Below are 120,619 nucleotides of genomic sequence, written 5' to 3' on the forward strand. Positions count from 1 at the left end.
AGAATCAGATCCGGAGACTCATCCAAGGAATGAGGAGGCGTCTGGAATCGGTGGTGCGTGCGCAGGGAGGACACACTAGATATTGATGAAAGTCGGTGTGCAGACTCTCAGATGACTGTTCTTTCTTTCCATGTGACATTTGTGTTAATACACCTGACAACAACGTCTGTGGATGAATAGTAAATTGTGTCCATTTTTTCATGAATTTAAGACAGTTTTAAGAATTTGGATTTCGTTGCAATAAAGCAAAGTCTTGATACTTTTTCCCTTTAAGTTGTTTGTCAGAGATCGTCTGTTGAATAAAAAAGTGTCAAACTATATCAACCCGGCATATTTTGATTGTCAGAACACTTCAAAGTTGCTCCAATAGAAAAAATTGGGGTGTTGCTTGATTAATTTCCAGGTGTATATATATATGTGTGTGTGTGTGTGTGTGTGTGTGTGTGTGTGTGTGTGATATGTGTAAAAAAGTACAGTAAAATATTAGAAATATACTCTGAAATATATTTATGTTGTCTTTGTTTTTATTTTATTGCAACATCCCAATAAAAGTTTGAAATGGACTGGTCCACATGCCTCCTTCGTCTAACGAGCAAAAGTCACTCAACCCTGACTATGCCTGGGTTGTCTAATTGCTACTGTTTACCTGTTCCAAAATATTAGACGAAACGGGTGGATGCCACTGTCATTTCCGGGTCCTTTATTCTGTATAAACAGATGGCGCTGATAACCCGTAAGTGAAAAGTGATATCGTGACGGTATTTCTCGCGACTGAAGGCATGTATTCAGTATTGATATTTTCATTTCTGGTCTTCCCAACAGTTGGGCTGGAATATAAACGTCAGCTCATTAACACTGAACATCGCACTGAACGTCATTCACACAGAAAAACTCAACGTATTCAAGGGTATCATTATAAGTTGTCGGATTGTCACAAGGGGAACATGGGTTGGTGTACCTTCGAAGTTTGTTCATGATCATATAAACTCATTGCCTCATGAGCCCAGAGGGAAAGTGAACAGGGAATTTATCTTACCGAACACCTCAATGTTAATACTGAACGTTTGAGGCACTTTTATATTTATATATATATATATATATATATATATATATATATATATATATATATATATATATATATATATATATATATATATATATATATATTGTAGCCACCGCTAGATTTTGGCAAACCACGCGAAAACAGATTTAGAGTTATCTCCCTTTTATAGATTTGCATTCGCAAAACATGGGTAATTTCCGTACATCATACGTGATTCAATGATTGTCGAGGTAAAGAATTACTACCACAAAGTCCCAAATGAGCTTTCCCTTCGCGACATTTTTGTGTGAAGTATGATAAATAATCATAATTAATGTTTCGCACAAAGCTAATATAATCAACTTAACACGCACAAAGCTAATATAATCAACTTAACAGGTCACTCACTCTATTTCAGTTACTCATTGGTGTACGTGTTTTGAGAAATGTGATATTCATAAGGAGTGTTTGCGCTATAGCGGGGTGCCTGAGACGTATATGAAAACATTTGTACCGCATTAATGACATACGAAATATAGGTATGTTCATCAATCTACACTCTGGTATTACTACCTGTATCACGGTACAACAACATGTTTGAATAAAATATCCCATTATTATCTATGAAAAATTAAATAGTGTTTAGTTTTACGCTGCCTTTGACAAGATTCCAGCAATATCACGACGGAGGACACCAGAAATAGGCTTTGCACATTTAGCCCATATTGAGACTCGAACCCGGGTCTTCAGCGTGACGAGCGAATGCTTTAACCACTGGACTACCCCATCTCTCCGGGAATGAATTAGATTTCCTCGGTCGCACTCGCCCACACGGCGACACAGAGTAAACTAAACATGATTCGATTATATCCGTGTACAGAGAAAACGGGCGGTTGGGTCAAAACACCGCTTCCCACACCTAAATAAATTTATGTAGTTTTCTGTTTGTCTCAGTCTGGGAATGGAACTATGCAGATGATTCATCATGACTTATATAATAGGAAAACATATCATATCTGACTGCTTTTGTTTATATTATTTAAAATTCCATTTTAGGAAATTAAAGAAAAATGATTTAAGTTTCTCCTTTTAGAGAAGATCAGTGTGTTGATTTGTTTATAACAATTGTGAAAATCATGATAACACGTTTTGCAGATCAGGTAGACTATGAAAAAGATATCGAATTTGAGACAAATGAAAAATGATGGCTTTCAACATAGACACAAAGACTCACACAATTTGTCAGGCCATAGTTTTGCATGATTTAAAGTGTGTTATGACTTGACAAGTTGGGGAGTGATATATGGTGTTTTCCTTTTAAAAATGACCCAATGAAAATTCACTCGCCAGTCAGGCCAGCCTTTTACTAGCCACGACCTAGAGGGCTATTGGATATTTCGTACACTGCTAGCATATAACTGATACATATCGACACCCTGCTGCCAACTTCCCGCTATCGTAACACATGCGCAAAAGACCAGTGTGGTAACTACGTAAACAATATTGCATAACATTCTATTATATGGTCTCTGCGCACAGACTCAACCCTTAGACACACATGCTTAAGACCACTGCTCATGCACGCGGCCGCGTCAACACGTGACCTACACGACACGGACTCCCTCCAGGAACCAACACATCCGTCACTTTCTCCGAAATCCTAGGTCAAGGTGGGGCCAGTACGTGGCCACAACATACATGCCGTTGAACACCGGACCTACTGCTTCCAAACACGTGACTATCGCTTGCTGTTGTGAATGACAGTATCTTAAGTCGGTTTGACTGTAGGTAGGTGTGAAGTAGTGAAAGGCAGCCAACGTATCGCAAGCTTATTGCACAACGGTCGAACTGTACAAGGGGATCCGGCTTCCTAAATATATTCAGCAGTTTGTGGCGTTTTCAGTCAGTCAGCCTCTTTGCATCGTACCAGCACGGATCAAATTTAGTTATTCCTTAAATCGGGTTTCTTAGGATACTGTTAAAACAAGTGTCGCTGTATTTCATACGGAACTGTTAACACAAGTGTCAACCGTTGTATATCATACTGCACTGTTAACTCACAGGATTCTTAAATAAGTTTCGAAATGGCTGTTTTTAAAAGAAAATCAGGAGGTGCAGACTTGACCATGTCAAAGAAAGAGCAACCGAGTGTTTTCACGATCCAGGCTCACACAAATCCATCATATCAACCTGACGTCACTGAAACATCATCCGATAGCAGTGGAATTGCTTCTATAGAGGATTCTGAAAATGGAATTCACCCAGCATCAGATCCCAAGCCTTCATCACCGGCGGCAGCAGCATCACCAACACTGAAGAAGTCCATCAATCTCCTTCACTGCACTGCTATCATGGTAGCGGTCACCGGTCATTCATCTGTTTTCATTTCTCCCGGCTCCATACTGGGCTCCACTGGATCCATTGGAGCCTCCCTCATCGTCTGGCTGGTGGGAGGTTTAATTAACATGGGCCTGGCATTGTGCTTCGCGGAACTGGGAACAATGTTCCCCCATGCTGGAGGCCCGTATGCGTATGTTTTGAACACGTTTGGGCCTCTGCCGGGGTTTTTAATAATGTACGGGTATGTCGTGCTTATCGCTGGACCATTCTGGGCTTTCTTGGCCTATACGGCGGCTTTGTACATTGTTAAACCAGTCTTTCCTGACTGTGAAACGGAGACAGTTGAACTAGGCGTGAAATTGCTGGCCGGCTGGATTATGAGTGAGTACAGACACTGAAACAAATACATCCATGAAAGTCCATGAAATTCTATATATGACAGAATGAAGAAAGTCTCTAGTCACCGTTTCGTTATGTTTATTACTATAACTAAGGAACCACTCTTTACCTAAACGTGTTCATTTCGGAGACCTTATGTGTTAGTCTAGAGTTCGGGTAAGACTTAAAATTCCATCATGTATTCAAATCTCACATGAATGAGATACGTTTCAGTCGCTTTTATGAATATTTAAGCAATATCAAGGCGAGGGACAACAGAAATTGGCTTCACACATTGTACTCATCCAAAAAATCGGACCCGGGTGACGGGGAACTCATTAACCACTTGACTGCCCCTCTGCCCACAACGGTAAAACGGAATATAAATTTCCATATTATTTATTATTATTTATTCTGTATGTCCCACCTCCGGCATTTCAGACGTGAAATACCCGTCTCAGCCTTCCAGACCGCCGATGAATCAAATGACCTTCAATACTCATGAAGTCCATTATTGTTCTGTATCTACATTATTTAAAAACTGATTCCGAAGAAGAGCGTCAAGATCTGTCAAATAAGTTAATTTAGAGAGTATTACAAAATTTTGATGAAAGTTACACAATTAGGAAGAAATACATTTTTCCCCATCTTCCGCCCTCCTGGAATTTTAGTCCGACGTAATGAAGTAAATTTTAAAATTTCTCTCGTTTACCCGCTCCGAAACTTTATCCCCTGCTCTGTAGGGAAAATACGCCAGTCGTTGAACATTCATGAAACTCCAGGTGACGTTTATCTTTCTTCATCTATATTTAATGAAAACTGTTTCCTTGGCAACGTGTCTCGATCAGCCTGATAACTTAATCTAAATATTATCATAAAATGATAGTCTAAGAGTGTTTTTCACAATTAGTGAAAAATTCATTAACAATTAGTTTCCCATCTCCGCGAATTTTTATTTAACATAAAATAATAAAACAATTTCATATTTCTTTTTCCTCCGCCACTCTGGTAATGTATTCGTTACTGTGACTAGGAAAAATACTTTCAGCCTTGAACAGTCATGTAACATCAGGTTCTGACAATTTTATGAAAGTTACACAAATAGTGAGAAATCCAGCAAGAATCAGAATCAATTATATTCCTTATTTTCCGTCTTAAAGTTTCATTTCAGCGTGAACTAATAAGATGTTTTCTTACCTTGCTTTCCCCGCCGCTACAGAAATGTGTATGCTCATGTGAAAAAAAGATACTCATACAATAAAAAACAAAACAAAAAAAACACCACTTCATTCCGAGCTTTCTTCATCTAACTGTCTCTGAAGCAAATGGACCCGTGAAGGTCCCGGGGTAGAATAGGCCTTCAGCAACCCATGCTTGCCACAAAAGGCAACTATGCTTGTCGTAAGACGCGACTAGCGAGATCGAGTGGTCAGGCTCGCTGACTTGGTTGACTCTTGTCATCGGTTCCAAAGTGCGCAGATCGATGCTCATGTTGTTGATCGATTATTTACAGACCGCCGCCATATAGCTGGAATATTGCTGAGTGCGGCGTAAAACTAAACTCACTCACTCACTGAAGCAAATGGGATTCACACATTGTACCATGAAGCTGGAAAATCGAACTCGTAATTTCGGAATGACTAGCGGGCGCTTTAACCACTAAGAAACCCCACCGCCCCGGATTAACAATGGCCTCTCGGAACTTGTAGCCTGTCTTTACTATTATTTCAGTTTCCATGGTTGCTCTGAACTGTACGTTCATGAAGTTTGTGACAAAGGTGCAGACGCTACTCTCTAGCACAAAGATCCTCGCCCTTCTCATCATCGTGAGTGGCGGCATTGCCATGCTGGCACAAGGTATGATGGTGATGATAAAGATGATGATGATGATAGTTTCATAATCCTTTCACTCCGTTTCCGACCCGTGAAGGTCCCGGGGGTAGAATAGGCCTTCAGCAACCCATGCTTGCCATAAAAGGTGGCTCTGCTTGTCGTAAGAGGCGGCTAACGGGATCGGGTGGTCAGACTCGCTGACTTGGTTGACACATGTCATCGGTTCCTATTTACACAGATCGATGCTCATGTTGTTGATCACTGGATTGTCTGGTCCAGACTCGATTATTTACAGATCGCCGCCATATAGCTGGAATATTGCTGAGTCATTTTTTGGTTAGCAACGATTAGCTGATTCAATTTTCGTTGCTTTGTTTATATTGTTTTCACAAGGAAGACAGGTATAATATAACTAAGATATAAAATGATGATGACGCGGTTTTCATTAAGCGAACAGTAGAGGTTGTAGCTGATCACACGGGTTTACTTCCTTCTTTCAGGTAAGCAAGACAACTTTGAGAATGTATTTGAAGGGACAAGTGAGGAACCAGGCGAGTTTGCCGTGTCCATCTTCTACGCCATATTTTCCTATGGAGGCTGGTAAGTTCCTTATGAAACTTAACATGTCAAAAAGGAGGGTAGGGAAATAAACAACATGATCTACACTATATATAAATTGAGCAACTATGCTTTTACTCTGCTTTTAGCAATATTCCAGCAATACCAAGGCGAGAGACACTAGCTAGGAAAGGTCATTAAACATTATGTCATGTTGAGAATCGAACCCGGGTCCTCAGAGTGACGAGCGAACGCTTTAACCACTGGGTTACACCTGGTAGATTAGATGCCTGTTTACCAGAACGTTGGTAGTTTCTAAGTGTAAACGTATTTACATGTATCAGTTGAAATACATTCACTACAAATTTGTCCCAGTATACTATTTACGTCTTTGGGGAAATTTAGATCTAAATCCCGCTAGTGTTAAAAATTCGTGTAAGAACAAAACTAATCTGTGCCTGTTTCTTATGAGTGTGTTGTTGTGCTTTGCTTCCTGGTAGCACGCCACGGTTAGCAAGGGATATGACAAAGCTTTATATCGCACCTATCAGCAAATTGTGTACTAACTGTGACATTTATTTTCAGGCAAGTGATGACGTCACTTACAGAGGAGGTGAAGAATCCCGGAAGGTGATTAGAATGTTCATTTTCAGAGAAAACGTTTTACTCATGTATCATATATAGCTGTAGTCCACATATGGCCGCTTATCACATATTCAAATGTGCCAATAGTCTCAGGAACTGCGATTATGTATTTGTATATGGCTTTGACTTTCATTGTGATTATGTATTTGTATATAGCTTTGACTTTCATTGTGATTGCATAACAAATATATTCGCATACGGCTTTATGCATTCACATATGGGGGTATATAATTGTATTCGCATTTTTAGAGTATACATTTACAGCAGAATATATCTTCTTATATGGCTATATGTATTTAAACACACGTGACTGTGCATTCGCATGTGATATGTTCCCACATGATGTTTTGTATTCACATGTGCACATATATTCACGTGTGGCTTTATACTTAAGAATTGCGATTTTAAGATTCGTCTTTCTTGTAACTAGCGTCCAAAAGAAACGCCACCAAATATTTTCGTGTTTAAAACAAAACTTGAACAAAAACGGTAACATTAATGTTTTATTGTACGAAGCAATCATTCAGCAACAGTATTTAATGGATAACAAGAAGAAAGCTCGTGATTTACTCACATGAATGACACTGAGGTGTATTATCCGGTATTCGATCACCAATCGACTGGTAGCTTTCATAACTTTCGGGGCAGCACATATTGTTCAATACCGGGTGTGGCCATCTCTAACAGTGATGCAGGCCCGAACCCGACGTCAAACTGAGTAGGTGAGTCTTCATGCTTCTTAATTAGGGATCCGACACCATTCCTTTTGTATGGCAGCTGCCAAAGCGTTCCCCGTCAATGGCTGATTGACGAAAACGACGTCCCAATTATTCCCAAAGGTGCTCAGCTGGGGACAGATCTTGAAGAGCTGAAACTTGCTTCACTCCTTCGTTACTGCCAGTGTGGCACAGTCCTGGTTAATCTCAGTCTGGCACGTCGGTGTTGGCACGTCAACATCATGCCCTTGAAAGGTCGATTGGCACGGAGACCATGAATGCAGAGTCGTCTGCCCACAGTCTGTCTGCTGACTGGATGTCCAATGCTGTTGGCACTTAAGGACGTCACAGTGACGTATCGGTTCCTCAAGTGAGACACCCGTAAATACCGGTCTTCTTGTTAGGTAGTGACCTTCGTTCTACCACTCTCTGGCCTGTCTGCGGTACTGGCAGTGTGTCGTAGACATGTGACAAGTCTTCCGATGGTGCATCTGCAGCATCCCATGTCCTAGCCACATACTCTTGTGTCTGTTCCATCTGTAACATGCCATTTGCTCTCTCTCTCTCTCTCTCTCTCTCTCTCTTTCTCTCTCTCTCTCTCTCTCTCTCTCTCTGCTGTGGTGTTAAACGTGGGATGTTCCTGGTTGTCAATCGATTACAACTGTCAGGGAATAAACCTGGTTAGCTTTTATACCCTAAATTCTCTCTCTCTCTCTCTCTCTCTCTCTCTGCTGTGGTGTTAAACGAGGGATGTTCCTGGTTGTCAATCGATTAAAACTGTCAGGGAATAAACCTGGTTAGCTTTTATACCCTAAATTTGATACGGGTAACTTTATGCACCGTTTCCGTTTTGTTCGTGTTAATTCGGGGTTTTTTCACAAAATAATCAACTGGAAACTTCCACTGTGTTCGAGATGTGTTTTAAAATATTTTCGAACAGACTGACGATTATTTTGACAATTTACGGTCGTTTTTATTTTGGTGGCTCTTCTTTAGGCGTTTATTTACATGGATTTACTTTTCATTATGATAACATCACGGTATATATATTCACATATGGCTTTGACCTCACGTGTGACTAGTAACTCTTTTTGTTACCCAATTGCTGTGTTTATTCGTGACAGAGTTTTCATGTTAGATCACGTGTTTGCATATGACAATACGTTCACGTGCAATTACGTTGTCGTGTATAGTCGAGATATTTGTGTTGCGTATTAAAGAAATGTTAAATTGGCGCTATGGAGCCGCAGACGATGCAAGGGTCGGTCCGGTAGCCTAGTGGTTAAAGCGTTCGCTCTTCACGCCGAAGACTCGGGTTCGATTCCCCACATGTGTGGGGTACAATGGGTACAATGTGTGAGGGAGGGTGTCCACCGCCGTGATATCGCTGGAATATTGCTAAAAGCGGCGTAAAACTAAACTCACTCACTCACTCAGACGTTACAAGTAAAAAAATGTGAATGTTATTCACGCCACATTGAAATACCTTCATGGCACGGTTACTACAAATATGAGTAAAATATGTATAGCTTTATGCATAATGCATAATAAATGTAACTGCACTATAGTGAACCTTTCAAACGTGAAGAATACTATTTTAAAAGTAAATTGTGCATATTATTATCACCATCGCTGTCATTATCATTAATATTTTTATTTTCATTAACAATTTAGAGACCTCCCTCTGTCAGTGTACATCACCTTTTTCATCGTGATCATCAAATACATCCTCACCAACGTCGCCTACTTCACCCTCATCAGCCCCGCTGAGATGTTGCAGTCTAAGGCAGTGGCACTGGTAAGTAGTCGGTGGATAGGTATGACTTTGAGCGTAGCAACGACGGCTCTGCAAGAGAAGCAGCATCATGGCCCTCCTTGCTTTATTAGCTATATTAACGATTAACAACAAACTGTAATGTCCAGTTTACTTGCCATATATAATGTCATATATTATGATAATATGCTAATATAAGGACAAAAATCAAGGTTTGGGACAGGTATTCTTTGCATGTTTTTCGAGAATATCGCGTGTTATCGTCTCACGTCTGCATAGTGAATGAGTTCTTTTGCCATCACCCATGACACAATTCAGTTAACACAAGCATAGAATTTTACCTAATGTTCTAAAAATTTTAATGTCCTCATATAATCTACAGATAAATTACACGTGTATCATTTTTATGATTACCTTAAGCCGAAAACATTCAAATCATATTACGTCATTTGTTTATGAATTTGAAGGCATAATTTAACGGTTGTAAAATTCAATTTATTCTGCTCTGTTTGCAGCTGTTTACCGAACGTCTGTACGGCCCCATCGCTCCACTGATATCTGTATTCGTGGCCACCACATCGATTGGAGCCCTCAATGCATCTATTATGGGTCATTCGAGGTAAGGGCGTCCTTAAGCGTTTCCTCTATACCGACTTGTCGATTTCAAGCACGGTCGTAGGGCTGAGTAGGTATTGGGTGGTCAAATTGTCTGAAAGGGTTGATTTTGTGTCATAATACGACATGATCCGTCCCTACATTTCGCAAACTGCCGGGTTGGTGTGTCTGTTGTGAGCATACACGTAGGGCTGGGTGGGTATTGTGTAGTCACAATGGCTGAATGTGTTGATTGTATGATAATCCCATGACATTCAGTCTCTACCATTAGCAGACCAAGTATAACATTGTGGTGTAAAACAAAAGTCGCTTACTTTCTCGCGTGATCCGTTGTATTTACACGCGTCAAACGACTTTCTGATTTATGTGTGAAGTGCCATCTTATATACATGTAATTTGATCAAATATTCTGAGTTTTTTTCTTGAACATATTTCAGCGTTCCTTATATATATGACAAAGATGGATTTGGCCATAAAATTAATAACCAAATATGTTACATACTTGTTTTGTACACGTAACAGTTAAACTGACACATATTTTACGACTAAAAAAATGGTATTCAGAAAGGGGGACAAAATGGTTTATTTGATCCGAAAAATTACAAAAATTAGAATTTGTCTTTTTTTACAAATACCTATAAATAACATAAAGAAGTATGTTCTCCAGAGCACGGTATATATTAACCATGCATGCAGAAAAAGTATTCTGTCAAGAAATATATTTTCCGATATTCAACGATACCACTTCATACGTTATTTGTGATACGGTAAATTACTCTGGTAAATACAGCTATTTACCAACAGAGCATAAAAATGTACGTGAACAACTTATCCATGCTATTACCCGTTGTTTACTTTCCGGGGCGGGTGCAGCCAACACGTCACATGTTTTCTCCGAATCAACCCGGATATAGGTAATCCGGGCGATAGTTCTATGTCCGGGTAACAATGGACGATAGAAATCGTGTTCTTGGACGATAGGAAACGGGAATGATGTCATTTGTTTGCAACGTTTATCACTGCAGAGTATACTGTCTACATGGTTCAGCTCACCGTGTCCATTTTGTCATTAATCGAAAAGTACATTCTAAGTATATGTATTGTTGAATTTTTAATGTAGGGATTAGCCATCTTATTACCTTACATATGTTCCAAAATGTGTCATTAGCGCTGTTGTTAGGCGTAGTAGTAGTAGTAGTAGTAGTAGTAGTAGTAGTAGTAGTAGTAGTAGTAGTAGTAGTAGTAGTCTGAGAACTATGACTATTATAAATAGGACATTCAGTTCTGAGGATTGAGTTTTGAATATTATAGACGTGGAATACAATTCTGAGCAATCTGTCTTGACTGTTATAGATGTGGAATTCAATTATGAGGACTGTGTTATGACTATTATAGACAAGGAATTAATTTGTGATGACTGCGTTGTGGCTAGTAAAGATAGGGAATTAAACTGTGAATGTGAGTATGTGTTATGAGTATTACACATATTGAATTCAATTCTGAGGACTGTGTTATGACTATTATAGACAAGGAATTAATTTGTGATGACAGCGTTGTGGCAAGTAAAGATAGGAAATTAACCTGTGAATGTGTGTATGTGTTATGAGTATTACACATATTGAATTCAATTCTGAGGACTGTGTTATGACTATTATAGACAAGGAATTAATTTGTGATGACAGCGTTGTGGCAAGTAAAGATAGGAAATTAAACTGTGAATGTGAGTATGTGTTATGAGTATTACACATATTGAATTCAATTCTGAGGACTGTGTTATGACTATTATAGACAAGGAATTAATTTGTGATGACAGCGTTGTGGCAAGTAAAGATAGGGAATTAAACTGTGAATGTGTGTATGTGTTATGAGTATTACACATATTGAATTCAATTCTGAGGACTGTGTTATGACTATTATAGACAAGGAATTAATTTGTGATGACAGCGTTGTGGCAAGTAAAGATAGGGAATTAAACTGTGAATGTGTGTATGTGTTATGAGTATTACACATATTGAATTCAATTCTGAGGACTGTGTTATGACTATTATAGACAAGGAATTAATTTGTGATGACTGCGTTGTGGCAAGTAAAGATAGGAAATTAACCTGTGAATGTGTGTATGTGTTATGAGTATTACACATATTGAATTCAATTCTGAGGACTGTGTAATGATAGATATGGAATGTTTGTTGATTGTTATTACTCGATGTAAGCAACTATTTGGTCAATGTGGTAATTTATGATTTCTTCGTTTTTGTAAAATTTGTACTCTTGATTATTCAATATATTTATTCCCCGATCTATGCCACAACAAAAACAGGTATGCATCACTGATCCAAAAAATCCTACTATCTACCCATGTGAGGTTTAACAGATAAGTATACCAATATTTAATGATATGTTAAGGAAGCTTTTGTTATACATTAAACTTACTCGAAATTGTGTGTAAAGCTTGTATAGACATAGGTATGTGCACATATATAAAATTACGTGAATCTGTGGTTTAAATTGTGAACAACACAATCTAACACCTCTTCTACATGAAGAATTAGGACTTATTTGTATCAAATTATATTTGTGTAGATATTGTGTCATGGTTGCTGTTGTAAAACTATATCTTACTAATGAACTAATTACCGAAGCGGAGGTAGGGTCCCTTAATAGAAATGGGCGTCCACGTAGCATCCGGGTCTGAGGATAACATCTTAGACCCGGATGCTACGTGGACGCCCATTTCTATTGTTCCCCCGACCCATCTTTCCCCCGCCGTGATACTGCAGGAATATTGCTAAAAGCGACTGAAAATAAATAAGCTTAGATTGTAGAACCGGGCGCACCCTAGAGTTTCACAAGTCCGTAGGATAATAATTATTAGTGTTTTTGTTTTTTTATTATTTCCTTCAAAATATGTTAATAACAGACTGGCATCCAGTACTGTCCGTTCACCTACACTTGCATCTCTAAAGGATAGGGTTACTATACATCGATGGGATCAGCATTCAGTAGAGCGTTTGAGCAAGGCTACCCTACACTCAATATGCAGTTTATCATTAGTCTGTAAAATGCTGAGTCACCGTTGCTCTGTTACATCGTTACATTGTGGTAACACAAATGCAATAAGTACATCCGGGACTGTAATCGCTTTGTCATGATCACGTGATGTCATCCCAGTACACGTACCGGTCATGGTGTATCTTAACGTATAACCTCAACTGACAGTCACATCTCTGATAGTGCATGTTTGATAAAGGAGGAGACTACAACAACGCAAACCGGATGTCGGCGTAACCACGGGCTACCAAAATACACACGAGGCAACGAGGATATCCGTATCTGGATGGGTGACATCAGGGGACCGGTTTACCTGGAAATAGGCTAAATGTTAGGAAGAAATGGCCTTGTTCAAACAACAATTGCCAAATAATAATTACTTTGACTATTAGTTTATCACGGCGTTCAAATCTAATTCTTTCTTAAGAGCAACGGAAGTGCATATCGTCCATCCTCGAATAAAAGCCGAGCATTTAATTGTTTCAAAATATTCGGAGAGACGATGTTTTTTCAAGACGGGGGTGTTATTCAGAATGTGAAGGTCTATTTAGGTCTCAAGGTTTGAATTTCTCCTGTTAAAAGTCACTGTCTCGTGTCCTTCTCTCACGATAAACGGGCTCGGTGACATGGCTGGCACATGTCATCGGTTCCCAATCGCGCAGGTCGATATTCATGCTGTTGATCACTGGATTGTCTGGTTCAGACTCGATTATTTACAGACCGAATCCATATAACTGGAATATTTCAGAGTGCGGCGTAAAACTAAACTCACTCACTCTTACGCTCCTTACTTAAACTGATACTGTACTCGATATGGATAGTACTTAGTCTCAAGTATGAAACTTCCGAAAACGGATATCGATCACAGGTTAGCATGACACTCGTGTTCAGTAAAAACTTTCTCTCTTTTTCTTTCTAAAAACTTCTCTCTTGTCATGTTTACGGTATAGGTGTTCGAATCTATATTCTTTTGATATGATTGCAGACGTGATGTAAAATCTCGTGTTTTAGTGTGATAAGTACTAATATCACAGGATATAACTTTTGATTCAGCGTTCTCAAATGGTCTCTCAACAAGAGGTGAAACTGTTTTAATATTGACATGGGCAACACTTCCTATGTCGTGGTGTTTATGAGTGCTATTACTGTTCCTTGTTCGATTGTTCAGAATATTCTACATTACCTTTAGTGTGAACAAAATATTTGCGTTCTACTCTTATTTTTCTACTTACTTTCTAACTGAAAGCAATAATCGTACTTACTTATTTGCACTGTCGTTCATTGCGTCACGACTTGCTGTACTTGTGCACGTTGTGTAGACATATTTCATCACCTCCCCACGCACGCTTTTGTTAATTGTAGAGGGAGAGGGAGTGCTGAGGTAGCCTAATGGCGAATGGCATCATTTGGTCAGGTGGTAAGGCGTCCACCCACTTTTCATAAGGGGCCTTATGAAAGCATATAGGTTAAGGTACCCACTCGTCACGCTGAAAACGCGGGTTCGTTTCCCCACATGGGGACAATGTGTGAAGCCTATTTCTTGTGTCCCCCGATGTGATATTGTTGGAATATTGCTAAAAGCGGCATTAAGGTCAATCACTTTCTTAGTTTTGCAGCAAGAACTCCGTATGTGTTACTTGTGTATGAAAAAGACATTAATATTACCCAATTAAGTTAAACTCCCTGTCCTATAAATACTTAATATCTAGTTTGCGTTGTTTTGCACACATATGTGAACGTTGCACTCAGTCTGAATAATGCATGAAAAGTGTTCTATGTCTCGTTCGTTTTTAATACCCGCCATGATGTAGCTGGAATATTGCCATAAGCGGCGAAAACACACACTCAGTCAAATCGACACGTTTTTCGTTTTTGTGAGTGTAGGCGACACCAGTTTTCAGTCTTCCGAAGCTTCCTTAACCATTCTCGACGTACAACGTAAATGTATCCACGGATTGCATCAAAGGATGCAAAGTGTTTTTAATACTAAGTGTGACTGATGATTTGAAATGAATTCTCTAAGGCCTACGTGTGTGCTCGTACATGCCGTCACTCTGTACTTACTTACTATATATTTTTTAATGATTGTCTTCGCAGATTGCTATTTGCCGGCGCGAGGGTCGGGCACATGCCCACCATATTTGGTATGATCCATCCAAAATTCCGCACCCCATGGCCAGCCATCATCGTTTTGGTAAGTCTCAGTGTCGTGTACATTATATACTGTCCGGCAAAAGAAATGCAAGATTCGAAAAAATGAAATCTCGTAAAAGCAAACATTCATGTTTATGTTTTCTCTTTAAAAGCTTGAGAAAAAATAAATAACGCAAAATATTTCAGGCATATGACAGCTGGGTTGGGTCCAGGTTGGGTCAGACAACTCTCTGATTGATCTGACGATTCTGTGATATCATGAGCAGCCATCAACGGCCATTATGTCGAATCTTGTAGCCAGTATAGGCTGGAGCTAACTCTAACCAACGAAACCCCAAGCTGGGTCAACAGGTGGCCCGATTAGCTGAACTGTTCCAATCAGTTTGACAGAGTTACGACTATTTGTCGTGCCAGGATCCGGTAATCTGAGGTTCGAACCACAGATAGGGGTATGTAGCATGGCATGGAATAATCCGTCAAATGACACCCCTACCTTTGGGCATGTAGAAAGGCGTCCAACCGCGGATCATAAGAGGCCTTTTGATCGCTTTGTGGATAAAGCGTTCGCTCGTCAATGCCGAAGACCTGGGATTCGATATAGGGGTACAGTGGCTGAAGTCCATTTCGCGTGATTTTGCTTGAATAGTGCAAACAAGGGCGTAAATCCATACCTACTCAGAGGATTACTGCACCGAAAATGTTTGTTGTAAGATTTAAAAAGGGGATTGGATGGTCACACGGATTACGTGTTATTATGACGTCAATGTCGACTTACGTTCCTTTCCAGCTTGCATGGGGTTTGATCATGCTTTACACTGGTGGGCTGACGACAATGATGGTCTTCATCAGCCTCTTCTCCACTATCATGGGCATCGCCGTCATCATGTCGCTCCTCTACCTCCGGATAAAGAAACCCGAGGAAGAGAGGCCCTATAAGGTAAGACTTGACTCAACCCCTTGTGTCGGTGTGGGCAGTGGGGTAGCCTACTATGTTCATATATCTAGATTCGATAAGTGTCATTGACTTGCACTCTCCTCACTGGATAAATGAGTAGTATAGTGGTTAGGGCGTCCATTCGTCACGCCGAAGACCCGGGTTCTATTACACACATAGGTACAATGTGTGACGCCCATTTCTGGTGTCCTCTGCGGTGATATTGCTTGAATATTGATAAAAGCGACGTAAAACAATACTCACTCGCTGGATCTGTGTGTGACTGGGTTTGCATGGGCCTCTATATGTTACAGAGCGAGTTCCATTTCACAAAGCGCATGACGCTGTGACCTTCACAATTCCATGACGCATCACGCTCGAACCTGCACACATGTACTACACTGTAAAATGATGCTGTGTGTCATGAGCTTATCAAATACACCTGTCACCAAAAAAGAAAGTGACAACGACATTGCGACATCTGTAACCTAGATACGTGTAATACACTTATCGAACGGAGAAATGTCAACTATTGTCTAAGGAACTTATATAGTGCCTCGATTAGTGTTTTAATGGAAAATAGTTGTTGTTGTTTTAAAGTGTCTTAAAATATTTACATCATTTAGATAGTGTTATAAATAAAGGGCACGGAGGAGTCTACTGGATAATGTAATCATGGCGTTTGTTTTCTTCAGACTATGCTGTTTGTGCCAATTATTCAATTGATTGTCAACCTGGCCGTGCTTGTACTGGCCATCTACCAGCGTCCACACCAGATGGGCATCGGTCTGGCCATCCTATTCGCCGGCATCCCGATCTACTGGTTCGGCGTCTTATGGAAGAATAAGCCCTCGGAGTTTACAGAGCTTGTTGGTGGGTTGACCTGGTCATGCTGACATGGAATCTTGTCTCGTTTGCGTGCATGTGCATGTGTGTAAAATATACAGTACACGACCTATGATGGCACACCAGAAAACCATGTTGGCCGATTTCTTTAGTTGCTTCATACGATATGCTTTGGTAATATATCATTAAGTTTTATATGGGATTGGGGTTAATTTCATATGAAATTTCATATGAAATTAACGTATACAAGATCCGGATTAAAATTTGTCGTCAGTATCCCATGCTTGTCATAAAAAAACTGACTGGGTAGTCAGTCTCGCGGGCTTGGTTGACACATGTCATCGTATCCCATTTCGGTAGATCGATGATTATGCTGTTGATCTTTATATTCTCTGGTCCAGCCTTGATTGTATTCGGTGTAGCTGGAATATTGCTGAGGACGGCGTGAAAGAGGAAGCGATGTCTGAGAGTGCGTATGTATATGTGTGTGTATTATTTACGGTGGCCTTTGACTGGACCAGTTTGGACCAGTGATTGATATAAGGAGCAACCATTGGGATACGGGGGAACACCAGCATCCATATCACCGAACCTGACCACCCGATCTCTATAAATGCCTCTCCCGATCAATATGCTTTGGTAATATATCTTAAACATATATACACGATTAGGGAATTCGCGTGAAATTAATGTATCCAGGCATGTATTTGTGTGAAACCCCATTCGGTGGCGAAATCGATACCATTAAGTTTCAAGTTACGCAGAGTGTCGATATTTCACAACAGGGCCACTATCAACGTTAATCATCTATGAAATAATCTATAAAATATTTCCCGTTAATGAAGCATCGCTATCGAAATGAAACACTGAACCAGAAAGAAACGATATATTTGTAAACTGGATTTGAAATTGCCAACGTTCTCAAACTGTCATGAAGTTGAAAACGCTGAAACGCTTCCAACATCTACCCGTCTTATTAAGACTGATTGTATTATCCTTCAGTAACCATTGTCCTTAGACGGACGGGTGGCCATGTTCCCTGATTTGGTTGCCACGTGTCATAGTATTCCAGTTGCGTAGATCGATGATCCTGCTGTTGATCACTGGATTGCCTGTTCCAGACTCGATTATTTACAGACCGCCGCCATGTAACTGGCATATACTATAGCAGTGTGCGGCTTTACAAACAACCATCCAACTTCCAACTAAGGAAAAACACAACTACGTGGATTGTCACCATCGAGTAATCATATCTATTTGTTCATTTTTCACATGTCTATCTAAAAGCAGATATTCTTCTTTTCTCCAGTTTCTGTGATTCTGTTCAGATTTTCATGTGTGTTGCTATGTTTCAGAGGGTGTCACCATACTTCTCCAGAAGATACTGGTGTTGGTGAAGGCTTCGTAAAGAACAATACATCTTCAGGGGCACTCCGGATTACACATTGTCATAGTAACCTTGGAAACGATGTGCATCTTCAGCCGATAATGACATATACTGGTGATACGGATATATTGTGTGAACGATAAATTGTGTGATAGTCAGCTCATATGAAATATGAATGCAGCAGGCTTTTGCTGTGCTCGTTGTTGAAGCAGTTTCTTGGTGCTATTGAGTCCATGCATTGTCTGGACCTTCAAGAACAGTAACATATGGTTATGGCGAGAAAGAGATGGGCATTCCAGGGTTCATAATCGGACCGAATTCATGTTTCAAACCCAGAACCACTGGATCCTTGTGTATCAAGGGGACTTAACCCTGTATGGCTTAATGTGGCTTCATCCACCTGCATGATCCTTGTACCTTCGAGGTGTTTCTGAACCTGACATGGACAACTGGTAACTTCAAATTGACGTCAGGGTGTAATCTCACTTATTTCTCTGCATGTGAAAATTAATCATCATCTATTCTGATCCTGGTAGGGATGTTTTCGTTCTTCAGTTCATGATCAGAATGCCAGTACGCCGCTTTTAGCAATATTAAAGCAATATCACGGCAGGGGACTCCAGAAATGGGCCTCTCAGATAGTTACCATGTTAGGAATTGAACCCTGGTATCTGGTGTGACAGTCAAGCGCTTTAACCACTGGGATACCCTATCGCCACCAGAGTGAGTTTGAACATCTTCAATGTATCGGAACGTGTCAGCATCGTGTTGGATGAGAGACCGAAGATATACAGATGTTTACCACTTTGGTGAAACCTCGATAGAGCGCTAGCAAACACAGGCTCACGTATCTCTGCGAGGATTAAAGATTAAAAATAATTGAGATGACCCCCGACCCAAAATGTTTCACTGTACAATATATCATGACTTGTCGTGATGCATTACACTGTGAAGCATTTCAAATCGGGGGGTCATCTCAAGTTGTTTTCTAATAAAATTTAAAATCTTTAATTTTCGCAAAGACACGTGGGCCTGAGGTTGAAACATGTCATCGAATCCCTGCTGCGCAGACTGATGTTCATGCTGTTGATCACTGGATAGTCTGTTACAGACTTGATTATTTAGAGACATCCGCCATATAGCTGGAATACCGCTGACAGCGGCGTAAAACGTCAAGAGAACCAAACCCCAAATAAATCAGGACGCAACTCTGCGCTGCGCGAGATGGCACTGTAGGCGACCAGGACACTTAGTCACCGAGGGGACAATTCCTGAAGTTATCTGGAGGTACCTTAGTGGAGATTGTTAAAACAACAATGTGATCTGAACATTTATCTGTGATAGCGTGGACTTTGAAAATACCACACAGATCTACGTCATTATCTTTTTTACCTGTGCAGCGTAAACAAATATACTTTTGTAGTCGTCGACCTTTTTTAAGCTATATTGTTTTATGTTCCTTGCAGATAGCAAAATACATTTATCATGTTTGTTCACTGAATATTATGCCAGGATTGTTACATGTATATATAACTTGCTTTCACAGCAAGTAAATAGTCATATCGACGCCATGAAATTTGTGTGTATTGTTATACATGTGTTTACATGTCTCATAATTTTGTTACATAACCTGTTGATTGTTTGCAATAAATGTATGATTATATTATCGGGGTTTCTGTTTGTTGAACTCGGGCCGTAACACTTATTCACAATTTCAAAACATATTTTTGTTCGGAGAGCTGAGCCGAAACAACTGATACATTTACATGGCATATTTATTCGAAACATCCTCCGTGTCCATTAAAAGATTTTGTCAATTCACACGGCACGGTCGGGTAGGGTCGAGGCTAACGCGTTGGGCCGTCAATTTCCGGGCTTTTCCTCACATGGGTACAATGTGTGAAGCCCATTTCTGGAGTCCCCCTCTGTGCCATTGCTGGAATATTGCTAAATGCGGCGTAAAACTAAACTCACTCACTCACATACATCACACATACAGGCCACCAGGATATAGAATGTTTGTATTTCTTATGTCGAGGTTTTACACGTAAGTCATGAACCAGGATATAATTGTTTATAGAAACATCTGAGCAGCATTTATCTGAAGACTTCCATACGTTTGCCAAATCCTGTTATAGATCATGTTGATATTAACCGACGTTATTCACTTTCCGGACACAGGGAGATATATTCACGTGTGAAAATATGACAGGAGTGACGATGGGTAGCCAAGTGGTTCAAGCGTTCGCTCGTCACGCCGAAGACTTGGTACGATTCTGTACTATTTACATGTAAGAGACCACGCAGAAGGCCCGGGTCGGATATGGCAATATCACGAAATGGATTCATATTGGAATATTGGAATAGAACCTGGGTCTCCAGCGTCGCGAGCAGCGGTTTAACCACTAGGCTACCTCACAACACGTACGGCCTCAAGACATTTTGGTAACAAGGCTACCACACCTGTGTAACTAATGACTTCACATTTACCAACTGGCGTATGGTTCCACAGTGCACAGTCCCATGAGCTTCCATGTTAAAGGCGTTCTCGGTACTGTGCACACATTCAACTTGTTACCATCCGAGCAATAAGCTACGGAAAATTAAACAGTAATTATGTGATTGTAGGTAAGACGATTCTTCACAAATGCACAAAATTTGGCTTGGATTTTACAAAAATTACATTCATGAAAATTATTTATGCTACACCAACTTAGCGTGTACGTCTATAGAAATTATGTCAAGTGTCCGAATATAGCTGACACATGTATTTTTAACGGTATAAATGCGTTTAATTTCTAAATACAACGACTAGACTGTCAAGTATTTTTAGGAAGACAAGCATTTCAGACACCTTTCCTGGTCAGTGATATTTCAGTGTAGGTATTGATCAGAGGGTACACAAACTGTGGTAACGCTGTGTTTTAAAATAATAAAAATAATCAAATAATGTATCAAATGTCGAAAGCAAGAACCCAAGCAACCTTTCTTATAAATAATATTTCGGTGTAGCACTTTTATCAGTGGTGACACAAACCGTGTTAACTTTGTGTATAAAAATAATGAAAAGTCATAAAATAAAAAATGTCGAATAGCTGAACGGCTACAAGAATGCAGGCAACCTTATAGTGAAATGGACTACTGATAATAGATATCTTAGTGTGGCAATATTATCAATGGTTGCACAAACCGTGCTGTGTATTTTAAAGAAATTACGTACCATTAAATACCGGATAAATTGAAGAAAGACAAGCATACAGACAAGCTCACTGATATATGATATTATAGTTCAGCAATATCATTAATGGTTAAACAATCCGTTCTACGTTTGTGTTTAAAGTGAGTAAGTTTAAAATGACTACAATCAGCACGTCGGTGCAGGGACGACGAGATATGAGTCAACCTTTGATATGCTTGTAAGATAACAGTACAATAGCACAAGAGGGTTGTGATACATCCCTGCATTGTCTCACATGGGTTAAAACACAGGGGCATATTACTGGGACATTATTCAGGATTTTGCACGTTAAGGTGAGTATCTTCTCTTCATTTGGCGATATTCTTTGACATTCATATGTGCTCATTTGGCGTAAGAAAAATATGTGTTTACAGGACAGCATTATTGATATTTAAATTGGATGAGACCACGTTTAAAATATATCATGCATTGCTGAAGCACTTATAAGCGAATAGTGTGACATTATTTCGTAAAATCGTTTGATCATACATATAGGAGATGCAAATGTTACAAATTGTTTTAGACTAGATAGTGTTACCCCTAAAGCATTTCCAACCACGAACAATTATTCTGAATCTGGATGTGACAGTGGGGATTATTGTTCAACGAAAATCCCGCAAAAATTTCAGCGGTGAATCAGATCATTAGTTATCATTTCAAAATCTATAAAAACTTGGATGAAGATACTATTTACGTTGTCAGTAAAGGGTTCATGGGCTACAAGTGCATTTGCTGATATCTGTTTGTGGGATAAAAATAAAATGTGTGTCATAAAATGTGTGATAATTTATGATGTATATATATGGTTACAAGAATGATTGATTTCTCAACTAACTTGGGGGAACAAACAGCAAACCTTATGCAAATGAATTGCTCGAGAATCATGCATCAAATTGCTGAAAAGCAAGTGCTAAAGCTGCGTTCTGAAGTAACGTTTTGTTTTCACTGATTTGTTGAACCCAAAACAATAAACATTTCATTTCATGTTTACACAGAAGCTTTAAACAGTATGGAATGTTTTGCAAGATTTAGTTTAGAACAATTTTCAAAAGTAAGTGGCTATGTTCACAATAGTGAGTGTAAATCCTCGATATCTCCAGGCTATACGTTCCGATAACTCACCACTGTAGCTATAGTATAGAACGTATACCCTGGGCGTATCGAGTGTGACTTTTGATGGGAAGTATATAGATTTATACCCACACTGTCCACGAGACTCGATGATTTTATTTACCGTACATTTCTTGTGGAACAGTATGGTTTTACGCCGTTCTTACTATGTGGGAATAAAACCCGGACCTACGGCGTGACGAACGAACGCTTTAACCACTAGGCTACTCCACCGTCCTGTGATGATATTACAGACACAAACCTGTATTGCATTGAGTCTCGGCTACAAATGAACACCCTCTCGTAGCGAAATACTACTGGTTGCGACATGATAAAACAAGGAGAAAGTACGACAATACACCATGCCTAATATAAATTATAACAGATCTCTTTTAAGTTTGCGTCGAACAGAATGAAGATAGAAAAATCTAATGATATTTCCTAATATGATCAAATCGAATATACAGATCAAGGGAAGGTCGTCGAATGTTTTCCTAAATGGTGGACTGACTTATTACCAGAGACTATTTCCCATACGGAGTGAGTGAGTGTGTGAGTTTAGTTTTACGCCGCACTCAGCAATATTCCAGCTATACAGTGTTCCCAGAAATTACTGGGAAAATCTTTGTTTTTTTTCTAATGATGCTAAGGTTGGAAAAAGGGCTTTCACTATGCACTAAGCATACTAAATAAGGGAGACAACTCTTGAAGGCTTAGAAGGCAGCTCATTACGTCAAGAGTTATCTCCCTTGTCTGAGCAGACGGCTTCCTGTGTTGACAGGGCAGAATTTACAGCAAGAGAGAAAAGAAAGCTCATTTTAGATGATTTTGAAAGGGGTGAGGCTGATGCTAAAGTGTTAGCTTGTAGACATGGTATTCCTCTGTCTACAGTATACAGAACTTTGAAGAATATTCAAACAGGAACCGGGATAGAGCACAAAGCAGGGGCAGGTCGGCCTAGGAAATTCAGTGTTGTGGATCGCCGAAGACTTGGGCAGATTGTGAGTAGGGGCAAATTGAAAAGTGTTGAGAACATCAGAAATGAAATGATTAGCAGAGGAAGTCCTCAGGTATGCAATGAAACAGTGAGGCAGGAATTACAGAGACTTAATTGGGTGAAAAAACGTGGAACTCCCTCGCCGTTGATGAAAGATGCACAAAAGGAAAAACGTTTAAACTGGTGTCGGGCTCATGAAAATCAAGGTTGGGATAATGTTTTCTTTTCGGATGAAAGTTCTGTTTGGCTTTTCCCTAATTGTGTGAAAATTTGGACCAAAGATACTGTCAAACCTATCTACCAGCGACCAAAACATAGCCCGAAGTTTCACATGTGGGGTGGCATATCGGCTCGCGGAGTGACGCCATTGTGTGTTTTCACGGGAAACTTGACAAAAGAAAGATACATTGACATTCTAAATGGTCACCTTCTTCCGACAGCACAAACATTGTATGAAGATGATTGGATTTTCCAGCATGATAATGACCCAAACCACACTGCGCTACACAAAACAGTGGTTGTCGGGCGAAAATGTTCAAGTTTTAGACTGGCCCAGTTACAGCCCAGACCTAAACCCAATTGAGAATGTGTGGGGAGTCATGAAGGACAGAATAAACCAAAAGGGACTGAGAAATATTGAAGATATGAAGGCCGAGGTGGTCCAATATTGGGATACCCTGTCACACGATTACCTACAAACTTTGATGGGTAGTGTGCCTAGGCGTATTCAGACATGCATTGCTGAGCGAGGAGGTCTAACAAAGTACTAAAACAAGACTGAGACTGTAAAAGGATGATGTTTTAACATGTTTATGTAAGTAAAACGCCAGAAGTTAATAAACGTAATGAGTTACATGACGCAACATGATTCTCAATAATTTCTGGGAATACTATATGGCGACGATCTGTAAATAATCGAGTCTGGACCAGACAATCCAGTGATCAGCAACATGATCATCGATCTGTGCAATTGGGAACCGATGACATGTGCCATCCAAGTCAGCGAGCCTGACCACCCGATCCCGTTATCGCCTCTTACGACAAGCTGAGTCGCCTTTTATGGCAAGCATGGGTTGCTGAAGGCCTATTCTACCCCGGGACCTTCACGGGTTATTACCCATACGGGCTAGGATACACTTGTGATTATTTATGTGATATTCGCACATGTCCTTATCAGTGATTCTGAACGTTGATTGGTCAGCTTAGCAGAGAAGAAATATTTTTGGTTCACTGAACTACTTTCCATGATCCAAGTTCATTGACAAATTTTAGCATTGTGCTGTACTCACACAATCCGAGATTTTAAAAAAGAAAACATGAAGGTTAAATAATGTGAATACTCTAATTCTATTAGACATTAGTATTTTGCAATAAAATCGAGTTATAAATAGTTGTCTTTTTAAAATAAATAACCTTGAAAAAACACAACAATCGTTTGCATTGTGTGTAAACAAGCATGGCCGCCATAAGACTAACCCCGATCAAGGTCAGTGACCAAGTTCAAACTGTCGCTGACCAAATAGGAGAAGTGATCATAATTTTACTGTCACTGAACTTTTGCAAACCCTTTGCTGTTAAAACTGAATTGGGAAAGATAGAAGCAACACAATCTCGACTAAAGGTGTTACCTGAAAGTATGACATGTGAGTCGGGGTCGATGCCATCGAACCTCACAGTCTTTGTCGCATGCCGTAAACCTTCGTTCTGAACAATGTATTACGTATACACTATTCCCCGGTGCAATGCATCGTGGTGTATTCCACTTCAAAGTCTCAAATGACACTTCTGTCAGCCTACCATCTGCACCAGAAAGGCGTATTCTTCCGATTGACTCGGATTCCTGCTAGAGTTATCCTTCTTGGAACTGCTGTAGTCATCTGGGACGTGACTGTGACACGCCTTCCACAGTTCTGAGTTTCTTCACAGAAAACGTTTTCGATATGTACTCGTTGGATGGTTGTCTTTTAGATTTAACAGACAGGTTTTTGTCGAAGTGTGTTTCAACAATCCACCGCCACCCGTCATTAGACACACGTCAGTCGTGAATGACCTATGTTCCGACTGACTGGCTTCATCAAATAACGTTTTTGCTGTTATTAAGTTTCAGTGATATTAACATTTTTATCATATCAACAAATGTTTATAAATTATTCCATAAAAAGATATTTTTGTTGTATTTTAAAGCCGTTTTACGAGGTATTATTGTCCAGTTATGTTGTTACCGTCGGAGACGTAATGTTTAATACGCACATGAATACGTATCAGCTGTTTGAGGTCACAAGTCCTGTCTCCGGGGTTTTTTATTTCGTTATTCTTCTTTTTAAATTACTTTATGGGTAATTATAAAAATAAATACATAGAATAAGCAACTCGTTACGAGTGTTTACGATAAATATTCCCTCGTTAAAATGATGTTCATTGGCTCACCAAGGCTCCGCACTGTGAACATTATTTCAACTCAGGCATATTTCCCCTAATCACTCACACATGGACTTCAATGACAAATATCTGAGTATGCCGCGACCGTTAATCCTTTATTATCAAATCAGTAATGTAAACAGTGCGTCCGTTCATGGCATTGACGAAATCACGTACAACAAGTCACGACCCAGCGCAGTCCCCTGTCGAAAGAGAATGGACTCTTCCGCTGGACATACGTCCTAAAATTTGTGTATATCGGATTACAATTCTACAACGAAAACTGAGACGTGTGTGGAGTGTGACCGCCCTCTGGTGTTATTTTATGGGCGCTTCAACGTGACCCCTGCACCCCTCCTGTGGATGAACTAGACAGAGGATATGTTTTTGGTTGAGTCGAGGTTTATCTTTGTAGTGCCAGAAGCAATCGGCTTGTCAATAGCGGCGTGGTGTGGGTTCACTGTGGCTGAGTCCTGCCACTATTTCTCAGATGAAAACGGCATGTGAACATGAAAGATCACAGGAGCCATCGAAAGATCACGTCGAGAAGGACTCCCAGGTTCTTGAGACAGCCTGGTACCTGGACGTGAGAGTCTCCAAAAAGTATTGTTGATATATCTGCTGTCTCGCTGCTCTTACGAGTCCCCACTAACATGGCTTCCGGTTTGTCAGTGTTGAGTTTCAGTATGTTAAGATCCCTCCAACACTGAATCTTGCTTGAGAAATCTTCATCTGATCAAAAGCACTGTGAATGCTTTGGAAAAAATGCGTCCATCAACTTAGTATTATCAGCGTATCTGAGATGACACACATTCACGGCAGAGATTAGGTTTCCAAAGACAGATATGTATTAAGTGAATAAAATAGGCCCGAGGACAAATCCTTGCGGCACTCCAAAATTAGGAAATATCTGGGATATCGGTGGATATCCGTCAACAGACCACTCTCAACGAACCTGGTTATGCACTGCAGGAAGAACGGGATGAAAGACGTTTTATTACGAGAATGCCTCAGCAATCTGGGATTGTATGAAACGGATTCAAATGATGTTAATGAGACATACTGTTAGTGAAGAGCAGGATGCATTGGCACATCACCTAACAAATTCTGTAGTCGTCTGCTCTTTGCGCTGTTATTGGTAAATATTATAGAAAAAGGTAGTTTTGAAGAACAGTGTTTCAAGCTAAGATAAACCTGAATAGCAGACTTGATGCTCATTGTAATGGTATCTTATTTCACTTTCAAGATTAATAAATAGTTATTTCTAACTGACTTTATATTAATATGTTTACAGTATCACAGAATGAGGCTATTATTCTCCGCAATCCTCACAGTGCTTGCGGCGGTTGTAGCATACCGAATATACCAAGTATTAGAGCGACCCCTACCTGACGATGTGGAAAACCCTAGTCAACTCCGATGGATAGATGAGCTGGGCCGGATAGCAAATATACTGGTACGTTCGTACTTCTACTGGAATGGACGTGTTACATTTTATCGTCGCATAGGCATTATTCAGCGATAAAGCAGCTACATATTTTTGTATCAACAAGTAGGTCATCTGAATACAAACATATTTGCAGCCTAAGTAAACGTATTTTCAGTGTATTTCGTTACACTCCACCACTGAGACTCAATAGCGGAGTGTAACGGAAAGTACTGAAGATACGTTTACTTAGACTGAACATATTTATAGCTGTTTTGTTTTCAAGGGATGTCAAACCACACATATTTCAGATTTACCCTTTTATAAAGTGAATCCCTTACAATTTCAAACTCCACACAGTCTAGCAAAACCACGGTTAGTAGTGAACCTTTCATCTGATGAAGGTACACCTTTGTAGTCTTCCTTCATCCGTTATAAGCAGATATTCGTGAGTTAACAGACATTGACCAACACAATCACAAAATGAACTTATCATGTCTTGACTCACAAATCAAGTAGGTATTAGTTGTTTGTCCTGATTATGGTCTGTACGATTTTTAGTTAACTGTTGTTCATACGTGACTGAACACCCAAAACATTTTCTGGCAGAAAGATCTCGAGTACATGAAAGGTTTATTGTAGACACGTTTGTGTTTCTCCATTTTGATTGGAAAGATAATTCCCTTAATCAGATATTGTCATGACTTATCAATTTGCTTTCATAAACACCGACAGGAAACAAGTTCCAAGGCCATCGGCTTCAATCCTGCTACCAAACCCGTGAAGTCACTTGTTGACATTGGGTTCTCGCTGGTTCTGAATCCCACCTTCTGGAGGAAGGCAGCGGACAATATCAAGGTCAGAGCATCTTCGTCTGTCGTTAAACTAACCTCACTTACTCACTCACTCACACATAGTACCTCCATTTTACCATTTAAGATAAAGTGTTTTTTAAAGAGTGCAACAACCGTGTACAAATGACTTCATCCGTGAAATGGCGGCCATGTTTGCTGTTACCACTTTGGCGTTAAGCTTAAACATTCCTTGATTAAAATACGTGGTGGTCTTTATTCATGACAAAACAATGTACCTAACAAACGCAAAAGTGTCGTTACGTCGCCATGTACAAATTACTTCATCCAAGAAATGACGATCGGCCATGTTGCTATTATCGCCTTGGTGTTCCACTTACACATTCCTTCTTTAAAATAGGAGGGAGCTCTATTCATAACAAAACAATATGTCTAACAAACTCAAGTGTATCGATACGTCGCCATTAACAAAATACTTGACAAAGGAACTGGCTTCAATGCTTGATTCATGTCAACCATAGCAAAGAAATAGTTATTACTGGAAGGTGAAAGTATTGAAACCATGTAATGTTTTTGCAAACGAGGCCCACTATTGAAGGATGACAATATAAGGATGAACAACCTCTTTATTACAGTATCGAAACAAGTGATGGACAGAATAAGGATAGTGAATGAGGTTCATCTCTTGATAACGATTTTACAGGTCACATGCAACCAAAACATAAACATAATTGAAACACAGTTATCACTTATTCATGATATTTGCATTGCTGATTGACAAAATTGTAAGCGTATAATGGCAAATCAAAAGTGCAATATTTTGTACTTGGGTTTGTCTCCCTCGAAACGAAGCAGCCGTGATACCGAACCCAGTCAGAGCCGGTGGATGTGCACTCAGGTGTAACGAAACCTTTTCATTGGTCATTGGTCATTGGTCACTTGCCAATACGCTTAGCCGGCTCTTTGTCTTTGGCTTATAAGCCTGAAGTCATTAACAGACAGGCCGGCAGACATATAGGTGTCAATACACCAGACATGGAGTCGTCTCTGTGACAGAGACTGCTTATTACAGTCACCATGTTTTTTCTGTGTAACGAGTAGATTGTTTGCTTGTTTTTTGTACACAACCAATATAAAGAGTTCAGATCACGACCTCATACTCCGGGCAGGCATACTATTTCAAGCTCTGCGAACCTATTCACTGCCCATGCGTTGAGAGCGCAGCATAGCTGTTGAAACTGCTTTTTTCCCCTAGGGCTAGGGCAAAATTAGTGAATCGTTTGAACTCCGATTTCGCGGGATTCTTTTCGTCGCGTTTTTTTCCAACTTTATAGCTCGAATTGGCATTTTTGATGATTTGTTTCGGTAAGTGCATACCGAACGGTATCAGAATCTGCAACGTTGTGTTTTACGTTGTATGCAACCTTTAAAATAAACTCAATATAATATATGTTCAACCATATATTGTCATCCTTCTGTATTGATCCATCAATTTGCCTCTCAAAGAAGGTCCACTATCACAAAGCTGCACTAAAAGATTTTTTCATTTCTCTTGGACACATTTTCTGTTATTGAAATGAAATGCAATTGAGACGTGGCAAACAAAGTGTCACTGACAGACAGGAAACTGTTTCCTTATATACCTCACCATGAATTTCAACTAACCCAAATGGGAATGTACCTATTATGAGTAAAGGGGTGTATTGAGTTACAAATTGCCAATGTCCGACCGACGTTGTGATTCAGAGTATCGCGTTATTGTTTTACATACAGTTAAAACATCAAAACTCACCAGGGCTCCAGACAAGACCTTGCCTCATACAGTTCCTGAACCGCATTTTCCCCGTCCAGCCCTGTATGCTGTGAAAAAAGCTTAAATGAAGCAAGTCTGTCTTGACTTCCTCAGAGTCACATCGGTTGCCATTTTCATGTAAAAGGAAATATTTCTTTCTGTGTTTATATATAGAGAGACTAAGCGTTAGTCTACAAGCAAGAGCAAAACTACGGGTGAAGTCTCGTCATTACGCTGTCTATTCCTTACAGGTGGCAAACGCCGTGTATGGCAACGTCCCTGTGATAACCTTCACCCCTGGTGAGCTAGCGTCCTTGACCTCTCCCCGCCCCGTCATGGTGTACTTCCACGGCGGCGGCTGGACGTGGTTTTCTGCAGGTAGGTAGAGAAAGAACCAGAGACAAAGTATTCTCTGTGAAATTGCTTCAAAAAACCTCAAAGTCTTATGTCACAAAACACATATTTTATCTTCAGGATACCAGAAACGAATCCAGAGGGACAGGGAGGAGGGGTGGGTGGTGGTGTGTGTGGTGGGGTGGGGGTGGGTTCAGGGAGGTGCACCCCCTTTCGTTCTGCAAGTTTAACCTATATATCTGGATACCAGCTCTATCAGCTGAAGTGGTCTGTGTCACCCACTCTGATCATGAATCATGTTGTGTTTGCCCTTTATCCAGTTCTGTCTGTAATGTAAAAGCAAGCAAGTCCTTTCCCTCTCATTCTGAATATTCCACCTCGTTGGGATTCCTCGAGTTTAGGGTTTAGACAGAGTTGAGGAATAAACCCTGGGGACATTTGGGGGTGGATGGTACGCGGGGTTGTGCTGACGGTACAGTATGATGACTCTTGAAACTAGATTTACGGATTTTCGAGGCGATAAAAATCATCTCAGACTTTAACTGATGTTTTGTAAATGTAAGGTAAGAAATTTGTGAAAATCGGATTTTCCTTCTGGTCCTTTTGTGTTTCATGGTTTATTATTTGTAGGTTCCTACAATGTCCCGCTGAGGACTCTAGCCAGCAAGACACAGTTCGTCATCGTAGCTGTCGAGTAAGTTGCCTCAGTAGTGTATCCCTATAACTCCTACAAAGTGAACTTTAACCATGATGTGGGCCACTAGTCTGTATTGTTCGTACATTCAACTCTGACAGTCCAAATGCATAGAACATCCTTAATCTATATTATGTCAGTTGACTTTTTGATATGTCATCTTATCTGGACATACTCTAGACATTGGTATTCAATCTAGTAGGCAACGTTCCAAATTATAAGGCAACTCATTTTGTAATTCTAAATAGTTTAACTCACTCATACGAGCTAGAGTGAGCTGTTGTCAGACCAGTGTCGTATAATGTGACAAGATCGACGGAAAATAGCGCCAATTTAGTGATTGTGCCTAAATATCATTGTTTATTGTTCCGCTTTGTTTGTCTCGCGAGTCGGTGAATGAATATGGTTTTACGCTGCTTTAAGCAATAGTTAAGCGGTATCATGGCGTGTGACACATGAGTTTCATGTAACTGTTTGAGAAGTCGAACCAGGCAACTCACGTGACGAACGAACGCTTGAACCACACTGCCCACTGATTGTAAAATATTTTCTTTGAGTAATATGTATAATGAAAGATGTGTAGACCTACTATGACATTATATTCCCAGCTATCGCACTGCCCCTCAAGCAGCGTTCCCTGCCGCCTACGACGACTGTCTTGCCGTTACCAAACACGTCGTCGACAACGCCAAGAAACTCAACTACAGGTCAGACCTCATCATTGTTGCTGGAGATGGCTCCGGCGGGAACCTAGCCGCCTCCGTTGCCATAGAAATGAAAGAGAAGATTGCCATGCAATTATTGATAAGCCCGGCGCTCCAGATCTTAAACCTTGGGACACCCTCATATCAAGACATGAATGACGTTCTTCCTGGAGTAACCAATCCACGAAGGGAGATAACTCATTGGCTCAACTATGCGAATCTGGACCAGGAACCGGGCTTCATTGACGACATGTTGAACAACGTCCACGCGTCAAAACACCTACATGAAGTGTATAAAGACTTCTTCGACAGCAAGAAGCGAATCCCAGCCCATATGAACGTCTCGGAACGCCACACATTGCCACACGTACGTACAAAATTTGGAACGGCGTACAAACTGGACAAATTTGTTACTGACGTTCGATTTTCCCCCATGATGATCAGAAACACAAAGGGGATTCCTAACGCTTATTTCATTTCGTGCCATTACGATGTTCTGCGGGATGAAGCTATCATGTATGGACATCGTCTTCTCGAAAGCGGGGTCAAGGTCAAATTCCGCCATTATCCCTCGGCCTTCCATGGTTTTGTTCTTTTCGCTGGAAGCAGTTTTTGGAAGTTTCCGGTTAGTGACAAAGCTCTTAATGAATTAGTGGACTTCCTTCAGTTCCAATACTTTAATGTCCGTAAAGACCGTAGAGAATAGGTGAAAGGAGAAACGCTAATATTCCAGCTTTTTAAAAAGATCTACCTGTCTCCATCATCCGTCTTAAACAGTAAATGTTTGATAATACGGTGTTAACCATTACCGACCATAAAACATTCTAAGGGTCTGGGATTTCCATTTTTGAAAAGAACACAATTTCAAAGCACAATTTTGTGCTGAAGGAAGACGCAAAGGCAATGTCCGGGTAACTCCCCATTCCTTGAAAACAATGAAGCCGAGGCAAATTATATTTAATGAATGGTAAGTTGCGAGGATGTTACCCTACTTAGATGACATTCAAAGTATTGGGAATACTTTTTTTCAAAGTTAAATATCAAAATATAGTCTTTAATTTGAAACTTGTACGCATCGCTCCATTACTGAAAAGTAATGGACCGATCAGTAATCAGACAATGGCATGATGTCATTAATGTAATTTTAAGAAGAGCACAAGCACTTCAAACAAAGCATTTGTATTTTTCTGTGCAAGAACTTCCAGAAAACATAACTTTTGTAGTATTTTGGGGGACACAATATTTTCCCACCAGAATATCTTAAAATTAGAATATACTGATTACTCCAGGTGCTTGTGAAACGGGTCTACGGTACAGAATATGTGGGGCTATATATTTATCTATTTATTTATTGTGTGACTGTGTTTGTACATTTTGTAATAAAATGAAAGTGAAGTTTCTAACAAAGACACGTTTGAGTTTGATATGGAGGCACTGTGGTGTAGTCAGTGTGCAATATAGCCACTGGCCTGCTGGCTCGTAACCAGTAAAAATCTATACGTTCCAGTAAACCGTCACAGTCACTTTTCCGAATCTTCATGGGGTCATGTATGTGTGTGTGTGTGTGTGTGTGTGTGTGTGTGTGTGTGTGTGTGTGTGTGTGCATGCATTTAAATTTCGGTGTTGAGAATAATACACCAGAAATTGGCTTCACACATTGCATCCATGTGCAATATTTACCATACCTCAGGTACTGCTCACACATCCCAGATTGGTGTATTAGCTAGGTAGTCATTCTAGGTAATCAGTCACTCAGGGGACTTCAGCACGGATTGAAGCATTGAGAACGTTTTCCAGCTAACAAGTTCGTGTTGTCCAAAGTTACAACGCTATTCTGCGGACTCCCGTTTAAGTTGTGGTTAAGTTATTTGATGCTAGCGTATTTACGTTGTCTGGAGTTTCTATTTCAACAGATTTGTGTCATTTTCCCCTGATTTTATCAATATGGATAAGCAATTATTCTATGAAGGTTTGAATGAATGACCTATAATGTGTCCGTTTACTAAGTTTTGGCCTACCTACAGTCTGCGGCAATGATAGGAAACGTCACAGAGGACTTTACTGAGTAGAGATTATTGAAGAAATGAGCAATGCGTCTGTTTTGTTAAAGTCCAAAGCGACATAGAACTGACCATGGCTTTATGCATGTCCACCTTAAAATCAGACATAGCTTCATTATAAACGATTGTTCACGAAAAAAATAACTTTCATGCTGCAACAATCACGGATGTAGCTCACTGTCACTGGTAAAAGAAAGAGACAGGGGCTTCGTCTCAAAAGCAAAATCAGGACTGCTGTCGCAGACGATGGTTTAGGTCGGACTGGAAGATAGAGATATCATTTAAGACATGATAATCCTTTTAGAATTAAACTGGGGAAACAGCATGTCCCAACTTACAAATGTCAGGTCCTGTCTATCATCGGGTGGTCATGCCACCTATATATTTGAGACATTTAATATAATGCTATCTATAGGTATCAGGTATCATACTCTTCTGCATATCTCAACATAAACTTTATGAAAGAAAGACACGTAATATGTTTATCATTAAATGCGACATTTCCAACACACATGAAAAGCGGAAACTATCTCTGAGGCGACCCTTTGTGCCTGTAGGTAACAGGCACTTCATGAAAGTTGAGTGGACTCTCTGCTATACGTGGCTGAGCGACGTAATTGCTATCTTTTTGTCCGATCTGTTGTTTTCAGCAGCTATTCGTAAAGACTAACAACTAGTCTCTGAAATGAACATATTTTACTGAAAAAAGGTCATAGCAAAAAGCATATAATATAATGAAATGGAGCCCGGAAGAAATCTAGACTTGCTACATTTCCTAGACTTGCGTGGGCTTTTTTTATATATATCTACTTCAGGGTCTGTACGACAGACTACTATTCGTGTTTTGTTCTACTTTTTGCCCGATTTTACGAGTAAACATGCTTTTCTGGATATCCTTTTAGTTTTATGCATATCACTGAATGCCCAGTTAGGCTAATTTGGGTTATGTCGACTTGTTGTCGACTCTTTCTTGTTGTGTAAATTTTAGGGATACACAGCAACAGCCCCCAAACATACTTTTTTCTATTTCCGACAGTACTTTTGGGCTGAAAGTCAGCTGCAATAACAACATGAATTCATTACGATTCAGGAGAGAAGCCAGTAGGGTTTCAATGTTTTTTATTATGCACATAAACTTGATGATCTATATATACACTTGGAAACATCCATGACAAAAATATTGATTCTCACTCACACATGATCTTGAATGTAACATACCTTAGCCTGCTGCAATGCATAGTCGACAAAACAAACAATGAAAATGTGCTTAATATGGCCTTTACAAACTTGGTTTACAGAAACGTGGTCAACAGATTCCAAAACAAAGAAAATGTTTCTAAATTACTGCATTTTCAAATGAAAACCAGTTCTAAAATCCTGCAGAGTAAAATTAATCACCATGGGCTTAGCGACCAATATAACAAAAGCCCAGGCTCACACATGATTCTTGTTAGAATGGTTGGGAAAGCCCTCAATACTATCTGAAAAATAATGTTTTGCATAAAATGGCTTGTTATGTGCTTGATTACTTTGGCAATGATTACTAAACAGTGAGTTGATAATTTTTGATAAAAGCCAAGCCAGACACTGCAAAACTAATACCATGCAATGTAACAGCCAATAAACCCCAAAACCAATGACAAGCATATGAAAAACTTTAAACATATATTCACAGGGACTCTTTTATTGAACAGTAAGAAAATATTGCTCAACACACCAGCAATCTTGCAGCATGTTCAGCAACATTTCTTTCAGGCTAAATGGAAAAAGTAATCATGAAAACCCCTCATACATAATTTAGATTTCTAACTGAATGAAGTTATAACCATTTCTCAGAGTAATTTTTATTAAAAAATGGGAAAGATTACTCAAGTATCGACATATGAAAATATAAGAAAATCCTTAATAATTTTCAAGGATAAAATGTTTCATCAAAAGGAATGTATTCATTTAAATAGAAACTTCTTACGTGATAAGAGTGACATTGATGAAATAATGAAAGGTATTTATTCTGTGCATAAGAAACGGTCAAAGAAACTGAAGCACTAAAGCACCAATCTGCAGCATTCCAGAAGATACAACAGAAGTATGGTGTTACCCTGCTTTTCATGGAAGCGGAGGCCATATATTTCACCTATCTGGGATTCAAACCCCAGAAATTGCTTTTAACCATTCGCCCGATCCACTAACCAAGAAAAATTAAGGACAATAACATTCCTTGATCCAAGACATCTATTGATCCATGAAATATACAACAGTATCAATGAAAACACCAAGATGACTTTGCTGAACATACTTAATATGTCAATGAAAAACTTTCAAAAGCAACATTCAACAATTACCTGCATATTTGTTACTCTCACACTTCTTCCATGTGGAGCTCAACCATATTAACCCAATATGAAAGGAAATATCATTTCTGCTTTTATTGGGATGGCAAACCAATGGTTGATAACATGAGCAAAGACCCCACCTAATCTGGAACTGAGTTCACACAATCAACCCTGTCACAGTAAAACTGCAGACCCTTCTAAAGAAACTGGGGACCTTTCCTGATGTTGATTCCTCAGTAGCAGGACATCTATGGGATCAGTTCAACAGTTACTATCGGACCCTTCCAATGGCAAAAATTCCAATACAAACATCAACACATGATTTCATTAATTACAAACAACAATCATTGCACGCAATTCCAATAATTCTAAGAAATAACAAACAATTTGCTTCATGATACAGGGCAAAGAACCAATTAAATGCTGGTAGCACATGTGTGGCCTATTTTTCTTGCATATTAAGCAAGCTCTGAAACTTCGTGAAAAAACTTTGAAGAACAATTCTGATTTCTAAAAAAACATTAGGAGTCAATTACAGGAGTAGAGTTAGAGTAGGGGAGGCTGTATAAGGGATTCTTCCATAGGTTAGGGATGATTGTTCACACAACAATATTCACCTATACATCATACAAAACAAATGGATGTTCGCCTGAGCACTTGTTCTTGAAACATTTGAAGCCTGAAGAATTCTGAGCTAACCTGCTTTGTGCGTTTCACAACTATCTTTTATCAACAAAATAGGCCACAACTAAAAACATCAATAAAGGAATCCACACGTTTTTCACAGATAACTTGACGCTTTCATGCAACACTTGAGATCACTAGTTTAAAAATAGCTTTAAACTATCACCTCATATTTTTAAAGTCCTTTTTTTTTTGAGAAATGAAATTATGGTGAAAAACCTACGCCACAATAAAGAACATGATGATCAGTAGCTTAGAAACTGTTATGTACAGCTACAATCCCAACTGCAGTCCACTCCCTTTACCTCACTGTCACATGACTGCCTGGGGAATATTGTGCAATTTATGAAAAAGTTTCAACCTCAAATAACCAATTATATCAATTTCAAGTGTATTTTGTAAAAAATGTGTGAATTAGTATACTTAGTACATCTACAGGCCAGCTTATTTTCAAATGTTTCCTTGTTAGTAAAATTGTTTATAATGGCTTCAGAGAAGAATCAGCACGTTCAGAAAGTATAAAGCTTTCACAGCCACGAGAACAGAGTAGGTTCGTTGAGGGTATGATTCAGTTTTGTCAGTGTTGTTATATTCTTCAAAAATGAATCAGTGAATCATGACGTTTTACTGACTGAATTAACATCATTTCCAATATCAAGAAGTTACTGTGACACTAATATAACATATCCATATTTACAGTACACTTTCATAATTCAACAAATCTGAAGATGCCTAGATAAATACAATTAATATTGGAAGGAGTTACGCAAAGATATTAGGTTATTATTTTTAGAATCACCACTATCCATGTATAATGTTTTTGCATCAGTGTACACACACAGACTCAATGCCGCTAGGAAGAGTCTTATGCCCATGTACCCTTCAGCTTTTTAAAAAAAACATCAAATCCATTTTATCAGCAATTGCTGCCAGCAGTGATGGATTTGACTACTTCAAGGTTGAAATGTTTGTTCCACAAACCAAATGGAAAAAATACTAAAATAATAAAAAAAATTTTCTGGGCCAACAGTTCAAGCAACAGTCAGACAGTGCAGAAATATCTGCTTGAGTGAAAAAGGGACTGATTGTGCTGGGTTAAGCTGCTTGGGACAATATTCCAGGTATATCACAGATTAAGAGTAATTGGAAGAAAAGATCTGTGGCAATGCAGATCTTAGATGATCAGCATTTCAAAGAAATGCACAAAAATTCATATGATGCTTATCACCTAGAATCACAATCAGGGCAAATCAGTAAAAGATATTTTTGGACCTGCCCAAGGTATGCAACACTGTACAATGAATTGCAGCATCTCTGACTATTGTGCAACATGACCCCATCCTCTTCACTGTCAAGGGTTATGTCCCTTCAAAAACAATTCTTTTTTTGTTTGGTTAAATATGGAAACAGACTTGGCAGTGTGACAAATAAGCTGTCGTCTGAAGTTAAATAGCTGAGACATTTTTATGATCAAAACCTTAGCAGTGAAAGAAGGAGTGAGCTGTTCTGTCTCAGTTTTAACTGGGAAAAGAGCAAGGAGATGCACTTCAAAGATGTGTAAGTTTCACGTGAAACCCACAACCCTGTTGCCTGAAGCGATGAATATTACAGATGTGCAGGTTTCAGGTGAAACCCACAAGCACATTGCCTAAGGCAATGCATGTCACAGAAATGTAGGTTTCAGATTAAACTTGCATTAATGTTTTCAGGTGAAATCCAGAAGTTTGTTGTCTGAAGTAATGCATTTCACAGATGTGTAGGTTTCAGGTGAAACCTACAAGCATGTTGCCTGAAGCAATCAATATCACAGACGTGTAGGTTTCAGATAAAACCCACAAACACATTGCCTGAAGCGATGCGTGTTACACACATACACGTTTCAAGTGAAACCCACAAGCACATTGTCTGAGGAGATGCATGTCACTGACATGTTGGTTTCAGATGAAACCCACAAGCACACTGCTGGAAACATCATTGGACTTAGGAAAGAACCACAATTTCAACCCAAAATCCATTGATACAATAGACCTCAATGACTGATAGCAAGATAGGCTATATCTTGCAAAACAGATGACAAAATGAAGATTTCATTCTGTTCCAAAGAAATTAACCACTACCCGTTACATTTTACAATTTCCTAAAATATCAATTCAGAACTTCTGTTTCAAAACAATACAGGGACTTTGTCCATTTTTCAAAATGACAGAACAACAGTCAATATAATTGATACCCTTACTGGTATTTCGGAACCATAAAGATTGTTTATATCCATTCATTTGTGACAATGTCTACTCATTCCTGGGTTGGGATATCAGATTTCATCAGTTATTAATTTTCATTCAGTTTCCGCCCAAGTTTTGACCTCGTCCCCAATTATGACCCCTGGGGTCATCACGGCCATCATCTTGTCGCCGTCTGCTTGATGGGGCCATTCCAAATCCTGCAACGCCCCCTCTCCTGTTGGGAAAGTAATTGTATCTGAAAGGAGAAAGATGTTACATGTGTATATGTAGCTAAGATATAAATTCAGTAAATATATTATGACAATTTGCCATCCATGAAATTCGACCCCATTGTAATATCTTATCTCATCTAATTTCAATGAAAATTTGCAACGTACGATCAGAATTTGAATGAAAAGCTACTCATTCTTCAATTTCCTGCTACTTACACTTCCATGTATTACTATTCACATACTATGCATCACTATTCACAGCTCCATGCATCAATATTCATACCTCAATGCATCAATATTCATACCTCCATGTATACCTATTCACATTTTGAGGCATCACTATTCACAGCTCCATGCATCACTATTTACACCTCCATGCATCACTATTCAGACATCACTGATCACACTTCCAAGCATCACTATCCCCCACTCCATGTGTCAGTATTTATACTTCCATGCATCACTATTCACAGCTCATGTATCACTATTCACAACTCCATATATTTCTATTCAGACATCACTATTCACACATCAATATTCACACCTTCATATATCATTATTCACACTTCCTTGCATCACTATTCACACTTCCTTGTATGGCCGACAATTCACACTCCAATGCACCACTGATGTTTCACACACACAATTACAATTTAACAAACAGATTTGTATACAGCTACTCACAGAAACTGTGGCACACTCAAGAGCCTGGCTCCACCGAAGTCCTGAGGGTACTTGAACATAAGGAAGAAGTAGAGATGCCCCACAATGATGCCAATCAGCTCCAACATTCCTCTGCAAAAGTTACCGGTAATATTGTCTCTGTATCCATTTAAACTCTATTATCTTATGGTACAACAGAAATATGTGTTTCACGAATAAATATTTGGGTTCTAGGATTTACTTTAGGAATTTTTCTCCAGAAACAAAAATTGGAGGTAGACAGACAGACATAGATGCTGATCCACTTTACAAGGGAGGTAAGACAAGGATTCAGCATCAGGAACATTGATGAAGGCTACTCCAGAACTTCTGGCAAGATCTAAGTACTGTATGAAAGAACTCCAACCTACCCATCAGCAATGATCATGTTGAAGGCCAGGAGGACCCAGGGCAGGTACATCGCCTGTAGATACAGGAACATGACATGCATCATGAGGCTAGACACAGTAAAGACACTGCATGTTACCATGACAACTTGACCATATGAACATGGCAAATGTTAATGAATACTATATTATCCCATCTTCATAACTGTCCATATGGTTGTCATGTAAATTTGTGTAAAAGTACATGGGCACTATATCATAAAATATTGTCACATAGTACTGAAAAATGTTAAGAAAAGCACTGTGCCCTTCTGGAACCTGGGGCCTCACAAAGGGACAATGACGATCCTAACTTTCATACCGTAGTTTATATGGTTTAACCAGTGTAACAAACTCCCACCTGACCATCCGGGACAGTTACCAGACCAGTTATCTAGCAGAAATTTTGGGGAGTTTACAACAGTGGTTTAACACAGGCTTACAACACTCATAGTGACTTATTTCTACTGTCAAACAGGGCTCTTGAACATGCTTTAACCCGATGGAGTTTTTTTAGGCGCACATTTTCATAAAAGTTTGAAAAGTAAACATTGTGTGAGTATGTGCTCACATGGTCCTGGATCTGAGTATGGCTATAAAAAAAAGTATAAATTACACAGAAATGTAGAATATTAAATTTCCTATCCATTGGTATAAATATAACGTGATAACTGCAACTACCATGGCCGCTTGAGAAACAGACACAGGTAAATGTTGTCCAAAAACTTTGTAGGTATTAAAAAACAGTACATTTCTCCATTTTTTATCGTGCAGCGATAAAGCACTGTGCCATGTTTTTTCTTATTTGGCATCTTTACAGAACTACAGACTATGAGAGAAGAAAATACAGTTTGATATCTGAAGGGAACAACATAAGTGTATTCTGAAATATATTTATGTGCTAATGCATGGCATTATATGCACAATATTAAAAATGATCCCCAATAAATGTCCAAAATGGATTGTCTTCTATCACATCAAAAGCCAACAGAGTGTCTGTGCATGTATCAAGATAACGGTGCATAAGTCAGCACAAGGTCAATGTAACTCAGATCACATGGAGAGAATTTTTTGTGGATATTCTTTTGACAAAACATGAAATTAATGGTTTTAACAATTGGAATAGTGTCCAGAATATATCAACAATTAGTTTAACTGCGTATGTTTTTGTTATCAACACACACACCTGTTTGGCACTAATTTTTTTAATGAAAATGAAAAACAGTATTTCACAGCACCTGAATATCTATTGAACATTCATTTAAGATATAAATTATTTTGTAATTTTTTCTTATTCTGATTATGTAACTATTTCTCTTCATAAGTATGCAATGAAAGTACAAAAAGATTGCTTTTTTTGGTACTGAACTACCAGAACATGGACGTACAGTTTGTCCAATTTAAGACATGACTGAGTTTATACATGGCTTGTACATTTATCACCAGCTCTACAATCCAGCACGCCGTCTAAATCGGACTATGTCTTCAGTCCCCATGAGTGCCGGTTTAGACAGCTTCCACTGTATTTTTAAACAATTTTCGTATAAATATTGTTTGAGTTAGATATTTTTTAGATATTTTGCCATCATAATATGTTTTATTTGAATTTTAATTAATTGTATAACTGTATTATCGAAAACACTGACAATGAATCAGAAAACTTTTTTGACAAACTCGCATCTGGTCAATCAATACTCATAACTGTTTTGTCTATAAAAATGACACAAACAAATTCAATGAACAAGACAATTCTTTTTAACAAGAGTGTGTACACATTTCATAAAATGAATACATCATTTTCAGTAATATTAACAGTCTTACTTATAAGGTTGAATTAAATCACTGTTTATGAACCTGTTCATATGAAACTGCAATATTAAATCTGTCCCAATGTACTGAATATTGTACTCACAGGAACTAAAGCACATGTTGCAGTAATGGCTACATGTGACCTCCTAACACTTGTGTAAAGGCTTAAAATGTGCACTTTAGTTTTGTCTGAGGTAATAGTGGATGGTATCAAGAAACAGGAAATTTCCAACAAAATTCAGATCTGTGATGTATATTTGTATGCGTGACACATTTAGAATTTTACTGGACCTAAAAGTGAGGGTTGAAGAGGAAGGACATATATATTCGGATTATTCCTGTGGCACCCAGGGGGTTAACAGCATGCTAATACAAATCCAAACTACAAGGAATTTTAGATGTGATCAGTGACACAGAAAAAAGATCTCAGCACTGTAGATCTGTTTAGTCAAATTCATTGTTAAAGCTTTCACCCTGCTGGAATAATTTTACCATCCAAAAAAATCTGAATATGTGACCCCCTTTCTTCTCCATCATGTTTGTTTGACTACACAAACCAACCAGACAACTATGAAATTACGGGAATGATCAAAAGACACTTGATTCTTCTCTTTCAAATTTAACAACTCTTTCTGCACTAATAGTTGAATAACAGTAACCTGATAAATAATTGGGTCCAAACCTGACAATACAGTGATCAATATATTGTTAACAATGATCCAGGCTGTCAGAGTAATAAGACATGTAATACACCAAATCGTTGAACCTGACCTCCAATTTAGCCATCTCTTATAACCATTCCTGAAATGACCACCGAGACTATATATGGAGAAGGGAATATTGAGTGAGTCCTACCTTGAAGCGAGTGCCAAACCAAAACGTGACGATGGTATCCTTATTGAGCTGGCACCAGACATACAGGACACTTAGCACCATTGGATCCATAAGAAGCTGGAAGACACCAGCAACCACTTAAAAGATGTATCTGAGGTTCAAGACGTACTGTTCTTCCAAGGGAAAATTCCCATAGAATCAACATTAACTGGGCATATGCCATTAAAGATAAATGTGTGTGTGTGCGTGAGTTTAGTTCTATGTCGCACTCAGCAATATTCTAGCTATATGGCAGCTGTCTGTAAATAATTGAGTCTGGACCAGACAATCCAGTGCTCAACAGTATGAGCATCGATCTAGTCTACACAATTGGAAATTATGACACGTGTCAAGGAAGTCATTGAACCTGATCAATCAGTCCCGCTAGTCGCCCCTTGCGACAAGCACAGTCGTCTTTCATGGCAAGCATGGGTTGCAGAAGATCTATTCTACTCTGGACCTTCACAGGTCATTCCAGTTAACAGCTGTTTAAGAGGGATTTGCTGCAGATTGGGGCGACATTTGACCTGAGAGCAGGTGAACCATCTTTACATTTATAAATTAAAAAAATAAAATTTGAGTTAGAAACTTGTGAAACAAAAATTAGAGCCGACAAAGCAATTTCAATTTCATGACTGTGGAATGCCAAATGTACAACTTACCATCAGACCAGACATCAGTCCAATGATCTGTCAGCTGGTTAAGGAACATTATTTCCCAATTGGTCTTGTGTGATACATATTTACATAATAACTATCAGCTACTACAAACACTAAAATAATAATCATCATCTATATATTTACACCTCAATTATCATCTACAAATCACACAAATCATCATCATTGTCATCAAAAGGATACAGTTAGGCAAACCCAGTTGAATATGAGCATGAACAGGTAATCAGCTGGTTTTCCATCAAACACCCCTGAAATGTACAAGAACACATCAAAGAACTTCAAAAACAGATTGATAGATCTGAAGTTAAATATCAAAGGCTAAACCATATTGTCAAACATTACATGTACATGTTCAATATCTACAAAAATAGTAACATCATAACAATTTTGATTAAGCAATAAGACAGTTATAAGGTAAGATTATGAAACATATATAAACATGATAAACATTTTCCTTTATTGTGAAATTTTGACTAAACAGCAGCCTGACCAAAACATAGAAGTAGCCAGTGGGTAAAGACATAAATTTATGCATTAAGTGTGTAGATAAAATCTTTTTTTCATTATAATGTTATAAAGTCGTGCCCCATTTATCCGAACCTCAGATATCCGGAAAACTCACCTTCCGAACGAAAATTCCATACAATAAATTCACAATGTTGTAAAATTACTCACCTATCCGGAAATCCGGTTTCCATAACCGTATGGTCATTTTCAAAGACAAAACACTAAATTATGTGCATTTTTGTCTCGTATATCCGGATGGCTGAGCACCTGTATGTTTACACACGCGATTACCGAGGGCCTTTTGTGCCGTAACATAGAAGTCGGCAGTCTTTGAAGCGTGAGAAGATTAATTACCTCTGAGTAGCAAGGTGACACTGAGTTAATTTTGAGGTGTGTCAGTTTGTTGGTCACTACAATTATTAATTGTAGTTGGATATTATCCAATCAAATGAGGACCCACAAGTAGACATGGCCTTGTCCGAACTTCACGATTTACTACGATCTTGTGCACAAGTTGCAACTGTGACTGTTACTGCCGATGATCTTGTGAATGTCGACAGTGACGAACTGACTGACAAAGTCCTCTCGCTTTTCTACACAGCCAGTGCAAAAGGCTATAATTGATTTCTTCAAGCAAGCATAACTACATGAACAGGTATGAGACATTGTATGCACTGATATTTGTGTATGTGTACCGTCATCAATAAAGATTGTGTCTGATGCCTACTATGTTTGTTTCTTTGTACGTTTCTTATACATATGGTCCGTGATTCAGATATCCGAAAATTCGCTTATCCAGACAATTTCAATGAAAACACAAGTGTTTGGATAAATGGGGCACGACTGTATATCATATATGATGTTGTTCACGGCAAATCTTTGACATTGATAATTATTTATGATTCGTCCCATTGATAGTATTTCAGATTTATGATTTTTTATTTCTTTCGACAGCTCTGCAGTGTAAGTGGGTGAGATTTATAAGGGATCTATAGAAAATCATACTCTCAGAACAAACAAGGACTTTGATTTCAAACAATGATAGTATGGTTTATGTACAATGTTAAACAATGTACACAATTTACCTGTTTCCAGTCTGGTAGAATATGAATACAAGAAATAGAGATTCATCAAAAAGTGAAATCCTCGTGGACCTGATATTGGGTAGTACAGTACAGCAGTCAAGGGTCTCCATATCTGTAACACAGAAACAAACATTCTGTCAGGATCTGGAAAATACCCCATTTTCATTTGTCAGTCAGAAATTTTAAATCACAATAAGCTGTTTTCATACTAGATAACAGCTTATTTGATATTTGATGTGAAATTTTACATTATTATCAACATGATCAAGTTGAAAAGACAACTTATGAAGGCAAACTTACAAATCGATAATATTTTGAGATAAGCAGCAGACTGATATTAATACCAGCAATCATGGTGATGCACAAAGAGTAGCACAAACATAACAGGATGAAGCTTGCCTGATAAAGTTGAAATGATCTACAAGAATTTAATAACAAATATTGTCCATAAAATGTCAGTCTTCTTATTTACTCAACAACTTCTAGAATGCAAACAAGAGACTTGAACATGTTGAAGAGGGTGAAGATTATGATATTCAGCTCGTGATGAAACATACATATATATATTCCAAATAATCTGCGCACTCAAAATGAAACCATCATTACAACAACCCTACCTGGAACCTGTAAATGAACGGTTCGAATTGAAGAATGAACCAGAGAGGGCTCAATATACCGAGCTTTCCAACCAATGGCACAACAACCGAACCTGTGAACCAGTATCTTGTCATTTGTGGTATGCTACGATACCAGTCTCCAATGTCACTAGATGCCATTTTTGTCTAGATATTTAACCGCGAGTGCTCGATCAAATGTTGTTTCTCTTCAGTGTGAGAGCAAATGAGACAGGCTTCAAAATAATTCTAAATCTACGTGGCCTTCGCACAGTAACTTGCAATTCACTCAACGTGAACGGAAGTAATATGAAGTGATATTTTCCAAACAACAGATTCTTAGAAACCTCGACTTTGCACATTCCACCAGAATTATTTTGAAAGCATTATAGCATTTCTGAGTAATAATAATGCTTGAAGATTAAATCAAATATTTATTATGTTTCTTTAGTCCCGATGAGAAGCAGTGGGGATCATGATTAATGTGAAATATTTCTTATTAGTTGTAAGAACAGGCTACGTAAGTATTTCTAAAAGACAAACGTACACACGGAAATTTAATTTTGACAAATTCTGTACGAAAGGATGGTTAGATTAATTTGGGATCGGATCACATTTCGGATTATAAGTCAAATAACAGAAGTCAGTGCTATGTAGTGAATGTAAAGCATAGACAGTTATATGGTTAATATTTCCATTGTTATGCCTTAATTCGTTTTTGGAAAATTTGTAGTTAACCATCAAAACAAACGCGCCATATTGAAAAACATGTTCAATCACATCAAACACAGAATTTGACAATCAACTGGTTTATTCAAGAAAAAACTGACTTCCCGTGTTAAGAAATCGGTAGACCATTGATCACGCAGGGGATATACCACGAATACAAGGCCGTAAATTTCCAAGACGTCCAAGGAGAAGGAAACAATCATGTTCGTTCGTGTTGTCAATGACAGTCCTGGGGATGCAGTGTTGTATTGAATCTTTTCACATGTGACAGCGATGGGTAAATGATGCAAAGTGGACATTCGACGTGCACATAACAGAACTGACCAGAAGGCAAGAAGAACATTCAAGATGCAGACACTAGACGTATGCAAGAAAACATCTGGAAAAATATGGCATAGAAAACCGACGCCATCAAGTGATAATGGGTAGGCATGACAATGACTTAAAAAATGAAAGCTGCTATACAGAAACAGGACAATAAATAAGGGAGTACTGCTTTGTGATAGGAGCACATTTTCACATTGCAGTAAGGTCTAGAGGATGGATAAGGCACTGATTGCTAACATGTCAACGATTTACGACATAAGCACGTAACACAAGTAGTAGTATTCATAAACCAAATGAAAATCACTTTATACAGTTGGATGTATGCATTTGCGCAGTATGTATTTGCATGACAGCCATTTCCTTTCTGAAATCTGATAGAAAATGTTAATATAACCCTCAAATTACAGACCCATGAAGGTCCCGGGGTAGAATAGTCCTTCAGCAACCCATGCTTGCCATAAACATGATAAAAGGCGACTATGCTTGTCGTAAGAGGCGACTAACAGGATCGGGTGGTCAGGCTTGCTGACTTGGTTGGCACATGTTATCGGTTCCCAATTGCGCAGATGCTCATTTTGTTGATCACTGGATTGTCTTGTCCAGACTCGATTATTTATAGACCGCTGCCATATAGCTGGAATATTGCTGAGTGCGGCATAAAACTATACTCACTCACCTCAACTTACATTGCATTGATGCATTATAGATACCTAGTGTCACGTCACCCTATCCCTGACTCTAAACCTTACCCTAACCCAAAACTAAACCCTAACCCTAAAACATACCCTAACCCTAAACTTTACACTAACCCTAACCAAATGTAGACGCGTTTGCTGTCAAAGGCGGCAGAAGGTGTCCAGTATTCTGTAATCTTGCCAGGGTACCTGACCCGAAAGATTATGAATGGATCACAATGATGTTTAGCCAAACTGAGGAATGAGCGAGTTTAGTTTTATGGCAATTTTATCAGTATCACAGAAGAGTACACCAGAAATGGGCTTCACATGTACCTATATGAGGAATCAAACCCATGAAGACAATACAAAATATTCAGATACACATATTGATCACACATTATTGAGGATGATACTTTGCATGGTTATTCTCCAGGTTGATGCTTAGAGTGAGCAGCAGTTTCGCAGGGGCGTTGTCAACTCCATCACACACTGTCCGCTTCCTGCATGCAACATTTGACGCAACCGGAGACAATCTGCTGGCAGGCGATCACCAGGGAAACATCTTCTTGTTTGACATTAACAGAAACAGGTAAGTCCTTTTGTATACCTAGTATATGGACCTTGAGAGTGAATCCTGTTCCCCATAATATTCAATAATGACACATATTCAAGTCTTCATTCTTCATAACGCTCTTTCTTCATGCTTGTTACCAACATTCTTACCAACTAGTTTTGTAGTACTCATTTGGCATGTCATGTATTTTGAAACATGTTCCACTTCTGAAACTATTTCCCTGTACAGTAAATTGTGTGTAGACATGATAGAGTGTGAAGTCTTGTAAATGTTTCATCTTATTACTTGTATTCATAATCTAATCTCTCAGAGTAGAAATCAGCCACAGTGAAATTATTTTTTGTTAGTCCATGGGCATCACATTATTCTTAATCATGTTTATGTTATGTTTTTCGAAAAACATTTCCTTTTCTTAGCTCAGGTGAAGAATTACGTTTGTGTTTTGATTCTGTGCTCAATATTTGTGCAAAGTTCCACAGTGAGTCTCAGATTCAGGAAGATGGACTTACATTTTAAGAAGACCTATAAAATGATTATCCTGATTTAAAAAAGTGAAGAGCAATACTGTATAGCTAGTCTGCTCTGCTTACTATGTATTTATTATCCCCTGTCAAGAAATGAGGGGTTAAGTGGTCTGAACTTCTGTCCTTCAGTCCAGATTTTCTCAGAAACCATTATAGATAGGGAAACCAAATTTGGTATTCTTTTTCTAGACTTGAATGCCTTGGTGAAGTTAAAAACTGGAGAGCATGTTTACAATTTGTTTCAAAGTTATGGCCCTTGTCATGTATTTCTTGTCTTGGTGCACAGTATCCCCAATGGGGACAGATTTTCTCAGAAACCATTATAGATAGGGAAATCAAACTTGATATGTGTATCAGGACATGAATGCTTTGATGGAATTCCAAAATGGAGAGTGTGTTCTTACACTAGAGTTATGGCCCTTGGCCCTTTGTTTACTGAGAACACTGTACCCTCAGTGGGGATGGATTTTCTTAGAAAGCATTTTAGAGAAACTAAATTTGACCTCATGCTACATGTTCAGTTTTAAATCAAATTTAGAGCTATTATAATTTTGTTATGTACCTCTGATTTTCCAACACAGTATGTTTATCTCCAAACTATGTTTTCTTGTACAAGTATATATTCTGTCATCACATGGTCCTACTTTTTCAAGTACTTTTAGGTAGATGATATCCTTGCTTACATTTCAGATTTTCCTTGGTACAAAAAACAGGCCATCCATGCACAGCTCTGGCATTTTCTCTCCGAAGAAAGACAGAGTTCCTCGTTGGCCTGTCTGATTACTCCCTAAAGTGCTATGATACAGGTATGTTCATGGTCTACTGTACTGTACTGTACTGTACTGTACTGTACTGTACTGTACTGAATAACCTGCTACTCATGTATTTTTCACTGTGCCTGTCATGTAATTATGTACTGCATCTCTATTTTTTTGTAGTCGAGGTTTGGACACACATGGAAAAATGGTCAAATGAGAGATATTTTGAACTGCGAGTGTATTGATTGTCCAAAAGTATTACATCTGTAGGATTTCAAAATAAAAGTAGTAGTGTCAATCATAGTATGCATAAAATGAATTTAACAGATTATTCATCAGCAAATTCACTCATTAGGCATCATGATTTCCTGTGCAGAGATATAGCAGACTGGGATCTGGGGGTTGTCTGTCATGGGTTCAAATAACAGAATTCTTCTGATTATGGCCTGCCAGGTCAAGGCACAAAAATCTCATCGACTTATTGTTTGCGTATTCTTGTAAAAATTTGTGAAACATTTAGGGATTAAGTGAGTGTTGTGTCATGTAAGAGGCCATTTCACAGAGCTACCAGTAAAGAATCAAATCTTAGTTGAGTGAATCAGTGGTTGACAGCATGAGCAATATAGTTTTAGGGCTGATGATCAGCCATATATCATGCACATTGTGACCAGCAAACCCACTTTTTAGCTCAGCTTTGTGGACTGAGAACTAACGTCAACATCTGCACTTACTTTAAAATGGGATAGCTTGAGTTTGTGCTTTGACTGTGAAGATCTGGGTTAGAATTGGTCTTCAGCAACCCAAGCTTGTCATAACAGACGACTAATAAGATTGGGTCGGCAGACATGCTGACATGGTTGACTCATGTCATCATATCCTGTTAGTGTAGATTGATGCTCATGCTGTTGATCACTGGATTGTCTGTTCCAGACTCGATTACTTACAGACTGCCACCATATTGCTGGAATATTGTTCAGGGTAGCATTAAACAATAACCCAAACTTTGACAAATTACAACAAGTGATTACACTTTTCATGCACACAGTCTGTGAAGCCTGTTTATGGCGTCCCCTGCCATGACATTGCTGGAATGTTGCTATAAGGCATAAAACAATACTCATTCACTTTCCATACACAGATACCAAGGATTTGGTTGCCTGGATGAAGGGCCATGAATCAGCCATTCACAGTATATCTGTGCATGCATCTGGGCGCTATGCTTTGACCACATCAGCAGATGTTGCTCACCTGTGGGACCTGGACACTTTCCAGAGGAAGAGGAAGCTCAACATCAAGGAAGATGTTGGTGTGTTACAGGTTAGTGAAAGTACAATCGAAAACATGCAACAAATGTGTCAAGAATTGAGAATTAAGAATTGTGTTGATACTATTCATTATTTTGTGAACCATGCAATCTAACATGAAAAATAACTCAGATCTGAGAATTATATCCCGAATTTGAGCACTACCAAGTGCATACCAAGACATTTTTTCATGTAGGCCCGATAGGTGACAGAGCTTTATGTATTTAGATAGCATTGACGGCTTGCTCAACATTCTTAGCAACAATTACGTGTCAGCCCAGCCTTTTTTATAATGGTAGCTATGCTCCTGACCAAAAAAGACTGCAATCCTTAACTAATGTCATGCATATTTAATCAGTTTTGAAAATTAGAATCTTCAGAAGCCATATAGTTATGGAGGACACTGATAAATGATTCTGAACTTTACTCCACCAGGTGTTCTTCTTGCCACTTAGCAACACAATCATAACTTGTTTCCGTGACGACTCAATCTTCGCTTGGGAATCCGAGTCCCTTGACTGTAGATTCCAACTGCCAGTACCTCCTGGCAACAGTCCACAATACCGGGCATTTGCCGCTACCAGGTACAGTTGTCTCCCTTTATTCAGATAGCTCACTGTTGTTATTTGTGATGTTGTTGTAATACTGTTGTTTCTGTGAAGTTTGTTAATTCCCGGTATTCCTATTTGGGCTCACATACTCACTCACATACTCGCTCACTCCCTCAGTCACTCACTCACTCATATATTGAATCACTATGACACAAGATTGGATTACTTGTGCTCACTCACTCACTCACATACTGAATCACAATGACACAAGATTGGATTACTTGTGCTCGCTCGCTTTCTCACTCACTCACTCACATACTGAATCACTATGACATGATTGGATTACTTGTGCTCGCTCGCTCACTCACTCACTCACTCATCCGAATGTTATGTTGTAACCAACAAATAGGTAACAACTGCATGCTCGGTATATTTCCAAGAGAATATGCAGGGCTGAATTCAAGAGATGCTATCCTACTTGCACCAGGTGCGACGTATGACAAGAACCTAATTGCACCAGTCAAATTCCAGTTGTAACATAGTGTGTTAAAACATTGGAGGTTTTGGTGTGTATTTACTTATTTGTGTGATGTAGTTCCCATGAAGCCATAGCAACAAAATTACATGAATTGTCATAGCCGAGAAGTGTCTATGAACAGCATTGTTTTGGTACCACAGCTATTCAAACTGTGGGAGAAAGAGGAGCTGACATATATATGCTTATAATGTTAGACTAATTGTTAATGTATTTCTCATAACTAGGTTAATTTGGTAATATTAGGCTGCACCAGTGCAAGTAACAAAGGAATCCTGAAAATGGTTCCTGGGAATGGTTAGGACTTACTTGTAGTTTGACCCACTAGCATCCCTTGTGTGTTACAGAGATGGCCGTGTCCTGGCAGCAGGGGGTCGATCACGCTTCGTTCACCTCTGGTCTCTTGACACAAGGCGGCTCCTACGTATAGTGGAACTACCTAACAAGGTGACGTCAGTCAAGTACATGGAGTTTGTCCCTGACAACTTTCAAGGTGGAGCCGATCAGGTATCCAACACATCACTTTATTTTTATAGAAGAGTTTTATAGAAATGCTGAAAATATCACCTAGTGAATATTAGAGTTGTGACGGTACGCCTGTGACATGGTCCGATACTGGTAGTCCAATACATACGATATGATATGTATCACGATACTCTCTCCTTGTATACAGAAATATAACTGTAATGGGGATAATGTACTGATGTGTTGTTATTCATTTCATGTCAGGGGAAGTATTCTTCTGCAAAGAATAACGCAAGTCATCATGAAAGATATCTTATTCAAAATGTTTAAAATGTTTCAAGAAACCTGAGTCTCTTCATAAAGAAATGGGTCAGCTGGTGTCAACATTGGCACAGCTGGCTTTTTGGCACAAAAAATAAAATGGACTTGGTGACAATGATCTCGATCTTAGTATTTTCATTGCCTTTATGTGAACTTGACACTTGTCATAGTTTTATCATAATGTTCTCTTACAATGATCATATCATTTTCATATGTCATGTGTCAAGACCAGACAAATCATGAAATCCTTTGATGTAAGCATGAACTATGAAGTTCATCAAATACACACAACCTTAAAGACCTTATGATCAGATACTTGTCAGTTGGCAGCAAGTCTGAAGCTAATACACCTTCAAGTAAAAACTATTGTCATAATCTGAAACATGAAATGTGAAAAAATGACTGTGCATTCAGCAAGCATTTGTGTTGTATATCAAAAGAGCTGTTTCATAGGCAGCGTAATAACTAAAACATGATTCGGTTGCAGTATTTCCAAAGAATTCAAAATGTTATATATACTTCTTGGAATAAATGCATGATGAATCTGCCAAAACCACAACATTATAAACTGGAGGAAACATTGTAAAATTGACAATTCTGATTGGCTGTTTGTACCCAGGTTCGAGGGTAGCAACAAATTTCACAAATCCACCATTTTCTTTGAGAGAAAATGGTCGTAAATCAGTACTTATGAAATAGACTAGAGCCTTGGTGCCTGTATACCATTAGCTGAGAACTTCTGACTCTGGGTGTACATGGATATTTCTGGTGAAGGTGCACACTTTGAGTGAGTGAGTGAGTTTAGTTTTATGCCGTGCTTAGCAATATTCCAGCTATATGGCAATGGTCTGTAAATAATTGAGTCTGGAGCAGGCAATACAGTGACTGGCATGAGCATCGATGTACAACTGGGAACTGATGACATGTCAACCAAGTCAGTGAGTTTGACCACCCGATCCCCTTAGTCACCTCGTACAACAAGTATGGTCGCCTATAAAAGTTGCTGAAGGCCTATTCTACCCCAGGACCTTCATGGGTTTGCACACTTTGATGTGGAAGCTGGTTTCAAACTTTCGCTTTTATCAAGCTTCATTTTCCTGTGCCTTTGGTCCCTAAATGTTCAGATGATGCCTCTTCAAATGCATAAGCGTATTGGTACTGGTGCCGGTATAGCCACACAGCAAACACTACATATTGGCTTTGTCCTTAGGCATAAGAAAGTGTTTCCACACTTGACTTCTGAAAACCGCTGTGAAATCAGAAGGTGTCAGGTCAGTCACCTCTTCAAAATCATCCCCCATTTTCTTGTCTTGTAAATACTGTGAGAGTGTGCATTGCATAGTAACCTAGAACATGGCCGTCCCCATGTTGCTGACTATATGTTTATCACATTGAATCAATACACAAGAATCGTATCAATATATCGTATTGTGCACGTCTAGAATCAAAAGTATTTGCGTATTAATTCATCATTACAACTCTGGTGAATATTGATGTTTTTCGCTGACTATAGCTTTTTGTTTAAAAGTTTTTGTCAAAACCTACATCAAAAGTCTACATCAGGCTACATTGCATCCAGCACTGATTTAGACTTTCATCTCACTAATAACAGACACACAGTGATCAAAAAGTGCACAGCAAATATATACTGTAGGTAATACAGTGCATAAAGTTATGAGAGGCCCTGGCATATTGAGACTTTATGCCACAGAATTTGAATCTTTAATGTGTAACATGAATGTTGCAGCAAAGACCCTAGATCTCGATCCACAAAGTCCTCGTAAAATTATGACCTTTCGTAACTCTATGCTTAGGAATGGCATATTGTGACAAACATTTTGTGGATCGGGTTCCTGGGGCCTGTTTCAGAAAGCTGTCACAGCACTGCAACTGTCGTGAGCATGGGAGTAACGATCATCTTAGCGCTATGATTCCTTTGTGGAACAGGGTCCTGGGCTTCAAAGTGTTATGTCAACTCACAGTATATCCATTTGTGTTGCAGGTCCTGGGAGTGCTGTGTCAAGACGGAATAATGAGATTCATCAATATTGACACCTGCAAGCTTCTCTTTGACATTGGAACAATAGAGAATCGCGTGTGTAATGCTTCTATTAGCGCCAATGGTCGGTATGTTGCCACGGTGATGGATGATGGCAATCTTCATCTGTACAGTGTGCCAGCCCTGTCCTCAGAACTCAATAAGGTAAATCAACCATGCAGATATTGAAGGGCTTGGGTATCATTATTGTGATCCATTTAAGAATGTTGAGTTTAAATTGGTTCATGTGGCTGATGATATACCATATATACCTGTCATGTTCCGCGAGCAGGGAGTAAAGAAGTCATATTATCCCACCACACCTCGGTGACCACGTGAAGTGAGAAAAGCATGCATCGCCAAGCCAATAGTTTCGTGCACTTCATTGAGGTGTCAACATGGCAGCAAGGAACGTTTTGCCACAACAACGGAGGATGAAACGGAAGCATAAACATTTGGCTAGATAAATGCATTGTCACATTGTGTCACATTGTGCCACTATCATTTTGCCAAAGTATTGAAATTGATATAACTTAGTTTTTTCTTAGGATTTTTTCGCAGCATTATTTTAAACATCAACAAAAACTGATGTGTGGATCTAAGACAAAGTGTATTTTCACTCAGACTTTGTGTAATGTCAGCATCAAATGTTAGAGAACTTTTAGGATGGTGTAAATTCTGAAGATGTCACAGCAACCAATGGATGTGGTATAGTGACACTGAGTTATACATAACTATGATTTCACGGCTACCAAAACTACCACCAGAAACTAATGATAAAAGGACCTTCTTTGGAAGGCATTTAGAAGTTGGGGAACTTAGGAAGAATAAGAAGATATGGATGAACAATTTTAATGCAATAGCAGTATGTTCTAACAGTATTGTCAAGCAAGTGCTGTAAAGTATATGGATTGAGAAGCACTGCTCCTATTGCTATATGAAGGAAGTTGTTTATATGTTCTATCCTTCAAAAATAAAGGATCTTTGTAGAAAATGCACCATTTTATAGGTATGGAAGGTATTAGATTCAGTATGAGCTAACTTTGGTGTTTCAGCCTCCAGCTCCCCTGGTGAAGGTTGTGGCCTCCAACAAAATGTCAGACACAGTAACCACTGATAATGACAATGAGAAGAACCTTCACAAATCTTCCACATCACTCTCACGGAGGAGGCGACCAAAGGGGCGACAGACCCAGGATGATGACACAGTTAGTAGATAGTCATAGATTGCAGCTATCATAGATTAGAAAAATGTATTTTCAGTATGTTGTAACCTCCCTTTTTCCAAGTCTGATTAGAGCGAGTGAGTGTGTGTTCTTTTGCACCGGAGGTTATATAGCTGCAAATTTAGTTATATTTAGTCAATATTATGTTAAATTTGTGGCTATATAACCACCTGTAAACATCCGTCAGCTTGTCAAACACAGTACATTTATCCCCATTCTAATTCAGCTCATTTTACACTGTTACATTTTAAAAGAAATTCATTATTTAAATCAGGTTAAAGTTCCCCTAGGTCAGTGGTTAGTCATGTCACTCCTTGAATGTACACAGTTGCCAAACAAATTAGTTCCTGCCAACACTTTTCTTATGTGCACACTGACTAAATTTGACAATGATGCATAAGTCATAGTGTTACAGTTAAAATGAATGGAATTAACATGAAACCACCCTCTGGTTGTCAGAAATGATAATGAAAATGATAGTAGTCCTCTGACTCCTTACCGACAGACCATTAACAGTTCAATTGTCAAATGACATCACAGATGGAGACGTCACACTCCATAATGATGTCATGAATCTTATTACATGATTTCACAGTGACGGCTGAACAGCCCATTTCAAGTAAATTGTTTGGGATTGCAACTAACTTTCTGATACTGTTCTGTGTTTTTCAATGCAAATCCTCCATTTTGGTGGGAAAGGTTAGTTAACTGCCTTGGCGCATTTGCAAATGACTATGTCTGGAAAATCAGCGTTATCCCAATAGTGAAGGGATACATGCAAAGGTTTTCTTGAGTCGGTTTTCAAATTATGACCGTCTTTGCTGATTATATGGTGGGAAATCTATTGCATTGACCAGTCAGAAGTTGTGTTACATACTAAGTTGAATTAGAATTGATGAGTGAGTTTAGTTATATGTCACACTCATGAATATTCCATCTGTAAGGCGGCAGTCTGTAAATAATCGTTTTTGGAACTGGTGAAGATCTAGAATTGATCTTCACCAGTGCTCAACGGCATCGATCTGCACAAATGGGAAACGATATATATCAATACTTGATGAATTTGTGTACATTAGGTTCTGCACATATGACTGATTTACGGTGTGGTTGATGGATTTGTTTATTGAACCATTTACACAACATTGCTCATTAGTCTTTGAGGTCATATGCAGCCTCTGTCATCTTATTCTTCTCTACAAACGTGGCTTGCTAGTTTATTTGATTGAAATGTTTCAGGCAAGTCTACCAGAAGGGCTGGACATGGACAAACTTAAAGCCATTCTGAAGGAATTTGGAGAATACCCATATAAATACAGGTAGGCTGCTTTTGTAGGGCAGACATGGATGAATGAATGACTGTCCGTGTCAGTGGGAATGTTTCTGTGTGAAATGCACCTTCTCGATTAATTAATGAATATGGAACTTGAGAATAATATTTATCATGCATGGTACTTGTGGTTGTGTGTGTTTGACTTTATTTATATCTTTTCATCCGTTGGGATCTATGGTGCAAATCACTTGCATCCACTCCAGTCTTAAATGTTATGTGAAAATGATTAATTATTTTTGCCCAGAAAAACCTTCAATAATCGTGAAGGTCTTGTCAAATTAACCGTACAATGAGAAAGAGTACTCTTTAACTTCTGTGGGTATTATATGTGCAGCTTGGTCTGTTCTGGAAGCATGCATGTGTACAGTGACTCCTTTGGCATTCTAGAAGTTGGGTAGATGAAGAATGAGGACTATTTTATAGATATTCAACTTTTTTTTTCAGTATAGTCGACATTTTGTGTTTTGATTGACAATAACATAAGCATCCATGTCAAAATTTCACACATCCTGACAGAAATGCTGCAAGAAACAGGATAGCAAGCAGGATGCTATTTTGGATGCTACAACTGCCAGGAATCTTTCACATTGCATTTACCTGTGTCTGCAGAATGTTCATCTGGAGGTCAATCCTGCGTCTGCCAGAGAACCATGCTGCTTATGGCGCCCTGGTGGACAAGGGAGCTCACCCTGCTTACTCCAAACTTCATGAAGCCTACCCTATAAAGAGTCGGAAACTGCTGAGGGTACTTCAGAGGTGAGCTCTGAAAGTTTGGTCAGCGGATGAGGAATTATACAAGACAATATATGAGAACTGAACAAGCTCATATTAGTGAAACAGGCACCCCAGGGAACTGAAATAAAAAGCCAGTTTAGATAGAGTGTCGGAATAGACATTGTCGATCATTTTCAAACATGGCTGCCATTTACATTTGTCAGTCTCTTTATCTTCAGATTGCCTTTGATCTTTAGTAATTTTGCTGAGAGGAGTGTATTAGACAAAGCTACCTTGATTGGACTGCTTGCACCCATGCCTGTTTAGACAGTTTTGCTTGTTGTGACCAGAAAATTGTGCTTAAATATGAAATGGACAAGTGCTAGATTAGACCATGATTTAGTAATTAGCAAATCGTCGTAAAATGGTGGGACAAAATTTTATGCCAGTTTTGACAGTGTGCCAGATTAGACAGGTGCTGGTATTGGCAAGTTTCACCATATAGTTTTTACTGGTGTGTGGTATAAATTTTCAATGTTTGTTCTTTATGTCAGTATATGGAATAAAATTACATAAAATTTTAAAAAAAATGTATTAAACTTTATGACAGTGTATCAACCATCAACTTACAGTGTAATATTTTACCATTGTTTCAGAGTCCTGTCAGCGCTAGCACACTGGTCACCAATATTTGGGGAAACTCAGTATCTACCCATGCTTGCCTTCCCCTTCGTCAAGCTCTTCCAGAACAACCATCTTGTCTGCTTCGAAATCATTGCTACTCTGTTAGGTAATCATTTTAAACCAATTGCTCCCCAAATAATATCTTTTTACCATTTATGAAGACCGTTGGTGGCCCATTTTTCTAAGCCAGCTAGAGTTGTATCCTTTTGTAGATATTATGTAGGTAATGGCTTTCAGTTCTTGTAGCGGTTCTGATCATTGATGGCTCACATGCCATAATATGTGAGAAATTCCTTTGACACTGTTGAACTGTATGTATCTGTACAAGAGAGATTATCCTGATTATGCCAATAAGGTAATCTTTGTTTGCTGGGAATGTCAAGTGAAGGGTGTGCTAACTCCCTTTCTTCTGACAACGGATATCAATGTCTGTGCCATGGCCAAAATGACATCGGTAAATAGTACCCATTTGTCATTATAAGAAATATTTAACAGGTCTATTATAAGATCAGGACATTTAATTCAACATTTAAAGTAGATTTTGAAGTTTTGGAAGGATACCAAAGTGTATTGTGCGTGGGATGGCGTAGGGAGGGGGCTTCTTGGGACAGATTAAATTAAAAGATTATTCATGCGATATTCATGTGATACATGATGATATTACAGGGAACTGGGGTGGCCACTGGTTTGAGTATTTCCCAAACCCTCCAATAAATGTGTTGGCCATGGTGGAGAACATCATTGCTCACCATGACCGATACCTGCTGCAGCACTTCGTCAAGTGCAAGGTCACTTCACAGGTAAGACAAGACACATAGTGTGAACTAGACTGCAGTGATGAATTAGATAGATGTGTCCTTACTGTCATGAAACAACTATGCTATGTGTGTGTGGATGTCCACCTGTGAGAACTACTGCCTGCAGCAGTCAGTGTGTTGTGTTTTACACTTCTTTTAGCAATATTCCAGAAATATTGTGGCAGGGGAATCAGGAGTTCTCACATTGTTCCCATGTGGGACATATAATGGAGGCTTTGACCACTTGCCTTCTCCATGTACCCTGCAAACCTCAGAACCCATGAAGATCCTGCATAGAATTGATCTTCAGCAACCCATGCTTGTTGTAAGAGGCAACTAACGGGATCAGGATCTATAGACCAGTGTTCATGTTGTTGATTCTTGGATTGTCTGTCCAGACTTGATTATTTACAGACCGCCACCATACAATAGGAATATTCCTGAGTGTGGTGTAAACCTAAACTTTCTCACTCTGTAACTCTCAAAACATAACTAATGGTCTAATGCCTCTCATAGAACATTTGTGCATCATACTTGACATCCAGCTTTTGGACAGTTCCCTTTGTTTCCATACCAGTCGAAGAAGTTATTGAAGTTTTAAATGTTTTGTCCTATGTATTATATTAATCTGTTTGTTCTGGATTCAGTTTAACATTTCAATATGGTTTGTACTTAACATTCCCCAAAATAAACACTGTAGTGGTTGGGGTGTAAGGGTGAAAAGAACGGGCATGTGCACATGTGTGCCGTGAACACACAGAATTACAGATTTAATGGAAAATGGGCCATGATGCAGGAGAAAATATAAAGATTTAAGGTCTTTTCGGGGGTTTGACTTTAACTTGCTGAACCAAACAAACAACAAATCTCGATCGAAATGCAACCAAACAGCATAAACAGTGTCAGTTATTTAAATTTTGGTGATTATTTTATATGAACAAGGACAATATATATTTGTAGGACAACGCAAGATTTTATATTTGTAGGACAATGCACAATTATTTATGTGGTCATTATAGTCCATACTGGTCATCGTTGTCATGCTGCTACATTGTTAATAACCTTTGACTGCTTTCTCAGAGTGTGTCTAGGGGGTGTCAGTAGGGATCACTCCCATCAAACTGGTATATCACAACTGTGTGGCATAGAATTATCACACATCACTAATCGCCACCATTCCTTTCTGATGAAATTTTTAATTGACTCTCAACGAACAGATTCCAAACACAGAAAAACAACGCTGCAGTCACACAGTGAACACAAATCAACATGTCACTATGAATACAGGAGATTTCTGTCAGTTTCTGCGAGTGAGAACTTCTTTTATTCTTGTTAATAGTTTTTCTGAGCTACTTCATGCTCTAGAATATAGGAAATTGTCTGTGAGAAATGTCTTTTGCTCATGTTCTTATAAAATCCAAATGTATATTAAAGACCTCAGTATCATCATAGAAGAATTTGGAGTGAAATACATGCATGTGTAAACTTACATGGAGATGATATCCTTTTATAACAATATGAATTGTATTCTCAATTCAAGTATGCAAAAATCATGGAAATATCAGGAAAATACAAACTTATTCCCTGATATTTTGAGCTTTATGATGGAACCATGGAACAGAATGCATGTTTGTCATATTAGATCTATATTTGTTTGCATGTAACATGTCGTATTTACAAGATCTCACTATCGATTTAATTATTTGAAAAATAAACATTTTCATTACTCAATTTATGATCTGATCGGTGTTCAAAACAAAATTATTGCATCTGAAATATTAACATATGAAAACATAAGATGGTTTAGTTGAAAATGGGATCAATGGATGTACAGTATGACTATCAAATGGCAATCACAAAAAAACAAGAGTCTTAATTAGGTCAGTGACAAGTCAGCCCATTAATTAATGGATTAGCTCTGTTCCTTGTCAATTGGGTGGCAGTATTGTTTTCTCTAGTTGGCTGTGGGAGAGTGACTTCATCACTGATTGTTTGCCACCTCAGAGCTGTGAGTAAGCTTGTGTGGCTAATTGATTGACACAGGTCTGCAGTGGTGTTCACTCCCAAGCCAGTCACAACCACTGCATTTTCTGATTGGCTTACTCTAAACTGGCTCTATCTTCTCATTGGTCAAATATTTGTCGTGCTCAGATTCATGGCATCATGATTAAGAACACTGAACATTGCCATAAACTATCATTTGTGGCATAAGCTTAGGTGTACGTCAGTGATTTGTCACATTTGTCAAAGTTTGTTGAAGTCTTGAATCTGAGAGATGGCATCTATAGTTGATCTTCCCACAGACAGCTGCTTGTATTATACAGGATCTTTGGCCAAACTGTCCAGTAACCCCATGTTCAGAGAGTTGCGCGCTGCACTTGTACCAGAATGTAACAAAGCCAGTTCACAGTTCCAGGCTGTTAAGCATGACAAGGAGATGAATGCAGTGTTGGAATCCATAAACACCCAGACATTCTGTCACACTGACACACTGGACCCTTCATTCACTGCTGTCCAGGAGGCCAGTCTCCAGTCTGAGTTCCGCCAGATCACGCATCACCCAAAGGTTCTAGAACTCCAGACATTCTACTTCAGTAGTATTGCTGAAATTGAGAAGGAAAGAGCAGCTGCAATCACCAGCCTCAAGTCCTCCCGCTCCGCACAGTTGCAGAAAGAGATGATGATTGTCCACGATCGTTTTGATCGTAAACGCGTCCACCTCATCAGTAGGGTCACATCCAGCCTTCAGCTGCTGAAACAGACCATCCCTCCATCAGAAGTCAGCTCCCAGAAAGACTGCTCACAAGGGAAGATGAAATCACGACAGCTTAGTCCTAGAGCTGTTCAAATCATGACACAATGGTATGAACAGCATCTCAACAACCCCTACCCTAGCGATGATGAGAAGGTGAAGATGGCTGAGGAAGGGGGTATATCTCTGTCTCAGGTCAAAGCCTGGTTTGCCAACAAGCGGAACCGAACTGCTAATACCAAGCCAAAACGTCAGAAGATGCAGGTGGAGCAAAGCCTGATGTCTATTTGTAGCGAGCTGACAGGCAGTGAGAAGACACCTAGAACGTACGGGGATATCATCCAGCAACTTTCTGATATTGTGAATGGAAGTAATATGTTCAGCACAGACCAGTGTGGTTTAGAATCAGAAGTGAACTAAGGTCACTGACATGAATTATAGTTTTGATAGTGATAGAACGTTATTATTATATTGATTCATACTGACAGCATTGTTGCTATGATCGATTCAAAGGTATTGTGTTAACATTGGTTTATGCAAACTAATGCAGATGCCGTAGTGTTTCCTGGAATGATTGATAATGAAGATCCTACAAGTGCTAGAAACTTAAAAGTGTAATCATGACAATGTATATTAGAAGACTGAATGAAGGAAACAGTGTAGTTGATAGTATATTGATTCCATACGCTATCTGCCAGAAGCATGTTTTGTTTTACATGTGTATTTCTTTGCATTCTCCAGTTATAGTGCTCTTTTTGTGATTTTGTCACAGTATTGTACATAAAAATTGTATTGTAAATAAAATTGTTTCCCCAAAGTTGTAGTGATGTATTTTTCTTTATATCATTGTATCATGAATCCACTGTCCAGGTCAAAGATGGGTTGTTCAAGAATACTGATAAGTAGTGCTGTTACGATTCACATGTGTATTTGTTGAATTGGACAACATCACCTCATGAATAGAATTTATAACCCATGCTTGTCGTAAGAAGTGATTAATGGGACCGAGTGGTCAGACTCAATGACTTGGTTGACACATGTCATCGTATGCTAGTGCTTATGCTGTGGATCACTGGACTGTCTGGCCAAGACGCATTTATTTACAGAGCACCAACATATTGCTGGAATATTGATGAGTGCAGCATTAAACAACAAACCAACTGACTAAATGGCATTGAATATACATTAATTCTTTAAAAAGAGTGCTATTTAATTGAATTTGTCTTCATACATCAAAGTGTGGTAAATATGGACTATATCAAATTAGACAATGTAGTCGCTAGTCATGAGCCTGACAGAATAACACTGTCAACATGTCAGTTAAATGATTTAGTTACACTTAATATATATTGAATAGTGCATCAAGTGCTGGCTCATTATTGTAGTCATAAAAAACTATTTGTATTCATTAACCTTTATTCGTGATATGTTTCATTTTCACAGCACTGTATTTGTTGTAGCCTTTCCACGGATAAAAATTATTAGTGCCATCATACAAACGGCACAGCTGAGATTGAAACGGCACTGCTAAATTCTTATCTGCATGCCCTTATGGCACACTTGTGAAAGTGCATTAAAGAATATTTTCACAATTGTTATCTTTCATGATTTAAAGTGACATTATAAACAATGACTAATGATAAGGTGTACAGGTCAGACAGCCAGCAAGTTATGAAAGTATTGGGTAGTTCTTAACTTCATTTGAGTAGTATATTGCTAACATGAACTCTGCATTATAGCCCATTTTCAGACTAGATTGGTGTTGTAATTCATGCTGGAATGAAACAGGCATGGCCTCAGTGTAATTTGGGTGTTTATAAGGCCTATTGAGTATATTTTTGGTCACTTCTAGCAATATTCGAACAATATAGCAGGGAACATCATATATGGGCTTCACACACTGCACTCAGGTGGGGAATCAAACCAGGATCTTCAGCTTGAGTGGATGATTTAGTCACTTGGCTACACCACAGCCTCCATTGAACTAAGAGATGTAATGTGTTTAAAAGACTTTGACAAACATCCAAAGAATGCAAGTTTGTCATTATCTTGTTCCCTTTAAAACATCATATCATCATCCTTTCACTGTGTGTGGTTTTGTGTATGGGTTATAACTAATGCCAGTTTTACAGTATAAAGTGGATGCCCCACTAAGACACAGTATACCGACTCTATACCAACCAGTCCTTGTTTTTATCTAAGATGTTGACACCCAGGCAGACTGACAGATAATGTCTGTTGGAATAACATGGATCAAACCATCTAGTTTCTGCTGTCTGATGTAGCAGATGTGCAGTCCATAAATAACAGAGGCAGTTTTGAAACATTGTTATGTGGGCTTCCATTTCTTACAACATCCAAGCTCAGCTCAGCTCAGCCCAAATTTGAGGTTATATAGGACTGAGTTTAATTTAATTTTACAACCTGTGTCCAAAATCTCTGACTGGGAATTCTTCTTCCTCAACCCTGGCACAAACTATTCAGATACATAGATGAAAAAGTCTGATCATGCAAACACCGAAGTTTGCAGATGCATTATTTGTATTCAAACACATACAAGTCAGAAAGAAATCATGCATAGTCAAAAGAAGTTCAAGAAAGAACAACTTGTAATCAAACCAATTATTCTCTTTCAGAAGAGGTCCACCTAGGGGTACTGATAAGCATTTTTATGTCCATTAAAACTTTCAACAGCACTTTTAACTATATTTGGAATAAAACATTAGCAAATCCAAAAACCTTTTTTTTTCATTTCTTTGACCACCCAGCAGGACCCCAGAGGATGCCACTGCCAAACAGACAGTAGCCCTACCTTTCAACCTTGCAAATCACTTTCCATGCAGTGATTTTCAAGTTGAATTGAAAAGAAACGTTCTTTTCTGTATGGTTCTTTTCTTATCACATGGGTGATGTATTGACCATGTTTTGAAACGTTTTCATTCATAAACGTAACTTTTCCGTTTTTATAATGGTTTAATGCTTTCAAGTACCTCAAGGAGGACTCTCTTCAAAGAATCAGCAAGTGCTACCGGTTGGTGGGAATTTTCTTGTCATTAGATATAAAGTGTGACTAACCATATGTCCTGGTAGTTGAAAGGGTACATTGTTCCTACCAGGACTCACTGGACCTGAGTCCTGGTGCTTCCTGTCCCAGCCTCAGTTGATGAATGAAACTGATATCTGTACAGGGCTCCAGATAATTTTCAATATCAGGAGTATGTACTCCTTTGTCGTTCAATACAGGAGTAGTATAAGTAATAGTGCCCCTATTACTTATACTACTACAGGAGTACAGTAAAAAGAGTACTGAATGGAATTTAATGGAGTACCAGTAATCTTGTGTTTCATTTCATATGTGCACCACAACTTTGCTACCCTTGTTTAAACAGGTCAATAAACAATAAAACAATACTTTTTCAGATGTATACATCTGTAAATGATTCTATGCCATTGCTCTTGTGCACATCTGCAATGTTTTGTATATTATTTCCTACCAGGTTATGCATATTGTTTATCTGTACATTCACTGATACAACCATTATCAGGAGTCCTGACTGTAGAAATTGTTAAAACCGTCATGAACTAGTGGTTCACACTGTCATTCCTGTTTTCAGATTTATGGATGGCCACTTCTGGAAACAGTGTTTTCAGAGGTCCTGACCAAAGATGAGTGGTTGATGATGTGGGACAATGTGTTCAGTAATCACCCATCCTTCCTGCTAATGGTGGTGGCTGCCTACTCCATCTGTGCGAGAGGTCCTCTCATGCAGTGCACAGAGTTGGACGACTTCAAGGTGAGGAGAAATGGCAGCTTATGGGTTGAGAAGTCAATAATGATATTGCTTTACTCTGTTATGGTAACTTTGATAGGTGTCATCACTTTTCTAGAGTTGTCAAGAAGTCAATATTGATATTGCTTTACTCTGTAATTGTAACTTTGATAGGTGTCATCACTTTTAAAGAGTTGTCATGAAAAAATGCTATGTTTTCATTTTGTTTTTCACATTGTTTGAAAGTCTTTTGGAGAATCCATTTCTGATTGGATTTATGTTTAGAAAATACTCACCTTTCTTTACTATGTGTTTAGTTTTGAAATGGCAGTTGTGATCATATCAACTTCTTTCCTTTCATTCTCTCTTTCCTTCAACTTATCCTCCCTTTCTCTCTCAAGCTCTTTCCCTTTTCTCTCACTCTGAATCTGTAAATCTGTTTGTTCTGCTCTTGCCCTCTTTGACTTTTATTTAGGGAGACATGCAGATTACTTCATTAGACTTATACACAACCTGGTTCTTCTCTCCCTCTGACTGTTCAAGCCTCTTTCCATATCTCTCACCTTTACTCTATCCCATGCCTCTCCCTCTTATTCTCTCTTTCCTCTTCTCTTTGAGGTGCTGTGTAGATTGCAAGCATCCAATAATACTTGGCCTTCAGCCATTAAGCAGACACCTTTTGATAGAAACAGCTCCCTATTCAATGCAATGTAACACATCTTCTTTCTTAATTATAGAACCTGTGAAGATCAGACTTAGAATTGATCTTCAGTAACCTCTGATTGTCATAAGAGGCTTACACAAGATCGGGTGGTCAGGCTTGCTGACTTTGTTGACACACTTCATCATATCTCATTTGCATAGATCAATGCTCATATATTGATCACAGGATTATCTGGCCCAGACTTGATTACTTACATGCTGTCCCATAATTGCTGGAATATCCTTGAGTGCATCATAAAACTAAACTCACTCACTTACTTATTCACATAATCGTTGAGATAATATCTGATTCAGTTGATATGTGTTGTTCACATCTGTTTTTCTTAAGAGGTGATGTCCAGTCTTCATCCTACATGTTGTACCTGTTGCAGTATTTCTTCCACCACCGTAATGCTGTAGATGTGAAACAGGTATTGAAGGAAGCTCATCGCCTCATGTCATCCACACCTGCTGACATACACCCATGCAAGTCCCTGGAAGAATACAAGCCCCTCACACGAGGACAGTACCCTGTGTTCAACAAATACCCCAAGTTTATTGTGGACTATCAGGTGTGTGTAGAAGTTGTACAAACAAACACAAGTGATGAATTCATCAGACATCAGTAGAACACCCTTCTGTAGTACCAGATCCAGCAGTGAAGGAGGTCTTGTCACCGTATGAAAATATGCTGCTGTCTGCACCATTTTTCAAACCATTTCGTAGCTTTTGATTGTTGTTTCCATGAGTCTTTTGAGAAAGTTTAGAAACGAAAGAGTATGCTTTGTCAAATAACAAGCCCAGAAGGAAAGTCAGTTTTGTGGCCAGATAACCAAATGTTTTCACATTGAAGAAAGATACAGGGTGTCATTATAAGTTGTCTGTTCACTAGTCCTGAGGGGACCATGGGTTGAGGTACCGAAGAGCTGAGAGAACGTAAACAAACATCGAGGGTACCTCAACCCATGGTCCACTTGGGACCAGTGAACAACGTATTTATCTTACCAAGCACCTCAGTGTTAATTTTGAACTGTTTAAAGCATGGGTAACAGATCGAACACTTCAGCCAACCTGTGTGAATGAAACAATTTGAATCTTACATCTAGCTTTTTTTTCCCCATAGGTATTGTCGCTGTAACGTTGCTGCGATGTAGTTCCCCTTCTTGAAATTCACAGGGACTACATTTGAACGCTTTGTCAAAATATATTTATTGGAAAGAGAGTCATATGCTTTTGTAGCCATTGCTAGATTTTGCGGACGATACAAGAAAAACATATTTAGAGTTATCTCCCTTTCATCAATTTCCATTTGCAAAACATCGGTAATTTCCATGCATCATGTGTCATTTAATGTTATTAGAGATAAAACAGTAACTACCTTTAAGTACCAAATGAGTTGCTATTGGCAGCGGGGTATATTGCAATGTACTTCGCTTATAAGGTGGGTACACTGAAAATGACAGAAAAGCACTCAGCCAATCTGAAAACAATATTTATGTGTGAGGTAAGATAAACTGTGTCATTCTCAACAGTTACTGTAACTGTATTGAAAATCACTCATATGCCCATGTATTCATTTTGGAGAGTTGTTTAACATGTTCTCTCTATTAAGCTTGATGGATATTTTATCCTTTTGGAAGTCTATAAAACTTATGATTGTTTCGCAAGGAGCCAAGGACTACGTAGTTCTCAGCCCATTGTTGGTTAACCTGTAAGTGAAATGTCAGCTCAGTGTACCTTTTGCTGCTTGTCTGCTTTCAGGTTCAAGAACGGGAAAGGATTCGACAAGAAGAAATGGAATATCTGCGTCAGAAGTAAGTCAGTTTGTTTTAACTTAGCGATAAAAAACCCTCCATGTGTTTTTCCTAATCATGCACACCAACCTAAGAAGTTGTAGCCTGTAATTCCTTAAATTTGAAGACTCAGACTGACTATATGTTATACAGTGGTGAGTGATGATTATTTCACTGCAACATCCTGGCATCAAGGCAGTGCCAACCACACCATGATGACACACATCAGCTGGATTATTCATCAAAATTTCAGTTGTTCTGTAGTGAGCACATAACATTTGGGACATACTCTGCCAACAGATCATTTCAAGCTTATGATCCATTGAGCTTCATTGAATATAGCTTCAGCACATTATGTGAGCCATAGGAAGTAGGTGATCAATCGGTGTTCTGAGCCTGTGTCAAGTGGATGTGATGTTCTGTAGGAAGGTGTCGATGGAGGTTCAGCGAGAGACGCTGAAGAAGCAGCAGGAGGAAGAGGCATGGTACAGACAGCAGCAGCTGCTGACAGAAGCAGAGGAGAAGAGGCGTAACATGATTATGCATGAAGAGGAGAAGCTAGTGGACCAGAGGAAGAGGTGAGTACAAACCCTGCTTGGATACGTGCTTGTGCTGAGCTGCATGTTGCAGACTGTTTACCCATGGTTGCTGTAATTTACAGACTGTTTGCCATGAACCGGGAGGTGAAGCTCAAGGAGCTGCAGCTTCTGGATGCTGCCAGACAGAAGTTCCTCCACTTCCAGCAGAAGCAGAGGGAAGCTGAGCTCAAGAGGCTGGATGACGAGATGCAGAGAAAGGTGAGGAATGTACCCACTATGTCATACATGTGTTTCTGTGTGTTAGTATCAAACTTTGCAAAATGTCTATATTTGGTAGCTTAGTTAATAGTTTTTCAATAAATCTGAAACAGAAATTGTGATTAAGACAACATTAATGACTCTATGCTAAATAACATGTTTTAAGCTTTTAGAACTGAGAAAAAGATTATGAAAATGAGGATGTATTTGTTGTACTTTGAAATATCCTGTCGATTCCTTATGGCTAATGTTGTAACTGCGGGACAGCTTGTGTACAGTGTCATGAGATGAACCAGACATGTATCTGTAGGCTCTGATGAGGGACCAGGAAACAGCAGCTGCTCTTGAGGAAGGGGAGATCAAGAACCTGGAGCTGCAGCTTCAGAAGAAGATGTTTGAACAGGTCAGTAGAATCTGCTGTGACTGATTTGATTCATCCACTCTACATTGTTTAATGAGAGTTATAAAAAATATAGGGCTATGTCATCTTTTCGAGAGTTACCTCAGCTACATTATGCTGACTTTTCATGACATGATGGAAATAATGTTCAGTGCTGCAGAAAAAATAAAGTTAAATTGAGAAGCTGAGGATTTGTTCAGGTCAGTATAAGTTGTATGATATTGTGCATAGGAGTTGTTCCGGGACTATGCAACAGCATCACATACCCTGCGCACGGAGAAGGACATGCACCGGAAGCAGGTGGAGCTGGAGGAGAGGATACAGAACCGACTGAGGGATGCTGAGAGGGAGCGGGAGCTGGAGGTCAGGAAGGTCAGTCTCCAGATCACAATATGGCGTTCATGGCTATCACAATTAGGAGTTGACCGACAGTTAAAATAGTATTGAACAACCGGTCCCAGATTTTTACATCAGGGTCCAGAGCAGTTTGGACATTGATTATGCCTATTGTTTATGCCCATTATTTACATCAAGTGTCTTATTTTTGTTTTGTTTGGTTGGGTTTTGTTTGATGCCATCCTCAACAATATTCTGCTATAATGCAGCAGTGTGTAAATGTTTGATCCAGAAAATCCAGTGGTCAGCATCATGAGCATTGACCTGTGCAGTTGGGAGACAATCACATTTGTCAACAATGTCAGTGAGTCTGAGCAGATAAAGCTGTTAGTTGCCTCTTATGATGGGTTGCTAAAACAAATTCTTACCTGTATCTTCACCTGTCCAGGGCCCAATCAACCATGATGTGATGATGTAAATATGAAAATATTTTGATTTCAAAGAGTTCATCCTGTGCTGACATATCTTCATCATGTTTACAGTGTGTTATATTTTGATTTTAAATTATGACATTTATTGGTATGTTGAGCTGTGTTGAATTAATGGTATAAGCCACACATTATTTCATATACTTCTCAATAATGGGGTTTTTTTACCAAGAATCAGCCCTTATGTCTCTCATTATGCTGACTGTTGACTGACTTGTCACAACAGATGATGTCTCAGAACTTGGCCCAGGCATCCCAGAAGAACATAGACATGTGGGCTCACAAGGAGATGCAGCATCGGCATCAGCTGGAGGACCTGGAGCGGGAGGCCAAGAACGTGCAGGTACAGCACACGTCTTTGTGTCTCTCATCTTAGACAATTGACTATTCTTAGCATTACAGGTCCCCAGTATACCTTGCTTGTCTACATGCACGATACATGCCAATTATCTTCTTATTGCTGTTTGCATTTTTGTGTCAGGATTCCTGGGATCAGGCCCCATACTGGCTGACTATGGGTATTTTTCTGAAGTTGATTAGATCTCTATTATCCAATGCATGTCTCTAATGGACATTCTAGGGGTGACTTATGTTCCAAGCACTCTGTCCATGTCACTGAGGGCTTCCAAAAGTAGAACAGCTTTGTCTGTATCTCACGATGTTCCTTTTATCCTTATGGTGATTCCAGATGTCCCTGCTTTATCGTTATTTGAGGAATACTTTATTTTTATAGCTGCAGTATTCATTTATAATCTAGTACAGTCCTTTTTAATGGAAAGTATGTCTAAAGTTCAAAAGTATATAGTCTATCTTTACACTACCCCTTCATGCAACAATAGCAATGTTCAGTGTAAGCGGTTATTGGGTGACTACTTTCCTAGGTTTGGCCTTTTTCATATGATACAAAACCGAAAGGACCTTTAGATTCTGAGGCAACACAAACCCTGACAAGTGTCAGTCATACATCTGTCAGTCAAACCTGTGTGTGTTTGTTTTGCAGCTGTCTCGTCTACATGTCCAGAACAGAGAGCTTGAGCAGGAAGTCCATGACTTGATGAGGAGATGCCATGACACTAGGGTAAGGCAACACTGATGGGGATGGTGTGAAGTGAAAGGGGGGAAGTGTTTTTTGCACGTACATAGTTGTGTACATGGACATGTGTGTATATGCTGCATATGTGTGAAATGGTCTGGATTAATGCCTGTTTTATGACACTTTCTAAATGAGATGCCTTGTTGAAGTGTAATGTGTTAACCCCTCTCAAACACAGTATACACACTCCAAGATGATCAGTAATTGTTTCATCCCCATAAAAACAAGCATCAGGCAGGTAGCACAATATTTGGGCATCTTCTAGTCTGGTGTGTCTGGGGATTGAACCACCAATTTTCCGGTCCCTGGGAAAGAATCTACAAAGATGATCTACTTACCTGGAAATGAAGTGCAGCTCATGAAAATTGCACATTTTCATGTTGGTTGACTTGGACGTAATGGGCTTGATTTTCAGACCTATCAAAGTTGTAATTGTCAGTGTGTGAACACCAAACCATTCTTGCTGGTTCTACCAAAGGTGAAGACTCATCTCAGATCTGTCGATCTCAGAAGATCTCAGTTTACAAGCATGCATGTTTGCAGGAGGACGAGACAGAGGCTGGGTATCGAGATTTGTTAGCAGACCAGGATGAGTGGGAGAACACCGCATCACGGAGACTAAAGAGCCTGGAAGAAGATATTCACACTGGTCGACAACATTCCCGGGATCTGTCTCAACAGGCCATTGACATTGTTAACAGTGAGTCTTGAAAACCATACAGTTAGATACTTAGGTATTCAATGAACTACATGTAAGTGTAACACCAAGTGACCACACCACTACCAATTTACTATAGTGTCATCTGACTTCATATTTTCTTTAAACTGTTTGAAAATATGAGTGAGAGAGTATAGTTTTATGCCTCTTTTAGCAACATACAGTAATGAAAATTTAAGTTTAGACATGTGTTTTACATGATGAAAATATCACACCCTCATGCACACACCCATACACATAGACACATGGAGATAGTACAGGTTGAATTGAAGGATTCAGAATACTGCCTTGTCTTTTGGAAAGCCAAATGTACTGGAAAAAAATAGGGATATTTGTAAATTTTGAAATTATGAAAAATGATGTATTCTTCTAGTGATATACTGATGAAATATCAGTCATAATACCATTATCCCAAACTTATTTTGTCAAGTACAGGATGAGTACAATTACACATGGGTGAGATAAACACCATTTGCTTGCTTCACAATATTTTCCAATAAGATACTGTAGTAAGTTTGTATATATTTGAATGTCTTTGATATTCTAGGATACCAGAGAGCTTCAAATTTCGATAATAGTGAGTTGTATGACAGTGTCGACACAGGTGACAACTCAAAACGTAAGTAGACCAGTATGAGCTATCATAATGCAGATGTATTCCTCATATCATCCACCACTTGTTCACAGAACATCTTAGGACATTTTCTTTCCTCCAGGTTACCTCATGGCCCCAAATGTATGTTGATTAAATAATTGTCACTTAGTTGTATCCATGACCTGACATGTGGGATCAACCGTTGTTGCAATCCAACAAGACTCTTTGCACCTTTCACATGATTATAAATCATTGTCTAGAGTTTCTTTGCTGAAGTTGGTAACATGTCATGAGGTGGCTGAAATGTAGATCAAAACAACAGTAATATCTATCCTCTAGATGAGGTCACAATGTTCCACACACACACACACACACCAGGTAAAGTTTTCTCATGTAGACATTCTCTGGGTCTTCAGGTCTAGTCTGTCTTAAGCTGTCGGAACTATTGACAGCCCTCTGCTTGTCATTTTTCTGAGGGGCGGTGGGGTGGTTAAGACATTCACTCATCATGCTGAAGACCTGGGTTCGATTCCCCACATAGGCACAGTATGTGAAACCCATTTCTGGCATCCTGTGCTGATATTGTTGAAATAGTACTAAAAATGACATAAAGCCAACCCCACCCACTCAATCACTCATTTTTCTGAGGGGCGGTGGGGTGGTTAAGACATTCACTCATCATGCTGAAGTCACGGGTTCGATTCCCCACATGATCCCAATATGTGAAACCAACTTCTGGCATCCTGTGCTGATATTGTTGAAATAGTACTAAAAATGACATAAAGCCAACCCCACCCACTCAATCACTCATTTTTTTGAGGGGCAGTGGGGTGGTTAAGACATTCACTCATCATGCTGAAGTCACGGGTTCGATTCCCCACATGGGCCCAATATGTGAAACCAACTTCTGGCATCCCTTGCTGATATTGTTGAAATAGTACTAAAAATGACATAAAGCCAACCCCACCCACTCAATCACTCATTTTTCTGAGGGGCGGTGGGGTGGTTAAGACATTCACTCATCATGCTGAAGACACGGGTTCGATTCCCCACATGGGCCCAATATGTGAAACCAACTTCTGGCATCCCTTGCTGATATTGTTGAAATAGTACTAAAAATGACATAAAGCCAACCCCACCCACTCAATCACTCATTTTTCTGAGGGGCGGTGGGGTGGTTAAGACATTCACTCATCATGCTGAAGACATGGGTTCGATTCCCCACATGGGCCCAATATGTGAAACCAACTTCTGGCATCCCTTGCTGATATTGTTGAAATAGTACTAAAAATGACATAAAGCCAACCCCACCCACTCAATCACTCATTTTTCTGAGGGGCGGTGGGGTGGTTAAGACATTCACTCATCATGCTGAAGACACGGGTTCGATTCCCCACATGGGCCCAATATGTGAAACCAACTTCTGGCATCCTGTGCTGATATTGTTGAAATAGTTCTAAAAATGACATAAAGCCAACCCCACCCACTCAATCACTCATTTTTCTGAGGCAATGGAGGTAACTGACATTAATCTCCTTTTTCCACCCACTCTGAACTATTTTGGAATTTGAAGTTATGTTTTGACAGGACTGATGATTCAATCAGTGAGTGAGTATGGTTTGGCACCAGCTTCACCAATATTCCAGCAATATCACACAATATTCCAGCCAAACACATTGTACACAAGTGGGGAATTGAACATGGGTCTTCAGCATGATGAGCAAACACTTTAACCATTGAGCTACCCCACAGCCCCAAATCAGTGAATAGTCCCAATCAAGACTGTGTAAGTAAATCCACATCCTGTTCATATGTGCCCTGAAGATTTTGCTCAATTACACATGTATACGATCAACAGGGTGTCAAAAATGTATTTTCCATGTCTTTTTCAGTTTCATTTGAACGAAGTCGCAGAACGTTTGATGACCAAGAAATAGCTTTATTGAATGGTGTCCGTCAGTTAAGACAAAGACTAGCCACAGAGAGCAGAGGCCGTAAACCCCCCAAGGTCCATGAAGGAGACTGAGACAGATCATGTAGACACTTAATTCTGCTGTGCCTCATAAGGCTGCATTGTGTACTGCCATGTTTCACATCAACAACTGGAGAACTATTTATTTTCAAAATGTTACAATGGTTTGCAAATTAAGCAAGCAGTGAAAACAAAAGAACACATTCTTCCAAACTGTTTTAGTATCAGTGATGTATAAGATGTCTTAAGGTGACCTAGATTGCCTCTGGTGACTTTGTGTTGATCAAACTTAACAGATGGGGAGGAAGGTTTGGTGAGCATATTACCAGAACTAGAAGAGTAGTAAAGGGCTTTCTGGATCAGGGCCCTATTTCTCGAAACTGTCATAGCCCTAAGAAGTCTTAACTTTGATTGTAGCCAATGTGTTAATAATGGGCTTGAGGGCTCTAAAGTTTTGAGAATATCTAGCCAGGCTCATGAATTGCTGATGGGAAATCCAGATATGTTTGCCATGACAGTTTTCAGGTCTGATTGATTTAATTAGAACATTCTCTTTGTATCTCTGCATAACTCTGATTTGATGTTGAAGAGGAAAATAACCAAATATACCCTTAGGATTTTAGTAGGTCTGTTACTGTGTGAAGCTCATTATGCCAGTACATCTTCATCAGATATTAATTTCCCAAATGGGTTGATGTCCCATAAACTTGTCATATGTCAGTCTCATCATGTAACTTTTACACATTACATGATACCTTACTACATGTAGATCTAACCCTACCTGTTTGGAGATTATGTCCAATGAATCAGAAGAGAGTGTTTGCTGAGTGTAGATGGTGTATCTGAAGTATGTGTGGCAGTCAATAGCTTTCTAAAGAGAAACAGATTTTCTTCTTGATTTAGAAAATTATTTTAGCTAAAGGAAACATGCATGAGGCACAAACGTTTCTGCGATGGTACCCCTTTTGAGTGTAGATGCCATTGGTCTCAGAATATTAGGATTGTATGAAATAGCCATAATGCATTCCTTATTATTTACATTTGGAACTTGTTCAACTTCATTTTCGAAATTAAGATCTGATACAAGGAACTGAATATCCTCACTTGTGCATCCTGTTCGCAAGCCTTGAAACTGATTGTCCTGATCCAGCATCTGATAGAGGATGTTGTGAAATCTTTCTTTGATAGGTACCGTATCAAAATAAAGGATAAGATTGTCATGGAATAAACAAGTATAGTGATCTGATGGTCATGAAGAAGTCAACAGCTGTCAACAGAAGCTGTAGCTAGCTGGATCTGGATCTGCATTTACAAGTATATATTTGGGGCCAAAAACAATTTGCACATATGGACATTGGTTGTGTATATCATGTTCTAAATTATGAATGTATGTACAAAAAAGATTTATTTTAGTCATCATCATATTTTTTATTGTAAATAAAGAACTTTTATCTCTTAATTTGCTTATGTTGATTTTCTTTTCTTAATTCAACACACCTGCTGACAAAGTTTGAACTATGCACGAGAGTTTCCTTAGGATGACCCCCACACCACCTGCGGGGACCTCAAAGGTAAAGTCACATCTTACGGACACGTACGGTGGCGGAATAAACGTCATAGACCATAGTCGATCACGTAGTTGGACGATCACCATAGTTATGACCGTATATTGAACTTCAACAAACCCATGCTTTGGCCGTGCTTCTGCTAGTGTGACCTCCAGTAGACCTCATAATTGACCTTAATTGACCCACTGTTGTGTTGAACGTAGTGTCAAGACAGCCCTCCCAACAAAATCGAATAGGGAGATCGTGCGAGTGGCGGAAGTACGTCATTGACGCGTAGTCTACGTCAACATGGATGAGTAGGCCCAAGATATTCGTCCTTATTTTCCGATTTACTTGCACAAATGAGTGAGTGGGTGAGTTTAGTTTTACACGGCACTCAGCAATATTTCAGCTATATGTCGGCGGTCTGTAAATAACCAGACAATCCAGTGATCTGCAACATGAGCATCGATCTGCGCATATGGGAACCGATGACGTGTCAACCAAGTCGGCGACCCTGACCACCCGATCCCGTTAGTCGCCTCTTACGACAAGCAGAGTCACCTTTTATGGCAAGCATGGGTTGCTGAAGGCCTATTCTACCCCGGGACCTTCACGGGGCACTTGCACCAATGAACACATTCGTAACCAAGCAAGATGCTGTTCTGGTTTTGCTTAACTGACATGATTAACAGGTGGTCACAGACCCGTACGAGTCATATCTGGACACCGCATCATGTCTTTGTCTATAGACCACTATTGCTAGCAAGAAAAATACGGACATATTTTTCATCAGTTGACCTAAAAGTAGTTAATTTGTGTGGCACACAAATGAGCAATGTGTCGTACCCGCTCGGCGGCTATCTTAGCATGCGCAAGCAAGCACTCAAGTGAAACAAAAAAATGATTACAAAAGGTCAGCCTCGTACGACACCGATGTCTTGTACATTGACTTTTACATGCACAGATATGAAGTTGAAGGAGGTCCACTGGGACAATTTAGTCTGAACTTATTTGCAGCTTTATCACAGGAAAATGTTTTGAAGATATATTACGACAGAAACGTATTTTTTGATACAAAAACATTAAGTCTACCTTTACTGATAGCTCAAAGATATTCTTAGAAAATATTTATACAAACATTTTGCTTCTACTACAACGTTCTTAAATATATGCAGGCCTCAGTTTCACCATTATCTAATGATATACACAAAAGACACATAACATGTTCATGGCAATATGAGCATCGATCTTCATATGGGATAGGATGGTGTACTTCAAACAAGTAAGTGAGAGCGACCACCTGATCACATTAGTTCCCTCCTTACAACCACATGGGTTGCTGAGGACCTGTTTTGCCCCCTAATTGGTTTACTGAGCCAATATATTTGTGAACCTGTCAGAATGGTTGGTGAATAGATGCACAGACATATCAGAGAGAGATTTGTCAAGTTACGATTAATTTTCAGCGATTCAGCATGCGTTGGTATAGACGTTGGCCGACAAGTTTGAGGCTGTGGGATTACATTTTGATAGGAAAACCTTGTAATCGTGTCAGTCAATAGTCAGTGACCTCGCCTAGATGGATATTAAAAGACCAATTTCCCGATTTCAGTATTTCAACATGAGCGTATAATAAATGTGCCTATTCATATTCTTGAACAGCGTTTAAAGTCTGGTTTAAGAGTTCGCTTTTCAGGTCAAAAGCCGGCGTTTCCCGACATAAGCACATTAAGACTGACGCTTAGTGTCTTGGAAATGTATCATTTTGATAAAAGGCAAAGATATTAATTTTTGTTGAAAAAAGGACCAAGTAATTTTGAAGCTTTACAGACTAGCAACACATATTTTGGGGCTACAGGTGCAGGAAGCATCTTCATTTATAAAATTACATTCCACAAACATCAGATAAAGGTTTGAATACCTATTTGTCCCTTAATTGTTCAAATATGGAACTACATTATTTCCAAGTCAATGAATGCAAACATATGGTCCCTCCTTAGAACCGTGTGTTAGAAATGCATATGGAGCTGTTGTATCGACAAATCATGTATATTTATTGATAATTGATTGCTTCACCGACATGCACATTGCTGTATATGTTAACGTGCCTACTCAGTTGCTGCGACTATTGTGCAACACACATAACGTACTAATAATGCGGTATCGACAACTTATATAATACATTTTCTTATCAGTGAGTCGCCACATTGATAAGGGTATTCTTCAGTGTATATTATCCTGTTTGAAAATACGTTCAACAGCTGATAACGTTTACATAACATGCGGTTCCGTATTTACTGAGCGAGTTTACATAATGCATTGGCAGTTTCTAGAAATCTTTATTGGAAAATACAAAATGGTGTAACAGGTACAATACCTCCTACTTTCATTCCGCAGTCACCTGAACGTTATGCTGCGCTGGTATGCAAACCACTTATTGGCTCACTCAAGAAACTGAAAAAAATGTCAATCAAAAGTTGGAGTATGTGCGACTGAGCTTGTCAGAATATATTTCGTGATCTTGACCATCAACTGAGAGACCGTGGTAAGAGGAAATGACGAGCAGGTGACATTTGCCGCTTATATGTACTAGAACACTTTCTGCATAAGGCCACGCTTTCAATTCCACATGTAAGGGTTAATACAAACAGAAAATTAAAAGAAAAGGGCAATGATGCAGTAGTGATCCAAGTAGATAAACGACCGTGAAGTGATTACAGAAAATACTTTTAAGCAAACGTGAAACCTGTAACTTAACTCGAGTCTCAGTTGTCATTTTCATTTGGAAACTTATTATCTTTGGTCTGCCATTTTGGCATTGTCTGCTAAGCACATGTGACCGGCTTTTTTAGTGAAACAGCTGATGTCTCAGTGTCTGTGTTACATCAAGATACCACTGTGGAGTGGCGTCCCGAGGTACATTCAGTTACGTCAATAAAGGCACGAATAATCAGAATACATCTATGACGCATGGACCTGGCAGATACCCATACAAGAAAGTGTTTTCTTCGTGTCTATAAAGGGATATAATGAGGGTATTAATGACATGTACTTTTATCTTGGCCCGTTTATGATACATACTGAAAGGAAATGCAATGCGACATCACATCATTGCTTGTGTCAAATGTACTCGCAATCTGAGTTTATGGAACATCAGTTTAAATAGGCCAGTCAAGACGATTTTCACAAAAAGCACGGAGATCCAACATCCCAATGCTATACTCCGAGAACGCACCCGCATGAGCTATCTAGACATAACCGCTACACGATAAAAACTGTTGTTCATTATCATGTCTCACAGAATATATAATTTGATAAGGCGTTGCTTGTTATTAAATACTTTTGCGATAGTGAAACAAATGTGGACAACTTTAAAGTTTACTCATGGCGTTATTACAGCAAAGGTTGACTGGATGCAGAGATAACATGGTTTAGACACTGTGAGACTATTAAGAAAGGTCACATGCAATGCAATGTTATGTACTGTTACTACAGTAACAGCAGTGATGCTCGAACGGAATAAACTTAAGAAACGAGAAGAAACGAGTTGGTTCTTGTGGTGTATTTAGCCGTGCTCTAAGAGAGCCAGAGTTCTGTTCTATTGGCACACTGGGAACACTTGCGTGGACAAAGGGGCAAGGATCGCTTTTTGTTCACCACTGAACGTTTTAATCCCAAGAAACATCCACTTCACAAGATTTTCCAACACCACAGATAAGGCGTAACTGATACTGGTAGCAAGAGCGAGGGCAGTTTAATCAAACGTGCTAGCTTGCCTAATACTGCTGTCTACTGTCACACTCTTTTGGTGATAAGAATAACGAGGTCACGTGAACGTTGATTTCAAACGTACTAAAATCTGTGAAAATGAAATTTTATGAATCAAGTAATTTGCATGATGGAAACATGATCGTCTTGAGCACAGGTAACATGAACACGTATGAACCCTTCATATACATACCCCTGAAATCTGGTATAAGACATAACTATCGAAGGTGAATAAACATTTTCAAATTTGAAAATTTACATGTGTTTTCTTAACCGAGTAAACTTAGAACGAAATTGGAAATTTCAGCACCCATTGAAATTCAAGGGAATCCATTGGAAATACTGTATGATCATGTATTTTCCTGGGTATTCGTTTTGCAGTTCATGTTTAGAAATACACAGGAGTCTGGTCAAGGCATACGAGGTGCTTGTGCATACAGAAATGACTATGTGATTGACTCACTCACTCACTCACTCACTCACTCACTCACTCACTCACTCACTCACTCACCAATATTGGTAGCCCTAGATTAAATTTGGTGATTACCAGTGTCATATGTATGCTAATATCTGCAAAACTGTGCAAAGACAAAACGATAATAATCGGATTAATTTGATGTATATGCTAAAATGTGATATCGAATATCATTAATGGTTTTCAATGGTATGTGCTTCCTTCACGCTCTGGCAAAGATATCATGGTTTTGATTAACATCAAATGACGGATACTAAACACTAATATATATTTCACTTGCAAGAATCAATAAAGGCCTCACGATTATATTGTGATATTTTATACGACATGACGTTCCTAAACGAGAGAGAGATCTTACCCAAATATGGTACCACTGAAGAATCTGAGAACTGTTTCTAAATTGTTATAAATTTCATTAGTGAGTGAGTTTAGTTTTACGCCATTCACAGCAATAGTCCAGCAATATCACGATGGGAAACACCAGAAATGGACTTCACACGTTGTACCCATGTTGGGAATCGAACCCGGGTCATCGGCGTGACGAGCGAACGCTTTAACCACTAGGCTGTCCCACCGCCAATTATCATTAGTATTAGTCGTACTAGTAGTTGTAGGCATAGCAACAGCATCCACAGTATCACAGTAGTACCTTTGACACGTATATTTGTTTAATGCATAGGTCAACGTAAAAATAATATTAAAGACCGACTCGGCAGCTGCGCGATATTCTCCAGCAAGGGGTCCACAGACATGATGGGGAAATTGATGCAGACACCAGATGTTGAAAGCAATCATTTCCCATTTGAATGTTTGGAGATATAAATTAGGTGCGCCATCCAGTGCTCCTGCGAGTGTTGTTATTACTGAATGTTTTAACAACAGGGGAGGGAGAAGGGACCATATCATATTAACATATGCATTCACACGTTTCCAGCCATGTAGCGATCCCTAGAGCGGCATTGTTTGTTAACTAGGAGTGTCGTGTCTACCAGGAGATAAAGATGCACACATCAACAACCGATCACAAGGTGAACTTCAGGTAGGTTTATTTGCACTACCCCAAAATATCATATATCCTCGTGCTGTTTGTTGTTCATCGCCTGTGATGCTATGTGATGATAGAGTAATGATGTGACAATCCCGTGATTGAAATTGTGAAAGCCGTTCCTAGGACAACAAATGTGTTTGGTGATATCTGATATGTCTGGAGACCAATCGCTTTTGGAATTTCCACTCCGTCCTATGTATGGGTGTCGAGTAATCAAGTCGATATAACCTGGCGTTGATTCCTCGCGAGACAATGCCAAGAAAGTGCTACATGGATCCGAACCTACCATAAAACAACGTTAACATGTCAAACACAAATTATGATGCTTTTATCGTTCACACAAGTGCACATTTCCGACCGTTTTAACAGCTGATCATCCCGTGAAGAGTTGGGTTTGAATTTCAATAACCCATGCTTGATTTTAGACGCGTCTTATGGGACTGGGTGGTCAGGCTGGCTATGACTCGAAGTATTTAAGAAAATCCACACGTTATTGACACGCATGACACAGAGATGACTGTGAACATTGGTACTACAAAATAACATTAAGCACACGGTTATTAGTTAACTTATGAGGTAGCACATGGTCACAGGTAATCGTCAAAGGATCGTCCATGTCTTGCAACACAAACGACCGTGATGCCTGAGACCCGATTCATCTAGTAAGATGCAATGGCGTATGATACATGAAAAAGACATGTGCCAACAATGGAGAGTGGGAGTCAGACTTTTTACCAGTACCATCATAGAGAACCTGCGGGCTGCTGGCCAGAAAAAGCTTCGTCGGAAATGTCTGGCGAGGTGGATCCACCTGGAAAGCTCACATGGCATATGCCATTTGACCAGATGCAAGCCCCTGTCTTTGGAGATTTTGCAAAGAGGCATATCACTAGGACGAGTATCGATGCATCTGAACCCTTTGGTAGAGGCTGAGCGATGGTGTGGGGTTGCATTTCGTGTGGCTGTGAAGTTGGAAATTAGGCAGTAACTGGAAAACTCAGTGGTCAAAAGTTCTGGATACCACCACCATGCCACATTTGGATAATCACATCCTTCACACAATCTCGTCCGATATGCATTGATGACAACGTTAAATTTCATCTTCCTGGAGCTGCCATCATCCATTTGCAGAACAGCGCCATCGAAACATTACCAACAAGAAGGACGGTGAAGTTGAAATCACTGGAACGTCACTGGGACGTCAAGGCATATTGCATTTAAAGAGTCATTATTTTGTACATTGATTTGTCATCATGTATATGTTTCGTAACAATGTGTTATAAAACTGTGTCTCAAAGACATTCCCATTTTTTATGTGCATATTATTTATTGCAACCAAACTAGAACGTTTGGAGCCTTTAACCTTGAAATTCAGTTTGGATATTCTGAATGGCAGTACTGGAGAAAATGGCATTGCTTGGGGACGCGTACTTTTTCTTACCTTAGTTATAGAAGATTTGATACTATGATATCTAGGAATACTTGATATGTCTTTTGTAGCTCTTCATAAGTATAGAAGTCTTTGTAACAAGGTTCATCAGATCATAGATAAAGTGTATTCCTGCATTGTACCAATTTTTCATAAAAATTGTCTCATAACCTATATTAAACGTATAATTAAACCAAATGCTTTGGCTTAATATATCATTTGAATTTTGTGTCTTGTATTGATTTTGTAAATATGATCCCAATGCAGAGATGACATCTGTCCAAAAAAGATTTATGTAATATTTTATGTGCTTTTCCATATATTCAGGATCAGCTAACCAAAGTCTTACATAGTTAGGCATACAATTTCCAACTAGTGCTTTCACTTTGCAGCTACTGGAATATAATATATTTATCGATGATAAGCATATATAAAGTTCTTAAGGATTGGGACACTAATTCCTCCGTACTCAGGTGGCATAGCAAAAGATTTCTCCTAATTTATTCAGTTTGTTTTTCCATACAAACAAATTTGAAACAGGCTTTAAATTTAGTGATGATTTCATCTGGGGGTGATTGATTTGAAGAAAATAAATGGTTTAATTTTGATAGTGATAGTGACTTCAAAATAACATTTCTACCGATAGGTGTATGTGTTCTTATTGACCATAACTTCACTGCATTCTCTATCTTTATAAATTTACTTTCATAAGTCAGTTTCACCTTTAATCAAGGTGAACATCAAACATGATTCCCAGTAGTTTAAATCTACTTTGAGTTCCAGTCTTTACAAAGTTTATATCTTCATCTTTTCTTGGAACCTATCCAGATCAATCTTGTCTTGTCTGCATTAATTTGCAAGCCAGAAAAACTTGCTAAGAAAGTTACAGTATTCAGCAAGGCATACAGACTACTCTGAGTGCCATCTAAAGGTAGGAAAGTATCATCAGCAAATTGTGGTGCAAGAGCATACTCAATATTTCCTTTTTAATGCCTTTTTATATTTTTATTATTTCTGATAAGCATAACCAAACTTTAAAAAAATCTGATATGCTGATACCGGGTTTCCTTGACGACAATCCCTGGCTATAGGAAAAGAGGTGCTCGCAAATCCATTTACAAGTGCACTGGATTTCATGTCGTTGAAAAAGGTTCTAATCCACTTCTGAACGTCACTTGGACTTGCCAACTCCGAGCTGGAGCTCAACATTTGCAGGAATTAAAGCAGGGCTTCACGGGGAATAGTAAAGAATTCCGATGCTGAACATATGAGTTTGACTGCCAGTATCACACGGGAAGATGTTACGTGTGCAAGGGGTGGCTCCACAAAGTCATCATGTGGTCGACACTGCTTGTTCACGCAATCAGTGCAAATCATTCTTTGAGAACTGTATGACAATGAGTTTGGCATAGTCATGGTGACCATAAACCGATGCCAAATTTCAAATTCAACCTTGTTTTTATTTAAGCTGTTGCTACACCGCGTCTCCTGTAAGTTATTCATTCCTTTTATATTTCAGTTGAAGGCGTCACGATGCGTGTCCTTGTTAGTTTGATCTGGTTGACATTGTTAACAAACGTTCAGTCCGTGCCGGCATGGTACAAAACCCAGAGAGACGCAATATTGTCTACAGAAAGACGGCAGTCCATTGGGTCGAAGCTGACCCTCACCGCTGACGAGGAAGCTGTTAACAAGATGATAATGGCAGCCAAACAGGGGGAGATCAAAAGTGCCATCTACGACGACAGCAACTATATTCCCGCGGTCCACTTCTTCCAAGGCAGAAAGCGGATGGAACAAAGCAAGGTGTTCAAGATTATACAACAAATGCCCAAAGGTAATGTTGTTTGATCCTGTTCATCCTCCACAGATGTTCAATTCACCGCTACAATGAATAGACGAAGGAGTATCGGTAGCACATAATACTATATTATCAATATTTATTGACGCACACTCAGAAATTTAGACAGAGAGAGGATGTGCTTTAGTCGTTGTACAGTAACTCCAGTGAGTAACGTCTAAACTGACGAGACCCGTGAAGGTCCCGGGGTAGAATGGGCCTTCAGCAAGAGGCGACTAACGGGATCGGGTGGTCAGGTTCGCTTACTTGGTTGACACATGTCATCGGTTCCCAATTGCGCAGATCGATGCTCATGTTGTTGATCACTGTATCGTCTGGTCCAGGCTCGATTATTTACAGACCACCGTCATATAGCTTGCAATATTGCTGAGTGCGGCGTAAAACTAAACTCACTCACTCTAAACTGACGAACAAAAAATAATTATCTTGGTTTTGGGTGTTCGTTTCACCCAATCAACATAAATATTTTACCACATTATTTTCATTGTGTCTTATAGCTCTAAACATTGTGCACGCGATGCCAAATCACCATGCATGCACAATCTTCAAAAAAAGAAACGCAAAATGAAATTCAAAAATGACATTTGCAGTTATGTACACATTTGTTACTTCAAACATTATTTTAGGGTTGCACATTGTTTCTGGAATGCTTCAGAGGATCATGCGTGACCAAACGCAACCAAAAATGATTTTGAACGGTTTTATCAATCAGGATTGTCATGATGTGCGTGAATGTCATGCAGCACGAATATCAGGCACAATGATTGTTTCTCACGTTCAAAGCATGAGTACAGTATGTGACTATTAAAGACCGAAATGAATCTCACAGTTTCATCCACGATCTTTGCAAGTGCTGTACATGAAAATGGGACGTCTCAACGCTGCCGATCGAAATCAGGCAACTAGAAGATTGCAAGCTGGCGAATCAAATAGTGAGGTGGCAAGGATCTTCATCCCAACACAATAACTCGATTGTGGGGTCGATTTCGTCAAACAAATTCGATCAGGGAGACCTAGAGTCACCACACCTGCCCAAGATCGGTACATCCGGGTAACCCAACCACGTGACCGCCATCGTGCAAGAACAGTTTGGAGCTCAAAGACAATCAGGAAACGTCTCCGAGTTGTAGGAATACATGCCAAACGTCCAAAAGTTGCCTCCTCCTTGGCACGATTACATCGACGTGGACGAGTGAGAAGGTGTAACACGGTGCTGCCATGGAACCTGGCAAACTGGAGGCGTATATGGTTTAGCGATGAATCATATTATCTCTTCAGGTGACGTGATGGTAGAGACCGTGTCTACAGACGTACGCCATGAACGTTTTGCTCCTAACTGCATCAGGCAGGTGTACAGATTCGGTGAGTGTTATGGTGTGGGGAGATATCTGAAACACCCGTAGATCGGTACTTATGCTTGTCCAAGGCAATCTGACGGCCAATCGATACATCGACCAGATTCTCCTTCACCTGGTTGACCGTCAACGGCAGATCTTCCAAAAGGACACCGTCAGGCCCCACACAGCACGTGCCACCGTGGACTGCCTGGCCAATAACTACATCAATGCTCTCCCCTGGCCCTCCAGATCCCCGGATCTAAACCCAATCGAACACCTTTGGAATCAGATCAATAGACGGGTACGCTGATGTCGTAATGCACCACAGAATCTTCAACAACTGTTCCACATGCTGCAGACGGAATGTAGAAGGTTTCCACAACAAAACATCCAACGACTGATTCGATGTGTATCCAGGAGGTGTCGGGCAGTGACAGGAGCTGGAGGTGGCCATACGAGGTACTGCCTTCAACACCACCTGGTAGATAGCAGTAATGACTGTTATTCTCATGACATACGGACAGGATAGCAATGTATAGCTCCACAAACTTTCATTCGTGTATCTTTGTTTTCCGCTGATCTACATGTCCTTGAATAACACCAAATTTTCACTGATATTTGCGTTTCTTTCTTATGAGGAGTGTATATCGTACGCTGGCCCTTGAGTTCATCGCCCAGATGTTTCGACAATAATGCCGAAGTATCTGAAGTCTACTTTGTTTTGTACTTCAGAGTATATGCATGTTCAAGATGCAGGGATCTCTAGCTTTGGTTGCTCAACTGAAAGCGTCATTATCATTACGCATTCACGTGACTAATTATATTGACTGGAAATAGAAGGTAGTCATATGTTTACGAACTGTATAATGTCTTTTCACAATGTACTGCCACATAACATGTATACTTCTTATCTTTGAATGAATTATTAAGCACCTGTACCTATTTTTTGCGTGACTTTGTAGTTTTTTCAAGTGATGCCAAATTGTTTCAATGGCAGGTGCGGCTCTGCATCTACATTACGGCTCCATTACAAGCAACGACTGGCTGGTGAAGAACGTCACGTATCGTCCTAACTGTTATATGTGTGTGAAGCAGGAGGTTATCACAATGACCGGGTTTTATTTGACACCCCCTGTGGATAAAGGTAGGTCGACGTCACGATTACCTCACAGTTAACACCACTGGCCAATTACTTACCCTGTGAACCTCAACAGCCGTCAAAGAACATAAAATGATACAGTTACTTTTTTCTCAATTTCTCGAGTAAATTCCTGTTATCATTTTGATCTAAAAAATACATTTCTGATGAGAAACTGGATCTGTTTCAGATTGCAAATGGCTAGAGATTTCAGCTGAACGTGCCAAGAGCAGGGATGTTGCAGTCTTCGATCAGTGGTAAGCTAGCACATGGAATCACCTTTTTATGCCGAACAACATCAGTATAAATAATCGTGCACGTGCGTAGCGCTACGCTAGTCGTAACTCCTATACTTTAACATAGACTTATGACTGTCATAGCGCTACGATCGCTATGAGGAAAGGGGTCCTGGTTTCAGCGTTATGTAATTAAAATCTAGAATCGCATTGTCACATTATGGCACAGCTGATTGATTGGCATATTGACGCGGCTGATTGTGTGTCATCGTGACCCGGTTGATTGTGTGTCATCATGGCCATCTGATTGTAAAGCATCGTGCCCCGGTTGGTTATGTGTCATACTGAACCGAATGTTTGTGTGTCATAGTGACCACTCATGGTGTGTCATTGCGACTCGTCTGGTTGCATGTCATCGTTACCAGTTTACCTCTTTGTCAATGCCATCGATACCATCCTGAAAGAGTGAACAGTCTAGGCTGATGTATATTTCGTATGCCGATGGTGTCAATCAGTGGACTGGCTGGTTTAGACTCGATTATGTATAGAGCAACGTCACATACCTTCACAACACCTCTACCCCGCCTCACGTCATCTTATCTGTGTAATAGTCATGCATAGAATCTGAGAGATGTCATCAAGAATCTATGCACGTTATAAGATACGAGGTGGTTAACTGCTTATGTCATCAAGAATCTATACAGGTTATAAGATACGAGGTAGTTAACTGCTTATGTCATCAAGAATCTATGCAGGTTATAAGATACGAGGTGGTTAACTGCTTATGTCATCAAGAATCTATACAGGTTATAAGATACGAGGTAGTTAACTGCTTTTGTCATCAAGAATCTATGCAGGTTATAAGATGCGAGGTGGTTAACTGCTTATGTCATCAAGAATCTATGCAGGTTATAAGATACGAGGTGGTTAACTGCTTATGTCATCAAGAATCTATGCAGGTTATAAGATACGAGGTGGTTAACTGCTTATGTCATCAAGAATCTATGCAGGTTATAAGATGCGAGGTGGTTAACTGCTTATGTCATCAAGAATCTATGCAGGTTATAAGATACGAGGTGGTTAACTGCTTATGTCATCAAGAATCTATGCAGGTTATAAGATACGAGGTGGTTAACTGCTTATGTCATCAAGAATCTATGCAGGTTATAAGATACGAGGTGGTTAACTGCTTATGTCATCAAGAATCTATGCAGGTTATAAGATGCGAGGTGGTTAACTGCTTATGTCATCAAGAATCTATGCAGGTTATAAGATACGAGGTGGTTAACTGCTTATGTCATCAAGAATCTATGCAGGTTATAAGATACGAGGTGGTTAACTGCTTATGTCATCAAGAATCTATGCAGGTTATAAGATACGAGGTGGTTAACTGCTTATGTCATCAAGAATCTATGCAGGTTATAAGATACGAGGTGGTTAACTGCTTATGTCATCAAGAATCTATGCAGGTTATAAGATACGAGGTGGTTAACTGCTTATGTCATCAAGAACCTATGCAGGTTATAAGATGCGAGGTGGTTAACTGCTCATGTCATCAAGAACCTATGCAGGTTATAAGATACGAGGTGGTTAACTGCTCATGTCATCAAGAATCTATGCAGGTTATAAGATACGAGGTGGTTAACTGCTTATGTCATCAAGAATCTATGCAGGTTATAAGATACGAGGTGGTTAACTGCTTATGTCATCAAGAATCTATGCAGGTTATAAGATACGAGGTGGTTAACTGCTTATGTCATCAAGAATCTATGCAGGTTATAAGATACGAGGTGGTTAACTGCTTATGTCATCGTAATCACAAAGTATATATCTTAGCTCAGTTTGTCAGGCAATCACTAGATTGCAAGGTTAAATTTCGATTAACACCCTCTTACAGATGGAATATTGCTGGAGGCAACATACAACAACCAACAAACACACCCCGAACCTAACAAGGCCATGTTCTTGTATTGCAACAGGCTATACAACAATCTCACACTGACAGTGGATAATCCGGAAGTTGTCTACCCAAATATCAACGTCGTCTGGCAGCAATTTGAGCAGTATTTCCAAACAGTTAGGGGACTCCTGCGTCATGCGCCTGTGTTGAAGGATGCACTCTACGAAACTCTAAAGGAGTTCTACCAGGACGGTGTGCAGTACCTCGAGATCCGCATTGGTCTGATTGAGGTAAGAGTTCATTTGTCATTTCTGCTTACGTAAAAAGTGCACTTTGTATTTAACCACGAATTTGACAATCGCACAATCAGTCGGTTGATTAGAGGTATCAAATTACGAAAACCACCCCTGGTCCAAAAAGCAGATTTGACGGCGGATTAACCTTGATATGCTTTTTGAAATTATTACATAACTACAATCAGTTGTTCCAAATTGCAGAGTAGCGGTTACCAAAATGTTCAATCTATGTGTGGCATTACACAGTAATTTCACAATAGAATTGTACAAAATTAATGGACTTGTTTAATTCAGTTCTTTCATACGTGGAAGCATAACATCAGCACTTGTCTACTGTAATGTCATATGTCTGGAATACATTGATTGGGAACCCTCGAAGATTCGGGTTCGAATTGGTCTTCAGCAACCCTTGGTTTCTTTAGTCGTAAGGGACGACTAATGGGATCAGATGGTCGGGCTCGCTCACTTCATTGACACATATCATCGTATCCCAGTTGCGTAGGTCAATGGTCGTGATATTGATCACTGGATTTTTCAGTCTCCGCTCAATTATTTCACAGGTCCCATCTAGCTGCAATATTGTTGTGTGAACCAGCAAGATAATCCCTCAGAAATAATTATACCTCATAATGAAGATCCTTTCGCTTTGCCACGGAAAGAAGTGTTAATATATTTGGATGAGCAAAGATGAACCTCAATATGGTAAATTCACCATTCACTTCATCCTATCCTTTTGAGTAATGCGACTGAAATACTCACCCTTCACTGGGATAAGTGATATGTTTTAACTCCACTAAATCTTGGATAACCACAAGTGTTCTTTTCATATGTCTTGTATTTCAGCCGAAAGAACTGAACGGGACAACTCGTGATTTCACGTGGACCGTGGAGACTTTCCGTGATGTTGTCAAAGAGTTTAAAAAAGATCATCAGGATTTTTCTGGCGCCAAATTGATCATTGGAGGACGGAAGTAAGGCTTGTTAAATGGGTGATGTGATATATTCACCATTCCCTGATGCGGACGGCAGTTTCTCAAACAGTGAAATGACGTCAAATGTCAACGCCAAATGACATCAGATGACTGTGAACATACTCCGATCACTTTCGCTTCATGGTTAGTTTAGTTTTCCAGGGTGGGGGAGGGAGGGAAGTATACATTTATCCCACGTTTTAGCAACTTTCCAGAATTATCAAGGCTGGAAACTCTAGAAATACACATCTTAGCCATTCAGTTAGGTGATTCTAACGGTTAGACAGGGTTCGTGACGAGCGACCGGTTAACCCCCAAGACTACATTACCACTGCGGTAATAATTCGCTTTAAGAAATTGAGAGTACATTCAAAGAACACCAGATATACTGGACACATTTACTGGAAAAATAAGCAACGTGTTATGTCTTTTGGGAGCAAAACATCTTATCACTACTAGAGTGTATGACTTTAGGGCCGTTATTTGTCCACAGGATCCCCTAATATTAATCAACGGTCGATCCAAATGTGTCCTACAGGTTCGCCTCCCGTCGTAGACGTCGGACAGTCACATCCACAGATCTTCTGCGGATGAGCTGTCCGAAGAAAGAGCTGCGGACAGAAAAGCTAGAATTATCCAAACTGTTAAGGTGGCAGTTTGGATTTGATTCTGTAGATGTACTAACTGAATAAAAACAAAACATGCAAAATCCAAATTATGGCTTTAAAGTTTTCATGAAAGTATTCATGAAAACATGAAAGTATTCATGAAAATACTATCCACTGGTGCATACATGTAAGGCTAAAATGTATGATAGATGGCATTTCATATATTTCAACATCGACAAGTGTTTAATGCCCCTGACACAAACCTGTTTTGAGCTTTATATCGATAGTTCAAATAATCGGTAAGGCAATCCACGTACGTGACTTACACATTTTGGGACTTCCCTTCATATGTGCCGTTATGAAATTATGGTTAAGGCTCGATTAATCACAACTGACTCACTGTATCCAGAATGGAGCCTGCCAGCGTAATACTACAAGACGTCAAAACTGTTATGGAACTGGTGAAGCAATTTCCCGACGTAGTCGTTGGATACGATCTTGTCCAACAGGAGGACATCACACATACCTTGTTGTACTACTCGTCAGATCTGCTTTATCCAGAAGCTCACAAGAGTAATCTCCCCTACTTCTTCCATGCAGGGGAAACAGGTAATGTTGTCTCCCTTAGATTTGTAAGCCCACTAGGACGATGCTTGAATAAAAGGCACAAAACATCACGTCTGTAGCATTATACGGTGGGTCGTGCCTTCAAACTATGAGGGTGATGGGGTAGCCTAGTGGTTAAAGCATTCGCTCGTCATGCCGAAAACCCCAGATCGATTACCCACATGGGTAGAATGTGTGAAGCCCTTTTTCTGGTGTGCCACTCATTTCCAATCAGAGGTTGAAAAAAATAGAAACAATATTTTGGAACTAACAACCTCAACAATTAGGTATTTTACCTTCTGTTCGTTATATATTGTACCATTCGTAAGTTATACTTGGATAATCTGCAATGCATTATGAACAGGGGCACTTTAAATGGTACACAACACACTGATGATGAACAGGGCTAATTGTTGACGTGCTGGATTGAGGGTGGTTTCGAGGTTTCTGTTGATAGTTAGCTGGGAACTGATTAAGGTTCATGACGAAATGACGTGGGTGTTCTAACTCGACTTTAAGGACATTTTAGGAGCTGTAATTTTAGGGCTGCTTATGGAGCTGGTGTTCTGATTATGATAATGCTAACACACTATACACCAACCCCTTCAATTGTGTAAACTCAAACACCCTTCATGAATATATTTCTCCTTGTGCATATGTAGTGTATCATTTGCTTGATGACGGTGTTCTGATCTATACCGAGACGTCGCATTCACTGCAGTAAGAAGTTATCTATCCATAAAAAAGTGTTCCTCTTTATCATACTAACTTGCATTGTATAATTCTTAGATCCATGTACAACATCAGATTTCTTTCTGAAGTCACGTCACCATTGCCAGCGCTTTCATGAATTCTATCTCCTATTACTGTGAAATTGGTATATCATTTCCTGTGTCATGCCATGCGAGTTGTCCTCAAGAAGACATTGCTGATGAAGAAGGGATGGAAGTAGAATGGCGATAAATCACAGAAGATGAGTTCAGATATGATCTCTCTTCCCAGACTGGCTTGATATCCACGACAATAACCTCATCGACGCCATCCTCCTCAACACAACAAGGATCGGACATGGCTTCGCTATTCCGAAACATCCAGAGGTGATGAGGCTAGTTAAGGAGAGGAATATTCCAATAGAGGTCAACCCTATCTCCAACCAGGTAACTTTGACATTCATTGTATCTGTGAGAAAGACAGGTAGGCCGACAGACAAACAGACAGACAGACAAACATTCCGGTAATATCACGGCTACGGATACCAGAAATGAGCTTCACACATTGTACCTGTGTGAGGGAATCAAGCCCGGTCTTCAGTGTGACAAGAAATCGCTTTAACCAGTAGACCACCCACCGCCCTTTAACGCTAATAGTTCATGCAAAGGAAATGGGGCACACACATGCACACACATGCACACACTAAACGCATGTGACAATTGAGAGAATCGTAACAGTATTTTCACAGAAAGGTCACTGAAATCATTGCTCCGTTTCAGGTACTGAAGCTCGTCTCTGATATGAGGAACCACCCGGCGGCCATCTTGATCTCCCAGGATTTCCCAGTGTGCATCAGTTCTGATGACCCGGCGCCCTGGGAAGCCCTTCCACTGTCACATGACTTCTACATGGCGTTCATGGCTCTAGCTGCGTCATACGATGACCTGAGGTTTCTGAAACAGATCGCCTTGAACTCAATCAAGTAAGCCAAGATGGACGTCTTACATATACCACACCCGTGAAGATCCGGGTCAGAATAGGTCTTCAACATCCCATAAAGTGCAGAGGCGACTACGGGATCGGGTGGTCAGGATCGCTGACTGGGCTGACACTTCTCATGGTATCCCAGCTGCGTAGACAGATGCTCATGATGTTGATCACTGGAGTCTCTGGTCCAGACTAGATTATTTACTTGTTTTGTAATCTGTTCTGAGAGACGTACTGAAATGACTAGATGAAATTATAAAGTATCGCTAAAATACACTTGATATCTTACTGTTGCATACGATATGTGCAGCTAGGTTTACAATTGAAATCTTCATAGCCGTTTAATCGCATGTCCACTTGAACAAGGCAAAAGACAACAAAGAAATGGGGTCATTTCGCTTCCTGTTATACATCTGGGGTTATTTTTGTTTGGTTGGTTGGGTGTTTCCTTTTTTTATTTACTTTATTTTTTTAAACAAGTTGCTTTAATTGTTTATTTTGGGTGGGAAATGAGAAAAACATCATGTTTATACACATACAAGCACGGACGCACGGACGCATGCACGCACGAGTAATACCTTATTTGGGAAATCAAAAAAAGGTATTATGCAGAACTTTACAGTATGGGGGCTGTGGTATATTCTATCGTCCGAAATAATTTAGGAAACGAAAAACAACACTGTGATCGACTGGTTAGGACGGTAATACTGTTTTCTGGTGTATTAATGTATTCTTTTCTATTCAGTTTCAGCAGAATGACGAGCCAGGAGAAAGCCTCAGCACTTCAGCTATGGCAAACACAATGGAACTTATTCATCAAACGTGTCCTTGACTCACATAACACTAATATTGTAGGGTAGCATGAGTGCATCAGTGCCATCACATGTCGGGGCATAGGATGTTGGTTGTCGTTCCTTGTGTCATGTCATAATGTGTCATTGTGTCGTTGCGGTTAACAATTGCCGTGACAAAAGGTGTAAGAAATCCCCTCAGAACCAGCAAATAAAACACTGACAAGTCTAAGATTTTCAATAATTTTGTATTGAGGTAAACAAAGGCAAAAATATGAAAAATTCACAATTGAGGTTGCATGTACAATACAACTGAGTCAAATCTCGGTAATGAGTCACAGATATAATGTCAAGTCACCGAGGTCTTGATGTGAGAAGGGCGGTGGGGTAGCCTAGTGCTTAAAGCGTTCGCTCGTCACGCCGAAGACCCGGGTTCGATTCCCCAAATGGGTACAATGTGTGAGGCCCATTTTCTGGTGTCCCCCGCCGTGATATCGCTGGAATATTGCTAAAAGTGGCGTAAAACCAAACTCACTCATTCACTTGATGTGAGCGTGAGAAACAATTATGCAGAATGTAACACAGCGAGCGGTCAGGTAGTGGTTATGTAGGTCAAAAGCTGACGAAGATTGCTGATGTTACTCCAGCAAAATCTGTGTTTCCGTATCGGCAACACGGCAGCTAGCCTTATTTATATATACAATATATCAATTCCCGAAACGTACGACCATCGCCATCAACGTGGAATCTTCAAGCAGTTTCCCGGAAGTACGCACAAATAACAAAAACATAAACGCAAGAGGAGGTAACCCTAAAGCACTTCCTGAAAGCCTGCTACCAAAATACTGAAAGTAGTGAACATTTATGATACGCATTTTGACCCATGATATTTATCATTCAAGACACTAAACGTTGTCACCCAATAATAATTATTACTTAATTGATAATACAATTTACAGAAAATACACTCTCGTAACAGTGTCATGTCACAGAGGTCCCAAGTGTCATATCACAGTTTTTCCAACTGTCATGTCACAGTTTTCCCAAGTGTTATATCATAGTGTCCCCAAATGTCCTGTCACAGTGTCCCAAAGTACCATGTCACAGTGTCCCCAAATGTCCTGTTACAGTGTTCCCAAGTATCATGTCACTGTGTTCCCAAATGTCGTGTCACAGTGTCATATCACAGTGTCCCCAAGTACCACGTTACAGTGTTCCCAAGTGTCATGTCACAGTGTCCCCAAGTACCACGTCACAGTGTTCCCAAGTGTCATCTCACAGTGTCCTCAAGAACCACGTCACAGTGTTCCCAAGTGTTCTGTCACAGTGTCCTCAAGAACCACGTCACAGTGTTCCCAAGTGTCATGTCACAGTGTCCCCAAGTACCACATCACAGTGTTCCCAAGTGTCATGTCACAGTGTCCCCAAGTACCACATCACAGTGTTCCCAAGTGTCATGTCACAGTGTCCCCAAGAACCACATCACAGTGTTCCCAAGTGTCATGTTATATTGTTACGTGTGTCCTGTAACAGCTGCGGCCATAGCTGGAATATTGCTGAGATAAACAAAATCTTTACTGATGTGCCGTCATACGTAGACAACCGGTGCGTAGAAAGGAGCAAACAAACAGTCAAACAAAACAATACGATCTGGTTCGTGTAAGTGATAATACAAGTATTTTCTGCTGGGGTCCAAACCGTTTTCGTTTTTATACAGTTACTTTAATAGTGATAAATTCCATTTGCTCGGTAATTTATCAGTCTTATAGATTGTATCTATGTACCTTCAAGTAATTTAATGTGTAATATTGTAAATAGTTATGGATTGGTGAGCATGGATGATGAGAATGGGTTCATTCTCGTGTTAGATTTCATTGTGATCTTTGAGTACTATTTTCATCTAAATGCATATTGTATGCTTTATCTGTATGAGTATTATCCAGAGTGTAATAATCAGGAGTAATACAAAATGTAGGTTTCGTGTTATTTTTAGCATATATACGTTGTCTGGATCGTATATATTCCTGATGAATAATGTTCTGTAGATATGAATGATATTCATAACTTAGGCGACAGTTCACGAATACTGTTTGTTCTAATGGTCGGTAAGTACTCGGGGACGAAGGTTAATCTCATACCCACAAGGTACGTATACGTACGCGCGCGCGCGCGCACGCACGCACACACACGCACACACACGCACACAATGTACAGTATGTCTATTTCTCAAGAATGTGTAATCAGCCTAGACATATTTGTATCAGAATGAACAATACTGGTTTCCGTTCATCCCTGTTGCACACTTACATCCTGTTTGTTTCTCTTCTACGTGCTGGCCCATGAAGATCCGGGGTATAACAGGTCTTCAGCAACCAATGCTTGCCACAAAAGACGACTAAGCGCCTCGTAAGAGTCGACTAACGCGATCGGGTGATCAGGCTCGCTGACCTGTACATGTCTTTGGCTCCCCATTGCCGCGATGGATGCTCATGCTGTTGGTCACTTGATTGTCTGGTCCAGGCCCGATTATTTACAGCACGCCGCCATACTTCTGGAATATTGCTGGGTGTGGCGCAAAACTAAACTCACTCATTCCTCGAGCTTACATCCTCGACAAACTTGATGCATTTTTTATTCACCCAAGACAAAAAAAATGATTGAAAATTACATGACAGAAAATTATGTTTAGACTGATGTTATGACCCAAAAAATTGCTTTGCTAGTTGAGGGCACCTGTTGCAGACGAAGTGCATAATAACCAGAATTTCTACTGCGTTTTATAAATTTTGGATTTTGAAATGTCAGGAACATTTGAAGACAAAATAAGAAATGCACGAGTGTGTTTTTCCTGTAGGTTACTGACATACCTTTCTTTACTTTACACAGTTGTTAAATATAATTTCAGAATGTCCAGTTAACATAGAAACATTTAGAAGTAAACAAAATACTCGTTCGAATTCAATAACCGTTTACTATTTTTTCCTCCAATGCTGTTGTTTCATCTTCTAAGCTGATTAAAACCGTTGGATTCTACCGAGTAACTGCGGTAGAAATCCTCTCCCTATTGTGAAAGTGAATTTAATTCTTTAGGTAAATTATTAAAAACACCACCTGGTTCGATTGCCCTCATGGGTACAGTTTGTGAAGCTCCTTTCTAAAAGCGACGTAAAACTAAACTAACTCACGTTTATACTGGTAGTTGGTAACACTAGATTTTAATCAAAATATATTCACGAATTTGGTTTTCTTTCATTGTCATACAGACACATGTTAATCTCAGCATTTTATATTCATCAAAGTATGCAAACCAAACTCTTTTAATTCAAATACTCTGCTTATGTGACCTAAAAGGACATAAAATATCACAAAGGGTATTCAATGGCACGCGTTCCCTTTATGCTCTGGCACAGATATCACGGTTTTGATTAAAATGGCGATACGGTTAATGAAATGCAGTGGCAAAAGGTATAAGAATCCCTTTGGAACCAGCAAAATATGACACAAACAAGTCTAAAATACAATCATATATTGAGCAAACAATGGGCAGGTTACATTGAATCACAATGCAGATTTCTAAAACAATGCAGTTGAGTCACAAGTCTAAAGTAATGGGTCACAAATATCAAACTTTTACTCACTCGTGGTATGACAGACACACCTGGTGTACTAAATGGAGCTTGTTTCCAATGAGAGAGTAGTCAGGCGCGAAGTGTCAATCTTGAATCTAGATTATGTTGTTGACAAACCGACGTTGATAGGCAGATAACACCACAACACCACAATGTATTAACAAAGATGTTGAAGATGATACACAACCGCTACATGCAACAATGAGGAAATACAAGCTATGTCTGGTACAATATCAATGTGATTATATAATGTGTAGATTATGTCATGGACAATTGCTTGCTCCTCATTTTAAGAGCAAAAAAAGTAAACTTAGCAAGATTATTTATCATAGAAGTATTTTGGGTGATAAATAAAAGTTTACATTTACTCTGACGGTGAGTTGTAATAATGACTTGGCAGGAAATTTCTTCTAAGGTCATTATAGAATGGACACAGTAGACAGGCATGACATTCTGTTTCTACATTTGGGTTGATACAAAGTCTTCCACTTTTAGATATGCCTAATTTTCTACCCTGTGATATCATAAGAACAGTACTGGATGTACGAAACTGTGCAAGGGTAATCCTGTTTCATCAATACTCACAGCATTTAAGTAGTTTTCATATTCACTGGATAACTTAATTGTCTTATAAAAATACAGTGAAGATAGTTTGGCAAGCGATTCAAACAGAAACCGATTATCAATATCCGTAAACCAAGTTCTGAAGGCAGATGGGAATGACTGAATGCAGGAAACAGATTGCCGGTTCCAAATTACACCAAATCAACAGGAACACAAGAGACTTTTGACTTTAAGTGCCCGACAGTCCAGACCCTTTTCTGCTCGGTTGTACTGATATACATAAGTGTAATGTAACATACTGTTTTCATTCAGCAACATGAACTTAGAAACGGATTCGGGATTGGGAATTCGAATCCCGAATCTGAAAAAAAAATGTTCATAGATACATAGATACATGCACATATACATACATAGATACATAGATGCATAGATACATATATAGATACATATATAGATACATAGATACATACGTAGATACACAGATACATGAATGTATTGATACATACATAGATACACAGATACAACATACATACGTACCGACGTACGTGCGTACATACATACATACAAAGATACATAGATGCAAAGATACATGCATAGATATACACATACAAATACACATATATAGATACATAGGTACGCATACACGCACGTACGTACATACATACATACATACATACATACATACATACATACATACATACATACATACATACATACATACATGCATGCATGCATACATACATACATACATACATACAAACACACACACATACACACAGACACACACACATACATACATACATACATACATACATACATACATACATACATACAAACACACACACATACACACAGACATACATACATACATACATACATACATACATACATACATACATACATACATACATACACGCATAGATACATACATACATAGATACATGCGTACATAGATACAAAGATACATAGATGCAAAGATACATGCATAGATATACAGATACAAATACACGCACGCACGCACGCACGCACGCACGCACGCACACACACACACACACATACATACATACATACATACATACGGAATTTGAATCCCGAATGTAAACAACAAAATTAGATTCGGGATTTGAATCGAATATGAAAATAAAAACCTCAAAATATACAAATCTCGAATCCCGAATCCCGAATCCGTTTCTAACTTCATGTTCCTTTTTCATTCTGGGATAATAAACGTAGCCAGTGCTTAGTTATTTTCAGACGTAGGTTTACTTTTAATGCGTATCTTCCCAGTTCAGCTCTCGCAACTATATTAGGGACAGATCTCCTATATTTTAATATGAGTTTACATAATTTATCAACAAACATTCAGAATATCTTTCGAAGGATGGAATCCGCATATTTCTGAGCCATATAGTAGTATGGGCAGTACTTTAACATCAAAGATATGAAGTAACATTTTCAGAGGGACATTACTGAAAATTATGTACATTTGATTGGACCAAAAGTATTACTTTCCAAGCCTGTTGAGACAGTATCTTTTGAGATTTATGCCATGAACAAGAGCTGGACAGATGTACTCCAAAGTATTTATAACTGGGAACGATATCGAAAGGGCTGCCATTAAGACAAAACTTTTCGCATTTTTTAAGCCTAACCGCCTTACGGAAACAATAACTTCACACTTGGATGAATTTATCTTTTGTTACCACTTATTGCAGTGATCCGCCAGATTATCTAATGGGTTTTTTTGTAGACGGATAACAGTGCTATGAAATAAAATTACATCGTCAGCAAATAGGAGTATGAACAGATCAAGCAAGTCTAAATTATCACAATACTGCTTATCTGAACTCAAAAAATCTGCTGTATCATGTACAAAGAATGAAAATAAGAAACGAGATAATTGACACCTCTGACGCACACCGAGGAGGCAGTCAAAGAATGGACTACAACCATTGTTGACCAACACACATGATTTCACATTTTCATACATATTCTTGATAAGTCAAAACATTTTCCACTATACATTATCAACCCAGAGTTTGTAAAGGAGGGATGATCTATGAACAGAATCAAAAGCTGCTTTCAGATCTATAAAAGTGTAGTAAAGTCACCTTTATTAAGTGATAAATACTTACTAATGAGGGCGTTAATCACAATAATATTATCAACCATTCGAAAGCCTTTCCTAAAACGTGCCTGTTCAGGAATAATACAATTCTGAATATCAGCCTATTTCATCAGTTTGTTACATAAGATTTTAGAAAAAGATTTTACCCGAAATTGAACACTTTTTAAAGTGTTTTGGCCTAAAATGTGCTGGATTATTACTCGCATCCTGTTTGTGGATAGGAATGATAACTCTACGTGTCCACTGTGAAGGATAAACACCAGCTGACAAAACCATATTATACAGTACTCTTAACATGTCCAAACATTGCATAGGAGCATGCTTGAAAAATTCCATTGGGACGCCACTGTACCCTGGAGTTTCTTGTGGAGCTTTACCACAATGCGTACTTGAGATTGCATCTTGAATTTCGAATACAGAGATGTTATGATCAAGGCAATTATCAATATGAATAGTTTCATCAGTGAGCATGTCAGTTATTCCTGGGACAAAATCATGTACAGAAACACAAAAGTCGAGTTCATTTCGATCATAGTTTGTGCCATTGAACAGTTCTTCGAAGTGTGCAATCCACGCATGTAGTATGATAGTTCCTAATTGTGATTGTATCTTCGGTCTCAATAAAGACCGGAAAAGTTTACTATTATTTCTCTGGGGCGATTGTTTCAGCTTATTCATAAACACATTAGCCGAGACAGCCTATTTGCGCAGGCAGAGTTTCTTGTGGTGTTTCTGTGCCGAGATGTAGTTCAGTCGGTACATTTTCCTTGCTACGTAGAGTGAGTGAGTTGGGTTTTACGCCGCACAATATTCCAGCTATATGGCGGTGGTCTGTAAATAATCGAGTCTGGACAAGACAATCCCCTGATCAACAACATGAGCATCGATCTGGACAGGTGGGAACCGATCACATGTGTCAACCATGTCAGTGAGGAGCCTGGCCACCCGATCCCGTTAGTCGCCTCTTACGACAAGCGTAGTCGCCTTTTATGACAAGCATGGGAAGCTGAAGGCACATTCTACCCTACACCCTCACGGGTCCGTGCTACCTAGGACTAGTACCAGTAGAGGTAGCAGCAGCAGTAGTAAATGAGTATGTTATAAAATACTGAATCGATTATATCTGAATAAATCCAAAAATAATACTCGACTCGGCAGCTGCACATTATTATCCGGCAATGAGTTGCAAAAACACCAAACTCATATAGCGTTCTCCAGTGCAACGCCTGCACATTTCTATGCCTAGTGGCCTTCCTTCTATACACAATTTACCAATAAGTGATATATTGATTCATAGAATGTAATGTGTATCGCAACTCAACTCAAATGAACATTTGTATCTCACATCAGCTTCTAATGCATGATGATTGCAAAGCCATGAAGACCAACAGATGTCCAGGACAATGACCTCCCATTTCCATTGTCAATCGTGTTTTTATTAGGTCAGCCATTGAGAACTCCCAAGGGTTGTCATTAAGTGGGGATATGGATTATTTAAATAAACATCATACGTCGCTAGCCCAGTAGAAGGGAGCAGCATTGTTGCGCCTTCCATGGGATACAGACGTAGCCATCAGTAAGAAATCACAAGCAGTACTTCCGGTAAGTTTTCGTGTATTTCTGGTATATAAAATAAATCATATTCTCGTGCTGTTATTTGTTCAACATTTTACTTAGCAATCCCGTGATGCCTGTAAATAATAGAGGAATGATAAGACAATCCCGTGATTGATATTGTGAACAGCGAACTATGACGCTGATAGCATGACAGTGACAACGTGATCTGTTTGGTGGTATCTGACAAGACTGGAGACAAATTCCTCTTAGAGACAAATTCCTCCAGTGTATGGGGTTTACGTACTCATGTCCATATGGCTTCGCTTTCATTCATCGCCAGGTACTGTCATACATATCAAGGACATGCTAATTGTCTTGAGACTGTTCTAAGAACAAGACACATCACCAGTCTCTGCAACAGCTCTACGTGGTGTACACCACTGACTTTTGTTGGCGACAAGGCGATCTGTAAGGGACGGTATAACACCAAGTCGTCGTATATGGAGATAGGACGACTGGTGATCACTCGTCGTAATATCGCTACAATACTGGCAAAAGTCATGCCAAACCCACAAAACACAAGTTGTTGAAGTATCGACAGTTTGACAACCTTGTTCCAACCTTGCCATTAATGGTTTCTTCTCTCGTAGATACGATCATTACAGAGACAAACCGTGTCAAGAACATGGTAAACTGCATATATAAACGTAAAGTATGCTTCTCACTATATATTAGGTCATCTCTTGTTTCCCCAGAATAACCGCATTTAACGGATTGTTTTGCCGGGACAGGTTTTCACTTTTTGCTGGAAAGACCTCTTACCAGGTTTTACTTTTCGTTAGTAAGACCTCTTCCCAGGTTTTAGCTTTCGTTAGTAAGACCTCTTCCCAGGTTTTACTTTTCGTTAGTAAGACCTCTTCCCAGGTTTTAGCTTTCGTTAGTAAGACCTCTTCCCAGGTTTTACTTTTCGTTAGTAAGACTTCTTCCCGGGTCTTACTTTTCCGAACGTTATAAGAACATCAACATTCAAATGTTGAAGACAATTGGAAAATATCGTTTAAGATTATGCTCAAAGTACAAATGTTTTCCCTAGCGAAACTGGACCTGCAACTCTCTGATTCATAGACAGACGCTCCAGCGCACGACTGCCGACGAAGGTGATGGGGTTAAATTATCTACTCACTGTCATTAAATTGATTTTACGTGCGCTTCAGTTATTATCATTGACGGTGTATATGTTAGAGAAAACACTTCTCCTCGGTTTTGATAGACAATGGAAAACCATCAGCTCCCCCCTCGGGATTTCCTCTCGGCCTGTCCACCAATGTATCTATGACGTTTATTTCGTTCTTCCAAACAACATTAAGGCTAAGACTGTCGTAGGCATGGGAGTTCATCCACAATGTCAAACTTTAGATGTCTTATCGCTGCATTGAAGCTACCTTGAACAGAAACCATAGTGTTATCAGTTCACTTATGAGGAAGGGCGTGGCCAGCGGTCCAAGTGTCGTCCAAGACCAGAACGACGGTGGAAGACCAATGACCGTGGTGACCGTGTCCTAATTCGTCTGACAAGATGCAAGAAGACGAAGAAGTTCATGAGAAGTAGCTATGCGGTGGAAGACCAATGACCGTGGTGACCGTGTCCTAATTCGTCTGACAAGATACAGAAGACAAAGAAGTTCATGAGAAGTAGCGTCCAGGCTGCATGGATGAGGAAGCTTCGTCCAAAACGTCTAAAGTGCTGCATAGTTTTCATGCAGATATCTCCCATTTGCCAAACAACGCCTTTTGAAACATATATAGCCCGCAAGGAAAGCCGACATGGAGCCAATGTATGTAACATCTTTGCGCCTTTAGGACGCCAAGTCCGAGCTAAAGATCCTCCTGTTCAACGTCGTCAGGAATTAATGCAGGAGCTCCATGGTGAATTGCAGAGGATTCCATTGATGAAAACTCGGGAAGGGGAGGGCACACTAGGTTCTCATGTGGTCGCAAGTGATGGTTACTTCTGTCAACGCAACAGCGTGACAATCGCATTGGTGGTGTAGCCATGGTGACCATACTGGGTCTACTTGGCTTCACAAGCCGCTACTTCCGGTTCTTAACTGGTTCCGGTTCCCTTTGCGTACGCTAATTTGCAATGTGCGAGACGGGGCAAAGCTTACTTTCGCTTACATCAGGTTTCCGATGATATGCGTCTGTTCAGGAACCTGTTCTGATTTCAAATTGTGCGACCGCCAAATATGATTTTACTAAACCGGAGCAACTGTTCGTCCATGCCTAGCTGTCACAGCTGTTGTCAGTCTTAATAACTGGCTAATTTGTTATTTCAGTAAATTTGATATTTCAGAAGGATTATTTCTTTCTTAATGCTAATTGACAACCACGAGACCATTCGAAAGGTATGATACGCTGTTTGTCACAGGAAGTACTAAGCGCCGTGACCTACTTACTGGCCCTATTCACATGTTTGTTTACTTTTTGCAATAAACTGTTACCAACCTTTTTTATGTGTAACATATGTTACAGTCACGCATTCTATATATGCAACATGTAGTGTTTTCGCAATTAACATAAGAAGTAGGTGGTGCGTAACTAATATTCATGTGTATATGTTGGTTACAGTGCAAACATTTCTGATATGCACGTTACCGCACACCACCTGTTCGTATTTACACAACCCTAGACACTAATTCATTCCTTTTATATTTCAGATGAAGGCGATTCAGATCACAATGCATGTCCTTATTAGTTTGATCTGGCTGACATTGTTAACAAACATTCAGTCCGTGCCGGCATGGTACAAAGCCCAGAGAGACGCAATATTGTCTACAGAAAGACGACAATCCGTTGGGTCGACGCTGAAACTTACCTCTGACGAGGAAGCTGTTAACAAAATGATAATGGCAGCCAAACAGGGGGAGATCAAAAGTGCCATTTACGACGACAGCAACTACATTCCCGCGGTCCACTTCTTCCAAGGCAGAAAGCGGATGGAACAAAGCAAGGTTTTCAAGATTATACAACAAATGCCCAAAGGTAATGTTGTTTGATCCTGTTCCTCTTCCATAGAAGTTCAATTCAGAATGATGTCAATGACGACATAAAACTGCATACGCGATACGCGAGCAACACAGTAGTAAATAGAGCAAAGAAATATGTCATGTTTGAACCAGGGCAACCAGCAGAGTGAGAGAGAGAGAGAGAGAGAGAGAGAGAGAGAGAGTGCCGAAGCATATCCCAACAAGGAGGTAACTATACCGTCATGGCCAGATCCTTCAGCTGCACCCGTGCAGTTGTCATCATAGTGATACAACGACTAAGACAAATATGCATTACGTTAGACAGACTTAGAGGTGGTTGACCATTTGTTACAGCGCCCTGTAGTGACTGTAACATCCGGACAATTGATCTAGGACACAAAATCGGTCAACATGCAGTGCAACAGCGACACAGACACCATGATATTCGAGTACGTCAACCCCTACAGTGGAATGCATCTCCCTCTTTAAAACTAACATCGTCATTTCATATGGATAGGCGAATTCGACGTTGCCAACATGTGATGCGTGAACAGTGTAGGTTTTGCTTGTACAGTAATGGCGGCCTGCTTTGCGTTTACGGATGAGTAGGTGAACGTTTTGCACCGACTTCCCTACAGCAAGCCCGACTGCTTGGAGTCAGTAGCGATGGTGTGGTGAGGGATCTCGAAACGAGACTTGTGATTACTTATAGCAACATTAATGCTCGAAGGCACAGAGATGAAGTTAGCAACCAGTTTTGGTTTTTTTGGCGACAATTTTTTTGTCATTTATCCAGCAACAATCATCCACCAACACAATAACGTAAGGTCTCATTCAGCAAAACTAACAAATGACTTTCTGCATCATGGTAACATTGTTGTTTCAACATGCTCAGCATGTTCCCCTTGCATGAATTCGATAGATCGACAAATTACCTATCATCGCTCACCAACTGGAACAATGTCTCAGAAATGGCAACGGATATATACATATTTATTATGTGCGTGTGTGCGCGCACGCGCGCGTGCGTGTGTGCGCGCACGCGCGCGTGCGTGCGTGCGTGTGTGTGTGTGTGTGTGTGTGTGTGTGTGTGGTGTTTACTTTGCTCAAACTCACTGTATAGTTTCTTTGAACACTAATTTATTTACAAATCTTTCGATGGTGACTTACACGAAACATTGCATACGTATTCCTAAATCATCGTGCATATTGCACTCTCCATCTCGATACTTGCCCATCGTTGACAATCCTAAAATAATATCAAAGGATCAGAGTATACTTTTTTGTATGTCAGTTTATATGCATGCTCTTGATGCATGGACCTCTAGCTTTTGTTGCTCAATAGAAAGCATCGTTGGGAACTTCATTGATTTAACTCGTTAGGAGAATACTAAGGTGCTATACCTGTGTTACTGTGTTGGCGCCACTGAGCATCTGTAAGGTGGACATTATGTGCTTTATGATTATGATTATGATATGATTATGATATCTAGGCAAAAGTGTATGACCACTTTCATTGCGTATTCCCAAATATAGATATGCACTCCTTGAACAGGGCCACTCTATGCCATAATGTCATAAGCAGATGTATCTGTGTTTCTGTGACTTTGTAGGCCTTTCAGGTGGTGCTACATTTCTCCAATAACAGGTGCGGCCCTACATCTACATTACGGCTTCATTACAAGCAACGCCTGGCTGGTGAAGAACGTCATGTATCGTCCCAACTGTTATATGTGTGTGAAGGAGAAGGTTATCACACTAACCGGGTTTTATTTGACACCTCCGGTGGATAAAGGTAGGTCGACGTCACGATTGCGTCACAGTTAAGAATGTGGCCCTTACTCACCCTGTGAACCTCAACAGCCACCAAAATGGCTACAAATCATGCTACTTGTTGTTATCCTGTCTGGTGCTCGATGTTAAGAAGACCGTAAAAGCGTAATGTCTATAATTCAGGGGACGAGCATATACAAGGGGTATTAAGACTGACTATTGCAAACAGAATCAGACGCAAACGCTCATGCACACACAAGTCGCTTTAAGTAAAATAATCTTGTAAACCTCAATGCTAAATTAATGTTCTTCGGTAGTTTGTCGAAAACGTACTTTTAAAGTAAACAGGGCATTGTCCTTATCTGTAGAAATACACTTCTCATCACAATCTGGATTCATTTCAGATTGCACGTGGATTGAGATTTCATCTGAACGTGCCAAGAGCACGGATATCGAAACCTTCGATCAGTGGTAAGCTAAGACACTGAAAAACCTCGAACCAAATCGTTCAAGTCGATATATGACTGCAGTAGTACAAGGATATCTGGTCTGTTCACTTACAACGGACCATTGCTGTGTTTCTGGACAAGACCGGGATTCAGTCTTGACTCTTATCGTTGTTGTTTGCCGTTGCTTGTATAATCATTAGGTTGCCAAGTCATTGACATACCACCTTTTGCTGACAACTGCGTTTAACAACCAACACACAAACCTCAAACGTAACCAAAAAACCCCCCATGTTCTTGTATTGCAACAGGCTATACAACAATCTCACACTGACAGTGGATAATCCGGAAGTTGTCTACCCAAATATCAACGTCATCTGGCGGCGATTTCTTCAATACTTCCAAACAGTTGGGGGACTCATCAATCACGCCCCTGTGTTGAAGGATGCATTCTATGAGTCTCTGAAGGAGTTCCATGAGGACGGTGTGCAGTACCTAGAGACCCGCATTGGCCTGATGACGGTATGAACACAATTTGTCATTTCAACTAACATTCGAAGAGTAGTTTCAACGACGAATATGGAAATGGCTCAGTTGGTCCAATCAGGGGTTCCAATTTATGGTTCCAAATGTTGACTTGCATAGTTTTGGGTATAACAACCCGGCGTCTTTCTGTGGGAAGAGTATCACCAGAGTACGACCACAAACATTTTTGGGGTTATGCAGGCCTAGTCAAACTGTATGTTGAAAGTCATGAAAGCTGAAGGTCATTTATGTGAGTAGCTATGTTTTTCACTCTTCACAATATTCCAGCAATATCAAGGCGGGCGACAAAAGACAGTATCAGTGATATCTATATAAAGGATAAATCAAGCTATATTTATTTCATGAACCAGCGACAGTGAAAGTTCACCTTAAGCCACTTTCACCATGCGCCCGACATGGAAAAATGGACTCGATAATATGTGTTCCAAGCCAAAGGTCATCTTTTTTCCTATTATTCTGTTATAAGAGTGGTAAAAGAACAGCGATATTGTCTGTGGATAGAAGTTTGGAACTGTGTGATTATGAATAGTCTCAAATATTGGAAAAGAAAAGACAAACAAGCAGGCTCAGGACAGCCTTCTCTATAAGATAAAGAACCTAAAATGAAGCTTGTCTCACCCATTCAGCAAGTATTCATACAGGCTCTTATTCAGCTAGAGAAAGAGGCACCAAAAGTCCGAAAAATCATTTCCTCCCCAAATCGCATAAAGAAAACCTTTAAGGAAAACAATTTGCCAGATAACAGCTGTTAAGAGACAGATAAGCTATCATTTAGACTCGAACCACCATGCAATCAACAACGACTTTTTCATGGACAGACAATATGTTGAAACTAAACTACTGTTAAGGGCAGATTCTAGATAGGATGAACATGAAATATTACCCTGAACAAAGTACCCAGAAACCTTATAGACACAAACGCTACCCCCCCCCCCCCCCACCCACCCACCCAGAAGCTCTTCCCCATTTGCGACTTTGTCCCTGTGCATTCTGTTTAAATGGAGAGTTCCAAGACAAGACAATTGTACAGTGAGCAGACGTGAGATGTAATCCTCCCGACAATGACTCTGGAATCATCTTCCAGTAAGTGTATGATTTGCAGAAACACAGAAGAAAGTGGATTCCCGAAAATAATAAGTAATAACAATGATCCCACTAGATCCCATACACACGTGTATGCGGCTCATAGTCCACAGGTCATAGTGTTCACGGAATAGTATAAGATCTTTAGTTGGGATCTGAAAGAGTGAAATGAAGGAGAGAGAGTAATGAGAGTGAGAGGCAGCGTGGTCCAGGGTTTGGGGCATGAACACTGAATGACTTATCAACAAATTTTGTGAAGTTGTACAGGGGAATAGGCAGGGGGTGGAGATAATCTGAGCGTAGTCCTCGGTGGGTCCACCTGAGACACCGCAACAGGAAGTGGGAGGAAGACAACTCCTCTGCGGTGAATACACCGCGTCATCTGGCGGACTGCGGCTACTGTGGTCACTTTTGCAATAACTACAAAGTACGAAGCACAAAACGAAACACACCTCTCACTTTTGAAACGTTTCCATGGGAACCGAGAAAAATAAGAAATCCCAAAAACCTGTACATAGCAAAAGGCACCAATTTAGGATCTGACTGATATATGTACCAAGTTTTGCAGAAGAATATTGACTGGTTTTTTTTCGTTCTGCCCCGGTAAAGAAGCCCATCCCACCATTTTGAGACTAAGTCCAAAACGTTTCCATGCAAACAAAGAAAAGAATAAATCACAAAGACCTGTACATACCAAAAGGCACCACTTTGGGGTCTGCCACAAAGATCTACCAAGTTTCACTAACAGATGTTAGGGGATATAAAAAGAAAAATAGGATAGATTATCTGAAAGAACATGGTATAACTCAAATGTATTTAAGATGTATAAGACGCATGTTTGAATAAAGACTGTGGGGGTGAGAAACGACGAAGACAAACTAAAGAGATTAGTATGGTCCACTTTTAAAGAGCACTATTTATTACTTGTCTGTATATATGCAGTGGGGTCATATGAATTTTGGGTGAAAGAGGGGCGAGTGAGTAGCCCTCGAGGTTAATCTGTTCACCAGAACCGGGTTCGTTTCCTCACATGGGTACAATCTGTGAAGCCTATTTCTGGTGTCAGGAAGAAGAGGGAGAATAAGACAATGTAATTCACAAAAGATGTGAAATAGACTTTGTGAGTGCTAATACATATTACATGAAATTTGCATATCATATTCGTGTGTTTATCATGCGAAGTAAATATATTGCTGTAGGACGGACATCAGATCAAAATGACCCAAACATACTTTAAAGGGACATCGGATATAAATAATATTGAAAATAGAGATAGGCTATATTATGCCCCTATTTCATTTAATAACAACAGTACGTAACAACTCTCCCTCACTGGGATAAGCCATATGTTTTAACTCCACTATATCTTGGATAACCACAAGTGTTCTTTTCAAATGTCTTCTATTTCAGCCGTATGAACTGAACGGGACAACTCATGATTACACGTGGACCGTGAAGACTTTCCGTGACGTTGTCAACGAGTTTAAACAAGATCATCAGGGTTTTTCTGGCGCCAAATTGATCATTGGTGGACGAAAGTAAGGCCTGTCATATGGGTGATGGGTTTTACACCACCTCTTATAATAATTCCAGCAATATTCACTGCGTAAATACATTGTGCTTATATAATGAGGCTCCTCACCACCGCAGTTACCCCAAACTCAGCGCATAGCAATAAATAGCCTTAAGATGCTATCAGTGCATTCAAAAGGTGCCAAATATACCGACATATACTGACTATCACTTTGTCGTGTTTGTTTTTTCGTTTATATTGTACATAGTTATAAAAAAAATCTTATCATTGAAAGGCAATATACCTTACAGGCCATTGAGTCTCAACAAGATCATTATTTCTCCTAATGTCAACTAAATATTACTTCAACAGAGCGTTACTGGCCGCGCAGTGTTATCTTAGAGATGTTCTGTGTATGAATGAAGAAAATACCGGCATTGGCAGCACAGCAATGTTATGTTGTCTTAGAAAATATGAAATTAACCTTAAAGCAAACTGTTAATGTGGCATATAGAATCCCAAGGAATATGCTGAATATGGTGATCTCATACAAACACATCCGAATGTTCTGATTTTAACGTCTTCACGGATGTATGTATAAAAACATCACATCATTTCTTCACAATATGATCTTCAGTACCCTCTTTCCGGTAATGTATATAGGTAAGGCTTAGATCCATGATACGGGGTATTTCTTTGGTGCTGGGCCTAACCTGTTTTGAGATGTGTAAAGACAGTTCACATATTTGGTAAAGCAGTCCACGTACGTGACGTGGACATCTTCGGGTTTTCTTTTCACTGAGTCATAAAATAAATGTGTGTTTAATCAGTTAAACTCATTCCCACTATGTACAGGCGCTATAATGGCAGCGCGATTCTACAAGAAGTCAAAGCCGCTATGAGTCTGGTTGAACAATTTCCGGACGTTGTCCTTGGATACGACCTAATGGACCAAGAGGACGTCACGCATCCTTTGCTGTATTACGTATCTGAGCTGCTTTACCCAGAAGCTCACAAGAGTAATCTCCCCTACTTCTTCCATGCAGGGGAAACAGGTAAGGTTGTCTCCCTTACATTTGTTATCTCACCAAGGAAAATGTCTGAATAACAGATGGCGTTAGAAGGATTAGATGCTTGACTGGCATTTTAGAAGATTTTTTTCATTATTTGATGAACAAAGAGATTTTTCTGTGTTACACCTTCTTTTCTATTCATTCTTATTCCTTCTTAGTCGGAATAAAAAGGATGTAACCCAGAAAATCTCTCTGTTCATCATTAGACGGAACTTATGACCGGATTATCATATCATGTGACCCTGCTGTTTGATCATGTTTTCAAACACGTGTACCACTATTTTTTAATGAAATATTCTACAACAAACCAACAGAGATAAATTTTTGGGAAATCAGGACCTCAAAAAGTTTTCAACATATTTAGGAAGGGCATAGTTTTGGGTTCATACAGGATACCAAATGGGTCTCCCCAATGCTTGTTGACTCTACAGTATACCCTGGATATAATGCCACTATTTGTCCAGGTATTTTATCCAGGTTGGCATTAAAACAAGACTATTATATAGGCATTATAACCAGGGTGTACCTTTGGCAAATGACATTATATCCAGGTTGGCATTACAACAAGGCTATTGGCATTATAACCAAGGTGTACCTTTGGTAACGACATTACATCCAGGTTGGCATTACAACAAGGGTATTATATAGGCATTATAACAAGGGTGCACTGTAGGAAATTCGTGAGTGATGTCATCACCTGTAATATTGGTATTCTAGCAAATATTTATGGGTTTGGGGTTTTTTTCCTGTTTGTTTATTTGTTTGTCGTTCGAAACGCACTCAGCAATATTCCAGCAATATGGCGTATGTCTGTAAATGACTGGACCACACAATTTAGTGATCACCACCAAGACCATCGATCTGGGACACAATGACATGTGTCAGATAAATCAGGAAGCATCACGACACGATCTTGTTACTTGCTAAAAGCACGGGTTGCTTGAGGACAATCTAACCCTCACCTTCATGGGCCCGAGCTATTTGTGCTAAAGACGACACTGTAGAGCCTGGTAGGTCTTTTGTCTTTCTACGATGGTAGAATGGTGATACATGACAGTGCTTATAACAAATGTGAATGCGATTTAAACTCTTCCCAGACTGGCTTCACATCCACGACAACAACCTCATCGACGCCATCCTCCTCAACACAACAAGGATTGGGCATGGCTTTGCTATTCCTAAACATCCAGAGGTGATGAGGCTAATTAAGGAGAGAAATATTCCGATAGAGGTCAATCCTATCTCCAACCAGGTAATTTTGACATTAATTATATCTGTAATATGGTGATGGTAACCCTGTCTGCATCAAGATAGGACACTCGTCATCTCCAGAACTAAATATGTAATAAGGAGGAGCTCAAACCAAACTATTGTTGACGTAACATCGAGTAATATTGTCTTGGACCCAAGCTCTTAATAGACGTGAATCATTTCTGTTATCATGTAATGTTTACGTGAACTTTATCTATGATCAGGTACTATAATCCTGAACCCAGTCTCTCATCCTGAATATAGGCGTGAATCATTTCTGGTATCAGTTACTATTGTCTTGAGCCCGATCTCCGAACGTGGCTCTGGACGTGAATGATTCCTTCTGCCAGGTAGAGGTGATGTGAGTCCTACATATGCCCGACCTCTAACCCGGCAAAGTTCTTGTACATCCTAACTCTAACCTGGATATGCACACACGTTAATCCTGACACTAAGCAGTAAGTCAGAGAGACAGCCTCGCCACTTGAAAATAATATGATTGCTCCTTAAGACGAATTTTACTTTGCTATCTTGCAGTGAAGAGTGTTGGGTTTTCACACATTTTGCCTATGTGGGGAATCGACAACGGGCGGGATGAACGATCGCATCAGCAACTACAGTGTCCCACCAAACCTTTAAAATCGGAAAGAAATGTTTGCGGCAGTTGATAGATATGTGACAGAAAATTCAGAGAAAGGTTACTGGAATCATTGCTCCGTTTCAGGTACTGAAGCTCGTCTCTGATATGAGGAACCACCCGGCGGCCATCTTGATCTCCCAGGATTTCCCAGTGTGCATCAGTTCGGATAACCCGGCGCCCTGGGAAGCCCTTCCACTGTCACATGACTTCTACATGGCGTTCATGGCTCTAGCTGCGTCAGATGATGACCTGAGGTTTCTCAAACAGATCGCCTTGAACTCAATCAAGTAAGCTCAGAAAGACGTCTTACATGTATGACACCCGTGAAGATCCGGGTCAGAACTGGTCTTCATCAACTTGTCTTAAAGGTCACATGCAACGTAAAACACAACTGTGCAGATTCTGATACCTTTGGTATGCACTTGCCGAAACAAATCATCAGAAATGCCAATTCAACCTATAAACCCGGTGGAAAAAAAGCCCGCGAAATCGGAGTTCAAATGATTCACTGAAATTCCCCCAGCGCTGGGGGAAAAAGTGGTTTCAACAGCTGTGCTGCGCTGTGTCCATAACGCATGCGCAGTTATTAGGTTCGCGGAAAATGAAAGTTTCCATCCACGCAGTAGTTCACCGTCTCTACTGAGATGATTTTTAATTGGATCGAACGCAAATTCAGAGAACGTGTATTCACAAAACCCAACATCTCTATGTACATTCTTTATGGATAACAACTTCTTCTAGTTTATATGATTTTGTTTGACAACGGAATATGAATCCATGCTGAAACGACGCATCAAGTACAATAAAAGAAGTTGTTATCCATAAAGAATCTTACTTTCTTGTGACTCGCCATACTTCTAAAATGCCCATCAAACAGATCATCTTTCTGTACTCACAATAAGCCCTCAGTGTATCAGCAAATGAACCAGCCAGTCGGAAGCCGTCGTTACACTTGAATGCACACTCACCCGCTATGACTGGGTTCGGTCTCCCGGGGGCTTCGTTTCGAGGGAAATAAGCCCAAGTAAAAAATATTGCACTTTTGAATCGCGATTGTACGCTTATAATTTTGTTTATTTGTTTTTTTACAAGCAGCAATGTATATTATATGTCATGAATGAGTGATAATTGAGTTTTAATTATGTTTGCATGTGATCTTTAAGAGGCGGCAGACTGGATCGGGTGGTCAGGCTCGCTGACTTGGTTGACACAAACCATCTTATTCCATGCCTATCTGGATTGTGTGATCCAGACTCGATTATGATAAAGAACATAGGAGACTGGAGGAAGGGTTCACTGCATCACGAATGTCATCATTTTCTGTGTTTCTCAACTTCTGCCCTGTTCAGAGAGAACAATGAAATGACTATATAAAATTAGATACACAGTATCGCTTAAAATATACTGCATACAATATGTGATTCTAGGTTTACAACGAAAGTCATGACAGCACCAGTTAAAGCGCATGTCCGCATAAGCTCGGCTTGGGATAACAAATATATGCGGTTACTTCCCTCCCACAAGTAACGTTCTGAATCTTTCCACCGCATTCGTAAAAAAAAGGAAAGTAAAACTGTATGGTCGAGTGGTTATTAATGGTTTTTGTGCATTAATATTTTTTCTCTTTTGCCAGCTTCAGCAGAATGACGAATAAGGAGAAAGCATCAGCGCTTCAGCTGTGGGAAACGAAGTGGAACGTATTCATCAAACGTGTCCTTGACTCACATAACACTTTTACTGAAGTGTAGCATGAAAGTAGCCGTGTTACCACGTGTTCGGCCATAGGGTGTCATGATGTAGTGTTACGTTGTGTCGTGTTCTAGTGTTACCATGTGTCATGTGTTACCATGTGTCATGTTGTAGTGTTAAGTTCTGTCGTGTTATAGTGTTACCATGTGTCATGTGTTACCATGTGTCATGCTGTAGTGTTACGTTGTGTCGTGTTCTAGTGTTACCATGTGTCATGTGTTACCATGTGTCATGCTGTAGTGTTAAGTTCTGTCGTGTTAGTGTTACCATGTGTCATGTGTTACCATGTGTCATTCTGTAGTGTCACGTTGTGTCATGTTATAATGTTACCATGTGTCATGCTGTAGTGTTACGTTGTGTCATGTTATAATGTTACCATGTGTCATGCTGTAGTGTTGCTTTGCGTAGTGTTATAGTGTTACCATGTGTCATGCTGTAGTGTTACGTTGTGTCGTGTTCTAGTGTTACCATGTGTCATGTGTTACCATGTGTCATGCTGTAGTGTTACGTTGTGTCGTGTTCTAGTGTTACCATGTGTCATGTGTTACCATGTGTCATGCTGTAGTGTTACGTTGTGTCGTGTTCTAGTGTTACCATGTGTCATGTGTTACCATGTGTCATGTTATAGTGTTACATTGTGTTGTGTTATAGTGTTACCATGTGTCATGTTATATAGTATTACCATGTCATGCTGTAGTGTCACGTTGTGTCGTGTTATAGTGTTACCGTGTGTCGTGCGGTAGTGTTACGTTGTGTCGTGTTCTAGTGTTACCATGTGTCATGTGTTACCATGTGTCATGTTATAGTGTTACATTGTGTTGTGTTATAGTGTTACCATGTGTCATGTTATATAGTATTACCATGTCATGCTGTAGTGTCACGTTGTGTCGTGTTATAGTGTTACCGTGTGTCGTGCGGTAGTGTTACGTTGTGTAGTGTTATAGTGTTACCGTGTGTCATTCTGTAGTGTTACGTTGTGTCGTGTTATAGTGTATACCATGTGTCTTCCCATAGTGGTACCTTGTGTTGTGTCATAGTGTTATCTTTGTCCTATTATAGCGTTACACGTGACGTGTCGTAGTGTTTCCTGTGTCCTGTCAGAGTTTTACTTGTGTCGTGTTATAGTGTTACCTGAGTCGTGTATAGTGTCACCTGTTTTTGTGTGCAGTCAAACGTTACCTGTGTCGTGTCATAGTTTTACCTGTGTCGTGTCATAGTGTTACCTGTTTCAGATCATAAATGTAACTTACGTAATGTCATACTGTCAACAGGATCGTTTAACAGCGTTACCTCATGTACCTACTTGTGTTACCTTGTGTCATTTCATATTTTGACCTCATGTGCTGACATGGTGACGTTGAAGCGGACTTGACTGCATCAATGGGTCATGATGACGGGTCGTAAATTAACACTCACGTGCGATTTGTAATCACCAAGACGACTTCATGAATATGTATTAAAATGCTCATTTACTCAGTTACAGAATAGAATTCAGTTTATTTGGGGTACTTTTCCTCGCTTGTATAAGTGTATCTAGTCAAGGAAAATATTGACAAAAAAAGCAGTGAACACAATCAATTAAATCTTCACAAAGTTTTAAAATGAACACATACGAGGTATTTTGGATGGCAGGCGGGCGAAAACAATCTGTACATGCTCCATTTGTGACTGTTTGCTGGTTGAAGTCACCACCCAAACTAATAATTGTCAATTTGTTACATCCCAAAAAGCAAGGTGGTTGCGAAAAACAGCAAGATGCTGAAGCACGTAAACTACCGTATTGGTGCACCATCCAAGATAGGTGCATCTTCATCTCCGACACACAAACAGTTTCAACGTTACATTATGAGAATAATATTGGTGGAAAAACAATAGAGACTTGCAGTGCAAGTCCTGCCCGACATAAAACTGTCACAATGTCAGACCGAGTGTTGACGCAAATCTGTCTCGTCTGTGGTGGAGGCGATAGGAACGCGCGCATATGTCAGGTTGCACATACCTGAATTGCCCGAGGTGATGTAACTGTGAAATAATTACGAATACGTTCGAAGAATATTAATGTCGTTGGCCCGCAGCCATGGAAGTGGTCCAGGGTGATGGATAACAGTTCATGATGTTATAACATTTTTAACAGTTCACTTTCAGAATAAACTAGATCTTCATTCATGTTGAAACTGTCCCTCCGGTATATCTGTCTTTTTTATGGTTGTACTGACAAAAATCGAGCAATTTGACACATTCTGCCAAAGTTTTGTGAAACTTTTAAATGGATAAATACGTTTTGTTTGGTTGAATTTATTTTCAGAAAACCCAGTTAATACAGACACAGTATTCAATCACTAAATTTCTCCTAGCTAAAATATGTCAAAGGCCAGACTCCCCAAAACGTAAAAAAATCATGGAGTCAGCTATAATATTTTAGATTAAAAAGGAAAAACGTTTGAATAATAGAATTAGGTAACTGACCCTCACGATATGTCTGTTGTTGCAAACATGTTTAAAAATTACTTTTACTTTTTTGAGTCCAGCTTTTATTATTACCAGCTTTATACACCCAAATGAACCCGTCACGACCCGCGCCAGAATTAGTCTTAGGCAAATCTGTGCATGTCGTAAAAGGTAGTTAAATGTTAATGGGAGTTGGTGGTGAGACTCGCTAACTTTATATTACAGTTGGGTACATTGATGCTCATGCTGTTGATCAATGGATTATCTTGGTCCTAGCTCGGTCATTTACAGACCACTGCCGAATAACTGGAATATTGCTGATTGCAGCTTTAAACTAAATGCTTTCCAATACGCATGTCCAATTGTCGGATCATTATTGGAACAGCAACATACCTGCACTGTTCCAAGACTAGTCTGTTTTGTCCATATAGAACTCGTGGTATCGTTGGAAAATATGCCAGAAGGATATTGTACGTTTCGGCGTCTGTCAAGTGAGTGAATGAATTAGTAAGTGTGTGGGTGAGTGAGTGTGTGGGTGGTAGCAAAATGGCTGACACCTGCAGGATGTTAGGTAGGCGAAAACACTATACAAAAATTTCAAGGTTAGACGAAGAGAATACCATTGGTGAACATACATCAGAGCCTTGTCTAACGTAGACGTGTCACAACGTCAGGCCGCGGGTTGACGCAAAGCTCCCTCATCTGTCAGATATACATGGGAAAATGCTTGACGGGAATGAGTTGATGGGGGTTATGAACATGGACACGTCGGGCTGCAAAGTTGATGTTACTGTACAATAAACATGTACACGCTCGAGAAATATTAGTGTCGTCGGCCCGTTTCCATAGAAGCAGTCCAGGATGATGGATAATATGTTTATGCTCCCGTGGCATTACGCTCTCTAGGTAAATTACATCGATATATATACTGGAGTGTACATTCTATCTCAGTGGAGTGACGCTGCGTCAGGAGTGAGTGAGTGAAAGAGTGAGTGACGCTGCGTCAAGAGTGAGTGTGTGAGAGTGACTGACGCTGCGTCAGGAGTGAGAGTGAGTGACGCTGCGTCAGGAGTGAATGAGAGAGTGACGCTGCGTCAGGAGTGAATGAGTGAGAGAGAGAGGGACGCTGCGTCAGGGGTGAGTGAGAGAGAGTGAGTGACGCTGCGTCAGGAGTGAGTGAGTACATAAAGGGGTGATTAAATCTGTAGGTTAACGATAAGCTGTTTGCCGATATGTGTTACGTGACTGATTTGTTTAATGAATAACTGGATGACAGATCAGTGGATGAGTTGAGAGGTGAGTGAGTGAGTTGTTTAGTACTGGAGTGAGTGCTTTGGAAGATAAGTTAGTGGGTTTGTAGATGAGGGAGTGGGTTTGTAGAGTAGGAAGTGGTTTTGTAGATGAGGGCGTGAGTTTGGAGATAAGTGACTGGGCTTGTAGATGAGGGCGTGGGTTTGTAGATGAGGAAGTGGGTTTGTAGATAAGTGATTGGGTTTGTAAATGCGGGAGGGGATTGGGTTATGGTTTAGAGGCGCATATGTAGACAAGATACACTTTTAGCTGCAGCTGTTGGCAATGAATGCCATCAGCCTATACATTCCTATCGCAGGTCGGTACCAAATACTCTGCATTCCATTATCCTGAATGTGTCTTTGCTGATACTCTAAATAATTTCCTTATGACATTGTTATATCTAAAAATTGATATTCGATTGAGTTGTTTTACGCCGCACTCAGCAATATTACAGCTATATGGCGGCGATCTGTAAACAATCGAGTCTGGACCAGATAAACCAGTGATCAACAACATGAGCATCGATCCGCGCAATTGGGAACCGATGATGTGTGAACCAAGTCAGCGAGCCTGACCACCCGACCCCGTTAGTCGCCTCTTATGGCAAGAATGAGTTGCTGAAGGCCTATTCTACCCCGGGACCTTCACGGGTCGATATTCGAATTTACAGGGTAAGTTTTGTGGTTTGTTTATAATACAGATTGATATGTCTGACGGAATTATGAGGAATAGAGCACATGCAAATGATTTTTAGTCGTTTTAATAACTATTTTAACCTTAACAGTCACCTACGTGGCCATTGACGACACGACCACGTGGCTTGACTAGGCCACGACACTCATTCACATTGGCGACACAGTGTTTATCATTCCGTATGCAAATGATGTGTTCGTATTGTTGTCCAAGTTAGGGTGCATGTGTAAAACAAGAATGAATAATTTAAGAAAGTAATGTTTCCATTGTTTTAAACAATTTGGGTAAACTGTTTTACTGAATGATTTGTAATGAGTGAGTGAGGTTAGTTTTGCGCGGCACTCGGATATTAAATTACATGGGGGTGGTCTGTAAATAAGCGAGTCTGGGCCAGACAATCCAGTGATAGAACATCATGCGCATCGATCTGTGTAACAGGGATACGAATACATGTCAGCCACGGCAGCGAGCCTGTTAGTAATCATTAAACGTCTGATTCCCGGAAAGTGTCAGTATCTATCA

General features: G+C 39.6%; 7 protein-coding genes across 7 annotated transcripts; 6 read left to right on the plus strand and 1 right to left on the minus strand.

Moving 5' to 3' along the window:
- Window positions 1–2,947: 2,947 nt before the first annotated feature.
- LOC137257846 (large neutral amino acids transporter small subunit 1-like) lies at window positions 2,948–19,939 on the plus strand. Its single transcript, XM_067795327.1, has 10 exons — window positions 2,948–3,763; window positions 5,492–5,617; window positions 6,094–6,193; window positions 6,737–6,781; window positions 9,187–9,310; window positions 9,802–9,905; window positions 15,050–15,146; window positions 15,894–16,043; window positions 16,736–16,913; window positions 18,242–19,939. The coding sequence occupies exons 1-10, from the start codon at window positions 3,127–3,129 to the stop codon at window positions 18,292–18,294; spliced, it is 1,614 nt and encodes a 537-aa protein (XP_067651428.1). The 5' UTR covers window positions 2,948–3,126; the 3' UTR covers window positions 18,295–19,939.
- A 1,754-nt stretch (window positions 19,940–21,693) lies between these two features.
- Window positions 21,694–33,225, plus strand: LOC137258318 (arylacetamide deacetylase-like). The gene is made up of 6 exons (XM_067795952.1): window positions 21,694–21,804; window positions 27,331–27,492; window positions 28,198–28,320; window positions 30,318–30,444; window positions 31,051–31,114; window positions 31,723–33,225. Exons 2-6 carry the CDS (start codon window positions 27,340–27,342, stop codon window positions 32,522–32,524), a joined length of 1,269 nt encoding a protein of 422 aa, XP_067652053.1. The 5' UTR covers window positions 21,694–21,804; window positions 27,331–27,339; the 3' UTR covers window positions 32,525–33,225.
- A 1,755-nt stretch (window positions 33,226–34,980) lies between these two features.
- Window positions 34,981–46,321, minus strand: LOC137258367 (derlin-1-like). The gene is made up of 8 exons (XM_067796027.1): window positions 46,007–46,321; window positions 45,390–45,501; window positions 43,981–44,045; window positions 43,783–43,809; window positions 43,103–43,198; window positions 40,424–40,476; window positions 40,035–40,145; window positions 34,981–39,373 (listed from the first exon to the last, which is right to left on the minus strand). Exons 1-8 carry the CDS (start codon window positions 46,163–46,165, stop codon window positions 39,235–39,237), a joined length of 762 nt encoding a protein of 253 aa, XP_067652128.1. The 5' UTR covers window positions 46,166–46,321; the 3' UTR covers window positions 34,981–39,234.
- A 418-nt stretch (window positions 46,322–46,739) lies between these two features.
- LOC137258750 (TBC1 domain family member 31-like) lies at window positions 46,740–76,432 on the plus strand. Its single transcript, XM_067796439.1, has 24 exons — window positions 46,740–47,157; window positions 48,170–48,325; window positions 49,525–49,640; window positions 50,731–50,909; window positions 51,332–51,480; window positions 52,330–52,489; window positions 54,771–54,971; window positions 55,862–56,014; window positions 57,269–57,348; window positions 57,972–58,118; window positions 58,733–58,866; window positions 59,427–59,560; window positions 65,924–66,103; window positions 67,174–67,353; window positions 68,543–68,595; window positions 69,000–69,152; window positions 69,236–69,371; window positions 69,682–69,774; window positions 70,003–70,143; window positions 70,822–70,938; window positions 71,596–71,673; window positions 72,232–72,388; window positions 72,954–73,025; window positions 74,894–76,432. Exons 1-24 carry the CDS (start codon window positions 47,081–47,083, stop codon window positions 75,025–75,027), a joined length of 3,180 nt encoding a protein of 1,059 aa, XP_067652540.1. The 5' UTR covers window positions 46,740–47,080; the 3' UTR covers window positions 75,028–76,432.
- Window positions 61,833–62,729, plus strand: LOC137258593 (pre-B-cell leukemia transcription factor 4-like). The gene has a single exon (XM_067796298.1). It carries the CDS (start codon window positions 61,833–61,835, stop codon window positions 62,727–62,729), a length of 897 nt encoding a protein of 298 aa, XP_067652399.1.
- A 5,059-nt stretch (window positions 76,433–81,491) lies between the features above and the next one.
- On the plus strand, window positions 81,492–94,914 carry LOC137257962 (adenosine deaminase AGSA-like). The gene is made up of 10 exons (XM_067795482.1): window positions 81,492–81,805; window positions 84,763–85,080; window positions 87,439–87,585; window positions 87,770–87,836; window positions 89,795–90,005; window positions 90,855–90,982; window positions 92,000–92,199; window positions 93,199–93,353; window positions 93,687–93,889; window positions 94,640–94,914. Exons 2-10 carry the CDS (start codon window positions 84,777–84,779, stop codon window positions 94,752–94,754), a joined length of 1,530 nt encoding a protein of 509 aa, XP_067651583.1. The 5' UTR covers window positions 81,492–81,805; window positions 84,763–84,776; the 3' UTR covers window positions 94,755–94,914.
- Window positions 94,915–105,286: 10,372 nt separating this feature from the next.
- Window positions 105,287–117,829, plus strand: LOC137258758 (adenosine deaminase AGSA-like). Its single transcript, XM_067796447.1, has 9 exons — window positions 105,287–105,605; window positions 107,238–107,384; window positions 107,767–107,833; window positions 108,120–108,330; window positions 110,848–110,975; window positions 111,806–112,005; window positions 113,121–113,275; window positions 113,999–114,201; window positions 115,548–117,829. Exons 1-9 carry the CDS (start codon window positions 105,302–105,304, stop codon window positions 115,660–115,662), a joined length of 1,530 nt encoding a protein of 509 aa, XP_067652548.1. The 5' UTR covers window positions 105,287–105,301; the 3' UTR covers window positions 115,663–117,829.
- The last annotated feature ends 2,790 nt before the right edge of the window (window positions 117,830–120,619 follow it).

This window comes from Haliotis asinina, chromosome 12, assembly GCF_037392515.1.
Source record: "Haliotis asinina isolate JCU_RB_2024 chromosome 12, JCU_Hal_asi_v2, whole genome shotgun sequence".
Classification (NCBI taxonomy): Eukaryota; Metazoa; Mollusca; class Gastropoda; order Lepetellida; family Haliotidae; genus Haliotis; species Haliotis asinina.

Bases quoted from the DNA above. Each gene is read 5' to 3' on its own strand.
- LOC137257846 (XM_067795327.1), top strand. From the start codon at position 3,127: ATGGCTGTTTTTAAAAGAAAATCAGGAGGTGCAGACTTGACCATGTCA. The intron at 6,194-6,736 runs GTAAGTTCCTTA...ATTTATTTTCAG, and splicing joins ATATTTTCCTATGGAGGCTG to GCAAGTGATGACGTCACTTA. The intron at 9,311-9,801 runs GTAAGTAGTCGG...CTCTGTTTGCAG, and splicing joins AGTCTAAGGCAGTGGCACTG to CTGTTTACCGAACGTCTGTA.
- LOC137258318 (XM_067795952.1), top strand. From the start codon at position 27,340: ATGAGGCTATTATTCTCCGCAATCCTCACAGTGCTTGCGGCGGTTGTA. The intron at 27,493-28,197 runs GTACGTTCGTAC...AAACACCGACAG, and splicing joins GCCGGATAGCAAATATACTG to GAAACAAGTTCCAAGGCCAT. The intron at 30,445-31,050 runs GTAGGTAGAGAA...TATTATTTGTAG, and splicing joins CTGGACGTGGTTTTCTGCAG to GTTCCTACAATGTCCCGCTG.
- LOC137258367 (XM_067796027.1), bottom strand. From the start codon at position 46,165: ATGGCATCTAGTGACATTGGAGACTGGTATCGTAGCATACCACAAATG. The intron at 44,046-45,389 runs GTAAATTGTGTA...TGTACATTTCAG, and splicing joins TTCTACCAGACTGGAAACAG to GGGTGTTTGATGGAAAACCA. The intron at 39,374-40,034 runs GTGAGTAGCTGT...TTCTCCTTTCAG, and splicing joins TTGAGTGTGCCACAGTTTCT to ATACAATTACTTTCCCAACA.
- LOC137258750 (XM_067796439.1), top strand. From the start codon at position 47,081: ATGCAGACACTAGACGTATGCAAGAAAACATCTGGAAAAATATGGCAT. The intron at 48,326-49,524 runs GTAAGTCCTTTT...CTTACATTTCAG, and splicing joins TTTGACATTAACAGAAACAG to ATTTTCCTTGGTACAAAAAA. The intron at 51,481-52,329 runs GTACAGTTGTCT...TGTGTGTTACAG, and splicing joins CGGGCATTTGCCGCTACCAG to AGATGGCCGTGTCCTGGCAG.
- LOC137258593 (XM_067796298.1), top strand. From the start codon at position 61,833: ATGGCATCTATAGTTGATCTTCCCACAGACAGCTGCTTGTATTATACA.
- LOC137257962 (XM_067795482.1), top strand. From the start codon at position 84,777: ATGCGTGTCCTTGTTAGTTTGATCTGGTTGACATTGTTAACAAACGTT. The intron at 90,006-90,854 runs GTAAGAGTTCAT...CTTGTATTTCAG, and splicing joins TCCGCATTGGTCTGATTGAG to CCGAAAGAACTGAACGGGAC. The intron at 93,354-93,686 runs GTAACTTTGACA...GCTCCGTTTCAG, and splicing joins TCAACCCTATCTCCAACCAG to GTACTGAAGCTCGTCTCTGA.
- LOC137258758 (XM_067796447.1), top strand. From the start codon at position 105,302: ATGCATGTCCTTATTAGTTTGATCTGGCTGACATTGTTAACAAACATT. The intron at 105,606-107,237 runs GTAATGTTGTTT...CTCCAATAACAG, and splicing joins TATACAACAAATGCCCAAAG to GTGCGGCCCTACATCTACAT. The intron at 110,976-111,805 runs GTAAGGCCTGTC...CACTATGTACAG, and splicing joins TTGATCATTGGTGGACGAAA to GCGCTATAATGGCAGCGCGA.